Raw genomic sequence first — 144,179 nt, forward strand, 5'->3', positions numbered from 1 at the left:
GATTTGATAGAAGGAAAAGATGTCATCGCAGGCTTAGATGTTGCGCGCGACCAACGTGCGCTGGCTCGCTTATGCTTATCTATTAAACCATCTCTTTATCAGTATGTGCGTGAGGCTAAAACCGCTTCTGAAGCATGGGGAAAATTAGCTGATGTCTTCGAAGATCGCGGTCTATACCGGCGAGTTCTTCTCTTGAGACAACTTCACAGAATTAACTTCAACGATTTTAATTCAATGTCAGAGTACATAGAAAAAGTGATGTCACTCGTTCACCAATTAGCTGACATTGGGAAAACAATTGAAGATGAAGAAATAGCTGAGATCCTGCTTAGCGGCTTACCTGAGGAGTATGATTCGTTGGTGTCGAACCTTGAAACACTGTGTATTTCATCCAATCTTCAGAGTGAAATGGTGAGAAGTAGACTGCTTCAGGAAGCTCAAAGAAAAAATGGGTCTAATGAAACCTTAAGTACTGCTTTTGTGACGAAGAAACAAATAGTTTGTAAATATTGTGGAAAAATTGGTCATATTAAACCCAAATGTTTTAAACTAAGAAGAGACAAGTCACAGAAGAAGAAAGAAAACCAGGAAATTTCTGCATTTTTGGCTCACAGCGCTACTACTCAACCAGTTTTTGTAGACAGTGGATCGTCTAATCATATGTGTAATAACAAAGACTTACTCTCGAATATCAAAGGCACTAGTGTTCAAGTGATTGCTGCTGCCAACAATCAACAAATGATTAGTACTTGTACTGGAGATCTCCATATTATCATTAACAAAAAGGTTAGAATTTTTAATAATGTAATGTTTGTCCCCAATTTATCTGCAAATCTTTTATCAGTATCCAAATTATGTCAGAATGGTTTTACTGTACGATTTGATCAAAAAGGTTGTTTTATTTATGATAGGGATTGTGAAATTTCTGGCAATTATTTAGTAAAAGCAATATGTTCCAATGGCATTTATAAATTAGATGGGTGTGTATGTGAGGGTAACTCGCTCAATAGGATGCATTCTTTGCTTCTGCGTGATGGGCAGGAGTCACCGAGTGCTGCAGTTGCTGCCTGTGCTCCGTCCAATGTGGATTTATGGCACCAAAGGCTTGGTCACTTAAGTATTGCAGGTATGAATAGGCTAAGAAAGCATGTTTGTGGTGTTGTGTTTCAGGGTGAAGCTCAAAACAAGTGTGAGGCTTGTCTTAAGGGGAAGCTCACGGCCGAATCTTTCCCAAAAGCAAGCTCAAGCCGAACAACACAACCTCTACAGCTCATTCATAGCGATGTGTGTGGACCATTGCCAGTGGTTAGCTGGGGTGGATCGAGATACCTGGTCACTTTCACAGATGTCTTCACGAGAAAAAGTTTTGGATATCTAATGAAGAATAAATCACAGGTAATGGATTATTTTATTCAATTTAAAGCCTTAGTGGAAAAACAAATTAATTTGCCTATTAAATGCTTGCGCAGCGATAATGGTGGTGAATATACAAGCCTAAATTTTACACGGTTTTTACAACGTGAAGGCATTATTCATCAAACGACTGTCCCTTATTCTAGTGCTCAAAATGGTGTCTCTGAACGCCTGAATAGAATTTTACTTGAAAAAGTGCGTTGCATGCTGCAACATGCAGGCCTAGGTAAGCGTTTTTGGGGAGAAGCTGTAATGACAGCATTATACTTGAAAAACTGCGGCTTTGTCTGGCAAAATTCCCGAGGAAGTTTGGTCTAGGTCAAAACTTGATCTTAGCCAACTCAGAGTTTTTGGCTGTATTTGTTTTTCTTTGGTTCCTGAGCATAAAAGGGATAAGCTAGACGCTAAGGGGAAGGAATATATATTTGTAGGTTATAGTGAAACTACTAAGGGTTATCGACTAGCTGATCCCTTGCTTCCTACAAAGGTTATTCTTTCACGCAATGTAGCATTTATTGAAAATAAATTCAACAATCCCAGTATCAATAATGTACAATTTGACAGCGAAGAGCTTAATTTTTATAATTTTGACTGTGATATGAAACAGAACTGTGATACATATACAATTGATTCTAATAATGAAATTAATGAAAATAATAATGAATTCAATCATGTAAATGTATTTAATAATAGTGATAACAGTGGTTGTTTGTCAATTTCAGATGGAGAATACTGTACAGGGAGTGGAGACGAGTCCGGCTCCGCTGAGTCGTCTGCTGACGTCTCTGGCGTCGAGCGCCTCGAGTCGCCTGGCGTAGGCATCGTTATAGCTAGAGTATCCTATTAAGCAGTAAATCGAGGTGTATGTATAGGTGTCGCTCCCGGATAAGACTCCTTAGGCGTTTCTGTCTCCCTAGTAGGATAAAGTGTAGTTAGATGAGCAAGGGCTCGTATTGTACAAGGCACAAGAACGGCAGCTAACGGTTAAATAGTTAATATCGTAGGAAATACAGTTGCGGTGGTAAAGGCGTTAGTTGCAATTAATATATAAAGCGCCGCTGTCTCTGTAGGGGTAGGAGATGTAGTTAACACTTGGGTAGCTCGAAATGGAGTACTTTGAACGTCGTAACTGCTGTAGTGGGACATACAATAGGAAACGGAGGTGAATGTTTAGGCGGTCTAGTGGATGGAAACGCATCGAGTGGGCCACTGGAGACACAGTAGTTGGGCTTGTGGCAGGAGGCGTATATGTGTGTGTAGGCACCGCTGTCGAAAAGAAAGGGAGTTGAAAAGTAATTAAAACTTGTATTAAGTTAAGTTATGATAATTGTTAACTCTATGTAAGAATTACATAGAGCATGAGAATTGAACTAAATAAAGCTAGATTTGCATTGTATAGATTCTGATGGGTAAGGGAAAGGCCCTTGTATGATTATCAAAACTCCTTCTGATATAATATTTAGTTCCCACAATGGATAATAATGATTAACGTGAAGAACAAGAAAACTTCTAGGGAGTGGACGATAATCATAAAAGGAGCGGTGTTGGCGGCCTTTCTGTAGGTAGGTACTAGGTAGGTATTAGAAAATAACACACAAATAAAACAATGAAAAGAAATATATAATTAATATGGAATTAAAATTTTAATAAATCAACGCAAAAAAAAAAAAAAAACAAAGGAAAAAATCTAGGACTGACGTGTTCAGGCGGCCTGAAAAAGAAAATAAAACATAATTAGATATTTAGTCGCGATGGGATCCTCCTAATGATAATATTAAGAAAATGTTAAATTATCCCCGTTAAGAGGGGGCAGTAAGATTGAATTAATAAAGGGCCAAAAGTAGTGAGTACAACAGGGGTAAATTATTTAGTAGAAACTTACCTGCAACATGGCTAAAATGTCGTCAGGACTAAAAGCTACCGCATCGGGCAAGGGGTCTGTCTGGCACTCGGCCGAGACTGACCCTGGGGTGGCAGGCGGGTTCAGATCAGGCTAGGGAAGGAAAGGATGCGTTAGTATATAAAGCTAGTATGCATTGGTAATATACCTAACTACCTACATACTGGTAAGATCATATGCGGTCTTACGTGTTAGAGCTAACTTTAGTGTACGTAGTACAAAAAGTTGAGGATAGTACAGAGGTATGTTAAGCATTAGCGCTGTTAAGACATTGTTTCGAGTCTAAAGGACAGTGCAGGGCCAAAGGCCATTGTCGAGTGACAGCGTTGCCGGGAATTGAGCAAGAGACAGTGTTAAGTGATAGGAAATAATGAGTAATGACTTACTGCAACCTCCGCGGGGCAACCGAGGGGGGGGCCTCGTCGCTAGCGTCGGTCGTGGGAGCTACCGGGGGGGGGTCTCAGCCCCGTGCAGATTAAAAGATTCCAGCTAAAATAAGTCGGAATACAAATTAACAAAATTTCTGAAACTAGAGGCGAGAAGGAAAAGGGAAAATATTAATATTACTTACCTACTGGGTCAGAGTCATCCTCATAATCATCGATTACGATGAGGTCCGAGGAGGGAGCGCGGGGATTGTCATCAGACCGTGCTTGCTAAAAGGGAAAGAGGTAAAGGGTCATGAAAAACCATGCTGATATGTGAGCGGGGCAAATTACACAGCACCATAACTGAATGCGATAGTGATTAAATTACTTACACGAGCTAAGCGGCGGCGGGACCGCCTAAGCACGGCCTGATAATTTCTTACTTTCCTCCGCACGTCCGCTACATCTAATGGTTCAGCCCCGAGGTTGTTGAGGCGTGTTAATAGCGTTTCTAGGGCGCGACGTTTTATAGTACGATCCCGGAAATTTACGTTCAGGGGATCGTACAGACAAGGAAAAAGCCTTATATGACCTTTAAAAGACATATTTTCGCGAGAAATGTAAACTTGGCACGGACGAGAATTTGGGGGACGCGCTCGAGTGGTGAAAAAAATTTTGAATTTCGAACCAAGAAGCACGCTCAGATGGTGAAAATTTTGAATTCCGCACTAAAAGGGCACGCCTAGTTGGCGAGGGAATATTGAAGTTACCTGTAACAAAAAAATGCAAACGGTCATTTAATTACGAATAAGCTCAAACAGACAGTAGATATGAGGGAAATTAACAACAATGAGTAAACAATAATGTATTGATAAAAGTATATATATTAAATTATAAATGGGACAAGACAACTCACCCATTGGGTACGGGTCCTCCCTTGCTATTTTCATGGATACACTTTTAAGCTTAGTGAGAACAAACAGGTGGTGGAACTTAGAAATGATAGGTTCTTGTTGGTTTTTACTTAGTTAACTTCAAGGTTAAAATAAGTCGGCCATAGTGAAACAACTCGAGCGTGAGAGTCAGTTGTTTAAGGATATACTGAAAACGCTGTCTCTTACTTTACTTATTCAGTGCGTTTATGTCATTATCCAAATCCAATCCATGAAGGTCTTATACGTTCCTTGGTTTCTTTATTGTACATTTTTTTTCCTCAACATTATGAAACAACAAATCGTCGATCTCAGTAGTTGCAACATCCGGGCTCCGGGCGTTGTTTTATACATTGCAATAACGCTGGAGTAGTTTCCTTTGCACAATTACCACAGCAAAGTACATTTGATTTGAGTAATTTTGTTATTAATCCAAGACAAATGAGAGTATCACTCGAAATATAAATAAATGACAGTCGCTTGACTTAATCCACTGGCGCTATGTTTTTTTCTCACCACTTCATATGTCCGGTTACCTAATGATTCGCCGACTATTTTTAGGCAGCATGCATACAAATTCATCGGCGTACCGTTACTCGGCGAAACGTTGTCTGCCAATCAATAATCTGCCTACTACTCCAGCGTTATTGCAATGTATAAAACAACGCCCGGAGCCCGGATGTTGCAACTACTGAGATCGACGATTTGTTGTTTCATAATGTTGAGGAAAAAAAATGTACAATAAAGAAACCAAGGAACGTATAAGACCTTCATGGATTGGATTTGGATAATGACATAAACGCACTGAATAAGTAAAGTAAGAGACAGCGTTTTCAGTATATCCTTGAACAACTGACTGTCACGCTCGAGTTGTTTCACTGTGGCCGACTTATTTTAACCTTGAAGTTAACTAAGTAAAAACCAACAAGAACCTATCATTTCTAAGTTCCACCACCTGTTTGTTCTCACTAAGCTTAAAAGTGTATCCATGAAAATAGCAAGGGAGGACCCGTACCCAATGGGTGAGTTGTCTTGTCCCATTTATAATTTAATATATATACTTTTATCAATACATTATTGTTTACTCATTGTTGTTAATTTCCCTCATATCTACTGTCTGTTTGAGCTTATTCGTAATTAAATGACCGTTTGCATTTTTTTGTTACAGGTAACTTCAATATTCCCTCGCCAACTAGGCGTGCCCTTTTAGTTCGGAATTCAAAATTTTCACCATCTGAGCGTGCTTCTTGGTTCGAAATTCAAAAATTTTTTCACCACTCGAGCGCGTCCCCCAAATTCTCGTCCGTGCCAAGTTTACATTTCTCGCGAAAATATGTCTTTTAAAGGTTATATAAGGCTTTTTCCTTGTCTGTACGATCCCCTGAACGTAAATTTCCGGGATCGTACTATAAAACGTCGCGCCCTAGAAACGCTATTAACACGCCTCAACAACCTCGGGGCTGAACCATTAGATCTAGCGGACGTGCGGAGGAAAGTAAGAAATTATCAGGCCGTGCTTAGGCGGGCCCGCCGCCGCTTAGCTCGTGTAAGTAATTTAATCACTATCGCATTCAGTTATGGTGCTGTGTAATTTGCCCCGCTCACATATCAGCATGTTTTTTCATGACCCTTTACCTCTTTCCCTTTTAGCAAGCACGGTCTGATGACAATCCCCGCGCTCGATCCTCGGACCTCATCGTAATCGATGATTATGAGGATGACTCTGACCCAGTAGGTAAGTAATATTAATATTTTCCCTTTTCCTTCTCGCCTCTAGTTTCAGAAATTTTGTTAATTTGTATTCCGACTTATTTTAGCTGGAATCTTTTAATCTGCACGGGGCTGAGACCCCCCCCGGTAGTACCCACGACCGACGCTCGCGACGAGGCCCCCCCCTCGGTTGCCCCCGCGGAGGTTGCAGTAAGTCATTACTCATTATTTCCTATCACTTAACACTGTCTCTTGCTCAATTCCCGGCAACGCTGTTACTCGACAATGGCCTTTGGCCCTGCACTGTCCTTTAGACTCGAAACAATGTCTTAACAGCGCTAATGCTTAACATACCTCTGTACTATCCTCAACTTTTTGTACTACGTACACTAAAGTTAGCTCTAACACGTAAGACCGCATATGATCTTACCAGTGTGTAGGTAGTTAGGTATATTACCAATGCATACTAGCTTTAGATACTAACGCATCCTTTCCTTCCCTAGCCTGATCTGAACCCGCCTGCCACCCCAGGGTCAGTCTCGGCCGAGTGCCAGACAGACCCCTTGCCCGACGCGGTAGCTTTTAGTCCTGACGACATTTTAGCCATGTTGCAGGTAAGTTTCTACTAAATAATTTACCCCTGTTGTACTCACTACTTTTGGCCCTTTATTAATTCAATCTTACTGCCCCCTCTTAACGGGGATAATTTAACATTTTCTTAATATTATCATTAAGAGGATCCCATCGCGACTAAATATCTAATTATGTTTTATTTTCTTTTTCAGGCCGCCTGAACACGTCAGTCCTATATTTTTTCCTTTGTTTTTATTTTTTTTTATTTTTTTTGCGTTGATTTATTAAAATTTTAATTCCATATTAATTATATATTTCTTTTCATTGTTTTATTTGTGTGTTATTTTCTAATACCTACCTACCTACAGAAAGGCCGCCAACACCGCTCCTTTTATGATTATCGTCCACTCCTAGAAGTTTTCTTGTTCTTCACGTTAATCATTAATCATTATTATCCATTGTGGGATCTAAATATTATATCACAAGGAGTTTTGATAATCATACAAGGGCCTTTCCCTTACCCATCAGAATCTATACAATGCAAATCTAGCTTTATTTAGTTCAATTCTCATGCTCTATGTAATTCTTACATAGAGTTAACAATTATCATAACTTAACTTAATACAAGTTTTAATTACTTTTCAACTCCCTTTCTTTTCGACAGCGGTGCCTACACACACATATACGCCTCCTGCCACAAGCCCAACTACTGTCTCCAGTGGCCCACGCGATGCGTTTCCATCCACTAGACCGCCTAAACATTCACCTCCGTTTCCTATTGTATGTCCCACTACAGCAGTTACGACGTTCAAAGTACTCCATTTCGAGCTACCCAAGTGTCAACTACATCTCCTACCCCTACAGAGACAGCGGCGCTTTATATATTAATTGCAACTAACGCCTTTACCACCGCAACTGTATTTCCTACGATATTAACTATTTAACCGTTAGCTGCCGTTCTTGTGCCTTGTACAATACGAGCCCTTGCTCATCTAACTACACTTTATCCTACTAGGGCGACAGAAACGCCTAAGGAGTCTTATCCGGGAGCGACACCTATACATACACCTCGATTTACTGCTTAATAGGATACTCTAGCTATAACGATGCCTACGTACACATCCCCATCTCGTACTATACGTATTGCTACAAAGATAGTGACGGCTCGTGAAGCGCGATTCATGAATCTATGAAGCTTAATCGGACAGCCCCACTTCTAGCCATACAGCGCGTTCCCAAGACAGCGGTACCTATTTCTATTCCTCCGTTTCCTCCTTATCGGTATATCTCTGTTTCGCGCGGCCTAAGCTCTTACTCTAACAGCGGCAAGTCCTATGTTAATATGCCTTACACTCTCAAGAGTACAGATGGATTTTCGTCCTCTCAGCCCACTAGGGTGTCAGCTACTACAGAAGTAGTTCATGCAGCGTGGGGTTCCACATGTACCTCTGCTTTAACAACTTTTACAGACAAGATCTATTACCAAGCCTAATGCTCCCCGTAGGTCCTCGTACATAGCCGGGTTCTCTACCACAAGGATTACTACAAAATCAACGGTTTCACTTGCGATCCCGATGTTTACATATATTCCTACATCTCACGACGTCACATAACTTAATCTCCTAATGCTTAACGCTCTCCTCGTGCTAAGCACCTAGCTAGATTTCCTACCTCACTAACTACCAGGATAATAGAAGTCATCAAGAGTATACAAGTACTTGAACTACAACATCCCCGGGCCCTACGTGCCTCCATGTATGCGTTTCCAGCAAGATCTCCCACAGTATAAATCACCAGGAACGCATCACCTAACAGGAGTACTACGCGGTTTTACTAAGTCATTCGAGTGTGATAGTAATAGAGTTTGCGAAGGTCAGAACGAGACAGACATATGGCTGTCAGCTCCGAACGATAAAAGAAGAATATTGCAGCTTGAATGGAGTCGCCAGAGTGCGAAAGAAATAGAGTTTGTAAGCGTAAGAGCGAGACAGGTGAACGACTCTGAATAATGAATGAAGAATGAAACTAAAGGTCAAAAAAAAGGGCGGGAAACTTCGTGAGAAGAGGACGCGGTTTTTTTGTGAAATTTGAAACTATAATTATAATCAGCTAAGGATTGTTGTTAAGTAGATTAAAGTGTATATATTTACCTCAATTAATTTGTATTATATGTATAGTTGTAAATAGTTACAGTGTATATACTTTGGTAAGTAATTTTTTATTAACTTGTAAATATGGGCGATCCGCCCGACCCTGGAGGAGGGACAGAATTTCCTCTTCAATCATCTATTGATGTATTAGTTGACGCATTGGAGTCGTCTATGGACACAGACTGCTCCACATCTGAACAAAATGTACTTAAACGAAAACGTCTTAGAGTGAAATGCAATCTGTGTCATAAAAGAAAAAGGAAAGGGGGTATTAAAGATGCACAAAATGATTGTCAATGTTTAATAACTGAAAAAGATGTGAAAGTAAATTATCAGACTCCCCAACAAAGTGTACTTAATGATTACAATCATGATCTAAACATCAGTAATAATACTACCGATACTACTACTCGTATGCCGGTTGGTCGCTCTCTATACGTAAAGACTGATTTATCACCATACATAATCCATGTCCAAAAAGAAACATCAAATGCAAATGATGCCACTATTCTCCACCCAGTTACATTTGGTCGTTTTTTGAAACGATACAATATTAATGGTATTGTTAATGGTACCTTGAAACGCATAGGTAGGAACAGGATTAGTATGGAATTTGCAAATTTCAACGATGCTAATATGTTCTTATCCAACAAAATTTTAACAAATGAAAAGTACAAAGCCTTTATACCCACGTTTAACGTTACACGTTTAGGCGTTATAAGGGGTGTCCCTTCTGATTGGTCAGATGATGAAGTCATAGCCAACATTAATGTACCAATTGGGTCTGGCCCAATTATAAAGTTGAGAAGATTGAAAAGGAAGGTTACAGCTGGTATAGATGGTACTAATCAATATGTTAACACAGGTACTATTGTTGCAACTTTCGATGGTCGAACCCTCCCCACCCGGGTTTACATGTGTTACGCTGCTCTTCCTGTAGAGCTATATATATACCCCACTATACAATGTTATAATTGCTGTAGATTTGGGCATGTAAAAAACCAATGTCGGTCTACTCCAAGATGCTACAAGTGCGGCCAAGGCCACTCTGGTAGCAACTGCAATGTGGAAGAGGAAAGGTATTGGTGTATTCTATGCAAGGGATGCCACCAAGCCATTGATAAAAAATGTCTGGAATATGACAGACAAAAGGCAATTAAAGAAACAATGAGTAAAAGTTGCATCTCTTACATAGAAGCACTTAAAATACACCCACCAGTTTCAAGGGTATCATATGCAGACGCCCTACTCACTTCTCCACCACTGCCAAATACATCTAGAGATACACAAAACTCCTCAAGCTCACAAAACTTACCAAATTCACAAAATGTGTCATACAAGAAAACAGTCTTTCTGAAACCGAAGGCACCACCAAAGCTTTCAAAGGGGTATGACTATCATGCCCATGCTAATATTGTTAGAAATCCAGTCATATCAGAACATAAACCCATTCACAATGCAAACAATAATAAGGAAAATATGCAAATCTCAGACATCATTAAATTAATTATTCAATTATTATCACAATCTAACATCGTATCACCGTCCAACGCTGCAGCAATTATTGACACACTATACAATATATCAAAATATAATAATGGCCCACAGAGCCAAAGCGCTTCAGTGGAATTGCCGGAGCTTAATACCTAAAAAACAAGACCTAATTTATATTATTAACAAACTTGATCCCTTTGTTATCTGTCTTCAAGAGACATGGCTTAAACGGGATTCTGTTCTCAAAATCCCAGGTTTCTCCTGTGTTCGTGAGGATAGACCTGATGGGTATGGTGGAGTTGCCATACTTATCAACAATCTATTTTCTTTTACTCCTGTAACCCTACCTTTACACAGTAATGACCTTTCAATTTGTGCTGTGACTGTAAATAATATTTGTTACATATCTGTATATTATTCCCATCCAAGTAACCAAATTTTTGATGAAATCAATCAGATCATTAATTTTATTCCAAAACCATTCATACTTTTAGGCGACTTCAACTGTCGCAATCAGTTATGGGGTTGTAACACAACTGATTATTATGGAGAACAGTTACTAGATCTACTAACTTCTCATGATCTGTGTGTATTAAATACTGGTGCCCCGACTCGCCTTGCCAGATCAACAAGCTCACCAGATATATCTATTTGTACACCTGATCTAGCATCACTCCTTTCCTGGTGTCCTATGGAATCCACGTATGGTAGTGACCATTACCCATTGGTGGTCACTTTCCCATATAACAAACCTATTAGGGTGGTAAGACAACCACGTCAAAAATATAATTTAACAAACGCTGATTGGATGACATTCAGAGAAAAAGTAAGTCAGGCAATGTGTAATGTTCCAGAAATAAATTCTACTAATACTTCAGACTGTTCTGAATTCATAGCTAAGGCACTGATACAAGCAGCTGACGAAACTTTTCCCCTAAAAAGTTGTGGGAAAAGCATAATACCATCGCCACCATGGTGGGATAAAGATTGCACCCTTGCAGTTAAACAGAGAAAGGAGGCTGAAAGACAATATTGTATGTCTATGACAGACTATAATTTTGATAATTACCTAAAGGTAGCCAATGACACTAAGGAATTACTACGGAAAAAGAAATTTGAAGGATGGCGTAGTTTCTGTTTGTCTATTTGCCCTGGTACAAAACCCTCTATTGTATGGCAAAATATTAGAAAATTTAGATCCGCTTTTAATGACAATCAACAACCAAAAATAAATAATAATTTAGCAGAACAAATTATGGATTGTTTGGCACCAGCTTCCGCTCCTGAACAATTTGTCTTGCATCCTCCCTTACTATCACCTGCAACAAATAGCAATATTAATCCTACTGATCATAATCTGAACTCTCCATTTACATTGTGTGAATTAAAAGGGGTTCTTTCAACTATTAAAGATTCAGCACCAGGTGAAGATGGAATCCCATATTCTTTCTTGTCAAACCTTGATGACAATACTCTTACTTACTATCTCTCACTGATCAATAAAGTAATGCTAACGGGGATTGTTCCTCGGACTTGGAGAACACAAATTTTAATCTTATTACTGAAATCAAACAAACCTAAATCAGATCCGTCTTCCTACAGACCCATAGCGTTATCATCTGTTTTAGCAAAAATAGCTGAACATATGGTTAAAAATCGCTTAGAATGGTTTCTAGAACATAATAAGTTGCTATCAGAAAGTCAATTTGGGTTCAGGAAAGGTAAATGCACTTTTGACAGTCTTAGCATCTTTACCACAGATATTCGATTAGCTTTTTCTAATAACCATTCCATATTAGCTGCTTTCCTAGATATAAAAGGTGCATATGATAATGTAAATATTTCAATTTTGAAAAAAAAGTTGATTCAGCTGAATGTTCCAACCTTATTGATTAATTTTATTATCAACATGCTATGTGAACGATTTGTTAAGTTTTGTATAGATCCAAGCACAAATAAATACGTAGCCAGAACAATTTGGAAAGGTCTACCTCAAGGTTCTGTTTTGAGCCCTCTTTTATATAACATATACACGTATGATTTAGAACCATTAGTGAACAGGCATGTTAATATACTGCAATATGCGGATGATCTTCTTTTTTATGTGTCTGGACGATCTATAGACGACATGAGTGGGTCGTTATGTACGGCATTAGATGACTTTAAGATTTGGTTGGGAGAAAACGGTCTGGAACTATCAGTATCCAAAAGCACTGTAGTTCTATTTTCTCGTAAACGAACTCCTCCTACTGTTAATATTGTGTATAATGATTTATTACTACCTGTAAAAGATGAGGTAAAATTTCTAGGAGTTATACTAGACGCAAAATTAACTGGCCTCTCTCATTTTGAATATATCGCACAGAGATGCGAAAAAAATTTAAACATCCTTAGATGTCTCTCAGGAGTATGGTGGGGTGCCCATCCCTTCACGATGAGGCTTTTATATAACGCAATAATACGAAGTGTATTAGATTATGGAACATTTCTATTGCATCCTAGTTATGTCAAGTCATTAAAAAAAATAGATAACATTCAGGCAAAAGCTTTAAGACTCATAACTGGTGCAATGAAATCCAGTCCCATAAACTGTTTGCAGGTTGAATGTAGCGAACCACCATTTAGTTTAAGACAGCAATATTTAAGTGATAGGTTCTTCTTCCGAAGTCTTCAGTTAAAATACCATCCTCTATACCATAAAATTTGTAGTCTATCTCAGAAAGTAGATTCTTCTCCCTACTGGAAATATAAAGACGCACCATGTCTTGTTAAAAGTTTTAAAAGATACAACAACATCATAGCACCTACTCATCGAAGCCATTTGCTGCCTTTGTATCAATATAGCTATAATTCACTTCTTACAACTCCACAAGTAGAATATAAGTTGGATATTCATAAAAATAAATTTTATCAAAATGTAAAATTTAATAGTATAGTCAATGAAAAATGGGACAATTGGCATTATATTTTCACCGATGCTTCTAAACATTCAAATACAACTTGTGTCGGTGTAGGAGTTTACCATCCACAAAATAAAATTATACAAAAAATTAAACTACCTCCAGAATCTTCTGTATACACAGGAGAATGTTACGGTCTCTTAAAAGCAGTCGAATATATTCTTTTATCAAAGTTGCAAAACACTGTAATTTTTTGTGATTCCCTTAGTTCTTTACAGTCTTTAGAAAAGTTTCCGTTTAAATCTCACAAGCAGTCCCAGATTGTTTTCAACATTAGAGATCGATTATTTAAATGCTACAAAAAAGGTCTTCGCGTAGTCTTTGCGTGGATTCCTAGTCACGTTGGAATTTTAGGAAATGAGAGAGCTGACCAATTGGCAAACGAGGCTATTGTTGATGGAGATACGTTTCCATATGTCAATTTCTGTCACGATCTGGCTAATCTACCCAAATCATTTTTATATGAAGAATGGAATAGACTCTGGATTGATAGTTCACCTAAAGGGAAATATTATCGCCTTGTTCAAGAGTCTCTACCACATAAGCCTTGGTTCCACAAAACTATTTTAAGCAAAAGGACCACTTCTGTTCTCTGCAGGATACGTTTGGGCCATGTGTGTACTCCAGCGCACTTACACAAGTTTAAAATAGTTGATAGCCCTACATGCTCCTGTGGAGAATATGGAGACCTGAATCACATCTTTTTCTCATGCTCGCTTTACGACCACTCTGATCTTTTCTCTCAACTCCAATCAATTCCAATTCCCTTTCCCACCTCCATTATTTGTTTATTGTATCTTAATACCAGTGATATATATACCATATTAGCATCATTCATAGAAAAAAATGATATCAAATTATAATTTTATTTCGTATATATACTCCTACACGTTAACTCCAATCCTTTCTGATCCTAAATTTTTTCCGTAATCCTACTACCGTTTTATCATATTATATCAACTGTTTCCCTAACTTTGTCATTGGCTAATGTTCTCGTAGCCATAAAAAAAAAAAAAAAAAAAAAAAAAAAAAAAAAAAAAAAAAAAAAAAAGAAACTAAAGGTTGATTCTAAACAATATGTAAAAGAGATAGACAATGAGACGCACGATACATTCTTCTCTATTCGCTTTCAATTTGTTTGTGATTATGGCCAGATCCCATGCATTTAAGGTAATTTTTACAATATGAATCACTAGGAAGGCAGCGCCTAATAGGAGAACTACCGATTTTTATTAATGAAAGTGTTAGAACGCGAAGGAAAAAGAGTTCATAAAGGTTGTAATGAGATAGTCATATTAACACCGTAAGATGAACGGAAGCGAAGGTTAGTTCTAAGTTTGAATAATGTATAGAGCTGTGAAAAACGAAGAGCTTTATTGTTTTATCATCAAGTATATTATATTTCATTTGTATCCATGTATTCACTTGTGGTTAAATATAGTCATCCTTTCTTTTAATGTGATCATTTAGGCAAATAAATAAGCGATTAAGAGCGCGCAAACATTTTGTCCCAACTCGTCACTGGCGCGATCTCCTTCCCGCGGCCCGTGTTTCGCCCGCACACTACCACGGTTTGCTGTGTGCACGCGTACAATGCGAGCGTTGCCGAAACATTAAACACATCTTGATCGTTGTACATTTTCCGTCGTAATAAAATTAATAAAAATTTGTTGTGATATTAATATTTTTATTTCTTAACATAATAATTTATTTTATTACAAGCTTTTTACTTATCTTGCCCTGTTAGTATGTTAGTTAATTAGTGGGTATGGATATAATTTTGGAAGCTAAACTTGACTAAATATGCGTTTTTAGATTAAGTTAAAATTTTACATATGTGTGTAAATCAAATGACAATGCAGTATTATTATGATTTATGAAGCCTGATCTGATGATGGAGCTGGAAGGTGGCCGTAGGAACTCTGTAATAAATTTATATAACCACATTGACTTTGGGCTTGTTTGATTCGTCTTGACAAGTACTTTGGCCCTTGATGGCAACAGCGGATAAAAAGTACAGTCAGTAAAAAAAATTGGCAATAAAAATTTAATTTTTCAGTGCGCGAAAAAAATATTTAGTTTCAATGTTTCTCACGCATATGATGGTATACTGTTTGAGGGCACGTAGTACTTAGTAAATAACTGAATCTATCATCATCATTGCTCATAATTATTTTCATCTTATACGTTTAAACGAGCAATTCCGAAATCCCCGAAATATTATATATATATCGGCGATAATATGTGTGTATATAAAATATTGTATGAAATTTTACATAATTAGGCCTTAAAACACTCGTGCGAGGCTATAGCGATATTCACTTCGCTGGTATCGTTAACCCACACTATGGTTTCAAGACCCCTCTTCATGTAACCATTGCGTAAAATACTATTAGGAGATTGTACACTACGGAGATAAAGCACTGTACTATGTCACGGGTACGGTATTGAATCCTGAGCGTAACGAAGGACTCCAGATTTAACTTCCGAGCGCAGTGAGGGTGTTGTGCGTTAACTCCCGAGCGAAGCGAGGGTTTTAAGACGGAGTCCTGAGAGCAGATGGAGTCGCTTTCTCTGGGAGTAGATTATTACCAATGCGTAAGGCACCTAATTTAATGGATTACGGAGTCCAATCACTTTCGTCACTCGACATTTTCTAAATATTAATCAGTTCAGTAACAGGAATTTCATTAGCTATCGTACATGTTTGGAGATAGTCTATCAAAACTGAGTAGTACTAGTAGTAATCAGAATTGAATTAAATTTAACACAAAAAAGGTATTTATTATTGATCCCGAATGTACAGTAATTGGAATTAGTATTGGTGAATAACCTTTTAATGGTAGTGTAGTACCTGAAAAAAAAAATGCTATCTTAAAACCAAAAACAGTAATTTTACAGTAACCTTAAATCCGATTTGAAGTGAATTTAACAAAAAAATATATTTATGGAACTAGATTTCTATCTTGGATTTACAGTAATGAGAATTAATAATGATGAATAACCTTTTCTAAGCAGCTCATTTAACTTAAACAGTACTGTGTTTTTTCATCCCAAATGATTTTCGTTTATTGCCCATATCTAAGACTATAAGATTTTTACTGTACAACAAGATTTTATTTACTTTTATATAATACTCACTATCATACTAACAAACATACTAACAGGGCAAGTGAAATAAAAGCTTTTAAATACTTTTAGTTACATTTTACTTTTTTAATACAATATTTTTTTGCTGACTGTACCTTTGTCCCTGATTACCACCTAGGACTCGTCAAGACAAATCTAATGAGTCCAAACTCAATGGGGAAGAATTGTTGATAAGGATTCGAACAGCTTCAGAGGAAATAAGAATCATTTTTGTAAATGTAAATAATGAAATCCGTTTAAGAATAAATAATATTGTTTAGCATAAGTAGTTGTTTATTTTATTTTACTCAGTATAAATTAACACAACGAGAATTTAAAATATGGACTGATTAGCATGATCCCTTTTATAACAAAGTAATCATCCCTTTCCAGCTATTAGTATGAGATGAAACAATGAGGTATTTATGCTTTTTTATGGAATAGGGGACAAACGAGCAAACGGATCGCCTGATGGTAAGCGATTACCGTCTTCCATGGACACCTGCAACACCAGAAGGGTCAAAAGTGCGTTGCCGGCCTTTAAGGTAGGAGGAGTAGTTTTCTTGAAGGCTCAAAGGTCATATCGGTCCGGGAATACCGCAGGCGACAGTTCATTCCAGAGTTTTACAGTGCGAGGCAGGAAATTTCTGGAAAAACGCACAGTATAGGACTGCCAACCATGTAAATAGTGAGGATGGAAGTGTTATCGCGTAGGGCGGTGGCGGAAGGATGCGGCAGGGTTCAACCCGAACAACTCCGCGGAGCTCTCCCCGTTGTAGATGCGATAGAGGATGCACAGTGAAGCTATATGGGCCTGGACACATGTCGCCGGTACGGTGCCGTCTACGGTGTCACGGCGCGGCGCCGTCAAACGGCGTCGTGCCGAAACACGGTGCCGCGTACGGTGCCGACATATACAAATCTATATTTAGAATCCACCAATGCAAGCAAGGCTATAGAATTATAGCCTTTGTAGTTGTAAAAAAGAGATCCACTGTGAGCAGGACAGCAAATTCGAATATGCTTCCCATCCAATGCCCCCATGCAATTGGGGAAATTAGTTTTTATGTCAAAATCTTTAGCTATTTGTTTCATTAGCTCTGTGGATATTTTCGGCATGCTTTCACTTAAAAGGATGTCCCATATAGCACGACAAACTTCTCGTACAATTTTCCCGATTGTAGTTTTTCCACGATAATCTGTGAATTCCATATCTCGAAATGAATTCCCCGTTGCCAAAAACCTGGAAAAGAAACATAAATAATTACACTTTACATTTTAGTTTTTTTTTATTTCAAACTTTTTTTTATTATGATTGTTACAGGTAATGAAATAGTAAAGAAATGGACCAATGTTAAAGATAATTTTACGAAATATATGAAGAAGGTGGAACTTTCAAAGAAATCTGGTGCTGGTGCCAAATATATAAAAGAATATCATTTGTACAAACAACTCATGTTTTTGCACAAAAATGCACCAAATTTGACTCTAGTATAGAAGAAGAAGAAGTATCTCAAAATCAAAACACAAGATCACGATATCAACCCACAAGTACAGTTACGCGGAAACGAAAACCAAGTTGCGATGAATTTGAGAGAAAAATTGTTGAGACATTAGCCGCTCCAGAAAATCGCCATCTGTCATTTTTTAAAGCTATTTTGCCGACTTTAAACATGTTAAATGACCAGCAGACATTGATGTTTCAAAGTGGAGTTTTAAAGATTTTAACGGATTTTAATCCACCACCGTGCCCCTCATACAGTGGGTATCAGACATCAACATCCGATAGTAATTATTATCAAGCACAAGCTACCAACTATCAATCGACTTATAATTCATCCACGTCAAGCACAAATCGCCGCCGCGAAACATCACCAGATTTGGATCAGATATTATTTTCAGTTTCTGGTTCTGTTGCCGTTGTCCGCGTTGCAGAATTTAATTTATAATATTTATTAGTTTGACATTTGGAGACCTTATACATCTCCATTTCTTTATTTTAATAATTATTATTAGTTTTTGACCTTGGAGGCTTTTTACACCTCTGAAGATTGTATAATTTAATTAATTTAATTAGTTTACTTTGACATTTAGAGACTATATACATCTCTGAATTATTTAGATTAGGAATTTTATTATTAACATAGGGACTTTATACATCCCCTTGCTGTATAATAATTTTATTTTTAACTCAGGGACTTTATACATCCCCTTGTTATGTTTAAGGCTGTATATTGTTAAGCTTATGGATTTTAAACTTTTATATTTTTAGTTTAAATTCTAGTCACAGGCTCGCGACGTCGAAGTTCCCAAGACGATCCCATAGAGCTTATGGGAACGGAAGCAATACCATGCCCTCGGTACCGCTCTGCTTTCAGAGCATGACATGAGTGCGTGTGAGCTAACTTTGGGGGCGGCAGACGTGAACTTGCCTTCGAAATCCAAAAGCTTAATGGTTACTTGACCTGAAATGTATATTTCAGAACTAAATTATTGTTATTATTATTTTAAAATTTATGACGGTGGAAGCATTCTACACTTCTACTGAACGTAGATATAGTTTAGATATAGTTAGTGTTTAGTATTGTAACTAAGGGACCCCATACATCCCTGTATTTCTTTTATTATTATTATTTTTTGTATTTTTTTTTCTTTAATTGTATAATATAGTTTTTAAGTATTTTATTTGTAATTATATTTTTATGAAAAAATGACTTTCTGCCAAGTTTCTTGCGGCGCATTCTTCTTGGCAATGGTCTTTCCGAAAGCGCTGGTAGTTTAAAAAATGACGTGTAAAAGTGCCCATTGCGGCCTATTTACTGAATAAATCATTTGAATTTGAATTTGAATTTATCGAATTCCACAGATACACAAGAATCCGAATACGACTTCTCTTAAAACATGATCAATCACGAAAATTACTATTCCTTTGATAAAAATAAACAAATCAATGTATAACTAATTATTTTATTTCTTACCTTATAGTTAATCCAAGCATTTCCAAAGGCTCAACAGGTTTTCTGAATACGTATTGCTTTTGTATACAACTCGCTATCTTGGATAACAGTTCTTCAAAAGTTGATATGGACATTCTCAAATACTCGTAAAATTTGTCATCCCCACATATTTTCAGTGCTTCAAATTTTCTCTTAAAATGACCTCCATCATGGTTCATTAAAGACATGTATGGATTCACCCAATATCTTCGTTTCTGTTTTTTCTTCATTCGTCGTCTTAGCAGTAGGAGCAGGAGAATACGTTTTTCTTGGTCCATGTCAAGGCAAAAACTGTATACTTGTATATATTTAAAACGACAATTGTTTTGTATATTTGAACCGATGGTTGTACTTGCGTGTTATGCGTTCAGCAGCAAAACGAAAACTAGTTAAACTACCAAGCGATGCACCGTGCACGGCGTCGTACCACGGCACCGTACGCGGCACCGTGTTTCGGCACGACGCCGTTTGACGGCGCCGCGCCGTGACACCGTAGACGGCACCGTACCGGCGACATGTGTCCAGGCCCTTAGTTATCTGTAATCCACTTCATTCGGTTTTTATGTCAAAAACTCGACGCCACGTTTCTCTCCGGAAAAATAGTATTTTCTAATAAAAGTGCAACAATATGGGGAAGAAAAGATCAACAGAAGAAAAAAGAACCCATTTATTGGAAAAGATAAGTAAACTTCACGAAAAAATTAAGAATTCGGAGTCCGAAAAAGGTAAAACGCTTTTGCATTCGCAATGTTTCAACGCGCCATTTTTTCCTATCATGCTTTTGTTTTTTCTGGTTTTTTCCTTTCGTGAAGATAATTATTATTATCTAGTCAAAGTCAAAGTGATGTAAATATGCAGTTGCTGTTTTCAAGCCCTCATCATCACCAGTCCAACGGCCTGGCAGAAAAAGCTGTTGGTATTGTAAAGAACTTAATGAAAAAATGCAGGGCAAATGATGAGAACTTGAATATGGCTTTGTTACATTACAGAACCACACCACTTGCTGGCTTAGAATATAGCCCATCTGAACTTTTGATGTGCAGGCTATTAAGAACTAACTTATCTTGTACATACACAGATCTTCAAACCAGACTGCCAATCAATTATCAATGAAAAAATTCAAATAATGAAAGAAAAATCTTAAATGAATTATAATAAAACAGCTAAAAGTAGAGCGTCTTATAGTAATGGTCAGGATGTACTAATACAGAATGGGGTTGACAAGGATTGGCAGCCTGGAAAGGTAGTAAGGAAGATAAGTCCTAGATCTTATATTGTTAAAAATGTAAAAGGTAATTATGTGAGAAGAAATGAAAAACATATGTTACAAAGTAGAAATAAGTTTAATCAGGGGCAGGAGGTTGAGTTTGATGTGCCAATTAATGTAAGACCGGATAATGACTCAAATGTTGGAGAGACTGAGTACAGAGAGCTCCATGGCCAGTCAGCAGAGCTTGTTGAGAAATGCTTGTGGAGAACCCAGTTCATATGTTACTCGTAGTGGACGGTCTGTGCAACCTCCTTCCTATTTTGTTGATTATGAATGTTAAAGAAGGGGGATGTGTCATATGAGACTAGGCTGTATGGCCTTCAGCCTTTGCCTTAGAGATAGGTTATGTTTTATAAAAATAAATAAAGCACCTTGGTCAGAGATCCTCTTGTGGAAATGAAAGCGCCTTTTTATTTTATCAATAATCCTATAATACATATACAAGCTATATAATGATGAAGTTTCATCAAAATCCGTTCAGTAGTTTTTTGCTTCTCAATAACATTCAATTTTATACTTTATATTAGTTAAATTATTGTTACGTAAAATATTTGTACACCTACACAAATTTATTTATTGCATAATTATAAATAAAACACTACACCACTACATCTTGTTTTCATAATCTTTATCTGTTTTTTTAGATGCCTCGAATACGGAAGCGTAACGTGTTACCGAAAGGTCTTCGAAAAGCATGTTTGCTTATCAACAGGCGTATGAGGAAGTAGTCTCAGGAAAGTCCGTGAGAAAAGCAGCAGAAATGTTTGGTCGGGATCATGTTCTCTGACTATAAGTAGGTATCTACAATTGTTAATGAAAAGGTTGGTTATTGTTAAAATATGTCAGGAAAAGTTCAAGAACATTTTTATTTCGTCTTGGCATCCATCCCAGCCTATATACGTCCCACTGCTGGGCAGAGGCCTCCTCTCAGAACAAGAGAGCTTGGGCCATAGTTCCCCCGCGGGCCCAGTGCGGATTGGGAACTTCACACACACCATTGAATTGCTTCGCAGGTTTTCTCATCTATGTAATAACTATGACCTTGCAATAAACATTTTGAATTTGAATTTGAATAAAATACGTATAAAAGTTTTTTTTTTATTCGACTGGATGGCAAACGAGCATGTGGGTCTCCTGATGGTAAGAGATCACCACCGCCCATAAACATCTGCAACACCAGGGGTATTTCAGATGCGTTGCCAACCTAGAGGCCTAAGATGGGATACTTACCTCAAGTGCCAGTAATTTCACCGGCTGTCTTACTCTCCACACTGAAACACAACAGTGCAAGCACTGCTGCTTCACGGCAGGATTAGCGAGCAAGACGGTGGTAGCAACCCGGGCGGACCTTGCACAAGGTCCTACCACCTGCTTCGATATGAAACTTTAACCAATAGTGGATAATGATGTACACTTCCATGTGACCGGATCATTTTTTTAAAATTTTATATACAGTTTTTAAGAATTCGATATAATATCTAATCTGGGCTCGCGTTTGTCACCGCGGGTGATACTATGCGAAGTGATACTGTGATAATACGGCTGGAGACCTGCCGGCCGACCTGCAAGACTTCACAGCGGTGTCCACTGCACATTCTGCGGTTATCACACGGAGTGGGGCCATATCGCCCGCCACCTTAAGGTTCACAAGGGGTTGGACTCGCACGAACGGGATAGAATTATGTCTTCATACGGACATTTCAGGTCGGATCGACCGTTGCCGTACTGCCCTGTAGAGAAAGTTCCTCCAAAAGCCATCGTGGACCGGGTGGCGGGCGTGAGGCCGGAGTGGCTCTGGGGGGGCCTGGGGAGAAACTAGGGGGCGCATCCCGACGCTCACCTGATAAAACGCCTGGAGCGGAGGAGTAGAGGTAGTCACAGGTACTGCAAATACTGCGATAGAGATAATATATTGAACAAAAATTGTAAAATAGGGTATGCTTGTGCAATATGCGTTAATATTAAAAGCAAGCATACAAATAAATAGTTAATAAATATATATATAGTTAGTAAGTAGTAGTACTAAATATCCTTAACATATGTATGAAATATGATTAAGAAGATTGTAATTAGTAATAAGAAAGTAAATTAATAAAAAACATTGAAAGAGACAAAAATAAAATAAATGACCAATACCCACATATATTGATTGAAATAGTGTACCTCCGAACTTTTGTACCTCCGAACTTGTGTCCTGTACAGTGGGGAGCGATGGCGACCCTCGGCGTGGCTCGCCACTGCTCGCCACTGTCGATTGTGTAAACTATAGATATGTTCCTTGAATATCGGTGACGGCTTTGGAGTTGATGCAAGATAATGCTCGGCCTCATACCGCACTGCGAACTCGCGAGTACCACAATGATGTGAACATCGCAGTAATGGAGTGGCCAGCAAGGTCACCAGACATGAATCCGATTGAGCATGTCTGGGACTTACTAAAACGTGGGGTGAAATCCCGAATACCCGCTCCTGTGACTTTGGATGAACTGCGAAATGCCGTATTGGAAGAATGGCAGACACTACCCCAAGAAACGATAGACAACATCATTCTTAGCATGCCAAAACGGGTAGAAACCTTGATAAGGGCACGTGGAGGAAATACTCGATACTGATTTATCCTTTTTTTAATCAAATACAAAATGTTTCATTGTTTTTTTAATTTTTTTTAGTCAGCATGAAAATTCAGGAATGTTTATTTTTCTCAATTAAATTGCACCAAATAAAATACCTTTTAGTTAAAAAATATGCCATTTTATTTATGATAGCGAATGGCTGTCATTAGTTTTTAAAACAAAATTATTTTGAAAAATATTTAGTCTTTTTTTTATGTTCCGCTAATTATGCCGGTGTGTGTATATCTGTCCATTTTGTAAAACGAGCGCGTGCAGTTGTAGTTGCTTCTTTGAGTTTATTGCCGTACTTGTTGGTACATTCCAGAACTAAGTTAACTATTTGGCAGTTTAAAAATAAAAAGAAATAGTGCAATGGACTTTTCTCTGCCATTTGGTGTGCCTCTAATATTCCAGTGCTGCCTGTAAAATTGGTAGATCTTAAAACACAAGGGGCTGAGCCACTGGGAGAGGGACCAATGTCAAAGCATGGGCATTTTAGGGCGGAAAGACCCAAACCCTTCTGCCCTGAAGATAAGATTCCCCCTAGGGCGATTGTGGAACAGGTCTAGGGGGTTAAATTGGACTGGCTTTGGGGTGGCGTGAGAGGTGTGTGTGAGGAAGAGCCGATGATGATGATGGGCTGAGAGATATGGGCGGGACCCGAATTAGCGAGCGGAACCAACCAGTTGAGGTAGTTTGGCTTGGGCTTGGGTTTGCCAAGGCTCAAGGCTACAAAAATATATCTTTTACATCTTCTTATATATCTTCTGTTAAATCTTTTGTTAATCTTTGTCGAATTTTTGTTGTGAAATCTGTTGATAAATTTGCTAATTACCAGGGGAACAATATGTGGGCCTGCTTAGAAATATAAGTATATATAGCCACTAGCCGCTAGCCACGGGTCACTAGTCGTTGGCCGCGGCTAGCTGGGTTGCCTAAGCATGTCAGCCAGCATGTCTGTTTTTTCGTACTGTGTTGTTTAATTAAATGATTAGTATAAAAGTTTGTATAAACCTTTATTAACTCTAAGGAAATTGTGGATGGACCACCAGTTAAATACAGTTGTGGTCATATAATTAAGAACGATTTTTTATAGAGAAGATTTTTTCAAACTGACAAGTGTTACTAACTGCATGTATATTTTTGTACTTCTCTCGGTATCGTAAAACTTTTCCGTACTAGCGGTAAATTCATTTATACATATAATTGGCTAAAAAATAAATAGATAAACTTTATACATTACATTTAAACCTAGTATTACTACTTACTGGCTGGTCATATAATTAAGAACGCTGAATAGTTTATTTTTTATTCAAATTTAAATAGAGAACGGACCGCCGCTTTGTGGTTTTAGGTTATTATTCGAATAATTTTGGCGCCATTTAGTGCCGTAATAGTCTTAAAGGCGATTGCTTCATATAAAAACAATGGGGAAAAATAAAAGTTGTGATAAATCTATAAGAGAAGTAATACTAAAACTTCGCGACAAGAATTGGTCGTATAAACACATAGCCGATCATCTGCAATGTTCAAAAACTATGGTTTTCCACGCCATAAAGCATTTTGCCACGTATCAAACTACTTCAAATGTTCCGCGTGTACCTAAACAAAGAAAGTCATCTCGTCGAGATGATCGAAATATCGTTCGTTTGGCAAAACAAAATCCTTTTAAAGGGTCTAATGAGTTGAGAAAAGAATATTTTGGCGAAAACAACCCTTCAGCAATCTCGGCACGCACTATTCGAAGGCGTTTGGTAGAAGAAAAGTTGCACAGGAGGATAGCAAGGAAGGTGCCTATGTTGAAACGGTGTCATAGGCAAGCCCGGCTTGCATTTGCAAGAAGATATGAAAACTGGACAGTCAGACAGTGGAAAAACGTTCATTTTTCTGACGAGACAAAAATAAATAGGGTATGTTCTGATGGCAAACGATATGTAAGACGGCCTCCAAATAAAGCATTCGACCCAAAGTACACAAAAGTGACTTTAAAGCATGGCGGGGAAATGTAAAATTTGGGGATGTTTTTCTGGACATGGTGTTGGACCTGTTAGGCTGATAGAAGGAAACATGGATCAATTTCAATACAAAAATATACTGGAAGAAACAATGTTACCATACGCAGAAGGCGTGCTTCCGGTTATTTGGACATTCCAGCACGACAATGATCCCAAGCATACTGCATGTACCGTTAAGGAATTCCTCACATCGCAATCAGTTTCTGTCTTAGATTGGCCAGCCAACAGCCCCGATCTTAACCCAATAGAGCATCTTTGGTGCGAAGTCAAGAAAAAGGTTTCAAATCGACAGTGTGGCAATTTAAGAGAACTGTATGACGTATTCTTAGAAGAATGGAACTCTATCTCTCTCGCGAAATGTCAAAAATTGATAGATTCAATGCCTCGCCGGTGTAAGGCAGTAATAAAAAGCCGTGGACATGCTACTAACTATTAATTTTAGTTAAAATGTATTACATTGCTTTTTTTGTGTACAAACTTCACGTTAGTGTGATTTAGTTAATCTAAGTTTCAAATAAAAAAACTTTCGAACAGTTCAATAAATCGTTCTTAATTATTTGTCCAGCTTCATTACTATTTGAATTTGTTACTAAAGAAAATAAACACAAAATTTGTAAAAAAATGACAGCAATTTTATTCTTTATTCTTAATCCCGTTTGCTCTATTCATGTGGCTGTTTCATAACGTAACTAGTTACTTCTAAGAAGGAACCACGACTACACATGACATGATTTAGTTAAAAATAATCTGGAACTTCAAATCGTTCTTAATTACATGACCACCACTGTATATTAAAAGCATTAATTAAGACCGAATAACGTCTATAATTTAGTTCAGAGTGCCTTGTTCTCTGTTTTCTCGTCTTCTCCTGTCTTTTTCCGTTCTCTTCTGGGATGTTATTTTTCTTATTTCTGGATAATTAAATCATTTGTTGACACCTGTCTTCCACTCCCTTGGATGCGATATGTTTACGGGTTGACGGACCCTGATCATATGGCTGTACTCGTCCAAGGCTGGCGACTGGCCATTAGCCGTTCTTGGACCTCTAGCCGCTGCTAGCCATTTCTGGCCGCGGTTAGAGGGTTGAGTACTAGCCACTTCTAGCCGCGGCTGGAGGTTTGTTTAGTAGCCACCTCTAGCCGCGGCTAGCTGCTTATCTTAGTTTAAGAATAGTGCTTCTGGCCGCGGCTGGAGGTTTGTTTACTGGCTACCTCTAGCCGCGGCTAGCTGCTTAAGTATAGTGCTTCTAGCCGCGGCTAGCTGCTTATCTTAGTTTAAGAATAGTGCTTCTGGCCGCGGCTGGAGGTTTGTTTACTGGCTACCTCTAGCCGCGGCTAGCTGCTTATTTTAGTTTAAGTATAGTGCTTCTAGCCGCGGCTGGAGGTTTGTTTAGTAGCCACCTCTAGCCGCGGCTAGCTGCTTATTTTAGTTTAAGAATAGTGCTTCTGGCCGCGGCTGGAGGTTTGTTTTGTTTGCTGGCTACCTCTAGCCGCGGCTAGCTGCTTATTTTAGTTTAAGTATAGTGCTTCTAGCCGCGGCTAGAGGTTTGTTTGTACACTAGCCACCTCTAGCCGCGGCTGGCTGCTTATGCTTATTTTTACTGAACTCTTCGCTGTCCCGTTTGACTGAACTCTTCGCGGAGGCTTGGCATAGCCGGACACAGCCTTGGCATAGCTCTGTGAGCCCCTCGGTCATGCTCGCTCTGGTCTTGGCCGCCTCCTCCTTAACGCCTCTGCCCACCCCTTCGATCGTCGAGACCAAGCGATCAGTATTAGCCTCCTCTGCCAGGTATCGCACCTCCCCGGTAAACGTCGCCAAAGCGTCTTCGATCGCTTTTAACCTGCCCCTAGCGCTATCACCCTGGGCTGCCACCCGTTCGGAGGCCGCGCTTGCCTGTACTAAAGTCCGCATCATCAACTCAGACTGGGACGTCACCTCGCTCAACTGGGCCCTGAGCTTGGACATTTCCAATATAAGCTCCTCCCTTGCCAATTCCCCGCCATATCTCGGCGGTTTGGCAATGGCCATTCTAATTTCCTCCAATCTCTTTAGGAGCACGGCGTGGTCCAGTTCTCCAGTCGTTGGAGCCCATTAGAAAAGAAAAACCACGGTACGACAGCATAGATTATTTGTTCTTAAGTTACGCACAGACATTCAACAAATTATCAATACACAAACGAGTTATGTTCAAAGTGGACTGTTTTCCGAAGCAGAACTGAGTGAAATGGCTTCATCACAATATATGTTCAAAGATATCCGAAACCTCGGACAATTAATTATACATACTTTATAATACCACGAATGTAACTAATTCCTCAGAGAATGAAATGTCTGTTCAGGTGCCACATAAGATAATATAAATCATTCAGAAAGCTTGCACTATTTCTTGCATAATTAGATGCTTCCTTGCATGCTTGAATGCAGCTTTGAATGCATGCTTGCTTGCACTATTTCTTGCATAATTATATGCTTAGGATAGGGAGATGTGGAGGTCAAGAAGGGATACACACATAGACTAGTACAAAAAAAATATGCTTGCTTGCATGCTTGCTCGCATGATTGTTTGCTTATTTGAAATGTTTCACGTGAGCGAAGCCGCGGATAAAAGCTAGTTGTCAATCGTATAAACACGAACACACTTTCTCTTTTTAGGGTTTCTGCTAGCTCGTGCTGAGGCACCGGACTTCAGACTGGTAGAAAATTATTTTCATGGTTTTTTGAACCAATCTTTTTTTAGGTGTGTACCTAAAACAGGCAAATAAAACAAACAAACCTTGGTGTCCGAAATAAATACTGATGCTGCTGTCAGTTGTACCTTCAATTGCAATGGAAAGTTCAATTGTAGTTGAGGGCTTTGAAAAAAGTATAGAAATACATGGCATACTGTATGTTGCATACAGTACCGTCTATTTATTGGGGAAGGGGATTCTTCGCTTCTTGCCCAGCTTCAAGAAAAGGTTTCCTGCAACCAACACATTAAAAAACTGGAATGCAAAAATCATGTCATAAAAAACTAACACTATTTCGTTTTGTTATTACAGATTATGCAAATACCAAGTTACCACTTAACGGTCGTTATCTATTATAGCCACGAATACGCATATTATCAGCGGTATCCGGGACATTAAATTTCTATTCTATGGAATTCAGAAATAAGAGTCTCGAATAAAGAGCAGCCATTAGATTTTAGCTCAGAAGTGTTTAATAGGATAAGCTAGAGATTGGGCAATTTGGGCACGAATTTATAAAATTCGAAGAAGAAGATTTCAAAAAGAACCTTTTAGCTACTTATTGGGGAGAAGCTAAACAAAGTTCTTTTAGTTATAATATCGGTCTTGGAACTTGGGATAAACAGAAAACACCCTTAATGTTAAACCATTTTCTGCAAATAGTAGGCAAGGCACTAACGCTCACATATAAAATTCTGGAAAATCAGTTGAACGTAGAAGTGATGAAGTTGTCCCAAAGATGTGCAACAACTATGGACAACTTCAAATATTGATAGCAAAGTTAAGACTGCAGTTCTTAACAAAAATGGATAGTTTAAAAATAAACCTTTCAAGAAGCGCTCATGGTTTTAACATAAGTCAAACAAAGAAATTAGACTATCAAAAGGGAAAAGGAAGTGATGTACCCTTAAATCTCACATGGTGTAGACCTGAATTAGTAAAAACTAATCCAGGTTATCAAAATGTTGAAGATAATGAAATAACCGGGAACATTTTTAATGCCAGTAAAGCGAAGCCTCAGCAAATGTATGGTAAATGCCAAAAGGCGAGTACTGCACATAATGAACCAGGACTACAAGAGGTAGAAAAATTAGTAGAAAACGAATAAAGTTTTATCTTGTAATATAATATTGATGTTTAAGTACTTTTACCCCAAAAGTATTTTAACATACATCTAAGTGTAAGCCGATTAGTAAGAAGAGAAAGACGATTAGTGAGAAATGTAAGAAGTACATATACACGTATTTGGTCGGCACGAGTTTTGCAAGCCATACTACTGCAAATTTATGTCGTCTTCTGAAAATGAGGAAAAAGATAAGGATTTAGTTGACCTCATCAAAGACCGTGCCGCAAGTGTTGGAGCCCGTCCCGCTAATGAACCGGTAATGAATAAAACACAGACAATGAGACGACAAAAATCGCCGAAAACTCGATGAATATGGTCAGAAAAATACAACTGCGGCAAATGCCTCAATTTATGCAATAGAGGTTCCTACCAGCGATGCGTCCAAGTGGCTGCTATTTATTTATATTCTTATATTAGACATGTAGTGCTATGCCACTGAACGAACAATTTTTGGTGACATAATTTTCAAGTGAGAAGTGTAAGAAGTACATATACACGTATTTGGTCGGCACGAGTTTTGCAAGCCATAGTACTGCAAATTTATGTCGTCTTTTGAAAATGAGGAAAAAGATAAGGATTTAGTTGACCTCATCAAAGACCGTGCCGCAAGTGTTGGGGCCCGTCCCGCTAATGAACCGGTAATGAATAAAACACAGATTATCCAATGAGACGACAAACATCGCCTTAGTAGTCACGCATTACCACTGGAAATATTGTAATGAAAATATTCCACCAAACCGATTGATAGCGCATTCAAAAACGAAAAGACTTAAGTTACTATGCGCTCGAGAATAGGAGCGGTGAAAACTCGGAACAATAACTAGCATGGAAGCCGGGCTAAAATAATAACCGAGTAACATATAGTTTATTCATTATTGTCAATTATCATAACATAAGTGTGAGTGAAACAAAACACCGCTGTTTGTTTGTATTATTTTTGTACGTGTCACTAATAAAAAACAGACAAATGTCAAATGGGTCTCCTTTGGTCATCTTACAATACTGACAAACAAAAAGTTACAACTTTACGTCAAAATACTTAAGTCGTCATGTCATCTTAATTTTGTACCATAATGTTTCATTTTTACCGGTCGAGAGTTTGGTGGTGGTTTGGAGTGAAAATAGCAAAATTTTACTAACTTTTGTCCAAGAATTCGGCCAGAAGTAAGGTGTACAGTGACCTGGATACGATGTCTTGTGTTGTGGAAGGTTGTAAAGCCCACAGTTCGAGAAAAGAAAATGTAAACGAATTGTTAACATTTCATCGGTAAGTATGAGATTTATTTTTCAATACTGGAAATAAAAAAGTGATAGATAGTCAGAAAAAATAGTGCCGTATGTCTGTCTACTAAAATAATACACGCATTAGCTTTATTTTAATTTGAAATCCGACGCTGTTCCTACCTTAAATATACCAAGTGAAACATCTAGCTTTGTCGTGGTATGTAGTATTTTATTTCATGTATTTACTATGTTTTTTGGCATAGTGCAGCCTGCTTTTATAAAAAATACTTAAATAAAGAAATAATATAGTGTTTATCAATGTAATAATGCAAAGATAAGCCCAAGTAAATAAATATTACGTACCTGTTATACAATATACATATCTAACTTGCTTTCATTATAGTGTTTTCTAATTTTATTTGTAGGCTGTCTTAAGAACTATAAAAAAAATCATTATAAATTAAAGCTTGGTTATACTTATTCAATGCACTGAAATGTTTTCAGGGAACCTTGTCATTAACTGAAACAAATCAAAGTCTAGCAGAACCAACCACAAGTCGCCAGTGTCAGGATAGAATAGAATGGTAAGCTCATTATTTTATTTTGAACTAGATGCCTGGTGACTTTGGTACAAATTTACGTTTAATATAAAGTTGACTGGCCCGTTGGCTCAGTTGGTAGTGACCCTGCCTCTTGAACTCCATGGGTCATGATTTCGATTCCCGCCTGGTGATGTATTGTCAAAAATGCATTTTTCGATTCTGGGTATTTAGTACCTATATGTATGTTTATAATAAAAAAACATTTATCTAAGTATGTTTATCATAAAAAATTTACAGTTGTCTAATACCCATAGTACAAGTGCTTTCGCTACTTAGTTTGGGATTAGACGACCGTGTGTGGATTGTCCCGGATATTTATTTATTATTTACTAGCTTTTGTCCGCGGCTCCGCCCGCGTGAACCTACGTTATATCGCGCGGTAGCCTATGTTCTTCCTCAGGGTTAACTCTATCTCTGTACCAAATTTCAATAAAATCGGTTCAGTGGTTTAGGCGTGAAAGTGTAACAGACAGACAGACAGAGTTACTTTCGCATTTATAATATTAAGTAGGGATTTATTTTAATATATACGGTTTTATCGTGTTTATCTGATTATTTTTAGCCCTAATGTTCTAAATACTGTTCACAGGTAGACTATGTAAGTTAACATTTTTTATATTAAAGTTAACAGTCTATCTGCAAAATTAATGTTGAAAGTATTCGAAACGATAGGACTAAAAATAAAATAGGTAAATTAAAAATCTAACACATAGAGATTTGATATCTTTTTTTATACTTGTTTCAGGAACCGTTCACAGAAATCAACACGGGGAAAAAGATACCAATTAATTTAAAAAGAAAATTTTCAAGTACTGAACTTGGCACATCGACAGAGGAAGCTGAAATGGATATTGCAAGTGCAAAAAAAATGAAAATGTTAGAGAAAAAAGTTGAAAATTTGAAAAAGGTTTCAAAACGCCGTCTGCAAAGAATTAACACATTAACTAAACGTGTTACACGAATACAGAAAAAATATGCGGATCTTTACACAGTCGTTTTAGACAAATTAAGACTGGAAAATGTCGAAACCAAATATATCAACATGTTAGATGGTATAAATAAAAATCATGTTATAAAAAGGTTTCTTCAGAAACAATATGATGATGTGCTTACTAGGGAGTACAGTTTAGAAATTAAAAAATTTGCAGTGACATTACATTACTTATCTCCAAAAGCATACTCATTCGTCAGGGAACAATTCGAAAACGTATTACCACACCCAAAAAGTATATCATCATGGTATAAATCTTTAGACTGTAAACCTGGATTTACAACAGAAGCTATAGAGTCATTACAATTAAGAGCACAAGAAAATCCCAACAAAACTATATTTTGTGCCCTAGCAATCGATGAAATGGCTATAAGGAAGCAAGTAGAGTGGGATGGCAAAGAATATTTTGGCTTTAGTAACGTTGGTTGTGACCTTGATTCAGATGATGTGCCACTAGCAAAAGAAGCCCTGACTTTTATGGTAACGGCAATAAACGATACATTTAAAGTGCCTGTTGGATATTTCCTCATCCATTCTATCACCGCGCAGCAAAAAGCTGAGCTAATAGGACAATGCCTTACGCTTTTTAAAAAATGTGGAATTCATGTCGTAAGTCTCACCTTTGATGGTGCTCCTACCAACAAATCAATGTGTGCACATTTAGGCTGTGATATTAAAGCAGAATCGTCTTTCACGCACGACGGGCAGGAAGTATGTTTGTGGCCAGACCCTTGCCACAATATTAAATTAGTCCGAAACACATTCGGAGATAAAAAAACTTTCATAGATTGGCAAGGCAACACAGTATCATGGTTTTATATAGAACTCCTTAACAAAATCCAAAACGAGGAAGCTCTTCATTTGGGAACTAAGCTTAAAAATGAACATGTAAATTTCGTAAAACAGAAAATGAAAGTGCGCTTGGCCACTCAATTGTTAAGCGAGTCTGTGGCTGATGCTTTAGAATTTTGTAAGCAGCTAGGCATACCAGAATTTTCAGACTGTGATGGCACCGTCACTTTCATCAGGATATTTAATAACCTTTTTGATGTAATGAACAGTCACAATATGAGAGCATATGGATGGAAAAGAGCTTTAACATCTTTCAACATACAAGAAACCATAGAATTTTTTTCAGCAGCTGAAATTTACATTAAAGGTTTAAAGCTTGAAGATGGGACTCCAGTAATTAATTCAAACAGACACACCGGATTTTGCGGTTTTCTGACATGCATGTCGTCTCTTATTAAACTGTACAATATGTACGTTGTTACAGATACTAATTCTTTGAAGTACATATGCACGTACAAATTGAGCCAAGACCACCTGGAGCTATTTTTTGGGGCCACCAGGGCAAAATGTGGTTTTAATAATAATCCTTCAGCACGGATGTTTTGCGCTGCATACAAAAAACTACTTGTACATGCTCAGCTTAAAGACAGTGCTACCGGAAATTGTATTCCTCTTGATAAAATAACGGTCTTGAATTATAAAACAAATTACAAAAAAGCTATTGACGACAGCACCAACTGTAGGCGACGTTTAGAGCCCGAGTTACATAATTCATTGGATATAACAGATCACGATCATGACTATATTTCTCCCCCATCATCTCTTTCTGAATATTCAAAAAATGTCGTAGAATACATAGCAGGATTCATAGGAAAAAAATTGAAAAAAAACATTGAAATGCGAAAAATGCATTGAGGGGCTTCAAAACAAAGACAATGTTTTTAGAAAATCTTTGGTAAATATAAAAAATAGGGGAGGCCTGTTCAAGCCTACCTCAGACTTAACCAAAATATGTCTAGTCGCAGAAAAAATTCTAAGGGAGTATCAACTGCGTATTGGTGAGTGTCTTGGCCAACCTAGAAATTTCATAGAAATGATTAATAAAGTATCGTCGAACATATTGCCAACAACGATTTTTCGTGTATTAAAAGATCATGCCTTAGAGCAATCCTTGTACGATGATCATAGGAATCTCCTCATTAAGTCTGTTGCGCAACAATATTTTAAAATACGGATTTATTATGTCACTAAACAATTGAGTAGGTATACCAAAAGAAAAAATTCGCTCACATTTAACAAAAACAATAATTTTTAAAGGACAATGATTGTGTATTGTTTTATTACTTTTATGATTTGTATTAATATATATCTTTTTATTGAATGATAGATTTCATTTTGACTTCTGCTGATTTATTTTTTGTGTGTTACGTCATACGTATAATGCTTAAAGTAGCAGTTTTCAAGCAAACGGCGTCAATCAGTGAACGGCGTCAGATGTGGTCTTTCTCTCTCTAATGTATAGCCAAAAGCTGAAACAGAAAATTAGCGGCGTCAGTAAATTTGCGCCGCTAACTGACGCCGTTTGCTTGCAAACTGAGGCTTTACACACTAGATAGGTACCTAATGCTAATGATAATAACTAACTAGATAATGATACAAACAGATTTTTTAAAATATCATTTGCAAGAATAGCCACAAGAATGTTATATTATTTTCGCGAAATGACTCTGATGAATTCAAGAAATAGATAATTAAAGTCTTGAAAAAGATACTAAAATTTTCGTCTTTAGATCGCCTATTATCTTGTAGTAATTCGAAGTTTTTCTTAATATATCAGCTCTTATTTAATTTATCAGTAACCATAATTTATACTAATTTGCTTTGATGACTGACATCGACATGACAATGTCGATAATAAGCCCACCACTAGCTAAAAATAAGCTTGTGACAACCTGCACGATAACGAAACGGAACTGTATTATGTATCTCTTTCCTACGCACTATTAACATCGTAAGTAAAAAGAAAACAAATATATGCATTTAATTTCATATTTTAGGCTGGCTTCCATGCTAGTTATTGTTCCGAGGGTGAAAATCAGCGTGGCCACATGTGGTAGATTTCTACTTTTTTGGTAGATTTGAGGCTTCTTTTGGACATTTTGGTAGTGAAAAATATGGCAACTTTCTATTTGGCCGGATTTTCGGGATTTTAATAATCTGTGCTCCCAGTTGAAGGCTAGGTTGTCCACTTATAGAAGTTTTTAATATTAACCATTTTTAAATCCACAAACAGCTGCATATGCATGCAGAATTTAAGAGTCTTGCTGGAGTCCTCTCAAGATTGCCTAACCTAGTGCCACAAAATTTAATCCAATCAGATAACGAATTCAGAGAATGAAATTTGGTGACCAAGTGGCGAATGAATCCCAGTATTCTCAGTAGAGTATCTGCCCCTGCAATTTATGTTGAAGAGTTTTGGAAGGAAATCAGCAAATTTTCAGTGTAAGGGCAATATCGATACAAAGGTCAAACCGGCAGAGATAGCGAGATATGTCAATTGTAAATAAGTGAAGGAGTCGAATAAAGAACACTTCTAAAATGCCTGATTTTTAATTAGCATCCCCCTATCATGGTGCTGCGACAAAAACACATTTAAAAATGTAGTGTTAATATTTTGAAAAACTAAAGTTATTTATTGAAAGTCTAGCATCTGTGCAATGTAAATAAGTAATTATTTCAAGAAAGAAAACACGAATATTTGAAGCAGATTAAAGAAGATTTAAGTTGTGCATGCTCGTATTCATGCAATTTAATTTATTTCAGAAATGAGCACCTGCAGCTGGACACCAATGCATATTCCACTATTTCCATTTATATTAACAATTCTGAGGAATCAAATACAAACACAATAAGTACCTACTGAACATTTGACGGATTCCGAAAAAAGAAGTTATTAGTAATTTAGTTGTTTTTTTTTAATTACCCCTGTGTATTAAGTAGTAATTTTAAGCAGCACCAGGAGGCGCCCTCGGTTCAGTCTTTGACTTCACACCGGCCACGACCACCAGGTAGTGCAAGGGCTCAGAGGGCTCAGGGCGAGTATCAATCACTGAGATATGGACAGCGGGAGAGATAGAGAGAGAGAGATTAAAAAAAACATGGAATAGTATACATTGGGGCCCACTCAGCATAATGTTGCGACTGCTTGAATTTCTATTTCTGTGGCGTGAACAGTCACTATTACCACAGAATAAGTAATACTTAGTACAAGTACTATTACTTATTTTATTACAAAGTGCAAGACATATGTACTACCAGCACGATGGCGCTCCGGCTCATTTGCTTTGCAGTAATTCCAACTACATCGTGAATAAACCAAAACAACTTACCTCTGCTATCAGTTGCCTGGGCGAGGCCATAACCCATGACGCTCCTTATGTCAAATAAGGACAAGAAAAGAACACATCTCTACTTAAGCTTTTGTTAGATTCAGCTAGAATCCTTTGTGACTGTCAAGATGCTGATAGTATGAACATATAACATGCGACATGCAACCTTCACTCCACTGGGTAACATCCGTCGATGGTGTGTTTGCACCCCAAATGTCCTCATTCGTCAAACACTTAGAAGAAGCAATTTCAGAACAATGGAATCGCTCCCTGACCACAACACTGGGCTGGCTTAGAGCCAGGATAAGTGTTGCCATCATACGTGCCACCAACATGTGCATCCCCGGCACACGACACCGGTTTAAGCCCCCTGTCAGGTGGCTTGGGTTTGACGACGGCGCTGCCCTCCCACACATTGGTCAAAAATAATATATTGTATTGATTTCTAATGTATTGTTATTATCACTTCTTACATCAATAAATGCACATTTTCTCTGCATAAAAAAAAATATATGACGGAGAAATTTCCTGTTAGGCGCCATGAAACAATTAGGTAACCTACGAATACGCACTAGTTGTTCTTTTTTAGCACAACCTTACTTGTGAGCGTTGCGAGCAGTACAATGGAACTGTCTCCTCTCAACAAGTAAATCATTATATACTGAGCGGCAAAAAATCTGGCCCTCAAATATATGTCTGGTAATTTTGTATGTAGAGTGGGCCAAATTTTGTGCCGCTGCACAGTGTGTTTTTTGACCCCAAAAAGTGACATTGTGCTTTTATCAGTAATATCGAAAGTTGAACTCATTACTAATGTAAGAGTAAAACATCCAGGTGACCAAAGGCCATAGTTTTTTTTTTAATAAAATATTTAGAAAAGTCGACCTTGACCTGGGTCAAACTACAAATTTATTATTATTTCAACAAAAGTACACACTTAGCTTCACTCTGTATAGCAGGTAGATACGATGATGTATGGCGAACAATATTGCACACTTAGTTACTTGAAAGAACTTATAGACACGACAGTATATACATTTTTTAATTTTAAGTAATTATTTTTTTATTCTTTTCTCACGCAAGTAGAGTCTCTGCTTAGGTCAGATAGATTCCTTGAAATGAGCTCTATCACCCATATTTTTTTTCTATTCTAACTCCGTGGGAATTTCGAGAAAAATACTTTTTTCAAAATATGTTAGGGTTGTCACAAAAATTGACCTTACATAATTCCACCTTTTCAGGGTTCGGTGCCCAAAGGATGCTAACGGGACATTTTGAATATTATGCCTCCGTTGTCTGTCTGTCTGTCTAATAATAATAATTTTATGATGTTAGTTTTCTAGACTTGGTGTAATATTTTTTATAGTACGAATTTGTAACGTCAGATTTCTTTTAAGTAGCGTATCTATAAAAATATTTTTTCGATGAAAGGTTGTGTGTAGCACGGGAAGGCCACCCTCGTTAGGCTTTAGCTAAACCCCGTGCTAAGACACGCAACCTGGAGAAACGGGGGTGAGGCACCATGGAGCCGTTACAGACCCATGGCGCCGCTTTGCCGGAGCAGGGGCTTACCCAACCTGCTGAGGGATGTTCGTCCGGGCCTCGACCGGCGGACTTAATGCTAGAGGGGCATGAGGGCGCCAACCCTCATGTTGGTACACCGCCGTCAAAGATTTTCAAAGCGACTCCCACTGCCAGTAACTGTGGTGAATATGCTGAAGCCTTTTAACGACTATATAAATGCTGATGACGGAAATATTACTCCTGATGATCAAGAGTCTTCATTAATCTTAGAAGGTGACGAGGAAACACTATTCTTGAGTACTGAGAGTAATGTAATTGACAATACCGAAGACAAATAAAACAAAGTTAGAAAATTCATTATTATCACATCAGCCACAGGACGTCCACTGCTGAACAAAGGCCTCCCGCATTGATCTCCAGAGAAACCAATTGGACGCGATATTTTTATTTAATTTCTTAAATAAAAATATTTTTGACCTTTCTGTGACAACCCTAAATTTGAATATTGACCTTAACTTTAAAAAAAATATTTCTCGAAATTCCCGCGGAGTTAGAATAGAAAAAAAATATGGGTGATAGAGCTCATTTCAAGGAATCTATCTGACCTAAGCAGAGACTACTTCGGCGTGGGAAAAGAATAAAAAAGTAATTACTTAAAATTAAAAAATGTATATATTGTCGTGTCTATAAGTTCTTTCAAGTAACTAAGTGTGCAATATTGTCCGCCATACATCATCGTATCTACCTGCTATACAGAGTGAAGCTAAGTGTGTACTTTTGTTGAAATAATAATAAATTTGTAGTTTGACCCAGGTCAAGGTCGACTTTTCTAAAAATTTTGTTTAAAAAAAACTATGGCCTTTTGTCACCTGGGTGTTTTACTCTTACATTAGTAATGAGTTAAACTTTCGATATTACTGATAAAAGCAGAATGTCACTTTTTGGGGTCAAAAAACACACTGTGCGCTGAGTATATTTGTAAGCATTGCTTATAAAAAATTTACAGGCAGGAGGCACTCGGATGAACAAGTACGGGCGGCGTTGAGTCGGCCGCAGAGCGACCTTACAGGTCGACCGACCCGAGACGATCACATGATTTGACGCCACCGGACTTTCATTCAAGTATAAGCTGAACTGCGAAGCACAATTATAGCTGCATTCGAAACAGTGAAAAATAACACTGAGGCTGAGGCATTAAACTAAACTCTTAACTACTTAATAGGTACAGAGACAAAGTGCGTCGCTTGTATTCTATACAATGGCAGGCATTTCGCGTCTTTTACTACTAAATACTAAGTTTTTTTACCTATACTATCGATATTACGATCATTTAGTATTTTACCACAAAAAGTATTCCGGGAGTTTGAAAATGAGCAATAAAAACATTAGACTCAATTGTATTGTTTTCGTTTCATGCGAAGTAACGTTTCTTTTACTCCCTTATATAGTTATTTTGAGCACGAGTCTAAAAACGAAGGGCCACTTCTTCCCGTGACTCGAGTGCAAGAACTTGTTGCGTCGGAGATTAACATCAGTAAGTAGATGAAATGTAACGAAAATATTTAAGCAAGGGCCTTCTGAGATGGAAACTAACACCATAAAATCACCCAACAAACGACGACGAAGTAGAAACTTGTCACTGGGATCGACAGTTCTGATGCGGAAAGACATGTTTATGGCTATTCTGAATGAGAAAGTGAGATTTTATTTATTTTTGTGTTAAAATTACTTGTTTAATAGAACAAAATATACCTATAATATACCTATTTATTTACCAGCTACCAGCTAGTAGCAGCTAGCAGCTAGGTAAGCTTACCAGCTTATGAACCGAAATTTAAGCCTTAAATGTTGATAACTATGTAGCAGCTAAGGCGAAAGACGGTTACAGATTCATGATTACAAACATTGTCTAATTAAAAAAGAAAGTTTCAGGAATGTGTCGATTTTGTTCTATTAAAAAAGTAATTTTAACACAAAAATAAATAAAATCTCACTTTCTCATTCAGAAACAAAACAACATCTTTGTAAAGATTCATTTCACATGATGGCTTGGCCTACGCCATTGAACGCAACGCATATGAACGTAGTGCACCTTGCGAAAGGCTATTTTCTAAAGCTGGCGCAACAGTCACTACTTCCAGAAATCGCTTGGAAAAAAACATATTTTTGGGAAACACTTTAAAACAAACTTTTTTGCATGAATTCTTACTTATCAATAAAAAATACCGATTTATACTCTAAATTTTACAAAAACAATACAATATGATTAAGTATTGATACTTGGCAACCAATACAGTATAGATACCTAAATGGTAAACAGAAAACATTCATAGCCTTTTATTCATTAACCTATACTCTCATGATCTAGAAGAGGCAGTTTCCCCTTTCTACAACATATTACAATATGCTGATGACATAGCCTTGTACCTCATCTTCCTACTCCATCGAAGTAGCCACATGCAACCAACCCAGCTCTATTTTATCTGGGAGAATGGCTTAATTAATGGATTAATGGATAATTAAAAATGAGTGGGTGATTAATTGTGCATGTGAGTTAGGGAAGTTCATTCAATGTTGTTATAACAGATTTTCACTGTACATGTACAGTCGGGGCCCTAACATAAGTAGTTATCCACTTTTCTATGCAACTAGTATGAAAAAGTGGATAAGTACATAAGTAGGGAACAGACCATTCATTTAGACATAACCTAGGAAAAAAAAGGAAGGTTCATCAGAGTTTCAGTTGCCAATGAATGGCAATTTTAATTTCAAACAGCATAAATCATTTGTCAAAACAGAATACTTGAATCCATGAAAAAACCATGCTTGTTACAAATTTTTTCCAACAAAGAATTGGCCATGAATGTTGATCATGACTTCAAAAATTATCAAAATCTATGTGAGATATGGCACATAAACAGCCTCTTGTTTTAGATAAATATGGAATGGATCAGTTATGACCAAATAAATAAAAAACAACGGACAAGGAAGTTTGGGCAGCCGCAGCATTTATTTAACAACAATATAAATGGATTGATCATTAGGTTAGAAATTATCAGTTAAAAACTAGTAAGTTGCAAGCTTGGATTCAATCCGTGCACTCTGACACAGGAGCAGTCCAAAAAGGCGATGGTGGGATGCTTTAGTCCCTTTTAACCCAATTTAGCAAGATTTTGTCTATACAAAATAGGGCATGCCTTATTGACATTGCTTTAATGAGCTACCCGAGGGGCTATTATTTCACTTTGAAACTACATTTGTAGACTTGTGTCAATTTTCAACGGACACGTCCATGGATTTCATAATTTTTTCCGGAATATTTCAATCACTCGAGTCAGCCAACGCAGGAACGATTCAAACACCATACTTGGGTTAGTGAGACACTTTTGAAACACACATTTTTAAGACAAAACATGTCGTTCGCCATGATAGAACAAAAACAAAAACTAAACTACAATACAACAACACTTGTCTAAAGCAGTACGCCACAAATTTATCGACAACTAACTCGGATGAATTTTAGGGAAATAACCTAACAAAAAGAAATTACTAGGAATTAATAATCCTTGTTTTGTTTTGTTGGAGCCCCAAAAAAAAGGAAAATTCGAGAACAAGCTCGAGAACGACAGTATAGAGTATGGATGGACTGACTATGGACGAATGGCTTGACATGATATGTGCATGACAGTGATGACAACAGACAGAGAAAAAAAGCGGTGATATGATACCGACCGATAGCGGGCCGGACGGCGGGGACCTGCAGGGCTACTACAAAACTCTAAACTCGAAGTTCGCGTCATGCGGTCTCTCTGACACTTATACTATTTAACACGAGAGCGAGAGGGACGGTACGATACGAACTTCGCGTTTCGTAGTAGCCTTGCTGGGACCACGCTAGGCAGTGTTGTTCTTTAAAGTCTAGTAAATAAGCTAGACATGGTGATAAAAATAGCTAATTTTTACAAAATTGGCTTAAGGTGAGACCACATGCAGTCGCTCGACGCTCGTTTCCAATGTCAAATCTGGCCACGTGACATTTAACGATAAAGCCGAAAATGTTGAGCTTTATCGCTGGAAAAAGGAAACCTCTTCAATTTCAGCAAAAACAGTGTTATTTATTTTTTTCATTCACTAATTTATTTTATTTGTACCACTACCATGACTGCTACTAAATGAGATTAAGAAATCAGCTTCCACGACTAAGACCATTCCTTTCCTGCAAGAAGCCATCTCGTCGCTGCAGGGCTACTACGAAACTCGAAGTTCGTGTCGTGCGGTCCCTCTGACACTTACACTGTTTGATACGAGAGCGAGAGGGACCGCACGACACGAACTTCGAGTTTCGAGTTTCGGAGTAGCCTGCCAGAGGGACCGCACGACACGATTTAAATGTTTTTAAATGTCCGTAGGATGCCATAATATAGGTAATATTATATCAATTTTTTTTTTTTAAAGCAAAGGTTTTGCTGTATTATAGTGTCGTGTGGCTGTGAATTTGACAACATTTGTCTGTCGTTTTAGCAATAGCAACACTATTTCAAAAGTCTATTTTTTTCCTACTGTGTAGAAAAGGCAAAGCTATCAAGTCTATGCAGCCTCTTGTCCATTGTTCTTCCTTGTTGTCCATTGTTCTGAAGTTCGTCAATTCAATTCTATTTTTATCTAATGAGACTGCATGAAAATGCATATTAAATATTTTTATAGTTAAACTAAAATTATATATCGCATCGCTGATAAAAGATCAAGCACAGAGTCGGTCGTGTATTCGAACCCGGGCTTGAGTTTTTCGGAATTTATTATATGCGATAATACATTTAAAAATTTAAAAGTTTCCTTGAGTTTTACGTAGATAGAATATATCCTGAGAAAACCTACAAACATTTGCGAAGAAATTCAATGGTGTTTGAAGTTACTGATTCGCACTGTCCCTGCGTGGAATTTATGGCCCAAGGAAGCGCTTTTAGAATAGGCCTGTGCTCTACAGCTTCTGCAGTGTCTCCTATATGAGTGAGATGATGATGATAGAAGCTGACGGTGTACATTCGTATATCGTCATTGTTTACACTACACTATGCATTAAAAAAAATGCATTACGCGTTAAATTTCAAATGTAACGTACCTACCTACTCTTAAGTTTTTATTTTGTGCTTTTCTAGAGAAAATTAACGTAATTGTGGAAATTGAAAATACAAACTGAAATATAGATGCACAGAAAAACCAGAAAAATAAGACCATCACTGGGAATCGAACCCAGGTCCTCGGTATTCCAGTGATGGTCTTATTTTGACCATCAGTGGTGTAGCGGTATAGCACGCGGTACGGAATACCGAGGACCTGGGTTCGATTCTCAGTGATGGTCTTATTTTTCTGGTTTTTCTGTGCATCTATATTTCAGTTTGTATTTTCAATTTAGGTTTTATGGGATGACCGTAAAAGTAAAAATTTGAAATTGAAATGAAAAATACAAAAAGATTCCAAAAAACCAATCGTAATTGTGGAAGCCAAATGAAAACACGATTTTATGCAGCTGTAGCAATCCTGCCCGACTTGATGTGACAGTGGGCAGCAGCGCTCTCTATTCCCAACTAAAAGCCCCGGACTAGGCAAGGGGCAACCACCACACATCCCATGAAAGTCGTCATGAAGGTTCACTACCGATCCTCGACCGACAACCACCCTGTCGAGAGTTATAGCACACCTAGCGCTCCCTTGTTATCTTGTGTGTTCTTTGGTCTTTCACAGTGATAAGTTTAGAAGTTCAATCTCAGTGACCAAATTACGTATTTGTTCTAACTAAAAACAAGACGTTTATGGACAAATAATATACTCTGAAATGGATTCAATTCTCCAGGGATTTGGGGACGTGCAGCTGGGTTTCTTAGACAGTAAGAGTCCAGCATTACCGTCGTCCATAATGTATTTTTGCAGACTGCACGCCGCCATCTCATTAACTAAAATCAAATAATAAAAGCACAGACCTAGTCTTTGGCTCTAGGCGACTCAACCAAAAAAATAGGGATTACATTTTTGGTTTAATAAAAAAAGAACTTCTTTAGGAGGATCAAGTTTTAATTGTCAAATCATATCAAATAACATGTTACACCAAAACTTGAGTTATTAAAAATATTAATACAAGACATTATGAAATTAAAATATTTTCATTTGCAACTTTAGAACACGTGATATACTGTAAATTTTGAATCACGAAACTGTATTAAAATTGAAATGCAATCATAATACCATATAAAAAAACCTTTCTATGAATTCCAACAACAAATTTAACAATAATAAACAATTTGATTCCATTTGTTTCATACTTACAACTAAATATAATATTGTATTAGTAATATCAACTAATCTTAAGACCAGAGTTTGGACGGATAAAGAAACATAATACCTAAATTATATTACTGACAGATTTTACTTTTATAAGTTGTAAATCTGGGTCTACTGTGCTTGTTTTCTCTACAAAACACAACAATACATAGTTTTGCTCACGTTTCATTTCAATGGCTGTTTACTGATTATAGACAATAACTTCTATTTAGCGTGTTTCTGGATAATGTTTTGGAATAATTCACTTTTACTTAGGGTTGCTACTTTTTTTTGAAAGATAGAGTATTATTATGATTTTAACGAAGGAAAAATATGAGTAACGGCTTATAAAAAATAGTATACTCAATAAATAAATTTAGTATATACTCAGTTTTATAGATTAACATCTATGTGACAAAAAATAGGTACAATATTCTGTTTATGGTTAGCAACCCTATTGTTGACCCAGTTTTACATTGCAAGGTAATAACGACTAAGGATAAGGCGACGGACGCAAGGCACGTTTCACAAACATTATAGTAGGTACCTAAGGCACATTTTTGTTAGAAAATTGTAGAAATTGGTCATCTACTACTTGGCCACGTGGCTGGTACGTTATCAGACTTTGAAACTTGGCTTTAGTCAATTAAATCTTTTCAACGATAATCCTTCATGGTAAACTGAATAAAAATCCTTTTTTCAACAGTTTTGACTGACACTGCGTTGATAGGGCCTTATTGTCTGACATAGTTGAAATCACACTCGTTTTCACCAATTCTTTCTGTCACACGGTATGAGATGAGGACAGAAAGACGGTGAACGCGATCGCGAACGTCAGAACGTTAGACAATACGACCACATGCTCTGAAGCATTTAACACGGAGATAAAGCGTGCATTCTTTTCGCACATAACTGATTTGAAAGAGACACAAGCTTTATGTCCACAAAAAAAATCAAACTTTTGAATTCCACCGAACAGTATAAGTACATAGTAATAAAATTGGTCATATTTGACATAACCAGATCGCAGCCAAGCTCTAAAAGGTTTTCGAGTTTTATAACAACTTGAAACAAAACTTTAGTATCCTATATTAATAATGTGATGGTCTTGTAACAAGCCTGGTGGGTTTATTTAATTTTAGGAATGTATATTTACAATACTGTGTAACTTAGAACTAATTTATAAGTAGTCATGTTTATCATATTGCAACTAAACTTAATATTAAAATGTAAATATAAAATGAATTGCATACAAATATACAACAAGCTTTATATGTATAAAACATTCTCTCGTATCAACACTTTGTGCTGGTTATTATAGTAATATTTACATGTGTAGAATAATATTTATGGATAAAGAACTTGGTTCATAGACAATATACATGTGATTTTAATGTAAAAATGTAAAATAAAAATTAAATACTTTTAATTAAAATTCCAAACTAGTTGGACTTGCCGCGATCTAATAATAATAATGTAAATAATAAGTAATCTAAAATTGTGTTCTGAGATGTGTAAGAGACTCATAATTACTTTAAAGATGCTAAAATATAACTATTAATGTAACAAAAGAGGTGCGCAATGTTTATAAATTTATATTATTTGACACATCAAACTAACCTCTTCAAAACCAACCAACTGAGATTTTCATCTCAATGATTTTTTTCATTGTTCCAAGTCAAATTTACATAAATATAAACAAAACAATCACTATCTACTAAATGCGCTACCAATTACATGTATGTTAACACTTTACTCCAGTCAGATAAGTAAAGTGACACATTGTAAACATCCATATTTTAGATATTGTAAATCTTACAGCAAGTAAATGTGACACAGCTGCAAATATTTTGCATAACAGACCGGATAGTAATCATTGTTACTAATTTATTTATTTCAAGATAAATAAGGCATTTCGTGATTTCTTAGTTCTCGAAAACACATTTCTATGTTTTTCTGTACATATTTGAAAAAGGTCTTTTATGTTTGTTTAGTTTTTTAAAATTGGTCATTATTTGCGAGATTCACATTACATTATCATCTTGTTTTAACATCTATAATAATATAAAATGACTATGTTCCCTATATAGATTATGAGAGCTAAGACAAATTCTTTGTTAAAATGCATCAAAAGTTAACAACTTTATATAGCACAGAATAAGTTTCTGCTCATAGCATAACTGGCTAAAGTTTAAAACATGTAACCATGTTAAAAAATCGGACATAAATAGCGATGTTTTATGGACATAGTTAGTTTTAGCAATTTATTTCGTCGCTTACGGTCACTTTAACGTGCCTTTTGTTTCTACTCAATTTACCTACTTAACACATTTCTCTTAAATTAATGTTCGCATATTCATACATTTTCAGTGCTTACGTTAATCGCTGTGAACCATCCTAAAGATTTCTTCTAACTCACATTTTGACAGAGGTGTCATTTAACACAACCATGGGGTACCAACCGTAAGGCTGCACTTCCACCAAAGATGTGCCAGGAAGCGTTACGAGGAATGTGTTTGTCATGACATGAACCAATAGAAACTGCTCTAGTGGAAACAGCGCAACGGACCGAGGATAGGTTAATGAAGCGTTTCTATTGGTTCATGATAAACAAATTCCTCGCAGCACAACCCAGCAAGTCTAATCTATACATAAGTTTGTGTTGAAAATAAATAAATTGTCATCGGACGTCATACACGAAGAAGAATACGCGAAGAAATATATTCTACGAAGAGAAGTAAAATAAGAGATTGTAAGAGCGCTTCAAATTGACTACGTAGTCGTAGTTTCCAACTTAACTTTCTGGATTTACACTAGTGTTAAAAAATAAACATTTTACAGAGATGAGAGTTGTCAAAAGTGTGTTAGATGAGATTCACAGACGTTCATAATCGCGGTTAACTAACACCGCTTTAGTTTCCACATCGTGTTCGAACTAAACTTCAAAACGGACGAACGGAAAAACAACTCGAAAATTTTAGTTTAATTGTTCTAAGCACTGCTACACCTCTGTGCTGTGCGTCTGTATACGCACTTTCTTCTGACTGCCGTTTCTATTGAGGGTAGGTGAGTGCCCGGAGTAGCCGGGGTTGTGTATGCCCAAGCCTCCTGGTTCGCCCTCCCTGGGGCGCGGTTTCTTCAGTGAGGAGCGGAGGGGTGACCTGGTGATTGTGCTAGCGTCGGACATGCCTGTGAGCGTCGTGGCTGTCGTGTTCATTGAAGCCACGCTGCCGTGGCCGTTCGTGCTGTACGGCTTGCCAGATGCGTCTGTCATTGATATACCTGGAATTAGGAGAATGTTCTGTTAATTAACGTGCGTTAATTTTTTTCTTCATAACGTTGGTTGGATCCAAAAAAACACGGTAATATTTTCTACGAGTACAGTCAAGCGCATAAATATATGTACGTTTCCAAGGCACCAATAACATCTATACACTTTTTCACCACTTACCATAAGGTTGATGTATATATTTATTTGACGCTGTGGTTGTATAGATATTTATACCCTCGACTGTATAAGTCGGTCCCTTAACACGAGCCAGTAGGAATGAGTGATAGAAGTCTAATAAAAAGTATGTAGGTGAGGTAGACAACTACAGGTCTACTCTTGCTGGCTCGTGCTGAGGGCACAGACTTAAAAATGTTAGAAGATTATTTTCATGTTTTTAATTGGAGTCGGTTAAAATGTTTGTTACACATTTTTTTCTCGCTTTTAGAGCTAATTTAAGTTACAATAACTTTGAAATTACATTTCAAATTTACAATATGCTTCATGGTAAAGGAAAATTTTGTGAGGAAACCTGCACACACCTGCAAAGATAATATTGTTGATTAATATTCAATGGTGTGTGTGAAATTTCCATCCACACTGGGCCTGCGTGGGTACTACGGCCGAAGCTCTCTCAATCTGAGAGGAGGCCTGTGCCCTGCATAGGGATGTATATAAGTAGAAATGCTGATGATGGTAACGTACCACGGCCCTCTTTGAAGCCGGGGTTGTTGATGGTGGTCGCATTGTCCCCGAGCGGGTCGGTGGGGTCGCCGCCGGAGCGCCGCGAGAACAGAGCGTCGTACACCGACATTATGAACAGCAACGAGTTTATCACTATGCATACTATCTGAAATGACATGAATAAATTTTAATATGCAAACGTTCTGCTTCTGTTTTTAACCCCCGACGCAAAAAGTGGGATGTTATAAGTTTAACCGCTATGTGTGTCTGTGGCACCGTAGCTCTTAAACGGGTAAACAGATTTGAATGCGGATTTTTTTATTTGAAAGCAGGGTTACTAGCGATGGTTCTTAGACATGTTTTATCAAAATCGGTTCAGCCGTTTTTGAGATATTGAACTTTGAAGTGACAATGTCGGGGTTTTCCAACTTTTTGTTGGTTAAGGTTATCCTATTACTCTCTGCTGGAGTGTAGGCACAGAAGCAACAGCAACAATAAAACGAACAGATAGGTATGTCGCGCGAGCTAAAAACGAGACCGCCTATATTGCTAAATAAAATAGATACAGGGTGTACAAGTATCTTAAATATTCAAGATAGATGGCTGAAAGAAGACTTTATTTTGATTTTGAAAACATTGAAACTACATTCAAAGAATCTTTATTTATTCCCTGTCTGAACCGGGAATTGAACCCACTAAATAACATCGCGAACAAGTAAATGACAAAACAGTTGTGATATCTGTGATAATCATAGAGCCAGAGCCTGCGGCTGCCAGACCATCGTTATAATATAAAGGCCTTTATACCAGTGATGGGCAAAGTACGGCCCGCGGGCCAACTCCGGCCCGCGAAGAGGTTTAATCCGGCCCGCCGACGTTCCTTCGAAGTGAATAGTACCTACCTATATGGCCCGCGATCATAAAGTAATATCATTATTTGGCAAAAATATAAAAAAGTATGAAATATGTAGAACGGTGTAATCCTGGCCCTCCTCTGAAATATCTGTAACTTTCTGGCCCCTCATGAAGAAAGTTTGCCCACCACTGCTTTATACTATATAACGAAGGTCTGGTTATCGCGGGCTCTTGGTCCATAATGGGTTACCTGGACATAAAAAGCCTCCCCTCTCGTGACGTAAAAACCTCGGTCATCGCCCTGGACCGCGAAGAGACCGGCTGCTGCTATGGACAGCAACGCTGGAATTAAAAATGCCAATAAAAAAAAACTCTCGAAAATTACTATTAACACTTTGTTCGGATTTTACCTTTAAAACTTATTGTCTAATGAAACCGGCCGGAGACATGATAGTTTTTATTTTAATACATCTTTCTGCCACGCGGTATACTTTCGAGGATAGAAAGAGATGGTGTTATGATCTATATCACAAGATATGATATCACAAGCGCCCGCGCGTTACACGATAGGTAAGGCCTGAGGTCATTCAGACGAAGAAATATTCACAGGGAACCCTCCCTATCAATACTGAAATATAAAGTAGGTATAAACAGTACTGTGTCGTGTCGTGAGTAAGGAAAAGAAACTCTTATAGGTAGTACTGAGAATACCAAAAGGTTAGTCACCAGTATAGGCTGTGATGTAAGATTACGTGAGCTTGATGCCTTAACTTTCTAGACTTTAGTATTATGTGTCACTGTCATAAAAAGCTCATTAATTAGGTACAGGTAATTTCCCGCCTATAAGACTACCAATTCTATCTCATTCATAGACTGCACATCCATCGGGTACCTTCACTACATAAATCATCATCATCATCATCATGTCAGCCGAAAGACGTCCACTGCTGGACATAGGCCTCCCCCAAGGCTCTCCACTCAGACCGGTCTTGTGCTTTCCGCATCCACCGCGATCCCGCGATCTTAATCAAGTCGTCGCTCCATCTTGTTGGAGGCCTACCGACAGCTCGTCTCCCGGTCCGCGGACGCCATTCGAGAACCTTCTGGCTCCATCGGCCATCCGTCCTGCGAGCAATGTGCCCCGCCCACTGCCACTTTAGTTTCGCAATTCTTCGGGCTATGTCGGTAACCTTAGTTCTACTGCGGATAACATCATCACCACATCACACCATCATCACTACATAAATACGAAAAACTAAATTCCGAAAGTCGCAGTCACGAATTTCAAAATACCGATTTTTATAATTCCGAATGTTTTAAAACTCCTAATACGACTATTCCGATTCTTCCCATGAGCGCTATCATTCGTTATTTCCACGAATATTTGCATGCAAACTAACATAGGGATAGAACCCACAAACTCATACACAGCTTGCTTGCTAAGTTACCCGCTGCACAAATTGGTCAGTTGAAAGTAATTAAAAAGAGAGAGGATATCGACCTGTGCAAAGTTTAGTTAGTTCGCGTATTCGTGCAAATGTGAATAAACAGCTTTACAATCAATTTTAATGAGGGCTATCGTTTTTTGTCTTTCTAGATGGCGCCACTGTTGTGTGAGGTTTTTAAGTGTGGCTTTCAAAGTCTGTTATTACGGGCGTGAAAAGAAAGTTTAGATTAAAATCATATTTAATACACCTTAAAACCGTACCATAAAAATATCAAGCAACCACAGTGTTGCGTAGTCCCGTTTTGTTCGGAAAAAAAGGGAGGACAAGTTTCCGAAAGACAAAACTGTCTCAAAACACAGAAATTCATTGCCCCGTAACGCATAATTGCCATAATTAATTTCAGGTAATGCAAAATATTTACAAAATTATTCTAATTATAAATAAACCCGCGTAGCTCACCCAAAAACTATGAGATTTGACATTTCAGAGACCTCACGCTACACTAGCGCCTCTAGCGGCGAATTCATACGCGATAGCCCTCATTTACATTGCTGCGTGCCGGAGTCATTTTAAGGCCTTCGCCAGCTGACGCGGTTTGCACGGAGCTGGGCCGCAGGCGTGCGCCCACTCCGTGCACCCGCGCCAGCTAGCGTACCTATAAGCCCGGTTTCGACCGCGAGCGCAGCGGACTCATATTGACTTTATTTAACCTACAACGATTGGCTCCATGAAAGTACTTACTGAAGTTGGTCGATGTAAGTTAAACTGTTCGTAAGTCATAAATGAGTCCGATCCCGCTCGCGGTGTAAATTGGGCTTTAGGGTTGCCAAAACGAGGTTTTGCTTTTCATTGCCTATGCCTGCCAGACTAATCGCAAAAACTCTGAACTTACCGGCTAACAGCGCCAGCGCCAGTTTGACCATTACGAGGTGTGTGTACTTTAGGCCGACGCGCTCCTTCGAGGAAATCATGGCGAGCTGGAGTACCGAGAGCACGCAGAACACTCCGAGGATAGAGGTGCCTATCGCCCCGACCACACCCGCTATGTGGACTGCCGCTGGAATGACAAAATGATTTATTGAGTTATTTGTCGATTAGTAAGAGTTTCTTGACAGGGGAAATATCGCTAGATGGCATTAGTATCGTGAGGTCCGTTTGACGTTGCGGTCTTGCTTGCGATTGGCTCATTTAGATAATCAAATAATCGAGCAATCACCAACGTGGCGTAAATGTCAAGTTCACGATACTAGCGCCAACTGTCACAGATACTCATTGGCTATAAAAGAGTAACGAAACGGATCGACTGACAGACAGCTCACAGCCTAATAATATATTTATTGCAGCTATAGAGACGTGACATTTGGCAGTACCTATATTCTTTGAGGATCATTTAGGTGCACGGAATAAGGAGTCAGCCTTTTTTTTTAGTTATTAATTTCATGAGGACAAAGCTTCAGGCATAATTTTAAAGTTAGAAGCTTTGCAATACTTAGTCAATTTTCCCAATTAAATACGGAGCTCGTTTGTTTTTATTCTGTTTACTTAAATCTTATCCCAAAAAAAAACGAACAACTAATTAATTTAATTAATTAAAATTAAAATTAAGTTAATTCAAATTTATGTAACAGTAGTCAACAGATTCAGTTAAGTTTTCATAACTATGAAGCAAGTCGTTAATTTCAAGATATTTATATTCGTCATGGTGTTTATTCAAAAAATATGTCAATTTGCATATGAATAATTGTAACCGGTGGTAGATTTTTTTTGACATTCATAAGTGCTTGTTATAGCCTAAATTGAATAAAGATATTTTGACTTTGACTTTGACTTTGAACAACCTGCGATAAATAAATGAATAGTCCTCCGATATAAACAAGGCGGCAACTTTTTCTCATTTAAATCTTTCACATTCCAAATGGGCACATAAAACTTAGCACTATACCTACATATAGCACGTAAAATGTTTGAATCTACGCGTCACAACCACAGTTTTCACTTGTTTATTTAAAGAAAGCTTGAAATTGGCGAACCTAACAGATGAGTGACAAAGCCTGACTGCCTCGACCCGAGAATGCTTTCCTCACTCACTTTGTTTCACAGACACACAGACCGACCATATAACGTATGAACATAGGTCGCCAAACATCTTACATTAGCATTACACAGCATGCTGTAACAATTAGTATACAGAACAGCCAGTGTAAAAAGACTTCCAGTACAATTTTTACAACTTATCTGCAATTATGTAGTTTATGCAAACTATGAGAAACAAAGTACATGACATACATAACATTTCAAGGAAAAACATAGTTTTATCTGTTTTTTGGTCATTATTTGACATACGATGTGGTTGGTATTTATGCGTCATTTAAAACTGCGTTTATTAGTCATACATTTAGAAATTACTTAAAAACTAATTATACTGCCAGCGTGATTTTATTCATCATTACAGTATGAGTATGTAACGCTAGTAATAAGTAACTATATGATTTTTATTACTAGGCATTCAATCACGACACAAATGCTTCCTGTATGGAAGAAACTAATTTATCTGCCTTAATTAAATGAGATATCTTGTGAGGAGAGATACACACTACAATCTTTTTGTACAATAAAATATTTACAAATATATCAATAAAATTACTAAGTAAATTAAACGGTTCAACTCACGATTATATGTATTATGTAAGCCAGCCACCTCCCGACTAGTTTCGATATTTTTGGCAGATCTTTTTCATAGGCGAGTACGTTCACGACACGGTGCCGGTCACCAACGGTCGGCCTCGTCATCATCGGCAGTGATCTTCCGAAAAGATCGAAACTAGTGGGACAGTTCCAGGGCTACTACGAAATTCAAAGTTCATATTAGAGGTGGGTAAATCCGGATCTGAAGATTCAAAAGAGTCAGATCCTCAAGCGGATCCGAATCCCTTAATGACTCCTTTCAAATCTTATTGACTCCGGAGTTACTAACTCCGACTGGATCGAGCGGCTCGCCTCGCTCCTGATCGCCGTCACGCTCACTCACACTGACTCGCTCCGTCCGCCTGCTTTCGCTCTCGCTCGGCTCGGATCGGATCGGCAGGCTACTACGAAACTCGAAGTTCGTATCGTACCGTCCCTCTCGCTCTCGTATTAAATAGTATAAGTGTCAGAGGGACCGCACGACACGAATTTCGATTTTGGAGTTTCATAGTAGCCCTGCGGATCGGATCTTGGACTTGGATCTTATTATCTATGTTTGGTTGGTCGGTTCGGTTCGGTTCGGTTCGTAGTAGCCCTGCGGATCGGATCTTGGACTTGGATCTTATTATCTATGTTTGGTTGGTCGGTTCGGTTCGGTACTCGGACTTGGACTAACGAACGAATCTTTCTCTCTCTCACGAATCTGTACTTCAGTTCAGTCAGCGGGTGGGGCACCGCAGTACCGTACCGACACCGACCGACCGAACCGAGCCGGGGCGGATCGGCCATAGATAAATTAATAATCGCTCGAAAGAACCGGAGTCAATAAAGGAGTCGGATTCAATAAGCGGATTCGGTACCGACACCGGAGCTGGATCTAGTGAGTCAGATCACTTCGCGGAGTTGAGATTACCCATGTCTAGTTCATATGGTACCGTCCCTCTCGCTCTCGTAATAAAAAATATTAGCGTCAGCGGGACAGCAAGACACGAAGTTCGAATTTTGCACTTCGTAGTAAAGGGCATGGCTTATTATCGTGAGTTGAACCATTTAATTTAGCAATTTTATCAATATGTCTCACGAGAGTTTAAGTTATAAATAAAAACATATCACAAATATTTCGTTTACCATATTTTAATTTAAAATTCACAAATGATAACGTGATGTCTCTGTCTGACATATAATTTATACGAAGTAAAATTGTCCAAGTTCAAATTGTTTGCGTGTTTTAAAAAGAGGATAATGTGACTTATTTGGGTCACATTTCAAGGCTGCCCAGTGCCCATAGTGTTTACATGTTTCAGGTCATTTGCGACAGTTGTCGGCGCACTAGTGTTGGGTAATTCAGAGCAGGCATTAGTAATACTGGATTTGCATGAAAATTACATAACGTGTAATGGACACTGAGTTTACTATCTCCATATTTCAAAACCACTAACATGTTCTTGTTTTTAAAATAAACTCTGTAATTCAAATTTTGAATTACGAAGTTAAACTATCAAGTAAAGAATCCAAAGGATAATCGGTGTAATATCACGTGGTTAGTATGTTAATAGTCAAAGAGTGATTTTTGCACATTTTCTTATTCTGACTTCGATTTGCTTGCGTTGCATAAGAAAATATTGATTCCATTACCACAATTAAATAACGAGGACTTGATAACTTCTATCATGTCCCGTTGTTTTCTCTATTTATTTTAGTTTTTATTTACACAACATTTACTTAATTTAGAGATGGATCACTATTCACTATAAACCACATGCCCAGCGCGGGTTTCGTCAGGTGAACATTAAAGATTATATCCACAAGGTTCGTCATATCTGAATAAACCGATATCCGCAACAGGCTTCGTCAACAAAACAAATTTTAGAATTAGATTATTGTTGGTAAATCTTTCCATCATCCATCCCACAAAAGGAATTGTCGTTACCAGCAAATAAGAAGTGCACAAGAAGTGGGAGGAGTGAAAAACAGTTCAAAGAGTTACATAGGTACATAGAAAGTTACAAGTGAAGGTTATAGGTATCAGTATGTTAAAAAAAAACAATAATTACATCAAAATAATCAAATTAATTGTAAACATCTTCTTATAGATACGAGTATACACATGAAAGGAAAACTAATTGAGTGACAGACAGGTGGTGTGAAGTTCCCAATCCGCACTGGGCCCGCGTCGGAACTACGGCCAAAGTCCTGTCATTCTGAGAGGCCTGTGCCCTGCAGTGGGATGTACGGTCAAGGACTTTAATCCATGAGCCACCATGGAACCATTTCACAGTAAACGTCATAGTGACATCGCATTAATTAACAATGAAACTCTTAATGACTTTTCCTTTGAAAAGGTTCCATGGTGGCTCATGAATTAAAATCCTTGACCGTACATAGGCTTGTATGATGATGATAATAACAGACAGATCGCACAGCCTAGAGATTTGAGGCACACTTCTGCTTTGAGACGTATTACTTATTGTTACAACATATTTTTCATAATTTCCACGGGATAGCGAACTATTTTTTAGGGTTCCGTAGCCAAAATGGCAAAAACGGAACCCTTATAGTTTCGCCATGTCTGTCTGTCTGTCCGTCCGCGGCTTTGCTCAGGGACTATCAATGCTCTAGCAGCTGAAAGCTGTAATTTTGTACGAATATATATGTAAACTATGCTGACAAAATGGTATAAAAAAAATTTTTTTAGAGTACCTCCCATAGACGTAAAGTGGGGGTGTTTTTTTTTCTCATCCAATCTTATAGTTTCGGGTATCATTGGATAGGTTTTTTAAAGCCATTTTCGGTTCAGTGATTTGTTTGCAAAATATTCAACTTTAAAGTGCAAATTTTGATAAATTTTCATTAAAATCGAGCGTCCCTCTAGCCCTCTAAAATCTAAACCGGTGGGTGGAAAAAAATTAACAAATTCAGGATGATAGTAAGCATATTTATATTACTTATTTTTTTCGTAATGGCTACGGAACCCTATTTCGGGCGAGTCCGACAAGCTCTTGGCCGGTTTTTTTTCTCATTCAAGTTGGCGAAGCCGCTGGCTTAAGCTAGTCTATTTATATCCATTAAGAAAAACTAACATCAGTTACTTCATAGTCCTATGAAGGCAGTCAGCTAATGCCATAGCATGACGGAAAAATAGCGGTCAAGAGACAATGGCGCATAGCGTGACATTGAAAACGTCAGTCATAAAGTAATTGTCCATTATCCATTATCGAGATGAATGATTAATGAAAATGATTTCTCGAAGTGGTAGAATACACGACAAAACTAAATCTCTGCCTATAGGGACCCTTGTACACATCTGTTTTTGTAAAGCTTACTATATTTGTGGTATTCAGTAATAATGTAAGTGTTTACGTACGTGGCGTTAGGTTATGTTAGATAAACCATGCAAGCATAGTTATTTGACCTAGATATACCTATCCTAGTCTTAATTAGTTAAGTTATAAAACAATAAATTCGTTTTTTCTTCACTTTACGGTGGATTGTAATAGCATAAAAAATGGTACTTTGAGCAACAAGTATTACTCTTATTTTCGAAACTTCATTACTATTCATTTTACTAAAGTAAAATAAAGTAAAGTAACGGTTCGATCTTCAGATTTTACGAATAATAATTAGTGTTAAGCCTACACCTGTGCCTTCACCGAAAGTAGTCGAGCCGAATACTTTAAAAAAAAATCTCAAACCAACTCACTTTAGTTGCTTTTCAAAGGCTTATGGCTTTTAAGAGTCGTTAACTTAAGAGTAAACGATATTTTTCTAAATAAATTTTAGGCATTTAGCAGGACTATACCAATTTAACCTGAGATTTAATGCATTCGATCACAATACCAATCGCGTGCCGCTAAATCGAAACGCTGAAGTCATCTTTGACAGAAACTGGTTTCGAATTATTAGCTACATATAAAATGCAGATTTAAAATAATGCAGTGGAGATGGTTCAGGTTCAGTTGATATTATTTGGCAACGATCAGTTCAGTTCCGCCTTGATCCTTATTATTTTATTCAAGAAATCCCTTAAAAAGGAGCAAGCCTTATGATGTGTAAGAGTCCCTAAAACAAAAGAAAGAACAGTAGAATAGAGAACTAGAAGGTCTAGTCCCGACCTTAGAATGTGAAAGATGAAGGATGCGAGAAAGGATACTATGAGGAATGGAAGTGCGAGAAGCATACATGCGAGAACTGGAATGAAAGTGAAGACAAAGCATTGCTGCCATAGGCTCCAATAAACTTGGAGGTTTCGAAAAAAAAAATGGTACGATTGTAGTCTTATCTATGGACTTAGGAACCTTAAATATTGTTTAACGTACTCTGAATCACAATCGTTTTCGCCACTTCTGTCATACGGTTTAGGATAAAAGTAGAAAGAGATGGTGAATGTATATAATACGGCCTCTGGTCAAAAACTTACGTATACCTACCTAGCAGTGGCGAAGCGTCTATAGAACCCTATCCTCATCGGCTTGCCCAATATTTACAAAATAGGACTACAGGACATACATGATTATTTTATGAAAGATACATGCGATCTTTGCTTCGGCTTTACTACGAAAAGATCTCACGCTATGTCACTGCTACCTAGAGGTATATTTATGTATATTTTTCTCTTTAGTTTAAGTAAGTACTTTTGAAAACATAGTGAAGTACAATCGAACTAAGGTTTAGAGGTTGGAAATCGCTGTTGCCGTTTGTATGAAGAGCGGAGACTATATAATGCTGTTAAAGATACTCGAGTCTGTTTGTTGCTTCTGGCACCCTCATAAGTATTTCAGCTATAAGAAACTAGTCTACTCTAGAGTCAGTCCAAGAACACTGAACTGACTATAAGTTAGGAATAAAAATGCTATATATTACACGACTGAACAGTGCTAAGATCTCAGATTTCCATTTCCCGAGGGAACTTGATATTATCTCTATAAGGTGCTGTGCTATTATAAGGAAACCCGATTGAGTTGTAAACCTATAGATATGCTCATACTGATAGCATAATTAGCTTTATTGCTAAAACCGTTACCTACGCGATGGACGGTGAATTTCAATACGGAAAAACCAGTTGTGTATGTTTATTATCTATAGTTGTACATATAAGTATGCTAGCAGGTTAGTTAGTAAACATGTCCGTTTCAATTGCCTCGTAATTGCATGTTTAGCTTGTGATGTATATAAGCAGGATGAACATTAGGTATATGCAATTTAAACATATGAAAGTCTTGTCCTGGTTGCCAAATTTTAGAGATGGCAACCCTACAAAAGAGTAATGTAAACTTTTACACTATAATCGTACATAGTACCAGCATATTATAGAAAACAACGTAATTTTTACGTTTTTTTTTTTAAATTGACTATATTTTTTTAAGACAGTTCCTCTCATTTATCAGAACAAAAAACAATACATTGTCACATTGACTTGTGAGTAAAACTGACATTGAAAAGAATATCATGCTCTTTTTATAAAACAACGAATTTGTTTGTGTTAATTTCTATGCCTCTTTTACCTGTCTACTTATATTCAAAATTATGCGAAAATACGAAAGTTGATGTGTTTGCAGCACTTTCACATAAACCAGCATTTTTGCATACAATGCATGTCACACAAACGGAGCAGACGTACACCGCAAAGTTTAATGCTTAATGACAGAGGTGTACCACTTTTATCATTAGACAATATAACACGAGCGTACTTGTATTTTATTCTACTCAGAAAGAAAACAGGTACTTACCTACTGCTCAAGTAAAAGCTACATAAAAGTAATCACCAAACTGAGCCTATTCGTCTATATGCCCACCAAAGTAGATATCTAATATTACATTTCTTTAAATCCACAACACATACTGCTGAGCATAATGCTGAGTCAGCGACCGTTTCACTTTCGCGGGGACACACAACATTGTGTATATTGTATTTAATGTTTTCATGTGTTTTTCTGTAATTTTTTTATTTTATTTGTGTTAATTTTGCTGTATATGTGTGTCTTCTGTGTAAGTGAATAAATGTCTTCTTTCTTTCTTTCTTTCTTTCTTTCTTTCTTTCTTTCTTTCTTTCTATACTATTATAACTCTGAAAGAAATTTACCTAGAAACTGAAAGAGATTTCTTTTTTTTCAAGCTTTTATTTTTATAACAACTTATTTATATCCACACCGTCCGCGTCGAATTTGTTTATGGCCATCTCGCGGAACTGTGCAATTTTCCGCGATAAAAACTATCCCATGTCCTTCCCCAGGACTCAACTCAAACTATCTGTATACCGAATTTCATGTAAATCTGTTAAGCGGTTTAGACGTGAAAAGGTAACAAACAGACTTACAAAATTTCGTTATAAATTAGTGAGATAAAATGTTTGAGATATAGACAGGTTTGATTTCATGACGACAATCAACAAATTAGGTTTTTATGCATAGCTGTCGATAAATCATATAACATAAACCAAAGCGAAACGACATCCCGTCGCCGCTATTTATTGTTAAATTATTTAAACAATGCAATAATGAAGGCATTGCATAGCTGGGGCCGTCGCATTCAATTATATAGTGCGTGAGACGCAACGCGCCTACGCTGCCTTAGGTGCTTCTTGCTTCTTCTATAGATAATTTTTATGAAACGTTACAATAATGGAGCTCAGAATAACATTTTATAGGCTACATTTTATCCCGACCGGGATCGGTACAAAAATCTGGCTTGGTTCAGGAGAATTCAGGGTCATGAGATTTGGCGCGGTTGCTTTAAACGTAACGTCAATTGAGACCGTGGGAATTCAGACGGGAATTTTTGGTCGCTGGGTGGATTTGAATGAGTGTCACCAACGGTGCTGGCTGAAAATCAGCGCTGGGGTGTTTATTATTAACGTTTCAGCATTATGCTGCGGGGCTACTACGAAAATCGTATTCGTATAGTTCGTATCGTTCCGTCCCTCTGACACTTATACGAGAGTGAGAGGGATGGTACGATACGAACTTCGATTTTCGAATTTTGGAGTACTCTCTGAGCCGTGTCCAATTCACAGATTTCAGAGCCGCAATGACACATACTTTCCTTCGTGTTGTCTATGTGTACTTAATACCATATTGTATTTTATTAACAAATGTATTTTTGCCTTTCTTTAAAATTGGTATAAGATTTAACATTTCAACATTCCCACGGGATCAAAAGAAAGAAGATATTTATTCTCATCAGGATAAAATCTCGAATGTAGTTTTGGGGATTCCCATGGGAGTTTTGTAGAATCCCGGAATTTCAATTCAACTGTTGGATTTAATGGCTTACGCGTGTGAAGCCGCGGGTAAACATTAGTAGTATAATATATTTTTACTTGTCTATATACGATGTTTCACAGGATTGCTTAAATTTTTATGTGACGTCATGATGGCGAGAATGGCAAATGATGTGCACCGATTACTTACCTTAGAAAATCTGTATGGTTATCTGGTTTTCTGTATCTTTTACTAAACATGTATTGGTGTTCAATAAAGAGTTATTGTATTGTAATGTATTAACTGAGAGATGATGCATCCCGAAACATACTTTAATCATGCTTTTCTGACTCTTCGAGTAGCCTAATAAATATGTTAATTCCACGCCACTGGTGCCTCTAGTGCGTAAACATACCGAAAAACATTTAGTATCAGCAAATGACTTGTATTTACTCATAGGCGCCTAGGATTATTTAGCGTCGATAAAAACTCGCACTATAGATTTTTTGCCATCATTTAATGAACATTCTATTCAGCGCGAAGTCACTAACTAGTAGATGGCAATCAATGGAATTAGCACCTAAAGGTTTTTTAGAGGCCAGTAGGTATATAATTAAACAGAACGTGATGGTTTCAGTCAGCTGTAGCTATCGTACGATTTTTTATGAATGCCTTTGGATTATTGAGCCGTGCTATTGTAACAAAAACGTCTGCATTTCTTGTTTATGAAAGAAAAAATCGGTCGGTACTGAGGTAATCCATCATTTTACCAAAAATTGTTTCATCGATTATCGTTTCCCATAACACTATTCGCAGAATTTTGTTATAACTTAGAAATGATTTATCGAACTTCGTTTCATAGCTCATACAATTGCTCGAATTAGGTACCTTTTACGCAAGAATCAACTTTGGTGCAACGCAATTGGTGTCAAGTGTCCCATGATATTTATTTGTTTATTATTTTATAGGTCAACAATTATGGAAAGCGATCACAAAGTCCCGTAAGCACATGGCTACTAAAAGCCCAATTTCAAGCTTATACATTCGAGTTTTAACGGTACCTATTTAACTTAATGTCTTAGTAGAGATTTTTTGCTGGAAAGCGGTTGTTAATGTAGGCAGTTCAGCTAAACGTGCTAAGCTAGCGCTAGAAAATGTAATTCGTTAGTCGTGCCGTTTATCACGACTGCACTAGTATCACTAAAGCGCGATTTTGTAAATAAATGTAGCAAATGTCTATAGTTTTATTGTAGATACACATTGTAAATGCTAGACGGCATTTTTGCACGTCTGGTTGTGAGTCACGCTTCATTCGATATCAATTGTAATTGCGTGATTGCAAAATCATCGTATGCTTATAGCTGACAAATTAAGAACGTAATAAATATTAATAATTAATTTTTCACCCAATGAGTGAATCAATGTAGAGTTGATAATAAAAAATACAAGTCACAGACTTCCAATCCTTTTCAGGTCTAATAGCCACGGGTAGACTAGAAAAGCATTATTAAAATTTTTCAATCATTGTGTGCGGTGCGCAATTGCGCATGCGACTAACATCACTTTTGATCTGAAACACTCGACCATCATCATCATATCACCCGTAGGACGTCCACTGTTTGACATAGTCCTCCACCATCCTGAAAATCAATCCATCTGAAAAACTATTCCACGTTAATTTGACGGTCTTGAATTTTAATAACAATCTGATCTGTGTAAAAATGTTATGGCTCGCTAGGCACAATGCAGGTGCTGTATTCACAGACTCGTGCGCTGCATCTGATTAGATTAGCTGACTGAATGACTCACAGTTGCCCGCTGACGTTTGATGTCCCTGATCCATTAACATGGCATAGTTGATTCAGGAGCTAAATCAGACCATTGACAGGGTTGAACAGAACAGTGACGTCGGTTGAAAAATGTTTTGATAACCGTTAGGTCAGCATTTCTCTTGGTACAAACAAATCATAGACACTCGCTCGTGGAGATGTGATTCTGAATCACACCGCACTACTTATAAGTGGATAGGAAACTGGGTAGGTAGGTGGAATTAGGCTATTAGGATTGACAGCTCCTCATAGCAAAACGTCCTCGTTGATTAAAAGTCCGTAACGTAATATGTCATGGGAACACAACAAATCAAAATGTCACATTGATCAAACGACCACAATTTAAATGACCACGGGAGCAAAACGTCCGCATTTTAAATTGTACTCCACACTAATTATTTTTAGCAAAAAATATCAAGTTTCATTTTTTAAAGAAATGAGCTGCTATGTGGTTTTCACGGATCTATTTTTAAAAAGCTCTCCCTTGTGCTCGATGCTTCCAGCTAGACAAGATATATCTACCAACCTTTCCAGGTTGGTGGACTAGAAGTAGTCATTTCATACTGTGACCTTAGAAAAGTACTGCGTTAGAGTTTTACATAATAATAAAACTTAACCACTAACGAAGCACGCTTTAGTGTATCCCATGTACAATCACGAAATAAGGTCAAGTCTAATGAATGCATCTTATACATAGTAGAGTACGTAAATTCAAACGGATAGATAGGATATTTATAATTTGGCCCTGAGGAGCAGACCTACATTATAATACTCTTATCAAGGGCATTACAAATCAGATGATGCCCTGTTTAAACTGAAGAGTATCTAAAGCTGTGTAAACAAATTTAATGAAATTTAATAGCTGATCAACAGACATATCAAGGCACAGCTTAAACTACCGGGTACATGTTTCAAACTTTAAACAGCCCTTTTATATCTGGCACTAAAGATAGGAAGTCTCGCGAGGGGGGTGTTTAGCTAGTTTGAGTTAAATAAGTAAGATAAAATAAACAACAATTTCAGAGTTGGAGCCTTACTATTACAAAAAAAATCTGTCCTGTCCCTATAAGGGAAACATTAGGATACAGTCACACGGAAAATAAATGTGAACCGACAATGATATCCCGAATATGGTGAACTGTGTTGAGGTGAATCGTAATCTTCGTACACCTGTGTTTATTTAGTCGACTCTAGAATTAGTATGCGAACATTGTTTACTGCAGTTTCTGTATATGTCGTGTCAGTGTCGGACGATGCGATTGTGAACAAATTACGACATTAGGATAGAGCAAAGTATGAGCTATTCATAAATTACTTCACACATATATTGCGATTTTTATAGTAAAATATTTTTAATTTTCATAGTGTGCTCATTATGTTTATATCCATTTACTTTACTTACTAGAGCTTTTATCGAAACCCTGGATTATAAACAAAGTAAGGTATAATAATTTACACGATTTACGATTACGACTAAAAAAGTTAATATAAGTGGTAAAATTTACGACTGACTAGCTACCACATTACGCATTACGATTTCCCACGAGCTTAATTATATACAATAACCCTGGTGTCTTTCTGTTTTTCAATTAGGAGGAAAATACTAGAACTCGGCAAGACATCTTGTGACTATTTACTATTTATCCCACTTTTTATACACTGGGGCCTCTCCCTTCCGAGAGGAGGCCTGTGCCCAGCAGTGGTACGTATATAGGCTGGGAGATGATTTTACACTAGGGTGGTGTTAAATATAAGTTTAACGTCTGCGTGGTGTCTTTCTTTCTGTGGTATCGTCACTCTTAAATGGAGGATAAATTCAGACCCGTTTTTTTTTTAATGTAAGTAGCTCCTTTAGTCGTGAAGTTTTGTAGGTAATTCCTCAAACTGGGTTCATTGTGTTATCGTCAAGTCGATTTTAGGCTTTCGTCAGATTTTGTATTCCATGTTTCTAACTTTCGTTAGACATCTTTGTCGAACACCGTGCCGACCGAACAAAACCGTTAATTTTGCTCTTTTATGAAATTATTATGAAGTCCATCTCAGTTGTACGATATGAAATCCTTTTTTTTTGGGCGAATTGCCTAGTTCCTTGCATGCTTGCTTTTATTTACTTGATTTTAGTTTCAAAATTTTAATATATGAAGACATTTGCGGGTGGCTTCTTTATTTGGTTTAAAGTGCTCATTTTTTTTACAGTTTGGCTAACTCTATATTTATTTAGGCCTACTTAATACCGAACTGCAAACTTAGGATGCATGCCAAAGGGAACAATGGAAGCATTGCCAGTTGGTAAGCGGTTTATGCGCACAATCACATTGTTTTAGCGTTACGTTAGCAAATGGACGTTGAAGCGAGGTGCTTCCTTGCTTGAACAGTTTAAAATACCGTACGAGGAATCATAATTCACCAAATGTCTTTACCTCAAATAAAACTTGTTAACTGGAAGGGGACATTCAACAAGTCAAATGAAGTTAATTGGTCAAGACACTAGTGGCCATTTAGCCATAGTCTTATTATTTAAAATTCAAGAATTAAAATAATTAATTATGAGCAGTAAAACTGAAAAACTCTGCTAAATTTCAAGCTTTTAGCTGAAGTAGTTTGAGCTGTGTCTGTGAAACTTAACAAGTTTTAGAAAATACAATTGATTTGAAGGAAACAAATCGCCTATCAGAGATGCAATGCGGGCAGACAAGGAAAGAAGACTAAATTTATTTTAAGCGGGAAAGTATATTTTGCTGCGTAAAATTGTTGGCAATAAATATGGAACAGTTATTAAATCAAAATATGCAGTCATATTAGTAACTAAATATTAAATCGACGGCAGCATTCTCTAGAAAAGCCGTTCAACATTTAACTGAACGCCTATAACCATAAAGTGTTGACGATGATGTTGATTCAAATTAATATTAACATATTACTTCCCGTGATACGAAAACGCCCCTAATCACTTCATGTTCTTGGATAACTGAATAATGTGCTATTATTGTGTAAAGTGGCACGTGCGAGAGATCCCATACGACTCTCGACATTGTCGCACTTTCAAATAACACGTTCGTTATTAACAGACGTGGTAAAAGGATTGTTTGAATTAAGATGCTTCTTTCTGTGATTGTTATTTTAAGATATGGTACTTTCTTACGTTCTTAGCTTGTCTAATCTAAGCATCAAGCTAGAGTCAGCTTTGAGCACAAACTACAATGTTGTCTGGTAAATCAGATTTTCTTGTAAGTTTTTTTTTTACCAGGGACAAAATGAGCAAGCAGGTATCCTGATGGTAAAATCTACCACCCATACACCCCTAAGACTACAGAGATTGCACTTGCGATTGCGACACCTAAAAGGCCGGGCGTTCCACGAAGTATAAATTGTTTTTAAAATCGAAATGAAGTCTTCTTTCATTCAGTAAAATTTTCATCTACAATAATTAAAATACTTTCCGTCCATGCCGCATAGCCGCGGGATATCCTGTATAATCATTGCAGAAGCAATATTTCAAATAATACAAGCCTGCAGTAAACCTATTCAGCCGTATTAGCCATTGCCGATATTGAAACAGTCTCACACGAACCTCACAAGCCAGTGCCGTGGAAACTCGTCCAACCGATAAACAAAATGCGATCGCGTCAAAACTTCCACGTCCCGAGTTCACAAACAATCGCATTCTTGGAGAAACATTTAGATAAGCCGGCCACTAATTGCTTAACATGTTAGACTGTCAGCGGCGAAGGTGGAAGGAAAACTGCCCGCGCTATTTCGTAATGAGACTAGCCTAAAAGTTGTTAAGGGATAGTTTTAATATTCTAACATTTGTTTCCCACATTTGGCGCCCTTTTGGGGTCTTTTCGTAACGGTAGCTTCATAGAAACTACAAAGGACTCGAAACTTTAGCTTTTTAAAATTAAATTGATAGTTGGAAAATGTAAAATATCTTCGTTATATCCACCAATGAGATGGCCGGATGACCTGGTTAAAGCTGCGGTTTCACGGTGGATGCAGGCCGCTTCCAACCGAGGTAACTATATGTAGAGTATATGAGTATATGGGGGAGGCCTATGTCCAACAGTGGATGTCCTACGGGCCGTAGGCTACGGCTGATATAATGATGATGAAGTATCTTATGTAATTTATTTGATGTGGAATAACATCGTAGCCACGAAAATTTTCCAGGTGTGTGGGCGCCTGTGCCTCAACACGACTCCTCCGATTGCCCCCGAATGCCACACCTGCGAATCCAGTTTTGGTTTCGGTCCTAGTTTCGGCAGGCCTAGAAAGTGCCGAAACCGAATTTAGAACTAAGCTACAATTTAACGCCAAAAATCGCTGAAACTGAAACCGTATGTTCGATCGGACACCAATCAGTACTGAGTTCTTTCTGTTTTGTTGATGGTTCCAGGTAAATAGCTATGCTTAGAACTCAAAGCAAACCATGTTTGTAAATCTTACTTTAGTGTGAGTGTGAGGTAGCAGGAAGTTATTTAGAGAGTGATTCCCCGTTAGATTCGTCTTCTTGTGTCAATGTCATATAATGACTGCATTCTCGACAGTCATATAAACGTCTTTGAGATAGTATCGCTCGTTAAGTCCAATATTAAGCATGACATAATGCTTCTCGACATCGTAGCGCGACAAATATGGCATATGGCCATGCAACCTGTATTTACTGATGGCACTAAATGATGGATGGAATGGATAGTACGGAGTACAGTAAGTAAATATAGCAGGGCCCAATTGCATAAAGTACATGCTAATGAATAGTAACAGTGAATTTCAATACAAATTCGCTGATACTATTTACACTTATTTTACAACGTTTTACTCTTATTTTGTTATGCAGTCGGGCCCCTCCCATGTTATGCTTTTCCAGTGATGACTATTATATATGTCTAAGCGACGACTGACGAAGTAATTGAAAGAAGTATGCCGAATATCTGATTCCGCAGAAGATTCTATTTCTAATAATTCAAGATCCCCAACGAATAAAAACGAAAAATGTAAAGAACAGTGTGGTAAATAAATTCTCAGTGCCAGCTATCCAACCAAGCAATTTTTTATCGCAATCACAACATTATGTGGAATATCTCGATCATCATCATCTTGGGAATATCGAATGCCGGCCGTTCTACGAAATCTTTGTTTTCTTTGAGTTGAAATCTTGATGACACCGATTGAGCCTTAGTATGTACAGTCGACCAAACTGAATCATGTACCAGGGTGCAACCTTTGTGCTACTAATTTCATATTGACATCCCATACTTTTATCGAGGAAATCATAATGAAATTGATTATTAAAAAGGTTCCACCCTGGTACATGAATCAGTTTGCTCAACTGCATAGCGACATATGGAGTTTTGTGAAACTAAAAACAAACGCGAAACTAAACTTTCCCTTAACTTGCTAATTTAACAAACGATACTAAGGTTCTGTCGTGACGTGTCGTGGACATGCACGTCAGATATGTCAGGTGCTAATGAAAAGTATGAAACATCAGGCGTGCGGGGTCATGTTCCGAAATAGCCTAACTTGTTGATTAAACATGCAAATAAATAGGTGTGTTAATGAAAGCGATATTACTTGTAGTTCGTGTGTGCCATATTTGTTTGACTTAGTGAAGGTTAGGTTTTGCCAAAATATGGGTTATTTGTTACTATCTATCACTTTCTCCACGATTAATTTCACAGTGATAGTTCATAATTCATAAACCTCTCACCTGATCTCTACAATAAACTGCATTTCAAGTCTTTATAAGTTTTTTTTATTCGACTGGATGGCAAACGAGCAAGTGGGTCTCCTGATGGTAAGAGATCACCACCGCCCATAAACATCTGCAACACCAGGGGTATTGCAGACGCGTTGCCAACCTAGAGGCCAAAGATGGCTTACCTCACGTGCCAGTAATTTCACCGGCTGTCTTACTCTCCACGCCGAAACACAACAGTGCAAGCACTGCTGTTTCACGGCAGGATTAGCGAGAAAGATGGTGGTAGCAATCCAGGCAGTACCTAAAGTTGGGACAAAATTCCTTAGAAAGCTAGTAGAAGTGGACTCATAGCCAATTTTATTCTTAGAATGAAATTCAGATCGCGTTCTTCATTATTGAATTTATTTTTGTATCTATGCCTGTATTTTGCTATATATACTAATATATCATCCACAGTAGCCATACAGGAACTTTGTATTGGGTTCATTATGGTGCAGTATGGTATTGGCTAACCCTAGAAAACAGTGTCCAATGAGAATACTCTTCTAAAAAATCAGATTCAGACAAAAAGTAAAAAAAAACTAACATTATACCTATAATAAGGTAAAATATAATCTTCATATAAAACTACTTTTTTCGTGTTCAACTTTAAAATTTCTAATGCCGAATTAGCGCCGATAATGGCTGAATGTGAATAGTTATGTTGCATTGGGTGCTGCCGTCCTTTAACATAATAAATTAAGTTGATGGGATTTGGTAGACAACTAGGTGCGGTTTATAGATTAAACATAAAGACAATCCAATTAGTTAAGTTTATTTGGGCAATGCGCGTATAAAATACGCAGGTTACCCAATTGCTCACTGAAATATTGCGCGATATATTTCATATTTGAACAGCTATTCACACAAATAGTACCAGAATACTTGGCATAGTTGAATGACTAATATGTTGAAAAATAAATAGTCGTAAGTAGTAAATGTTTAAAACTTTAAGGCAGCTTGGTAAGAATAACTCTACCTACAAAAAATAATTAGATACACGCAGTCTGAGAGTTCTGTACACATTCTTACCAAGAACTTACATAAAGTTAAAATGATCGTAAGTGAATTTCATTGTTATTTCACTTCTAAAAAAAGCCATAGCGGTATTTCTATTACAGTTATGCTCAAGACTCGAAGTTTCATATTAATGAATCGTTGTATTGAATCTGTTTAACAATCGCCCTTTCATTTTCAATTATTTATACGTATAATAATTATGTGTTCAGAAACCCAATTCGTTCTGCGCTAATGTACTTCTATAGGGAAAGAAAAGTGAAACAGTATATGCTCCGGGATCGATATTAAAGAAACTACAGCGATATGCTAATGCAGTTGCCTTTCCCGTTTCTTTAATCGATTCCTCGACAACCGACACGGGACACCCCTGCGTGGCAAATATAGGTTACAATACAACGACCCCCGAGTTAAGGGTTTGTAGGTATACGAAAGAAGTTAAAACCACGATTTATTTCACCATACTTAAAAAGGAAAACCCTAATAAGGTAATAGTGTACTTATTTATATTTGACATATCAATAATATTTTAAGTAATGCAAGCGTTTAAAAAGCACGATGAAATTCTAAATATGTAAGTATTGAATGAAGCAAAAAGCTTTCATAAGTAAACCAGCATTATTTTTTCAAATCATTACCACAGTTTATTACGTTCCTCCCAAACACATCAATGATATTTCCTAGCAGACCGTCAATAATGTTTCCAATAGTTTTCTATACGCTGTCCTTGCCATGTTTCAGACAGAAACGTACCTATTCTATTGAAGCGTTATTGAATTACAAATGATTTACACACTTATGAATATTTGATCAGCGTGCTACTAATTTACAACGCTATGAAAAAGTATGTAAATGTACGTAGATAATTTTAGTGAAAAAAGGAATACAATTTAATTAATAGGTGAAAGAGATGGGTACAAGAGAAATGGGTGCCTTAACAACAACAAAGGAAAGTGTACGGGGCGTTGTCTACTAATATAGGTCAGTTGTTACCGTTTAGTCAAAAGTAGATTTACGTTACCGAGGCATGACAGATGGGAGCTCATTATACTAAAACACGACATTGTTGGTATTTAGGATACGCTTGAGTTTCCGCAGCGGATTGTATTTTTTATTACACGAAATTTTGTTTATTTACAACGTAAAAGAGCTTCTTGGGATTCTTAATAGGATTGGATGGAATAAAGTTCACTTCTATCGTTTGCTTAACTAGATAAATTCAATTTAAAGTTATTCCAGGCCAAAATGAGTAGACTGTTATTGAACCAGTGAACAGCGTTGGCCTCATCTGCATTTACCATCAGGGCTCAATTCCATAAAAACGTATGTTTATAAGCTGTGAGTTTAATTCAATATAAAATCGCAAATACAATTTACCATTTGTTTGTTATACAATCGGGCTCTTAGTGCGAAAGAGTTCAATCGCTGGTCAGTTTAATAAATTAATATAGTCGTCTTAAGCAGAGTATGCCACTATAGGAACATGACAAATCTCTGTCCTTACCAAATCTTTAAATATGGTGAATCATGTGTGCTTATAATGGTTCGTGATTAAAATTGTAAGGGGAGGAAGCAATTTCCACATTACTAAACGCAGTGATATCGCACAATATGGACTCTGTCTGAAATAAATTAAATTATTGTTATTATTATTAAATAATTTACTTAGAAACCTAGAACAGATAAAACAGGTTTTTTTTTATAGGATACGAAAGAAAATTCAATAAAAAAAATTACTACGATTTGCTGCTAGATTTAATATAAAGCTAAAATATATCAAGTAGAAATTTCTACAATTCATTTTAGATTTCTAGTAACACAAGTTCAAATAAACATTTGAGATGTACCTACGCCAAAGCATCTTAATATAGCGTCTGATGCTATACGTGCCGTTGATGTTATATCAAGAATAGTTCAAGGGTGGACATAGTTAATACCTATGGTGTTTTATAATAATAATGTTCCGATGCTTGTGATGTTCTTCCTTTCATCTGCATTGTTTGATTTTAACTCGTATTGAGTTTTAACGATTTTGCGTTGTGAGAAACTGGTATTTGAAAGCTCAGACTTGGAAAAACATTTTATAGAGGTATTCTTTCCAAAAAATATTATCAAACCGCCCACGTTTTCTGAATTTATTATCAAGTTTTATGACAAAAATTATGGCAGGCTGCATCACGAAGGTTTAATGGAAATACTAAAGTTAAATATTGCGCTGAACCACTGTAAAGTACAAAAATATTTGTAAGTAAAAGTATTTTTTCGAAATAGTTTTAAACACCTTTTCTTAACTAAGTTCCGATCAGAACAAGTACGTTACGTTTTATGTTTTATCACAAGACATTCGAATAAATATTATTAGCCTTAAATAAAAGAGTACTCACTCGAAGGTCTGAACTTGGAGACGTCGGCGCCACATTTCTCTCTGTTGTAGAGCAGTCTCTTGCAAATACGCCATGGCCCGAAATAGCCTTGGTCGAAGTTCGGATTTTCAACTGAGAACAAAAAAAAAGAAAGTGAAATACAATGAAAGATTCAAAATATGTCGATATCAAGGCGGGCTACTAGGAAATTAGATAATCGAAGGTCGTATCGTATTAAATAATATAAGCGTGACAGCGGGAAGGCAAGACACGAAGTTCGAATTTTGCACTTATATCATACATATCGTATAATTGATGATACTTAAATATCGTATAAATGTACAGTCATAATACTTTAACTTAGTGTTTGAACTGAATCAGTGAATCTTTACCTTGGTAAAGCTACTTAAGTGTAAAGATGGAAAAACATAAGACACAGAAAGTCGGTTAAAATTTATTAAAAGGATTTTGGGCTATTCGGGTTATGATTTCGTTAAAAGCGTGACCAAGGCAGCATTCGAATTTTGCACTTAGTTCGGGTACGTTTAGGGCCAGGCAGCATCGCAACTTGCATCATACATTTCCCGTACTTATTGAGCTACAACAGACTAAATAGTACGTACCGACAAGTTGAATTGATGATACTTAAAATAAAACTTAGTTATATAAATGTACAGTCATAGACATGTTTATACTTTACTACCTTGTCGCTGTCACTTAGTGTTTGAACTTTTATATAAAATTGTCAGAAGGCAATCAGTGAATCCTTTACCTTGGTAAAGGTACTTAAGTGTAAAGATGTCTTTAACCGTGACTGTAAGAAAAACATAAGTAGGTACAGGAGAGGTTTTGAAGTCGGTTAAAATTTATTAAAAGGATCGATCAACTTTTTTATTGTACCTCGTTGCTATGCGGTTACGTACCTTGGACAACTCATTAAAACTACTACGATTATGATTTCTGTGGTTAAAATTCGTCAAGCGTACACTTTTGTCGCAGTTACAAGCCCATTATTTTACGGACTATCTCCTAAGCATATTATGTAGTAGCATGTTTTTTTAAGAAACTCCGTCACTGTTGTCTCTAGACAATAGGACACAATTACAAAAAATAAAAAGCTGATTGACCCAAAAGTACATCAGTACGTTCGTAAACTAGCTACTTTTTACTACCAAATACTTACCCCAAATACCTGGCATACATGTAAAAGAAAGTTTAGGTTCCTAAACTTTATTTATCATCACTAATCTTTTCGCTGTACATACTCTCGGCAAATAGACTATAGATTTATTCTAGACCTTATTTTTTATAATTTACCCTTTGTTGAACGTATCAAACTTTTTGGTATCCTGCCGTGTCACCAAGTAACATAGTTTTACTGCTAGTTTTAGTCTTAGTTTTAGGTGGTACTTATGGAACCAAAATAAACCTTTCTTTCTTTCTTTCTTTCAAAAATCGACATTTCCAGTCTTTATGTGTAAAGGTTTGCCATGCAGAGGCCTTCACTCAGAATGAAAAAGCCTGAGCTATAGGTATCACGTGGACCCACTGCTGAAACCTTTCTTATGTAATTAATTACAAGTATATATCTCTATACTTAACTATAATATACTGAGCGGCACAAAATTTGGCCCACTCTCCATACAAAATTACCTATAACAGCATACATTTTTAGTGCCAGATTTTTGGCCGCTCAGTATAGTTTTCAATCTTTTTTCAACTGTAAAAAAAACTTAGGTAAGAGCTTAAAACAATCCTCCCAAGCAAAGTCTAAAATGTTAAACAGGCCATAGAATTACGTTAGTTATCAGGTTATCAGTATAAATTAAATACTTTATTTATACTAGCTACTCTACTAATACTAATAGTACGGCAAAGTTAACTTGGCATGGACAAGTCTTAGGTACACATATTACTTTGTTTGCCGTTTACGTGAAGTTGAATTAACCCATAAAACATCTTCGGTAAGTAGCGACCTTGCCAATTACCATATTACGCCATCTCAGTTATCACAAATGGGCGGTAAACAAGCAGTCTTTACTACTATTCCGACGGAATGATGTCACAGATTTGAGAATAGAACTTTTGGAGGTGTTGTCATATCATATCATTATCGATGGTATGAAGAATAGAAAGAGGATGATGAAGATTAGGGTGGGTTAGAAGAATAGAAAGAGTTGAGATGTGGAATACAAACGACGGAGTCTTTGCCTGCCAAATTTGTTCGACAGCAAATATAAACATGTCGTCTACGTAAAGTCACAAACATTAAACTCTTTAATGTGGATATCTTTTCTTTGTAAAAATATACTGATTTAATGTATGCCAGGATCAGATTTAAATTAAACATCACAGTCCTACCTACAATGAAGAATAATTCGGCTATAAAATTAAATGTTCAATAACAAAACAACGTTGTATAGGTTGATAGTTGATGAACCTTTCTCTTCTCTTTCGTTTCTCTTTAACTTCATTAAAAATTTTAGTGTCGGTTATTTAAGCTCATATTTTTATTTTTATATGATACTGTTATTCCACATCCTTTTTCAATAGATATGCGAGATTTACCGTACTTGGTATAACGAATAGATATTACCCACGCTATATTACAACGTCATCCTTATCAGCGGAGGGAAATCCTGTCTCTAATATTCAAGGTTAGTTTAGGATTTACGCAAATAAGGCAATATTTTTGTTAAACATTCAACGCATCCCTTCTTGATTCCGGCAATAACTTCATAGGATAAAAAATAGAGTTATTTAGCGTTGATCGTACCCATTATTTCGTTTTTTAACAGACAAAAGATACTACGTACAAAAAGTAAAAGAGAAAAAGGTGTGTTTGTGATGTAATGACATGTTTAAACCTCTATTATATAATGCATAGGAACTACGCTGTATGTACCTAACTATAATACAAACACGTATCCGCAATAATAAACAAAAAGCATCGTAATTAACCCCCAACGCAAAAAGAGGGGTGTTATAAGTTTGACCGCTATGTGTGTGTGTGTCTGTCTGTCTGTGGCACCGCGGCACCGTAGCTCTTAAACGGGTGGTTTTTTAAATTGAAAGCAGGTTTTCTAGCGATGGTTCTTAAACATGTTTTATCAGCCGTTTTTCAGATATTGAGCTTTGAAGTGAAAAAGTCGGGGGTTTTCAAACTTTTTGTTGGTTAGGTTATTACTATTAAACTTACCATGATACCATCAGAATAGGCCAAGTTGAAAGATAAATCAGAACTGGCATTTACCGAAGGTTCTTCGATGAGGTCGTGGGTTAACTAAAGATTTATGCCTAAGCAATAGTGTTATATTGACGACTTGTGTGTAGTGTAGTGTTAAAAAGTTAATCATTTACATATAAAATTTAGTAGTTATACATGGACGTGGAATGTGGATGCTTGTGGTAAGCATTAGTCTTAAAAAAATGTTTTTACGTGAAACAATTAGCATTTGTCGTGATAATCCGAGATAATAACGAAATCGTTCAGCTCCTCTACAAAGTGGGTTTTTTTTTCTCCTGTTACAGGATCCACCCGGTATAAGTAATACATGCTTCTCCGTATACATTGTAAAATATAATTATAATACACATCAGTACTTACTTACTTGATTTTAAGAATAATAATACAATAAAATACAATGACTCTTTATTGTACAGCAGAAATAGTAAGCGATATAGAAAATAGGTACACAGAGAGAAAATTATAAGCGTTTGGCGTTGTTATTAATAATTAATTTTTAACATTGTTTAGATGAAAAGAGTTATCAAACGTATAACGTTGACATAATATCTGTAGTAACTGAAAAACGTCAGGTATAGTGGCCTTAAGAGGGAACTGTAGAAGATCAGCACGACTTCCTATCCTCGTCCAAATTTAATTTGTACTATATCGCGAATTGGATGGCTCGCTAATTGTGTAACTAGGCTCAACTCATGTAGAACCATTTATCACCTTTAAATCCGGTGTGAGCGGATTTTGAAGTCACGACCTATTGTTTACACGCTTCGATTTTGACAGACGAGCACAGAAATTAGCACGCAAAATTCCACAAGTGAGTTGAAATATGCGTTAGAGAGCGGCTAATGCAGCTGTGGTACAATTCAAACTATCTTATGTCTTCCTCTCTACCAGTGGCTTAGTAATTTTTGCTCCCCGTCTTCTCTTTCTAAGCCTTATTTGCGATTAATAGCACTACTAGGTTTTCTTTATTTATCGATATTTTGCAGCTTACGGTCCGAAAGCGCTCTAAGCGCAAGGGTCCCGGTGCACGGCAACGTTTAGCCCCTGCTATAACTACGCCACTGGTTTCTATATCTCCGTACCTTACTGGATTTCAACGCAAAACTCTCTGGTGTGTTTGTATAGAAGTAAAATTGCATTTATCAACAAAATTTAAATTATTTCCTTGAGCAGGAAGTATCTTGTCATGTTATTTTAATCGCCAAGTTATTAACATAATCTTGTGTGCCGAGAGGAATAACTGATAACGGAAAACTGAAGTTAAATTTGGACACATGGCATTAGTTAAAAAACTAGTAAGTCAAGCTATATACTGCAGTAGAATGAGAATGACACACGACTTCCGTTGTGAGGTCAAAATGCCCTTTCATAGTCACATTTACACATCATTAACGACCTAACCTAAGCATCCTAAGGGATCAGTAAAGTCATGAGTCAATTAGCCTCATGATGACCGACTACTTCGTGACCGCCCAGATGTTATTTAGCCTCTCACTTCTGCCAAATTGACTAGTAATTTTTACTATCAGCGTAACTTAACTTTCATTTGTAATCTAAATTCCAATCGTTGAACGAAAGGTTTTAATTTAAAAACTGTTTCTTTGATGACTTTAGAATTTCAGATCAATGGTCTACCTCTGACATCGCTACAAAGGGCAGTGAGCATTTCTATGTCCCCGTTTCTTCTATTAATGTTCGTAACGCTATGGCTTTCTATAGGTTATGCGCCTTTGATAGTCGCAATATGCTTTAATCTTTGCTTAATAGTGCCTGTAGCGCACACGACGATCAAGCATCTGTCAGATGGAATCGTGTTGGGTCTGACCTGGTTCCACTGGGTGAAATAACGGGGCACCGTTAGTTTACTTAAAATATTGAATGCAACGAAATTGAAACTTATTAAGTCTTATTACGCAACTTATTTAAAGACAATGGTTTACAATGTTTGCGTTTCATGGCTCCTTCAGTGTAACTGTTGATTCATTGAAGAAACAGTAACAATACGTCGTAAAGTGTTCAGCGATAATTTTTACGATTTCAGCCAACTCCGTGCACCGATAGCCTAGTTACGTTAGGTGTAATGCCCTCACGCAAGAAACTTCAATACTCCAGATTTTTAATTACCTATTTGATCGTTTAATGCTTCCAATAGGTTCGCAATAGTATTGAAAACTTAAAAAAAAAGTATTTGATGAGTTGGTTAATCCTCAAAATTTATTTAAATCAAGACAAATCTATTATTTTCCTTCTTAACATTCTTTACAAACCAACGGTTGTTTGGAAACGATCATTTTCGGAGCGATAGAACTGGATAGAACCGTCTGTTGTTTATTTTATAAGTATAAACTGTCTCTATATTTTACCTTTTCCATGTAATATATTGTTTGTTGAATATTATTGCATGATTGGTATCCTTTGATTTTATTTAGTACACACAACACATTACAAAACATACTAAAGGTAAATGTCATTTAAAACGAAATAATTAACTATGGGAATAACTGTAGTTCAAAAATGCATTACACCGTGCTTCATAATAAAATGTAACAAATTGCCGGACTTGACACTTCATTTAGCATCAATGTCATGGACAATGAAGATACTCCGTCTAATAGTAGAACAAAAAGGCCCGTAAGAAAAAAGGCTTTTCCTTGGGACCTTCATATCGCGCGCTGGCATCCCGAAGCGAGGTCAATGCCTGTCAGTCACAAAAAATGGCATTGTCATGTTGACCATTGATGGAACTCGATACGCGTTGGCAAACATCAACAACAGTTAGTCTATTATAAAACTGTGAGAGAAAATTTTGGATCAGCCAGATAACATTACCAGGTGGATTTGTTACACGAAGGCAGATGCGCAGGCGCGATATGGAGCCAACTCCATCCAGTTTATAGGGTTCTATATTTTAAGAAAACCTTCGCTGTTTACTTTGTGTTCCAAAACACAGAACCGCTATCGACAAGCTTTGTAACAGTGAATATAATAGTACTTTGCATCACAATAATGATTATCTATATCAATAATGGCAATTGAAATAACGCTCCAGGGTGTTTTTAAATTGTCATGAGAATTCCCAAAAATTACATCGTGGTCTTCATTTACTTTGCGTTAAGAACATCGATGTAAAATGTATCTATACTTGGTGGTTACATGTTTCACAGTTTTAAACTTTTACTTGTATTTTAAGAAATCATACACCTAATTTTGATCGTGGGATAATAGACATAAAGCCATAGGCGTATATAGGGGGCCCACCCCAGTATGGTCCAGTGCCCACCCCAGGATGTTTGGCCTACCAATTCTAAATTCTATAATACTGATATCTTCACACAAAAATCATGCATGTCAGGGGCCAGGCACCCCCTGAAAAATAACCCTAGATACGCCAATGCATAAAGCTAACAGGCACGCGGCCAAACTCTTTCGAAATCTTATCCTATACAACGACAAACCTACCCTTAAACGCCTAAGATTGAACATTTAACATACCATGCTACAGCAATTCACGTGTATGCCGTGTCTGATACGCACATCGTTGTTTTTTGATTTTGCTCAGTCAACTTCAGAACATTGTACCTCATTGCATACCTCAGTATCTTATGTATGCTTAGGATCCCATAATATTCAACCCGTGTTCGGCCCACGCAAAAATATTTGCTTCGTATGCCCGACGGAATTAATGAGTTGTTATATATGTATATACTTACTTAGAATCATATGGTATGGTAAGTTTTAAGTTTTCTTAGCATCTTTTGATTACAATTGTCTTTCTTCTTCGTCCAGCGGTAGTTTTGGAGGTTGGAAAAATTTAGCCCATTTATAGAATAACGTTTAGTTGCTCCCACGGTTATCCGTATATACAAACAAACAAAGTTAACCTTTTCATTATAAGCGAAGAGAATCAAGAAGAAATTAATTAATTTTTTAAAAAACTTACAAACACATAAGTTACTAGCTATTGCCTGCGTCTTTGTCTGCGAAGAATAAGTTTATGGCCATCCCACAGGAATCATGCAATTTCCCGGGAAATAAACTATTCTATGTCCCTCCCAGGGTATCAAATTATCTTCATAATCTAATTTCATCTAGTAATCGGTTTAGCGGTTTAAGCGTGAAGAGGTAACAGTCAGACAGAATTTCTATCACAATTAATATATTAGTAAGGATTAAACTCTAAAATTAATGTAGCAAGGTTTTAATGTCAAAGCTTCTAATGATCATTAAACAGTTGCTGCAAAGCAGGTCAATTATAAAGAAGCTCATATTAAAAACGATACTGTTATTAGCGTAGGTGTTAGAGAACTGTCGCATGGAACCATGATAGATAATAATCGTTTCCTTGTAGGTACGAGAGAGGTTTGTTGGAAAGAGTTTTAGACGTCATTACGTTGAAGGTAAGGCCATTGATGCACAAATTAACAATGGCCATTGATTTCTCTTTATTCCGCGTTCGTCAGAAGAAACAATTTCAAGTTTTAGAACCAATTGGTATTCGTCCAAAGTATAAGCTTCCTTAGAATTGCCGAGGCCTCAATTTTTTTTCACTTAACTACTCGATCGTTACGGTAAACAGCAACAAAATGTTTTATAAAAACAAAATACATTTTAAATTTCCCAATTGTGTATTTACAAAGTCGCATTTCTCGCTCACGAAACATCGCAATTTGCATAGCTATAAAATAAACAGTCGAAAAACAGCCATAAGCCGCCGGAGCATCTCCCACAAGTTTGTCACAAAGGTTCTTGGGTCAATAACCCGTTTGGCGGGACCGGGCGAGCGTGGCACGTTTAAAAATGCATCGTGCAGTTGGACAATTATCTGGTGCTTTAATCGAGTTAGTTTATTATGTTGCAATAATTGTAATAACTGGCTTTTTGGTAATTACTCAATTAATTAAACGCCCGATTAGCGGATGACGCAAGTTCTAACGGCGTTAATTACGTTTGAGATTCTCGAGTACAAGTGTTTTGTTTGCTTTTGAGGCTCTTATTGTAACGGGTTAAAAAGTTTTCAGAACTAAAACTAGATAAAACTTTTATATGAACACAAACTTTTTGATGTTTTTTTAATGAGAGGGAGGCAAACGAGCATGTGGATCATCTGATGGAAAATTATCACCATCGCACTGCAGAATTATAGGTACCGTCTCCATTTCTTCCGTAGATGTCGTAAGAGGCGACTAAGGATATAGGTGAAGGTATACCGTAGGCGACAGACTAGCAACCTGTCACTATTGTACTTTTTTTTGTCAAACTTTAAACCTAAAATTGCTAAACGTGGCTCCGAAGCGGTAACGTTTAGTGTGCTCTGCCTACCCCATTTGGGAATACAGGCGTGATGTTTATGTATGGTATGTGTTTATTATGTAATTCCAATGAATTCACATCTAGTCTTCCTATGAATGCTAATTAAAAGCAACTCTGATGCAAGAATTAATTTCTGCGGGGTTTCGTGGTTTAGGTACCTACTTATTCAATGCGTTCTTGTATGAATGTAAATAAATAACAGGTATATGAATTGCTTCTAACCTTATCATTGCATCTAATCTTATTTAGAATAATCCGAAACACAACTGCTAAGCAAAACCACTGTAATATACGATCTAATAAAGTTTACAAATGGAGCAACAAGTATAAGTTATTTTGCAGTAATTTGCCTTGTAACTCAGCGGTTTCTAACAATCGTCTGTAAACTGCGAAGACAAATGAAGTTCAGTATTGCAATCGCATTTAATCTCATCTTAGGGCCTAGAAAGGCAAGTAACAGTACACCGAGTAGATATATACCGGAGCGTGGTTTGCCCCACTTTGTGCACGTTGTGGTGAGGGCACAAACTTCCGTTGTATGGTATAGACAGGTAAGACTTTTTATTTAAATACAATGTGTTTCGACTCACTTAGTTCACGTAGATAATTTACCTGGCTCAAAGATTTAACGAACATGATTATGTAGACGAGAAAACCGAGTTATCTAGAAGGAAAAATGGTCTTAACATCCGCTGAGAATCGGAATCTTGAACCCAAACTATGTTTACGTTGATGACATTACATATTTTCAGAAGTGCGGTGCGACCTAAGCTTGGAATTTTACGCATATGGTTTTGATGCAGACGACGCTATTATAAAACCCATACCGTAACCATTTGACCGACTTTTTTAAAGTACGTTAAGGTGACAAGCAATTTCACCTACGCATGAGCTTAGAAGCTTAGGTAGCCTCCGATTTCGTTACTTGTTTTCAAGTAGGATAAATTGATTGTTTTAAAGGTCTAGGGTGAGCGTAACTTGCACTAAAATATAAGTCAGTGGCATTTAGTTGATTAAACAAAATAAACCGTCAATAGTCCATCTGTTACGCGATCGCGTTACGGTATCAGAGACTCAATTTCGAAACAGTTGTTCTTCAATTCTAAGGCTTCCTTTATAATTCACCCTTTAAATATGAGGTATTTTGTACTTTAAGGGGCTGTTTCACCATCCATTGATTAGTGTTAACCGACGGTTAAATGTGATGCCGTCTCCGTCTATTCGAACAAAACAAATAGAGATGGCATCACATTTAACCGTCACTTAACACTAATCAGTGGATGGTGAAACAGCCCCTAAACGTTCTTTAAAACTATAAAAACTGTTACTTAGAATCTTAAATCTAGTGTGTATTTGGACCTACTAATTTAAAATTAAATAAAAACTTGTTATTGCATGCTTCTATTCTATTAATGGGAAGTACTTACAAGAATATGTCTGCACTGAGAGAGCTAGGCCAGAATCATCTGAAAGAATTAGTGTCAATCTAGTTGTGCAGCTAAAATAAGTGGTGATCAAATTAAAAATACATTAGACTATGTACAAGACAAGTTTTAATTGGGTTCATTATCAATATTATTAAAAATGATAATTAGCCTTTTCATACAGTGATGATGGATTCCACCAACTAAGATTGACCGATTTTACACAACTTAGATGTATACTTATGTTTCTGTTTAAATTAAAAAAATCATATTATGATATGTATACCTATAATCATATACTTGACTAATACTTGACTTTAATTTTATTTATTATTTATTCTTGAATTGATATTAATACATTTTATGTGTTAGATTATCAGAAAATATTGGAATACTTACTTACATACTTTTTCTTTTTAACCCCCAACGCAAAAAGGGGTGTTATAAGTTTGACCGCTATGTGTATTGTGTATCTGTCTGTGGCACCGTAGCTCATAAACGGGTGGACCGATTTAAATGCGGTTTTTCTTATTTCAAAGTAGGTTTTCTAGTGATGGTTCTTAGACATGTTTTATCAAAATCGGTGCAGCCGTTTTTGAGAAAAATATGTTTCCAATAATTTCTAATAATAATAATAATCTAAACAGCTTTTTTTTCCCAGATAACTACCCTATTGTGCAAAATCAGTTAATGTTAGTTGATGGAATTGGATACTATCTAGTTTGGGTGACATGCATTTAAAATCAAAATATGGCGGAATAAAGATAAAATAGAATTAATACAATACAACAACATAATTATTGAATTGCGAGTGCATTATTAAAACACAAATGAGTTTTACAATACAAGCACACTAGCTTTTGCCTCAGACATAAAACATAGTCATGTCCCTTTCCAAGAAATACTGAATGTGTGAGAAAAAAAGTTTAAAAGTGGATGACACAGTATAATGTTGATGTACAAGAGTATTGCCATATTTTTATTGATCACTGAGTTTTGTCAGTCAAAAATATCTACACTCTGCTGGCCGATCATGTCTGAACATTTTCTCTTTAATCACCCATTACACAAAACGGGAAAATAAAATAAATGAGGCAAAAATGCTGAGTATCTGTGTAGTCTGCATTTTTTTTTGTAAAATTAACTTCTTTTTTTTAATAAATTCATGCGTCCAGCCCTAATAAATTAATATACTAACACTAATTAATTACTATTAAAAAAACACTAATTATCAATTTAAAACTTCCATACCATCACATTTTTTATATATAAAAAAATCATCCACAATTGGGTTTATCAAACAATAAAGATATTAGAACTAATAAAAAAATGCTTGCATATGCCCTATTACGCAAATTAGCACAATCCACCATTTTCACTGCTATTAAATTACGAGAACTAACAATTCAAAGATCATGGTTTAGGACACAGAAGATAGATTGACTGTATCATCCACTTATATACTGGTACATGAAGTTTGTTTTATGTCTGCAAAACTAGTGCACTCCATATTAAATACAAGAATACTCACAACTGTAAAAATATCCCCAGGTTGGGATGCCAACAGCTATGGCATTAACAACGAAACATATGAAGCCAAACACGACCACGGCTATAGAATACATAGCCTTGCCGCACGCCATGGCTGCATCTCAGCCGGCCTCTGGGCCCCAGGACATCAGGAACGGCTTGTTGCTGTGTGACTTTGGGGAGTAATGGACATCTGTGGACAAGTTACTTTTATGGATAAGAGGGTCAGGTCTAGAAAAACTAGGTACTAGGAGAAATAATTAAACAAACGTCTGGTAGCATAGCAAAGGGTTGTATTGCTGAGGATGAACTCTGGTTGAGTTTGAAACGTGTCCATGTAGTGTGGTGGTGGTGAAGTATGGAGGTGGAGGAGCTGCATGAACACACATATTTTGCATAGACTATAAACATGGCTATGATTGCAGGAGAGAAAAGTAATTGTTTTTAGTTATATCATAAGGTAGTGGGTGAGCAAAATAAAACATCTGGTAGCATGGTGTGCAGTTGTGTTGCTCTGAAGATGAGCTCTGTTTGAGTTCGAAACGCGTCAGTGTAGTCTGGTGTGGTGTGGTGATATATATATATATATTTTTATTCGACTGGATGGCAAACAAGCAAGTGGGTCTCCTGATAGAGGGCTTTGTGTGATTTGTGTGTGTTCTTACAGTGTGGAGGTGGAGGAACTGCATCCTTAACCCTTTATAAGGCCCCATTTATTGGAACATTTACAGAATCAAAAGCAGCTAGCGAATACATACCTAGCAAAGGATGTTTTTAAAGCTAGTAGTATTTTCAATAATTGAAATGAATATTGTAACTTATTACTAAAAGAATGAGGTAGAATATCCAAATCAATGCATGTGGTTGCTAAATCGTCTCTGCCTTATAAAGGGATAAAGTCGTGGGTCAGCAAATAAATTCTTTTAGTTCATCAAAATAATTGTTTTTAGTCATTGATGTGGACCTCTGCAAAGTATTGTAAATTAAATTGAACTAATACATTTCTTTTATTTAAGCTGTAACAAGTAATTACTTGGTTGAAATTAAAAACCAAGATTTAGTAAGTAGTAATGGTAAGTATAGCAGCAATGCATTTAACATACTTACAAAAATCTTATTTTGACTTTAGATCAATACTATGTAAAAAATATAGCACAGCGCAAACCGGTTTTACAAAAGAACGGCAATAATCAAAACATCCAGACACTGACACTGGTTATAATAACATGTCAAAATATCCTATTAGGAAATCACATACATTCGATTCTTATAATAATCTTACTAGAATTCATAACAGTATCAAAAACAGTTGAAACCTTAATGAATGGTGCTATAAAGTACAGTTATTTGATTGTAGTTACTTTTACTCACGTTTTCAAGTCCGCAAAGAATTCGTCACACGCAGATCACTGAAGTATGTAATACAAGACAATTGGACCGAGGACAAATTCCGTAAACTATGAACATCTCTTTTTTACACGTTTGAACTGCACATGCAATTAAACACCTGTATTTTCACGTGAGCGCACACAAATTCATTCACTCACGATTCAAAATTTTAAGCCGCGACTGCGACACACCTATAACACTACATTTAAAAATGAAAAACAGAACACGTACATGAATTAAACTTTGCTTAACTTCAAATCGAAGGTGTAAATATTAACGCTTTAAAACAATTTTTGTACAAACGCGGACGGCAGAATTAAATTCTTTCGAAAAAGCTCGGCGCACTGTGTATGTATGCAAACCAAGCGACAAGCCACGGATATGGTCGGTAAATAAACTGGTTTTTTGAGTTGATTGAGTGAGTGAAACGAAACCTACTACGTTGCCATGCTGCCACGACACGACCGGCACGACAGACAATCCCATCGCTATCTCACTTTACCTGAATACATAGAAAGAGACTGAGCTAAAACTGATTAAAAGATTAAATTTTGAGTAATATGTAATTAAAAAATCTGTATGATTTATTTTTATTCTTCTTTTAACTAAATTTAATTTTCGTTTGGACTTATATTTTTCACCTATGATGAGTTCTGTGACATTTCGAGTTTGATAGTTATAGAGATGTACTATGTATCGAGTGAACTATCGATTTTTCTAAGTTATTAGTGGCTATTTTTGGAGAAGTTGCATTATATTTAAAAAAAAAATATTTTTCAGTTTTCCGCTCACCGGGCCACTATTTTCTCGTTCGCGCTCGAAATAATCCCTCAAACGAATTACAAATTTCCGACTCTGGGAGTTCAAAACAGTCTTTTTAGACCGTTTCAGAATTTTGCCAAAAAATAACAATAAACTTAACGAGAAACAGTAACAAAAGTCAAAAACAATAATAACAGAAATGAACAATAACAAAATACAATGCAAAGAAAACGCAACGGAAACAACTCGTATACAAGGCAGACGCACTCGTACTGGATAATGACATGCACTTGACCACTACAAGATGACTGCGGCCGCGTTCCGAATAGCCGCGTTTACAAAATCTTGCAAGTTCTGTTTAAAAAATTAAAATATCTTAGTGTTCCCTGTTATCGAATAATGAACCGCGGCTATTGCCGATAATGTTGTGTCACGTCACTACTCTGCTCCGTTTTACACATTGCGTCATTTAACAATGTAAATATTTATCTATCGTATTCGATGGAGTCTATTTAATGGACACAGATATTGGTATATATTTTTAAAAAGTACAATTTTATTTTTTTTTGATTATTTTGCTTCAAAATAGAAATTATTTAAAAAAAATATTTTGCGAACATAGTATGCGTAATTCGGAAAATTTTCAAGTGTCACAAAACTCACCATAGGTGAAAAATACAATAATTTGTCGTAAAATAACTTTCATTCAACAATCAATGATCCATGACTCATAAATGTTGCTAGCCCTAAAAAATAAAATGACAGTCATGACAAAAGGTGAATACGTTCCGTTTTACAATAAATTATTACAATAGAAGGGCAATGTTTAAAAATAAAATTTATAAGAGTATCATGGTTATGTTATTGCAAAATGCAGTCCAATTTTACAAAGTGATCTTTGATTATGGTTATTTTAGCAATATCTTTCTAATTCTTGAATGTTAGACAAAAAACACTAATAGTCGTTATAATCTGTCAAGCATCCCTACGAAACTAATTATTTGGGCGCCTAACCGATTACTGATTCCTAAAATCTAAATTCACGAAGTACCGAAAAATCTTGATTAAAAAAAAATACTTATAAAAGATTATAATAGCATCTATAAAATGAATAAATTTTAACGGGGTCAAACTAGGGGATTTGCTATGCGATAGTGTTGGGCAACACGAACTCGATAAAATATTCAGCAGGCGTTTGAATTTATTATTAATTAGCTATTGCCCGCGACTCCTTTCGCGTAGAATTCGTTTATCGCTACCCCGCGGGGACTGCAATTTTCTGGGATAAGAACTATCTTTTGTCTTTCCCCGAAACTCAAACTATTTGTATACCGAAATTCATCTAAATCGGTTCAGCGGTTTAGACTTGATGAGGTAACAAACAAACATACAGACACAAACTTTCGCATTTATAATATTAGTGGGATAATCACATTTTCCAAAGAGAATACCTATAATCACTTTTGTTTTAATAAAGAAGTTGGTACTTATCTAAGTAATCTATATTAATAATTTCGTCAAGGGGTACGGTAGACTCGAACGAAATGCACATCAAATTGAAGAGCGTAAAAAATTAGTCAATCCGAGTCGACAACTTGTAGGCGGAAAATTCGGATTATCGAGTATTTTCAATATAAACTTGAATAAATTACTAAGTATATAATGGCGTTGCGAAGTAAACATGTCAAAGTCATCACATCAAAGTGGCGTTAGTGTCACGTTATCACGTGTCACAGGTGTCACAGGTTTGCATTTCGTTCTCCATTGTGACCTTTTAAGGGTCCCGCACAAGGTACGATTCGTCGATTTTCATCAGATCGATCGTATCGTACAGACGAATCGTTCCGTATATGGGGCCCTTTAGGTCTAATTTCTTTGATTATGAGACAGAGATATCATAGTTATTTGGGCAAGTAAGATTTAGGTGAAATATCTACTAGAGAAATACCGATACGTACGTTAGCTGTGAAAGTACGTTTATGATAATATTAAGGCTGGGAATATACGTCAGATTTTTCGATAAGTTGGTACGACAGTCTTTACACTGGCAAAAAATGTTTTTCAAACATGTTATTATGAGTCTAACATTTTACCCGAGCGAAGCCGGGTTTTCATCTAGTTAATTACATAAAAGTAGCATTGATGAGAGGGCAATTAATAATATTATGTGCTTGGAATTTTTTAACAGTTACCTTCTTTTCGTATGAGCTTATTGTAAATTGATCTATACAAAGTATTCAAGCTTTGTTTAATTTGGGACTAGATCGATTAGCGTGAATTGACCCACGAATTTGAATTATTCAATTCAAATTTATATTACTTAGTGTGAGCTATTATGAAATTATGAGTTTTTCTTTAGTTCCCATAAATACATAAAATATAGCATTCAAAAATTCGCAATCTGAGCCAGTTCAACAGACAAGTTTGTTTGTAACAGCGATATCTTAAAATACAACACTAGTCTTGAGTTACTACTGCTCAATTGGTTAATGTTAATATGAACTTCTCAGGACGCAACTCCGCAGGAGTCATTGTAGAAGGAAGTTAAATCGAGTCATACTTATTTAACAAAAATAAGTCACGCTGTAAAAACATCAACGATGTGTAAAAAGTCATTGTTAAGTTTGTGTATACTGTTGTATGTTTGTTTTTGGGAATATGAAGCAGGTAAGTAATGTATACGAACTATTACAGCCTTTATACTTGAGCAGCGTAATTTTATGAATCTAGTAGTACTAATCACCATCGTTGTTGCTCTTGGGATAGAAAACTTCATTACTTACCTGAAATTTAAATTAGGTACTACATTCTGAAATATATATTTATTTTCATTTAGTGAAAAAATAACAGACTTTTTATTTCAAGTAATTTGCACTTATTATTTTCAGCTGCAGAAGTAAAAAAAATGCGTGTAAGTAATGTCTAATTTTTTTAGGATAGTAGGTATTTTAAATTCATTACATAAGTCATTTTTATAGCAACTACAGAAAAAGTACCCCTTGACGCGGTAATAATTGCACCAGGAGGGGGGAAGGGAAGACTTTACTGTTTTCTGCTTTGTAATTTACTGTAAATGTATTAATTAAGACTTTATCTAAGACACCTGCCATGCACGTGATTGTGTAAACACTGATAAGCATCCTTGTTATTTTCATTTCAGGCGTTGGTTATACAAACGTGCGGAGAAATGGATTGTTATTTCAACGAAACAATTTCCTGCACAGAAAAGTGTGGCTGCGACAAGATCATGTATGTTGCGTGTAGACTTTTTATATTTATGACATTATGATGATCTATTAATTTATACAGCCCTAGTTATTGTTACGATAGTTAAACTAACTATAGATATAAATGGAAATTAATAATTGTGCACCCAAATAATTATTTAATTTATTTTACTACTTTATTCGACTGTAAGAATGGAGAGGCGTAGTTAACTATTTATCTCGTTGTTCTCTGCTCGGGTATAACTGCAAATCTAATTAACTTAATAATATAGGTAATAAGTATTTAACTTGTTTCAGCCCTTACCATTTTAACGTAACCACTGGAGAATGTGTGTTAAATTTAAAAACACTGATGATCTCCTTAGCTGAAAAATACAAAACGCAAGGTACCTATTTCATAGTTCATGTCACCAATCAACTTAAGAGGAAATACAGACAGAGAGCCGTTTGAAATATATACATATATGTATATATTTGAATAAAATATTGTTGTTGCCTCACACAAATCCCTCCGAAAAGAGCATGAAAGGCTGTCACCCGGACTGATCATACCAACAAAAAACTGACCAAAACAGAATTTTGTGGCCTCTTCTCTTATTTACTCTACCAAAATTAAACCGCTTTCAAATATGCAATTTATTTTCTAGTTTAGAAAAAAAAGCAAAAAATTGAGCATGGCAGAGATAGATCGTAATGTAATTATCCAGGGAGAAAACAGGAAATTCCGTGTGTATGAAGTAACGGCCGTCCGTATTTCCTATTAAGTTTTTAAAAAGAAAGTTTTTTGACATACCTAATAAAAGATTCATTTACAGAGAAAAATCGCAAACGCACAGAAAGAATTTTCCATGGAGTAATGGTGTCGGGTATAATAGTCGTTACATGGGCAAGCATGTGTCTATTTTTTATATGTTTTTACTGCTGTCGGATAAGATACACGTAAGTTAATTAAAATAATTTGCGAAGTTATTAAATATTTATTACAACCAACATAGTACATTATATATTTTTTTATTTATTTATCAGGGATTACCAGCTAAGGAAAAGTGTAAAAGACGTAGCAAAAAAGTTTAAAGAACATCATTCTGCCAATAAAAAGAGACTCAAAGATGAAAAAAAATATGAGTTGGAGCCGTGCACAGCAGCGAGACAAGCAACTTCAACTGTATGACCCAAGGCACCTAAATGTCATCAAATCGTTTTTTAATCAAATTTCATATTGAAAAAAAAAGAACAAAAACTTCAGAGTTAAGTTTAAGTTTAGTTTGGCATGCAACGGACGTCTATACCCTAGCCCCTTCACACCGCCAGGGTACAACAAAAAAAAAAAAGCTGGCGCAGCGGCCGAGAGCAGGAAACTATCAAAATACCAGTTCTCGGTTCAGCATACAATTTCGTTGCTATCGGTTTTGAGAACCTGGGTCCTTGGGGTCTCGGCGCACATACATTAATTAAAGAAATGCAAAAGCTCCTGGGCGATACTACTGGAGAGCAAAGGGCTAGCCGGTACCTCTCTCAATGAACCGCTATCGCCATTAAAAGAGGGATGCTGAGTGCCAGGCTTTTGGGCACCATGCCGCGGGGACCTTTTTTACATTTAATTTAGTAGGTATTCAGCTATCAAGTTTTTAAGTGAGGTACCTATTTAGTTTATACTTAGTAAATTTAGTTTTATTCATGGTTATTTTGTCTTAGTATATGTATTCTTAGTTTCGATTAATAATATATTTAATACTTAAGAATTATATGTATGTTTGAATCATAATAGCATTAATTCACACAAAAATACAAAAAAATAATACAAACATACACGTTATAAATAGTAATGAGCTCAAACAGGAGCAGTTCCAAAATAGCTTAGCAGTTTTTTTTTCAGTAACGATCAAACTCGCGCTTGTTAGTCAATAATATTAATAATAATGTCAGAAGTAAAAAAAAGTTTTTTTTATTTTAAAACGTCTTCCAAAATTTCTTTGAGAATTCGACTTTTCAATGTCTAATGCAAAGTTTTATAAAAACGTTAAAATTATACCTACGTTTTTCAACCTTAGAAACAGAAAGTCATATTAATATAGGTACATTGGACTTTCATAGAAACAAACAAAATTATGTATAATGTAGTTGTACATTGGAAATAACTGGCATCATGATTCGAGGCCGTGCTATTTTAGTACCCTTGCTCTCGTTCAGTTCAGACTTCAGAGATTCCGACTAAACATTTAAATTTTTGCGAATATCGTCTTAAATTGTGTTGAAAAAAGCTTGCTTTATCATATTTCTGTTATTTGAAATCAATAATAAAGAGTACATTAATTTAGCAATAGCAGTATAGGAAATGAGCGGATGAGATGTGTGCAGTAACAGTGCAGTGAAAAGTTTATATATAAATTAGCATTATATCACTTTTGAAGCGGTGTTGTGACTTGTGACGGTTCTAAGCTCAATTCGGCATATAATAAATTACCACACATAAATCAATGATGTACAAACAAGTTTTCGGTATATTAGTTGTTATCAGTTCCTGTTTTGCCTTTACATGTAAGTAAAATATAACGTGTGATTTATTTATTTATATTTTTGGATTGATCTTAATCAATATATTTTTTAGATGCAGATCAATCGGTGGATGGAAACGAGGTAGTAACATAAATTTTCGTTATTTCTATATTATTTAATTATTTTTCATATTTTCTAAACTAGAGTCTATCAACTTCGTACCGACTCGTATTCGCTCTAATATTGTTTTTAGTTACGATTGCATCTATCTAACTAACTTATTGTGTATTAGGGTCCGCCCGAATTATATTCCGCGGTATACATACAATTTCTTTGCGTTTTTTTAACCGCCAGTGCCCAGTGCGGATATTCGTTTAAGATTTACCTAATGTGTAACAGAATCGCGAGATAAAAACCGCGCGGAAAAAATTCGTAGTGCGGACAGGGCCTTAAACACAATGTAGGTAATCAGTTCTTGGATGTCTTTGACCAACATCTAATGGTTGCATTGAGGTATAAACATTTAAGTAGTAGTAAGTTTAGCAGGTAAACATGCACATACCCGAAGATAATTTAATAAAAGGGTCATCAGTAATAAAAAAGGAAATTCACAAAAAAATGTTATTTATATTGTTTTGTAAGTACATGTCTCTGTTTGTTTTCACTTTCAGAATACTTGCGGAGAAGTGGGAGATTGTCTGACTGTTGATACTGATTGTAAAGCGCAATGTGGCTGTGATAAAACAATGTACGTATAAACTAATTTCGGTTTGTTTTTCTATTATATAACTCGTACGTCTAGGTATTCTCAATCCAGTCGATTATCTCAATTGAGTTGGCTGTAGCCCGCGACTCCCATCAGCGAAGAATTTACGTGTATGCAATTTGAAACGTATGAGTGGACTGTAATAAATAACTAAAAGCAAACGAAGAAATAATATGACGAAATTGAAATATACTTGATAACATAACCACACAACACGACGCAATAATGACAAGTAACAGAAAAATATACAAAAAAAGAACTTTACAAAAAATACAACAAAAACGTATAAAACTCCAAGGAGTTTGCTACACAATTTATATGCAACATGCTTTACAATTTCGGGGTAAAACTATCCTATGCCCTTTCTAGAGTTTTAAACTCTATCTATACTATACCAAATTTCATCAAAATCGGTTATGATAAACAGACAGAATTACTTTCGCATTTTTTATATCAGTTAGAAAGCAGGGAAGTAAGGATTAAGGGCAAATTATTTATCTATTACTTATTATTTATTTTCAGCCCTACCTTTTATGACAATGGAACCCAAAAATGCGTAATAAACATCAAATTGCTGATTTTATCCTTAAATGAAAAGTATAATACTGAAGGTAAGAAACAATTCCTACAGTTTACACTAAATTAAATTTTAAGTTTTTCATATCCAAATTTTTACAGATTACGATACTTCATTGGAAGACGATATGGCAAGTATGTTGCATAAGCTCTCTGCATTGATGTTCCTTAGGTCTTAATTATGGATGTAACCTTTTCCTGTCTTAGCTTTAGTATTTGCAAAGTACCTACCTAAATGTTTTTCAAAATTGCAATTGTTGAAATCCTGTATTTTTCTAAAACGGAAACCCGTGACTTGATTATATTACCAAGTCACACGAGCGTTAAATAAACTAACGCTACAAAGGCGCTCTAGTTACTAGAAAAACACATTATTTGCCTACCTCACTGACTAATACTAATAACTAAATGTTGAATTTATTTTGTAGCGGAAATGGATGAGCTTACGTACTTACTTAACAATTAGAATAACTTGTTCATAAATAATTAAGAAAATTATTTCGTAGTATTTAGCTCTTAGGTATATGATTGTATTTTCTATAGGTTTATATTCTTAAATAAATTTTCCTTTAATGAAAAAAAAAAATTAAGAAAATCAGTAATAGTCTTTTTTCAAACACGTTTTTCGAGTCATACGTAGATTTATTTGTTTTTATTTCAGGTAAACTTCAAGCTGAAGCTGACAAAATATTTCAAGGGATTATCATTGCGGCTTTCCTGTTTATCACATGTGCTAGTATTTGCGTATTTACTGCCTGTATTTATTGCTGTAGAATCAATTACACGTGAGAACATTTTTATTTTTAATTATTTCAGTAACACATAACTCATGCCTCAAATACTTTTTAACATTTCTTATATTATTTTCAGAGATTACCTACTTAAGAAAAGTATAAAAGAACTAACAAAAAAAGTAGGAGCAAAGCCGCGGTTGGATAAACCTGCTGTGAAGCCTACCACGAAACCAATATCAGAGAGTTGCAATGTTGTTGTGCAGGATGCCGGTGTTTTCTGTGTTTGAATTAAAACATTATTTGTTATAGTTTCAGCTATTATTTTATGCCGTCCTGTCTTTTTTTTCATTTTAGTCACAATACAAAACCGGAAATGTTTTTTTTTGGACATTTCAAAAATATATTTATTTATTTTGAAACGAACAGTCATACGGGTAGAAAAATTATCATGCATGACACAATGACTATGAGTAAAAACATACCTATAGTTTCCTCAATGAGGGTTATCGCGTATGAATTCGCCGCTAGAGGCGCTAGTGTAGCGTGAGGTCTCCGAAATGTCAAATCTCAGTTTTTGGGTGAGCTACGCGGGTTTATTTATAATTAGAATAATTTTGTGAATATTTTGCATTACCTGAAATTAATTATGACAATTATGCGATAAGGGGCAATGAATGTCTGTGTATTGAGACAGTTTTGTCTTTTGAAACTTTTGTCCTGCCTTTTTTACGAGCAAAACGGGACTACGCAAGACTGTTATTTTTATGGTACGGTTTTAAAGTGTATTAAATATGATTTTAATCTAAACTTTGTTTTCACGCCCTTAAGGATGTTATTAATAACAGACTTTGAAAGCCACACTTAAAAACCTCACGCAACAGTGGCGCCATCTAGAAAGACAAAAAACGATAGCCCTCATTGAATACAAGAGATTTTGTGCTTTTAGGATACAAGTTCAAGCCAAGTTTGTTGGAACGGAATGTTTTAATATTTTGCATGTAGCAACCCAAACTTTGCTGTCATGTGTCATGTCAGTTTTTACATGTATTACGATACGACTACGCACGCCAAAGAAAGACTACAGTATATATAGCGAGAGACTACGCTAAAATAATATTTACAATCCGTTCGTTCGTTCAGATCAAGCAGTTTTGTTAACATTGGACTGAAATATCTTGTAAATCTTGCTATATAAATTAAGTTTCTATTTGATTAAAACAGTACACACGCTTAAATGTTTAGATAATCGGCTGTAAGTACCTTTTTCCATTGCCTGTGTTTTTATTGATCGCAATATTGTTTTTGTTTCCTTTGGTTTTCTAAATTGTTTTTTTTTACGTTTGCAGTTGGAGCTACGGTTTAGTCGCAGTTTAAGAATGACAGACTTATTAGACACCGTTATTATGACGTTAGGTGTACTTATAACCATGGCCCTCTTGAGCTGCCTTTGCTGTATTTGTATGAAGCTAAGGTAAGATTTATTATTTATTCAAAATAAATTCCCGCCAATTCATCAATAATGCGCGTGTCCACAAAAATAACACAACTCGTGACAAAATATTTTGCAGTGTTAAACATACAGTGACAGACAACTAATGATAATATTTTTTTTGCCAAATTTCAACTCATTCAGATACCAGGCAGTGGGAAAAAAATGGTTTATAAATTTATTTGTGTACTCCATCCATCCTTTCAACTTTTATTTCAAATATTTCAGTGACCTGAAATTGAAGAGCTACATATTAGAAACGGCTGATCGCAAAGGAATTCAAATAGACATAGACAAGTTGGACCTCAAACATGCTTCCCAGCCTCCACAAGCCAGTGAAGTCTGTACAGTTATTATCCCTGATGTTGTTATTGTTCTTTAGCTTCAAATTTGATTTAGTCAGCTTCTTACCAAAGTACTGTCATATACTATGGGGTGACCAATCTTATGCCATATTGGCTTACAGGAATAAGTGTAATTAACTGCTTCATAGACATGAAGCTTGGCATAGTAGTATTTCTATGGTCAGAGCCGGCCTTAGACATCTAGGCGCTCTGGGCGAGTCATACCAAAGGCATAAAACAAGCAACAAAATGGCAGGTCGTGTTTATTATTAGACATAGAAATACTCATACTCACTCCTATCAGATATGTCATAAAAGTTAATACACTGTGTCTAGTTTTCCTTCAGGAATCAAGCAGGAAACTGTAGGAACACCAAAAATATGAATGGTTTTCTTTTGTTTTCTTCTACTTGTGTTCTGATGCTTAGGATTGAACAAAGATTATCTGCAACATAAAATTAAACAGGGGGTTTTGAGAGAGTGTAGCATGATAATAATTACTATAAAGAAAATTGCTTCTCTGTATCATGGAGTATGTGCCATCCCTGTATAAAGATTATGCTTTATGTTCTTATGAGGCACTTGTGGGACTTAATATTTTATATCCAGTTGCACTTAGTGATTGAAAAGGATTGAATTATACAAATGATGTATTTTCTGTCACAAGTATGCAGTAAAGTGGCACATTTTTGTTTGTATCATTTTTTTTTTTCATTTAATGTGCCATATTTTAAATGAGATTCTTTTGTATCCAATTTCATTGTATGGCACTAAAATTTTATTTATTATTTGTGGTGTAGATGTGCTAGTCAATTTAGTCATGTCGATTATTGTAGATGTGTGACTTTAATTTAGTGTAGTTTTAGATGTTTGATTCAGTTTAAGTAAATCAAATGCTAGTCAAGCATAAGTCACAATTTTTGAATAGTGGATAATTTACACCACTTGTGTAATTCTAGGCTTTGTATTTATCAGCACTGTACTGTAGTGATACCACAATGAAATTAGAAGTATACTAATTTAAGTCCATTACACAATTATGATATTTATACTATGTTATATTGGAACCAAGAATTATTTTGTTTAGCTGTGGTGTTTAGGATTCAAAATTCTACATAGATTAAGTATATTTTGTTGATTTTTAAGATTTTTATTGATGCTGGTTTTCTGTTTTTAAAAACATATAGTAATTCAAATCCATTGAACAACAAAAATCATTGCTTTTAAGTTAGCATGAGATGCTGTGGTGGTTGTGTGCCTCAGTGAGGGGAGGGTATGGGTATGTGAAATAATATTAAGCGCCGTAGCAATAGATAAAGTAGGTATGGTTTTTGTTTGCTTCTTTTGTATATTTTCTTTATTACACTTTATGATTATGAGTAAATAAAAAAAAACACTTGCCGTTTTGCATCAAACTAGGTTATTACAAACAAAAGCAATAATAACTCGTATTTACAGATTTATGATCAGCTCTTTGAATCTGATATTGTTATTTTTGGGGTGATATATTTAGATCTGTTTATAATATTTAAATTGAGAGAGATACTATTACTGCACAAAAATATAATGAGACTTACCAAAAACCCGTAGCATAGAATTTACCAAATTTCACTTTACTTTTTGAACTACTCTTCTCAAAATCATTATAGATAGTTAGATATATAGTGAGATACTGGCCTTACCTTATATATTATGTATTTCATGTCACCTAGTTGGAGTTTCTTATAAATAATATAAAATTTATAGTATAATATAGTAAGTATTTTTTGCTAAGATTTCAATGTGTGCATATGACTGTTATCTCTACTTTAAAAGAAATTGTCAATATCTGTTGGTTTTTTAATGTATTAACATGCTTAAATTAATAGCACACCTTAACTTTAACCACGACATAAATATATGAAATTATCTGGACGCTTTAGCTACATTGCAGGTCATGTCTCCTCTTAATTACAGCTGCTGCAATATAGCCGAAACATGGAGGCAATTTTGCAATATATTTAAATTGTGATTAAAGCTCCCTATGAGCTATATTTATGATTGAAATCGTGAAAGTTTAAAACATTGTATTAATTGTTTATTGATATTATTAGTATGTATAGTATATATATACTTAAAGAAAAGGGGTCACTTAGGTATATTATGGAATGCAATGTTAATGCAAACAGCTTATTTGAAGATTTTGGAAAATAGGAAGCATTAGTACCTGTGAGCAGTATTACATGCATGTAAATCATGTGAAAATGTAACAGCCTAAGTGTGGTTGAGCAAATGTGTTCTGACCAAGACTAATACAAAGATTTATGCTCTAGACCCTAGAGCATTAATCTTTGTGTCGGTATAGAGTCTAGGGCCTATAAGGTATATAATTTTTTTGATACCAATCTTGTACTCAGGGTCAAAGAAATTCTCGATTGTAGTCTGTGTGTAAAGAAAGTGTCATGTGATTACTGTGTGATCAAATACTAAAACGTTTATTGAACATGTGACGAATATAATATGCCTAAGAGTTTCGTAAAAGTACCTGTATAAGCAAATAAAAAATGGAGGGCGTTTTAAAATGTGTAGGTTTTAGTATGACAGTGCTAGTCAAATATTTAATTAGTAGACATTAACTTTAAGGTTATTTTGTGAATTTTTGATTACTCGGGATTAAAGTTCTCGATTGATGTGACTTAACGTTGTGTTCTTTAGGTAGTTGAGATTTTGATTACACTTATTGGTTTAAATACACACCAATTTGTAAAACTTTCAACCGTTTTGATAAATTAAATTTACATTGTATTAAATATTCTATTAGTGTTTCCTCGGTCATTAATTAAATGTTCGTACATGCTGAAAATTCGTGGTGTTCAAATTCTGTTTTTGAGTGCCGGGACTTTTTAGAAATATACATTTTACTATAAGGAAAGAAACAGCGCACAAAGTATTATCACAATTTGATAATATCGTAACGGCAGATATAGTCGATTTTGGGAATCTGAAGATCTAAGCTAGTTTCAATCGTTAAGTATATTCTCACCCACTAAAGTAAGGTTTACTATTTTTACTACTCTTAAATTGTATTGTCATCGAAAATTTATGTAACATAGACAAGTACCATATTATTTTGCCAGTATTAAACAAGTAGGTACATATAAATTACGAAAAAATATGGCCCATTAAATCCTCGATAATACCTAGTAATTGTAGGTATATTAGATTTAGACAAGTCTACGTCGAAACTGCTAACTGTTATAAGAATAATGTACTTGCATTATTATAGTAACCCTGAATTAAAATAAGTCTTTGTAGAGACTTGATTTGGAGCTGTTGAGCCTTAATAATAATATAACGAATGAGCCGTGAATGTAGTGGCGATAGTTCTAGTAAGTACTTATACTTTACAGTGGTTTCGTTGTAGTGTCCTGTGACATTTTAAAAAAGAAACTGCAATATTTTTGAATTGATCCTGATTATACATTTAGTGTCTGGGTAGGTCGGGTAGTGACTGCCATGCTGCCAAACGCGTGACTGATGAATTATTATGAATATGTCTTAGTAGTTGAAAATAAAATATCTACATTTATGAATGTGTTTTCGTTTATTTTATAAAATTGAATAGTATAAAAGTACTATACGACGGCGAAGTACCAATACCTCCTAACTGAATGACTTTGACATGCGAATAAGGACCATAGCACCCTGACCTGAGGTCCCTGAGGTGGTTTATGTGGATCGTCCCACATATTCGCTTATAAATAGATAGTTTTTTTTTAAAAGCTCAAGTACACATGTTTTAGAAAGATATCAGTGGCCTTTAAGAGACCGGTTGTTCTGGTGAGATGTACAAATGCCTCACATAAAGTTTCATGACCATCTATCACGAAAGACGATCAAAGTTGTCTCACTACCTTGTTATTGATAAAACCGTTTAACTTAGTAAGATTCCTTAAATAACCTTAAAAACGGATCCCATAGGTAATCCGGCTGAATGATCGATATTCCTGATTATTTGGTTATCAAGAAAGTGTACTGTGTAAATCACCGTGTAACTAAATAAAATCACTGCTTTTGCCGAAGTGTACCCAAACTCCGGGAAATAATCCTGAAAATTTCTAGGACACATATGTATTTATAAATATATAAATAGACGATCACTTGTGGTTTGTACCATCACGACCCCGTAGCTAAACCTCCTAAGTTGCATGTTCGAGATTTATCAGTTCGGAGGTAGGTATAGGTACTAGCCCGCGTATTGTAGTAGTGCATTTTTGCGTGAAAGTTCAATTGACATCTTGCCGGGTATTTTGGTTATCTTACATTACTTATTCGTTACTTGTGGACACTTGACAATTTGAACCCGCGACCTCAAGCTTCGTAGTCAGGTTCTCTAACCACTTGGCCATCCGGTCGTCCTGTAAGCCAGGTAGGTACGTATGGCAGGTAGGCACTTAATTAAGCTAGTTTTAAAACTTTTTTAATTAATGTTGGTACTGTCTCTACATGGCAAATTAACGAGGCAAGTGGTCGAGACAGATAGGTATAATCTGTTTTTCTGTTTATTCGCATTGTACTGTGAGAATCCGCTCGTTACCAAGCAAGAAAGATTGTAGGTAGAAAATAGGCGGTTTACAACGGAACGGAAACATGATTTCCAGCTGAAATCGAAACCAAACCTTCGACTGATCTTATTTTCTTCTGAAACCGAGAATACAACTTATTTGAACACATTTTAATTTTGCTACTCGCCGGTAGATGGCGGTGTACGTTTGTTTCGTCAAGGTAATGTATGGCATGTCGCCTTAACACGGAGCCTTAAAAACGAGCTTTAGTCCCGATATGCAGAGACTAAAGTAACATTTTAAGAGCATGAGAAGTGAAAATATTATTATTATTAACCCAAGAACAGCAGGGCTACTACGAAATTCGATCGTATCGTACCGTCCCGCCGACACTTATATTATTTCGTAGTAGCTCTGCAGTCAACAAACAGTAGGTATGTCAGCAAAAAAGTCTACATTAAAAAAAAACTTCCTTCAGGTAATACTTACGTTTTATTCTACGGAATGAAAGCAAAAGCGTCCCGCACTAACAGGGTTAGCGTTAATGGAGAAAGGACGCCTGTGTCAACAAAATATATGATAAAGCCATCTCGAGATAGCTGCGCCTGCGGTGTACGTGACGCCAATGTCAACAGCTGCCCTATTTCATTACCGCGAATCAATAGTGTCATGCGAGGTCAATTGGAATAAGTGTGAGAGATTTCTCTCTATTACGTTAGGTCTTTAGGATGTTTTCTTCGTTTGTTTATTTAGATACTAAGTAGGTTAGACGATTTTTTGACCCCGACGCAAAAAGAGGGGTGTTATAAGTTTGACCGGTATGTGTGTCTGTGGCACCGTAGCTCTTAAACGGATGGGCCGATTTGAATGCGGTTTTTTTATTATTTGAAAGTAGGTTTTCTAGCGAATGTTCTAGATATTTCATCAAAATCGGTTCAGACGTTTTTGGGATATTGAACTTTGAAATGACAATGTCGGGGGTTTTCCAAATTTTTGTTGGTTAGGTTATTGAGATACTTACCTACTGCCTTTTGTCAGTAGAGACTTTTTAGGGTTCCGGAGCCAAAATAGCAAAAACTTAACCCTTATAGTTTCGCCATGTCTGTCTGTCTGTCTGTCCGTCTGCGGCTTTGCTCAGGGACTATCAATGCTAGTAAGGTGTAATTTTGCACGGATATACTCGTATATGTAAACTATTCCGACAAAATGGTATAAGTAATAATAAATTAAAAAAAAATTTTTTAGTGTACCTCCCATAGACACGTAAAGTGGAGGTGATTTTTTTTTCTCATCCAGTCCTATAGTGTGGGGTTTCGTTGGATAGGTCTCAAAAGAGTTAGGAGTTTGCTTAGACGATTTTTCGATTCAGTGATTTGTTTTCGAAATATTCAACTTAAACCGTGGGTGGAAAAGTTTGAAAAAATTCAAAATGGTAGTTAAGTATATCAAACTTACAAGCAAAACTATAACGGCTAAGTTTGCTTGAGAATTATTATTAGTTTAAGAGTAAATAGCAGCCTAAGGTATAAAATATACCTAAACTTGGAATATTCCGTACAAAATAAGAAATCCTTAGAAAAATATTACTTAATTTTTTCGTAATGGCTACGGAATCCTATTTCGGGCGTGTCCGACACGCTCTTGGCCGGTTTTTGGGTAACTGTCTTCGTCGATCCGTAACCAAATGCTACCATAAGTCGATGTATAAGTACATATATTTTATTTGACACTATGGCTGCATAGATATTATTTGCTCTCGACTAGAGATCGGAAAAATCACTTGAAAGAAAAGATTGATAATGTATCATTTACTCACTGAGATATATATCACTCATTTAGCTCATATATCAGGTAGCTCGCAGAACGAATCGTAACATTATTGCCTTATTGCTTCATTCATTTTCTCAAATCACTTTCATGTTTGTAACTTGTATTGTCCTTCGATGATATATGGTTTAATAAATGACAAATGTTAGATCTTGACATCTAACATCAGAATTTTGTTGGCTATCATTGCATTATCTAACTAAGGCAAAACAAGAGTCTGTGCAAGTGAGCTAAATGATAAGATGATACATTTGGATTTAAACTGATATAAAGAGTGATACACGGAATAAGAGGAATTCTTTGACCAAGAATATTCATATTCTCAGGAATATTGTTTAAATCCAAGTAATTATTTTCTTTAAGTAAGATAAGTAATACTTTTAACCCAAGACAATATTTGTTTTCATCTAATACTATATGGCGTCCGGCTATATACGAAATATATTGTCTTGACCAAGGGTATATTGTCTTAATCTAAGACATCCTTTTTTCCGTGTACAGTGCAGCGATCTGACATCCATAGCTCTTTTGTGTATATCATTCGTGAGCTACCCATCTGTATCTCGACTGCACATTATAAAATATTCTGCACACACATACAAATCTGAAGAGACGATATCATAGTGAATGTTGGAAGTCTATAGGTTCACCAATATTACGTCCAGCTAACAGCAAGGACAACACGGTTTTGTGTTACAAAGAGCCTTTGGTGCTGATATCGACTTTCACCAGAGATTTAAGGGGACGAAATTATGGTAGTAATTCTACATCCTTTAGTATTTATATTGGTAAGTAATTCTATATTATGTAACTCGTATGTATGTAATAAATATCATAATATGGTATGGTAAGTTAGGTGGAAGAAGATCAAATTAAAAGTTTAGGTACTTATATCGGTAAAACTATCGCTAGTTACGTAAGAATATAATATGGGAATTAAGCTAACGTGATGCAATTTGGTATAGAGGATAACTTTTATCCCGAAAAATTGTATATGTAGTTATAATAAAGCAGCGTTTCCACTAAAGATGTGCGAGGATGTGTTGCGAGGAATATGATATATTCATTAACCAATAGAAACGCTTCATTTACCTAGCCTCGCTCCGCTCAGCTGTTTCCACCAGATGTGCTGTGCGAGGATGTGTAAATGAAGCGTTTCTATTGGTTAATGAAAAACACATCCCTCGCAACACATCCTTGCACATTATTGGTGGAAACGCTGATAATTCTTTGCAAAGGAAGTCGCGGGCTGTGCGTAATAATGTTTGCCTAAGTCTGTTTTGCATTTTCATAATAGTTAGGGGGGTTTGGAGGGAGGGGACTCGTTGAAGTGGCAATGGGCGGGCAGGCCATATAGCACGGAGAGCACTTGGTCGTTGGGGCCGAAAAGTTCTTGAATGGAGAGTGCAGATCGGTAAGCGCAGCGTAGGAAGTCCACCAACGAGATTAACGGATGACCTGGCTAAAGCTGCGGGTTCACGGTGGACAAGGGCGTCGCCAGCCGATGGCCCAGGGGGGGGGGGGGCAAGTTGGAATTGGTGAATTCATTCGAGTTTCGGTTTCGACGTACAGGAATGATCGATCAAGCAAGTCAGTCAAGTCAAAGACTTTAGGACTGGTTTGGTTGCTTTACATTTGGATTTTTTTTTAGAATCTCTAGGGGGGGCAGCTGCCCCTGCTCCCCCCTGGCGACGCCCTTCACGGTGGATGCAGGCCGCTTCCAAACTGGAGGCCTATATACAACAATGGACGTCCTACGGCTGATATGATGATGATGGTGCGGAGGATGGAGACCTCTTTGACTGTCCGCTTGGTTTGGTACCTGTTCCACATCGTGTCGACGACTTTATTCCAATCTCTCAGCCAATTCCTAACGTTGATGAAGTCTCTTAAAAGGTTTACGGGCAGTGCTGGAGTTTGGCTAGTGAAAGATGAACCTGCAAAAACGCGGCAAATTAAAAAAAATGCAGATGGAATCACCATAGATTAAGTAATATAATAGTACAAGTAGAGAAGCTTCCCTGCCGGGCTGCCGTACGAAAGTGACGTTTAGTCATAATAATCGTTTTTACTTTATGCTTCTCTGTCTATCGCATGCCTATTGGAAAATAAGTAATTATTTAAAACGATACTTATGTTGAATATAAAAAGGTTAAAATACATATTTTATAGAAAAAGTGAATCTTAAGAACCACAATTGTAGACCAGTTCTGAAAGGGATATTAGTTAGTACCATCAAAATATTTTGCCATGCCTATTAACCTACAAATTCGGTCACTGCATCTAATAGTATATTTTTTATCGAGAGACTAAAATAAGCCAATATATACCCAAGGTGGTTAGCCTCCCGAGCTTTAGCGAGGGTTTATATTCAGTTTTAGTCTCATGGTGAAAACTATATTTTTCACTTCGATTGCGAGAAAAAAATAGTTATTAATCGTTTATGATTTACGCTCTACAACAATTTCAAAGTTTTCGCGGTAAGTATTTTTTTCCAACCAGACACAGATATAACAAAACGGCATCGGCGAAATGGTCCATATACAAACTGGAATAAATAGAATGGCGCCACCTTCTATGCGGAAAGAGCATAGAACTAAGACCACGTAGACCAAGAACGTAACATTTTCGTCATGAAAATGGTCCACACACAATCTTATTTTTTGCCAAAAACAAAGCAAGCTGGCTGTTTGAGTTTATCTAAGTCACTCGAAGTAAATTAAAAAAATAATTACCTACTTTTACTCCCTAGGGCGTTCCAAGGAGGCTTGAATTTGATTATAATGGTAAAATAAATCTGTCGCACACCACTTTTTGATTGTTTTACCCATGTTTAAGCAGTAAATTTCCAAAAAACTCTATTTTAACACACGAAGGTACTAAACTCAAGTGTCTCTTTTCTTATTACTCTTTGGTTTGTTTGCCCATGGCATTTGAATAATGTTGCCACTCAAATAATAGCTGGGTTCAGCTTTCATTCGCCAAACTATACCTTTAATTTAACTGATTTGCACCCAACCCGCGAGAGGTTTAAAATCCTGGTTAAACCATCTTATCTGGACTTTCACAATGGATCCGAGTAATTTATATGCTAATAAATTAAGTTGTTGAAAACAAGCCGCGAGTTGAAAAGTTGAAGTTACTTACTGAATTCTCTCGGACGTCCATCCTTTCCTGCTTGAGTATCCTTATAAGAGGAAGTTTCAATTTAACCGCAGTATTTCACAGACACATTAATTATGATGAGATAGTAAAGTAAAACTTGGTAGGTACTAGGTAGGTAAAGTACTTGTTAGTTGTGCTGCATCACATTGGAAATATAGGATCATTAAGCATGATAGGCTCCTTAAATAGTACCTAAAATGAAGGGGGTGTTATAGATAGAATATATGGCTCCGGCGTCTTACGTCAAAGTCGTAAAATATCCAGTGTCGAAATTGCGTCCACATCGTAAGAGGTCCATGTCTTACATCGTCTAAGTCGTGCCACGTCCAAGTCTCGGGTGGTCCAAATCGCGAAATGTCAAAGTAGTAAAATGTCAAGCTTTACTAATGTCTATGTCTCGGACGGTCCAAATCGCGAAATGTCAAAGTAGTAAAATGTCAATCTTTACTAATGTCTGTCTCGGACGGTCCTAATCGTGGAATTTCTAAGTATTAAAAACCGGCCAGGAGCGTGTCGGACACGCCCAAGATAGGGTTCCGTAGCCATTACGAAAAAAAATGTACTATGTACTATTAATATCAATTTACAACCTGGCATTTAACTACCTGGTCATGTTACGATCTTGACATTCTACTACTTGGTCATGTTACGATCTTGACATTCTACTACCTGGTTATTTTACGACCTTGACGTTCTACTATCTGGTTATTTTACGATCTTGACATTGTACTACCTGGACATTCTACGACCTGGGCACCTGGACATTTTACGACTTTGACATAAGACGCCGGAGCCGAATATATATTATGTCAACTTTAATTTCATTAATTTGGCTATTCCTTCGGCAGCTTCCTCCCTTTCGGATGTTGCTCGCTATCGTACACGTAGGTACTTACCTTGTGGTTTTTAAGTTAACTAATTTTACTTATTTCCATCTGCAAAATGAATGATTTAAATTCACTGTGTATTCTCTGTTCTAAGACAATTATTCATTTATTTATATTTCAATAAAAAAATTACAGCATTACGTACGTACAAATAATACACAAAAAAAACGCACAGAAGACGGACAAAAAAACTATTTAGGGCTTTTTGAACGCCGTCTTCGTCGTTTCGCTACCCTAAAACGACGGAACACCACACCCTCAGCCGTCTCGGAGTCGACAATAATCATAGAGGGGTTCATATAGACTTGTTGAGTTTGATTTAAATCCATCAAGAAATACAGTATGCAGTAGCTTCCGTTCTCTGGACTGCTTCTGGCTGTAACATAACAACCATCTCATGGAACCAACGCATATAACGTCCAGGTTTCAGCACCATACAAGAGTATGCTCAATGCTTGTTTAGTACACAATCATCTTGATTTTAATGTTAAGGTGTTTGTTTCTTCTACCATATGCTTTTGGGTTTGAACCCACGATCCGCTGTTTGAGCGGCCATAGGTCAAACCACTAACTTTTTTTAGCCTTAGAATAAAATAAAAAACAAATTACATGAGCCATTGCTCATAATAGTTTCTTGCGACGCATTCTTCTTGGCAATGAGGGTCTTTCCGAAAGCGCTGATAGTTCAAAAAATTACGTGTAAAAGTGCCCATTGCGGCCTATTTACTGAATAAATGATTTGAATTTGAATTTTAAATTTGAATTATAATTCATGTTTATTCTCAGGTATGCCTTAAATTGCTATTAATAAACATCACAAGTGCCTACCTCTCAACCAACGGAAATTACCTATTCACCGAGCCTCAAGGAGTGTCGAGAAATGTCGCGAGATGCTAAAGTAATATGAAGTGTGATGTCATTTAATACTTGTCTCATCATAGCTGACGTTGATATTATACTTATCTCAAGGATCTTAATAATACGTTTCCCAGAATAAATCTGTGGGGTTGAAAGATTTCTGCGGACAGAGAGAATGTCCATATAATATTTTTATCGATAGAAGACTTATAAAGAGACTTGTAGCTCACTCCTGTAGATAGATATTTTTTTTACTTTCCGTTTTTTTGTAAAAATAAATTGAAAATTTATTTCGACAAACCACACGTTTGGTGAGATTAATAGCTTTTGTGCCTTGGTCTGTTTGATTAAAAAAAAAGGTCGGATTCAAAGCTGTCAGTTGTCAAATGTCGCCATACAACGACACATACGTACACACACGTGACAAAAATGAGGATGAAAACGGGGGTAGTTTTGCACCGGTATTAGTTTCGTCGGGTAGTCGCACGAGCAGGGCAGAGGCGCGGAGCGTGTTGCAGTAGCCGCCGAGTCGCGTTGCTCACAGAAGAAGGGTTACCGATTAGCCCGAAACATCTTATGTTATCATTTAAACTGAAAAGTAGTCAGTTTTATCTCTTTATTGACCAATGAATAAATTTGTTGATTCGTGGTTGCAATGGCGGGCGATTGCTGTTTGCGCAGCAATAGAGACTCAATTCGCTTTCCTCCAATAAATGAAATCCGGACCGCATCAAGCAATTTGTTTTCCATCGGAATTTATTTTTGTTCACTGCTTCAACTTGTTTACAAGTAATTTGATGGTAGAAGGCTTAAAGTGTTTGGTATGTTGTCGATTCTAATTTTATCAGACATTTTACGAAAGATTGAAGTTTATGTTTATAATTTAATTTTTAGGGTTCCGTACCCAGTCACCGGGCTGTATCTCATGAACCGTGATAGCAAGGCAGTTGAAATTTTCTCATAGGTATTATGTATTTCTGTTGCCGCTATAACAACAAATACTAAAAACCTAATAAATTTGCCGTTTTTTGCTCGATATTAATAACGGCAACAGGTAGACGCTTGAAATATTCAAATTATAATAAATTGTAATTACAAATAATATTATGTATATATGTATTATGTATAATTATATAAATTTGAATTAAAATAAATTATAATTATGTAACCTTTTTGTTTTTCCTTTTTGTACACTAAAAAGTATAAACAAACAAACAAATACCTAGGGGTTTTCCCATACAACATGTTTTGTTTTTGGTAATGTCTAATGTTGTATAGATAATGGTACGGAACCCTTCGTGCGCGAGTCCGACTCGCACTTGGCCGGTTTTCTAATGCAATGCTGCAAATGCTGTCACCTTTTTAACCTCTGACGCAAAAGAGAGTTGTTAAGTTTTACCTGTGTATCCTATCTGTGGTATAGTGGCTCCTGAACGAATAAACCAATTAAAATTAAATATTAAATACTATATCAAGATAATCTGACAACGGCAAGTGGGTAAAATTCAACTTCCAATATTTAACTCATGCAAAAAAAGTCATATTATAGAGCTTGTAAAACATATAATATTTCGGTGCAGGAGGCCCGAATGCTTTCAAAATAAATAAAAAAACAATATTTAGAAAATTTAGTTTCATAGCGAATACTAATTATATTACTCGTATCTACACCAGCGGCCCGCGCCGGCTTCGCAACGGACAATTTTCAAAAAAAGATTTCTAATCAAACGCAAAATTATTTACCAACTAGCTTTTGCCCGCGGCTTCGCCCACGTGGAATTCCGTTATCGCGCGCTTTTCTCTCGGGAATTGACCATTTTTCCGGGATAAAAAGTAGCCTATGTCACTCTCTGGCCCATAAACTATCTCTATGCCAAAAATCACGTCGATCCGTCGCTCCGTTTCGACATGAAAGACGGACCAAGGACCAACATACATACACACACTTTCGCATTTATAATATTAATATGGATACCTAATTATAACCGACCGAAGCCGTGATGCGTCGCTAGTAGGTTAATGTTCTCTAATTTTCATACCAGACTATTTTTTTTTTCAATTACAAGTAGTAGGATTGATAAAATACTAACCTAACGTAACCTATTACACAATACAATACAAAACAATACCTATTGTTCTACATGGTACTCCTGAAATGTATCCTGAATAGATTACAGTTTCAGAAAAAAACGCTCGACCATAATATGAAACAGGTAGGAAATTAATCATTTGGAAAAAGTTTTTTCAGTGAAAAGCCATGATCCCAAGTTAAAGACGAATCCTGTCGTGGGTGCTTTGTGATAACGGCATGAGATTTCCAATTTCCGTAGCTCTCAGCTCTCTAATTTGGTTCCCAATCAACTGCTCCCTGCCTGTTATATTTATCTAACACTAGCTGTTGCTCGCGACTTTATCTTCGAAGATTTTTTTTATCGGCGGTCCCGAGAACAATGTAATTTTCTGGGATTAAAAAAGCCGTGGTGGCCTAGTGGTTTGACCAATCGCCTCTAAAACAGAGGGTCGTGGGTTCAAACCCCGGCTCGCACCTCTGAGTTTTTCGAAATTCATGTGCGGAATTGCATTTAAAATTTACCACGAGCTTTGCGGTGAAGGAAAACATCGTGAGGAAACCTGCACAAACCTGCGAAGCAATTCAATGGTGTGTGTGAAGTTCCCAATCCGCACTGGGCCCGCGTGGGAACTATGGCCCAAGCCCTCTTGTTCTGAAAGGAGGCCTGTGCCCAGCAGTGGGACGTATATAGGCTGGGAATGATGATGAATGATGAAAAACTATCGTAAGTCCTTCCCAATGTTTTCAGGCTTTCCCCGTACCAAATTGTATCTATTTTAATCGGTACAGCGATTTTAATGCGAATAAGTAACAGACGTAGAGTTACTATCGCATTTAAAATATTGGTGAGGAAGGAAAGCTCTGAGTAATAATGCTTTAATCGCATAAGGCCCAATGTCCTAAATTTAGGACATACATACGCCAAAGCAAATGTCAACTTTTACTGATTGAAAGTAAGTTTTAAATTGTAATAATTATGATATGTGAAAAATTAAAAAAACTATTGAGTATACTCGTAGATAGCCCAGTGGCTAAATAACTCTAGTACATGCTAGTCCATGGTTCGATTCCCAATCGAGGAAAGTAAATGTGTAAAATTTAAAGTTTTTTTTTAAGCAAGCTTTTACAAGTAATACTATAAGCTAAACTAAATTGTAGGTCACCCAAACCCATCAATTTATAAGATTAGGTAAGTACACAAATAGTATGACTATAAAAGCGTTTTTCCATTTAAAGCACGGAACCCTAAAAAAAGGACAATACTTACATTATTTTCTTTAAAAAAAGTGTAGTTGAAGACGTCCTTTAAAAATGTATTCCGACAGTTGCATGTAATTCGAAGTACAATAACAAATAACAAAGCAATAAGGTTAATTTATCCTAGAGAGCGAAAGCAAAAGGAATTGTTTTTAAAACAGTTCAAAGCATTTTTAATATAATTGGTGCTTCCTCCTTGTAGTCCCTGGAATGCCGGCAAACTTCTAACTTCGTTGAAACAAAATTAACAGAGCTGTAATGTTTTTGTTTTTGATGTTTTTTGGGGTCCTGTAAATGGAACAGAGTTTTAATTTGAACGTTAAATACTATCACAAAGTTAAATTGTTCATTTGTTTCAATTATAGGTAAGTACCGCTACATACAAAATAATGAAAGTTACAAAACTCTAACAAATCCTCATTTTCAGCTTTGACGATGTTCTTTAAAGAATATTCAACAGGTGATTGGGTTAATTTTCCTCAACAACCATTTAATTGTTTAACAGTTTTTTTTATTGTGATAGACAAATGTTTCCATACATTGATCGATGTTCAAAGCGCCCCACCAACGGTATTAGGTAGGTAGGTAAGTACTGCTTTCTAAATGAAAACCTTTACAGGGGTATTTCACACTATAGCTCAGGCATACGCAACCTTTTTTGTAGGGGCCGTAAATGTATGTATGTAAACTCCTTACGCCTTAAGTCGTGGTGGCCGAGTGGTATGACCTATGGCCTCTCAAGCAGAGGATCGTGGGTTCAAATCTTGGCGCGCACCTATGAGTTTTTCGCAATTCATGTGCGGAATTATATTTGAAATTTATCACCCTGCGAAGCAATTCAATTGTGTGTGTGAAGTTCCCAATCCCAATCCGCACTACCGTGGGAACTACGGCCCAAGCCCTCTCATTCTGAGAGGAGGCCTGTGCCCAGCAGTGGGACGTATATAGGCTGGAATGATGATGAAGATAAAACTCCTTATGGCACTTAAATATAAAAAAAATCTAGTTAAATGTGTTGTAGAATGAAACGGGCCGCAACATTGACAGTCAAGTCATTAATTGGTAGTAAGAGTAAAAAATGTTGAAAGATCCATTTAAATTTTCATGCCCGGACACTTATAGAAGCTTGGCGGCCCCGGGTTGTGCATCTATAGCTACTTTAACTCAATCCTTTGCTGATCTAATTCTGGATTGATTGACCACGGGAGTATGGGATTAGGACCAAGTGCTGCCCAGACTAAACACAGTGCATTATGCCGAGTACTGCCTTTTCGCAACGTAACGTTTGGCAACCTGTTTCATTTCGCAACTTTTCATTTCGCAAACTCTAAAACTGTAAATATTTCAGGATTTATTTCAGGGACATCGTGTAGAACCCTTTAGGTTAGGTTAGGTTAGTTTTAGAAAAATCCTGAAATATTTACAGTTTCAGAAATATTAAACAGTTGGGAAATTAAAAGTTGCGAAATGAAACAGGTTGCCAAACGTTATTCGCCGAAACATTAGTAAACCGCATTATGCTCCTTAGGCTAACATTAGACGGTATACTAAAGCGGTTTAGGTTACCAGAAAAAAACTTATATTTTCATTGTTATCGATGACAATCACGACCGTTAGTACGTTTACTTTTAACGTTAATTTTTTTTTTATGACTCCTGGAATAGATCCTAAAGGACTATTAAAAAGGAGAATTGTTAGCATGAAAGAAAAGGAACTACTGAGAATATTCCACCCTAAACCGCTTTAGTATACAGTCTAATGTTAGCCTAAGGAGCGGTTTATCATCAAATTACCGACACTTTAATAATCCAATCGATTTCATCGACAATTCAATTCGTCAAATTGTCATTACAAGTAATTTCAATTCATATATTTTTAATTGTCCGATGATTCATTTTGCAGGTTGGACCTTGTGCAAGGTCCGCCCGGATTGCTACCACCATCTTGCTCGCTAATCCTGCCGTAAAGCAGCAGTGCTTGCACTGTTGTGTTTCGGCGTGGAGAGTAAGACAGCCGGTGAAATTACTGGCACGTGAGGTATCCCATCTTAGGCCTCTAGGTTGGCAACGCGTCTGCAATACCCCTGGTGTTGCAGATGTTTATGGGCGGTGGTGATCTCTTACCATCAGGAGACCCACTTGCTTGTATTATTTCACGGAAAACATTTCGAAATTTATTGTTTCATTTTTTTTAAATAACAAAACTTCACGTAAAATCACTTGAATATGAGTTACTTCGAATTAACCTAACCTACTTTTCAGGTATCAGTTTGATTGTGCAAGGGTCACAGTTCTAACCTAACCTAACCTACTTTTCTGGTAGCAGTTCTAACATCTATCTAAAAATATGAAAAGGTTCTACTCTAGTACACGGCTCAGTTTCCTCGACTTTACGTGTTGTTGAATATTTTACAATGTGTTGTAATAAAACTGAGAAGAAATGAACATCGTTGTTTTGTAATTCTGTCATTTAAAATTGTTGCAAACGAATCATCTGCCAAATAATATTCCTAACATCAGTTTTTCTATGAACGAAACGATAATACTAGAACTAAATTTTCCATGAAACGTTTTCGAGGAAATGATATTCGATGTAAAGTTTGTCGGTAAAACAAGGGACAGCCTTTTTTTCTACCCAATAGAAAGTATCTAACGCAAGGAGCTCGTTACAAGTATTTCCATTTCTAGGCAGCATTTGGTTTGAAAACCTTGTCAATCTCCTTTTAAAACACTTTGTGTATTGCGAACCGACGCGGAAACCACTCTTTAGATTTAAGACAATTTTGGCAGCAAAATATGACGCACGAAAACACAGAAGTAAATTATTTTCCGCTCGACGGTTAGGCAACCTTATAAGTATTTGATGTAGCAATATGAGTGAAGCTTCCGGGCAAGGGTCCTGTTGATTGCAGGTCGTATTTTATATAGCGCAATACCCGACTCGCGAGGCCGACGCAAAAACTTTTGGGCCGGTTAGAAGGATGCCATAAAATAGGAAACTTGGACTTTCATGTAGCGAGCAACGTGACGAATTCTGGTCCTATACTACGAAGTGCAAAATACGAATTTCGTATTCTGCCGTCCCGCTGATGCTTATTTTTTTGTTTATTTAATCTGCAGAAACAACAGCTTATAACAGATTAAAGGTGCGACCAAACCACTGCTTAAAAAACGGTGACGGCACGGAATCACAGTGACGCACCGTATGCGCATCGTTTTTAGGGTTCTGGAGCCAAAATGGCAAAAACGGAACCCTTATAATCACCATGTCTGTCTGTCTGTCTGTCTGTCTGTCCGTCTGCGGCTTTGACTTCGACTATCAATGCTAGGAAGCTGTAATTTTGCACGGATATATATATTATCTATGCCGACAAAATAGTACAATAAAAAATTCAAAAAAATTTTTTTACGGTACCTCTCATAGACGTAAACTGGGGGTGATTTTCTTTTCTCATCGAACCGTATAGTGTGGGGTATCGTTGGATAGGCCTTTTAAAACCATTAGGGGTTTGCTAGGACGATTTTTCGATTCAGTGACTTATTTGCGAAATATGCAGCTTTAAAGTGCAAACTTTCATTAAAATAGGGCGTCCCCCCTCTTAAATCTAAACCGGTGGGTGAAAAAATTTTAAAAAATTCAGGAAGGTAGTAAGGATATCAAAGAAAACTATAACGGCTAAGTTTTCTTTAGAATTAATAGTAGTTTAAGAGTAAATAGCAGCCTAAGTGTAAAATATACCTACCTAAACTTGGAAGCTTCCGTATAAAATACGAAATCCTTAGAAAAATATTACCTATTTTTTTCGAAATGGCTACGGAACCCTATTTTGGGCGTGTCCGACATGCTCTTGGCCTTTTTTTTGCATGCTTTCCACACCGCGTAGCGTTTTTTATTCAACTAATATTTAGCAAAAGAAGTTTGAAATAGAGAACATCTTTTTTTTTTTTATTTGGCTATAAAATAATTTACCAAGTATTTACCTGCGTAGTTTCTATCAATGAACTAAGCTGTCTGCCGAAGTCAACGAAAATCAAGAAAAACGAGGTACCACAGGGCCAAAGAGTATTAGTAACTATATAGAAGCACAGGGCTTAATTTAGAGCAGTGTTTTTCAACCTGTGGGTCGCGAAGCCCTTATTAGTTGCTCTGGGAAAACTACTTCAGTAAAAAAAACAATAAGTTTAAAAATATTAATAAGAAAATGTTAACTAATAATATACTCAGCGGCACAAAATTTGGCCCATACAACATACAAAATTACCTACCTATCACTGCATACATTTGAGGGCCAGATTTTTGCCGTTCAGTATATAGGTCACAAAATAAAATAAATGAAAAAAAAAACAACGGCCGTAAGGCGGTCGCAAAATATTTCTTCACACTAAAGGGGTCGTGTCATGAAAAAGGTTGAAAAACACTGGTTTAGACTATCATGCCATTGCCGATGCTCCGATCAATAACCGTTTTATCAAGAAAGTGGGAACTTCGTTCGAGTCGTTAATATTTTGGCTTAAAAGAACGTAAAGTATTTCGGCGTCTCCCTGACTGACACCCGTCGCGGTAATGGCCAATTTGTGTCGACGCCACTCGCAAGCGTGCCTCAAAAATGTAATTTTGTCACTGTTTATTCTTTGGGGAACGCTAAACATCCTTCCAGATTAATTGATGTGACTGGAGAAGGCGAGGGAATGTTGATTTTTGGTGTCCTTCTTAGGATAAATGGCCTTACATATTCGAAAAAGTTGTTCGTAATTTTTTTTTAAAGTATTAACCAGATCGTGGGTGGCATGCATTAGTGTCTGTCTATAGAAAATAAGATATAAGTAATCGACTCTCTTGACACGCTTGTTGCTCTGAGGATAAACTCTGGTTGAGTTCGAAACGCGTCAGTATAGTGTGGTGGTGATAGTTGGGTTTGTGTGATTCGTGAGTGTTTTTACAGTGTGAAGGTGGAGGAGTTCTATGATCACCAATTTGTTGCATTGATGTAGCTATTATAAGCGGGTGAGCAAAGTACTTTATTGTTTTAGTTCATTGATAAGGACCGCCGCAAAGTAGCATCTGATTCAATAAATGAATATACGTTCACAGCTGACATTTCATCACTTTCTCAAGATTATTTGTAAAATTAAAAAATCAAAAACCTGACTGCCTTAAAAACTAAAAAGGAAGAAAATGAGTCTAGTGGTCTAGAAATCTGTCAAGTAGCTAATTTAAAGTTCAACAGCCGGGACCCCTTACCAAGATTTCTTGAGCTGGTTACGAATTAAATGGGTCCCTATTGAACTTTAAATTAGCTACCTGACAGAGTTCTAGACCGCTAGACTTATTTTCTTCATTTTAGTTTTTGAGGCAGTCGAGTTTAAGTTTTTTTTTAATTTAATGTTTTATTTTATACTTTTTTGATATTTCTGTGATAATAGTAGATTAAAAAAAATTATAACCAATATATATTTAGAATGGACTAATCAAAACCTTTCATTTGATACCCATATTGTTACAATACAAAATATTTTTTCACTTCTCATGCTCGGAAAGTTCGTGTTTATGCTGGATCTAGGCGACACAAAATGACTTATTATGCACTAGTGCATAAAATAAAATCTTCGTCTAAGACCAAGCTAATCAGGTGTCAACAGCCACAAACAAAGAAGTTTATATATATTTTTTTTCATAATTTTAATATCACTTTTGATATTTATCTTAATAAGTAGGTTTTGTTTTGAAGAGTCAGGATAGTATAGCATTGTATGGAATTCTTATATTTTTTTGTGAAATGGACATTAATATCACTTTGACATTTTAATAGGTTTTTTGTATTGTAGGTTCAGGGTTGTATGGAGTTCTTTTATTTTTATTTGAATTAGCACTTTTACTGCAATAAACAATTTGTACGCCGCAAGCTAAAACATGTAGGACTTCTTTTCTTTTTTATATGTACCAACTGTATTTAACTATTACTCATGTTTAAGAAAATAAAATACTTTTATCTTTTTTATGTTTTTCAATTTCAATCAAAATAAATCATTTTTTTTCCCTCGCCATCGAAGTGAAAAGCAGAGTGTAAAACTCGAGCATTAAACCCATTTTCCCCTCGACGTGTCTATCCACCCTCGCCATACCGGCTCGGGTGGCTATATGAACGTCTTGGGTAAAATGGCTCGTTTTATGCTCTTGTTGTACAATCTACTATTTTATTCCTCCGCCATATTTTTTTCGCAGATGCCATATTGAAATATTACACACCCTATGTCACTCCGACAGTTATGTCGAATCCATTATAACTCATTATGTTAAAATCTGTCCAGCCGTTTAGGCTGCAGCGAGGACCGAAGAAATGGACATACATACCCACATACATTATACACACATACATACGCTCGAAAAACAAAACCCTCCTTTGGGCAGTCGGGTAAAAAAATAGGGTTTGATCAGCCTGCTGCACTTCACGGTAATTGTTTTCATCCACAAGTACGCTTGTCGTTTTGGGCCGCCGTAAAAAGTGACGAGTTCTCTCGGCCTCGAGTCCGCAGTTTTAGTAGTTTGACCTTATCTCGGAGAAAACCTTTATTTTGATGTGCACTAAACGCACTATTTTTGCTGCGTAGAGAAGTTTTCTGAGGATACGCAATTTACTTAAGTAGTTTAATGGAGCGAAAGTCTAAATTTCATCGACATCTCAAAAATGGTGGTCTACGACTGACGGTTTCCTTCGGCACTTCCTGCCACGCAGTGTGGAATCAAGTGTTTCCGGACAACTATGACATTGGGGCTTTCAAGAAAAGGGCTTATACCTTCTTAAAAGGCCGGCAACGGACCAATGACTCTCCTCTACTAGTTGGTGTTGGTACTCATGGGCAGTGGTGTTCATTTCCCATCAGATGACCCGCTTGCTCGATTGCCTTCCTCTCATAATACAAAAAAAACATTTACCTACAATTTGACAGTTTCATCCGAGACCTACTGTTGAACCTTTTTATAGAAAATGGTATACGGTAATTGCCTGCGAGTACAGTCCACGATTGGGCATGAATCAAATGGTCGGACTGTAGTAACTTTGATGATTTTATTAAGATTTGACACAGTTTCAATCGCTAATCTTGACGGTAAGCAGTAATAGAGTGTAAGCTAAATTTCGGCGTGTAGAGAGTAGAATAGCCGAAAATATTACGGAACAAGTTTCCGCTTAAAAAGGTTGGGAAGGGTTCTGTAATCCCTCTGGTGTTGTAAATAAACAGCGGTGATTACTGATCATCAAGTGTATCTATTTTGTTTTTAATGTTGCTTAAAAAGAAGGATCTACTTATTTCATATTTTTTCACTTCTCATGCTCTTATTATGTTACTTTAGTCTCTGCATATCGGGACTAAAGCTCCTTTTTATTCTCTAAGGATTAAAGTTTTTTTTTTAAATTTACGTTGGAAACCCCTAAACAGCCAAAACGGTGTTTGTGAATGGAGGATTTTTAGGCGTGGAAATAACCTCAAAATGACAATTGTGCAAAAATACTAAAAAACAACACGATTTAACTTCGTGAAACACAATTAATGGTTACGAATATATATTTTATTATGCATGATCCAAATAGTTTTAAGATAGTTTTCAATTTTGAAACTGTTGGCTAAATATGCAAGGTTCTAAAACGTCACTTTATAAACAATAAAAGAAAAGAAAAAACCGCGCAACAATTTTTTTTGCTATTTGAATGTTGAACAGATGGCCTGTCCAGTCGAGCGTACGTTTTTAAAAAGTAATTTTGTAATTTTGAACAAAATATTGTTTTTTTTCCTCGCATTCAAAGTGAAAAGTAGAGCGTTTAACGCGAGACTAAACAACTATAATGCTACTTGAACTATAGCCACCCTCGCTCTGCTCGGGTGGCTAAACATCTCGTGTCATTATGGCTTGTTTTAGTCCCTTGTTGAACTATCTACTATTTCTAAGACGTCTGTAATAGATGCGTTACGTTTGCGATTAATGTTAGTTTGCAGAACTTGCAGGCTTTTAATAAAACCAAATGTAGTAGAAATGTTTTGCCATCTGGACTATACAGAATCCTAAAAACCTCGCATATTACTTTTTCGACCAATATTTTTTATGAAACAGACCCCGACCTGATATGACCTCATATTTTTACAGGGCGGGAACAGTTTAACAAAAAATACATTCAGAGTTGAAAAATGGAAGTGATCGATAAATCAGCGTGCGCTATTAGTTCCGCTCGCTATTGCGATGGCGATAGATATTAGATATCGATGAGTTATGCGGGGGTTAGTATTGCGCTTTAAAAGTTGGTTCAACGCGGCGAGAATCGACGGCGTAAAACGTTGAATGCTATACTAAGTTTCAAGAGAAGTTGAAAAAATTATAAAAGAAAAGTTTGGCTTGCCCTGGAAACATACTATAACACATTACACAGGGGGACATCGTGCGTGGACATTTTGCTTTGCTTGTGTGCGTTAACGCGTGTGACATTTCTGTCTTGGTACGAATGGTTTGTAGATAGATGTGGTACGTGGATATCTTGCCCACCACCACGAAAACTAGCAGAATAATGTAGTGCGAGCTTGCTATTTTTTTTTCGGATGGACTGTTGCTGTTAGTTTCAAATGGCTTTTACAGTTTACCGGAGAGAGTGAGCTGCCAGATGTGCCGCTCAGCAGGTGGTGGTTTTACCTAAATAATCTCATTGGGTTTAAATTGGGATATTTGGAGTTTCTCTGCGCGAGATATTATGAATGAGGAGATTTGCAGACGAACCAAAGTAAGCGCCCGTAGAACGACAAAAGTTAAGCGGCAGTTGGCGATGCGCATTGCTCGAAGAACTGATTGCCCTTGGGGCCAATGAGTTCTTTAGTGGTGACCATGTACCAAATGAGGGACCAGGTTACCACTAAGGGATACGTTCGCCTTTGTACATCTTATCATATATAATATAATTGCACATTATAAATACAGATGGAACATGGAGAAGATCAATGACATAAGATTAATTAGGTATAATTAATCTTTATTTACACAGAGAAAAATACATTGACATATTGACAAAGCGATAACAACAGTGACAGGAGAACACGAGAATCTAAGTATGCAATTAAAAAGAATATCAAAATTGTAAACGGCCTGTCAGAACAGAGTACGTAACCTCCTTTATTCTAACATTATGTACAATGGCCTGCATAAGTGGATGGACACCTTACGTTCTATAATCGTTTGAACACGAGAGTTGGCGATTTTGTTAAGTGTTCACAAGAAATGAACTAGATGGCGCTGTTCAACAGTTATTATGATATGATCGATATTTTACCCGTAACAGTAAATGTGTTGATAGCTGAGTTGATCGGCTGCTTAGATAAAGTCGTTAACAATCATGAGTTCGTATCCTACATATCAGAATTGTTTTTTTGTTCATTTTTATATTTTATAAATTTAATTTTGTAGATAACTGATATGGAAATTAAAAAAAATACTCTGAAAAAGGATAACGTTGTAACAGAAAATAATACACGTTTTGAAGTTTAAAACATAAAAATTTATTCATATATTCATTAAATATTGACGCAGTTATTAATGTTATACTATATATTAATTAAATAACTGAAAACCAGAAAGTAGTTTAATCAGAATCCAGAGTGGAATCGATTACACTATGTTTTAAATCAGGTTGTGTTTGAGTTTTTAAATCCTTTTTTTATTGTGCCCAGTCTAAATATTACGAATGCATACACCAATTAAATGTTTTAGGGATGTTTCATACCCCTTAGATAATTTAATACCTACTGGCCGTTTTGCGTCAGTTTGGCTTTCTTCTAAATCTGGCATAAAAATTACAACTGTAAAGTTAGAAATGAAGTAGAATTACTTACTGATTACGTAAAACATACAATTATTTTGGGAAATAATGAAGGTATTCGAAAATAAACGCAAACAACTAACTTAAAATAAAATGAAAAATATTTTCTGGGTGTCGTGTGAGGTTTTCAGTTATTTAATTAGCACCTGACCAAAAGTTGTATTTTAACATTTTATTGAGGTATTAGCTTAAGTATTCATTTCCGATTCTGGAAAGAGGATTGAAGCTGAACCACAATAAAAAAATAGTATTTGAAAGTATTATGCCCGAGACCGGGTTATCATAAGACTCGAAAGCGTTATAAATTATAATAATTGAAGTTTTCCAGTTTTAAACATTTACTTATCAATAATTGATGGCGTAGATCCACTGTAGTGTGTAATGTGTTACTGACAGTTATAATAAGATTACAGTCATATATTGAACTTTCACACTTATCTCACATAAGTAAACAAAACTATCAAGGTATAATTAAATGTTTTGTTCATAATAATAAAATAATTACTTTTCATAACAAAGTGATACCTACAGGATCATAAATAAAGATAAATATTTTGGTTTATATAATACAGTGAGCTAGAAAATCAGATGCGGATATTTTGAGGATCGATTATTTGCATCGTCGTTAATTGGTTTCAATTACTTAAATTAAATTTAAAAAATACAGTTAATGTTAATGCAAGGATGATTATTTTTGGACGGAATGGTATTTTTGTATGAAGCAAAAAAAATATTACCACACATACTTAAATAATTATGTGTCAATTATGATTCTTAGGTTATTAATTACATACCCTGAAAATATCTGCACCTTATATATTTTATTATAACATAATTGTTTCAGTATATAACCCGGTCTACACGTAACTATCAATTTTATTTTAATAACTGGTGTAACCACCATGATTGTCGATAACTGCTTGCAAAAAGAATCGCATCGATGCAACTAGATTTTCACACATATTAGAGCCGCGAATACTGTCCCTTATTATTACACAGTGGGCTTCTAACGTAACAGAGTTCGCTTATTTTGGTTATCCTAACGTTGGACATGGTTATAACACCCCATAAATTTTCAATGGGATTTAAATCCGGTGATCTGGCAGGCCAAGGCACGACTTTAAATTTTTGTGTTGTTCAAACCAGTCTTACACAATACGCGACCGGTGTATTGGGCAGGTTATCTTGCACGAACGTTATGCACGGCACTTGTTCTTCTGGATAGACCATTCTAACAGTGGTCTACCCGATCTTTGACGATGCAGCAAAGATCCTTCGTCTTGATATCGTCGTACCCATAATATAACTGTTTTTATCTGTAACAATATAAATAAACATAAAATAATATAACGTAGATATAATTTTAATGAAGAAGTTGGTAGGATGAACGTAAACAAAAAAAAACTCACATTAACTCCAATTTCTCTAGAAATTTCCCTCATATTTTTTCCTTCTTCATATAAATTAATAATTTCACATGTTTTAACCATTTCAATATTGCGATGAGAACTCATTTTAAAGAATAATTACGATAATAAGCAGATTCAACTTGAAAAAGACGATCAAACGATGTTGCAAGCAGCTGAACAAGTAGCAAAATCTTTGTAATAAAAACTTAGCCTGGTAGTTTGAAGATCTTCAGTCTACCCTCTTTAAGTTTCGTTAAGCACGCATGACTTACCGATTAATTTTAAGACGACCCGATATAGATCCGATTTTCATCGCTTAAGATAACAGTACGATGGTCAAGTGGTTCTGAACTTCGTTCTTCGTTCGTATGTCACAAGTTCAAATCCCACCAGGCGGTAATATTGAGTTTGTGTTTTTGTAAATTTACTGCTAGATTTGGAGATTACTAAAGTTGACAAAGAATAAAGTAAATAAAGAATTTCACTATCATCAGCATATCCCAGCCTATAGATACTACACGTCCCACTGCTGGTCACAGGCCTCCTCTCAGAATGAGAGGACTTGGGCCGTAGTTCCCACGCGGGCCCAGTGCGGATTGGGAACTTCACACACACCAAAGAATTTATCGTTGGAATATTTGAAGGACAAGAAACGATAGTAATGCGAATAATAATATTCTCCTTCTCTTACGACAAGTACGAAAGAGACAGAAAATGTCGTTACGCGCTTCGCAGGCAGGATAATTTAGTTACTACGGCAGCGAAATATAAAATTTCCAACATGAATATAAAATATTTTTTTAAGGTCAGTGCCAGCGCCATCTAGTGACATCTTAATAAACTAACTAAGTTAGTAAATAAGTAAATACCGCTAATACACTTCAAACACATAGATGGCGCCGTTTCACGTGTCAGACGATTATGTTTCGGAATTGTCCATCGACTTTTGCTGGCCATAGTACAATAAAGAGTTTTACAATAGGTATAATATAATACACTCTACAAGGTGGACTGATACTACGCACAATTGTAACAGTTTCTATGAAAATATTAATAATTATATAGATTTGTAGCACTTGTAAGTACATATTGTGGTCCAGGGGCCTGAAGGTTTCAGGAGGCCGATGAATGCGAGTGGTGTAACCAGCCATTGTGGCGGCCAGCAGCGGACGTCTTTTGGCTAACGATGAATAAGATGATGAAAATAGCAGCGATTAAGTTAAAATCAGCTCTGCTTCAATGTTGGACATAGGCTTTACACGTAACCTCAAGTTGCTTCGATTGGAAGCAGCCTGCACTGAACGTGAAGTAGCTGCTTTAACCAGGCCCTATAACACGAACTGCTAAACTCGAACTTCGTACGTAAATATGTTGCCGTCCCGCTAACGCTTATGTTATTTAATACGCGAGTGAAAGGGACGGTGCTATACGAACTTCGATTTGCGAGTTTCGTAGTAGCCCCTCAGGTCTTCTGTCCATCTCGTTGATGGACGTCCTATGCTGCGTTTTCCAATCCGCGGTCTCCATTCGAGAACATCAGCAATTTAAGTATGAAGTGGTCACAGACAGACATATATTCGCATTTATAATATTAGTACGGATTATTTTGCTACCGTTGAAGTAAAACACTTCACCCCAGTGTCGCTTCCACAAAACAGTGCATTTCCAATTCCCAGTGAACCACGGCTTTGATTGGGAAACTACTCTCATCCTATTCCATTTCATGCGGTTTAAAAAAACCTCTGCAATCGACGCTTCAAAACCCTGTTTGTGAAAAATTGCAGTGCTTTTCGAACTGACGCCTTGTTTGTGAAAACGTAAAAGGGAAAAAGACACTCGCTCGGTGAAGTATACACCTGGAGGAAACAGAGTAAAGAAGTTCCCAAGAGCGCATTCCCAGTGCGCAAAATTCTTTCATTCCTCAATATTCCCCTAGGAACGGCGGAATAAATTATTTATGGCCTAATATTTTGCACTTATTACCCATTATACCGTTGCCGAAGGGTTCCGCATAATATAACTTTTATTACGCGCAATTTGAGCATTACGATGTCCATTTGGATGTCGGAAGATTTTTTTACTTAAGGGACCTTGATATTTTCCTGATTTATAATGGCTGTAAATATTTCAGTAGCTCGTTATTTCTAACTAGCTTTATCTCACAGATTCGCTGCCGGGGAAAAAAATGGTCTGGCTTTAAGATAAGATAATCCTTTATTGCTTAAACTGTGTACAATTTGTATTTCTGTCCATCCGTTAAGAAATTAAAATTCCAATCATCATCATCATATCAGCCGAAGCACGTCCATTGTTGGACATATGCTACTCCCATAAACCTCCAGAAGCAACAGATCTGTTGGAAGCGGCTTGCATCCATCGTGAACCGACGGCTTTAACCAGCTCATCCCTCCATCTCGTTGGTGGACGTCTTATGCATTGCCGATCCGCGAGAACTTTTCGGCCCTAGCGGCCATCTTGTTCTTCGTGCTATAGGTCTGCTCATGGCCAATTCAACGAGCTAATACGGTATTTGACTATTTTGTATATGTTTTATAAATTAAAACTACACAATGCCTGTTATCGAATAGAGAAACAATTTTTAAGCTTCCTTTACAAATAACAAAGTTATAAAGGTTTGAAATTCAAGATTAGAAAGAGAAAGACATACTGGCATGTGACGTCACACGCCAGTACCGCCATACTTGCTGCATAGAGAAAAGCGTTTGAGAAAGAGACAGGTATATAGATTTTTCAAAAAATCACTATAAATCCAATTTTCAACTGATTTAAGTTTTTTCTTCGCTAAACACTGTCTGTACATCTATATTTTCATAATAATATTAAGATATAGCAAATTCAGGAGTTGTCGGTGACCTTCGTTCACACCTCGTTCTTCTATGTATCTCCTCATTTCTGTAGAAAACCCCGAGCATAGCCTTCTCCATAGCTTGCCGAGCAACTGTGCCAATTCATAATACTACAGTGAATTTCGGCTATGACCCTCAAGGAACGTCTGATAAATTTCAAATTTCTAGATCCATTAGTTCATCCATTTGTCTGTCAGTCAAATGAATAAAGAGATACATAACAAAATGAAGTAAGCATTAGAGTGGCAGAACTAGATTAAACTTAGACGTTACCAACCAAAATAGTTTTACTAATCAATTATAGAAACAGGGTAGTGAAATATATGAAAACATATGGAAATTGGTTTGTAATAAGTGACTTTTCTACAGCTTTTATGCGAGCTTTTTACCTATACATTCTTGTCGCGACGTCAGCCACACAATTATACCGAAGGTTGTTAAGTACACTAACTGCGAGGTGTTGCATCCGAAGACATATCTAACTAACGCTGTTCTCACATACCGCGTTGCTTGAAGAAAATGTTCATTTCATGCCACTGCTTTAGGCACAACTGTGTTGAAACAAAAAAAATTTAGAATGGTTATTTTTAATAGGGGTAAGATATAAATCAAATGATGTAGGTACATATGTTCGACTGTCGATTACATACGAGTATAACCTTGTAGTTGATTGACATTAAACTACAGAAGGACAAATAAATTTACGTAATTTATTGGTATAAAATATGTACTCGTTCAACATTACTTATTATTTGATGGCCGGATGACCAAGTGGTTAGAGAAACTGACTACGAAGTTTGAGGTCCTGGGTTCGATTCCCGGCCGGGGCAGATATTTGTATGAACAATACGAATGTTTGTTCTCGGGTCTTGGGTGTTTAATATGTATTTAAGTATGAATTTATTATATTTATCCGTTGCCTAGATAGTATCCATAGTAGGTAGAAGCTTTGCTTAGTTTGGGACTAGGTCAATTGGTGTCAAGTGTCCTATGACATTTATTTATTAATTAATGTTATACAACAAAAAATAGGGGGTGCCCCTTGAAATGTCGACTAACTATCTATCGAATTTCATTTCATCGAAAACAATTCAGAGCATATTCAATACTAATACTTTCTTATATTATATTTTATTTTATTTTTAAAAATAAACCGGTACCAGAAAAATAGGTTAGGTTAGGTTAGAACCGCGACCCAAACAAAAATAAATCGCTGCCAGAAGACCAGGTTAGGTTAGGTTAGAACTGTGGCCCTAAAAAAATAAACCGGTACCAGAAAAATAGGTTAGGTTAGGTTAGAACTGCTACCCCAACAAAAATAAATCACTACCAGAAAAGTAGGTTCGGTTAGGTTAGAATATCGACTAAAACAAAAATAAATCGCTGTGTGTGTGTGTGCGTGTGTGTGCGCGCGTGCCAGTGTGTGCAAATTTACTCGTTGTGGTTGAAGGACAGAGTACTACTAGCTAGTGTGCCAAATTTTTTGAAGTGTCGGATACACCATCTCTGAGTTACGACAGTTTTTGACTTTGAAAGCCCGTCCTGTAAAGTAAGGATTTTACACTTAAGCCCTTGTACGTAGGACCCATCGAATTTGGCTTTCATCAGTTATAAGTAGTGTTTTAATCACATAAAGGTGTACTTATTTCAGTATATTCTGTCACGCCACTTTGACTCGTTGATAGGTAAACAGTATTGGCTGTGTTGTGAACTCGGCAATTCGTATCTTTAGACATCAAACCGAAATGAAAATGGGGACAATAAAAACTATAAATACACTCATATTAGTTGAAAATATAATGGGGATTTACCGAAACTATTCATCTTTAAGAAAGAAAAACAAATACTTAGCAACATTGCATATTTTCTTAAAAGGATGCATCATTCTGTTTCCTGCTGCGTTTGATGTTCACTTCTATACTTTATCCTTAAATGGTTTCTTTACGACCAATCGCATTTTCACAATTTTTTACATTTCTTTTCAAGTTGGCAACTCATTATTTGCCTTAATTTGGGCTCCCTTCAGCTCTAAGCATTTTAAAGAGTTCATCTTGAGCATAAACGATGTCCAAGAGCTGTGTGACACAGAATTATGTAATAAAATCGATATAAGAAAACGAAATAAAAAGTTCTACTACAACGCGATATTATTCTGTATCGCTATGCTGCTCATGACGCCAGTCTATGCTTTCGATTCTTTTGTCAGGGGCTTATCAATCCTTTCGACTATTTCACTGATCGCAAAGCTCAACGTTCATTACCAATTTTATTACGAAAATTTCGTATTCATTGAGCTCGTTCATTTTTTTATTGATCCATTGAAAATGTTAAACGAATCTGTATCAGTTGCTGTAGAGAACTTAAATGGAGAAAATGTTGAAATGGAACTTGACGAAAAAATTCGAAGAATACGTATTAAGGTAGAGCATTGGAGTGAAACGAGTAAATTTCTGCTAGCTGCAACATTGAGCTTTCGTGGATGTTTTGGAGTTCAGGTAAAGAATCAAACATGTCACCTCTTTGTCCGCTCTTTGCTAGTGCGCATACGTGTTTTTTATGTATTAAATCTAATCCTTTCTGAATTTTATTCACTGAAATAAACATTTGTTTTAGCAAAATAACTCTAACAGCGATTCGTTACAGACCTTAGAGTGTGAAAACATTTTTATTATCTGGATAGCCGCCTCTTACTTCTGCTTGCATCACATTTATAATTCACTTATCATTAGTTCTGTAATATCACCCTTCTCTCTGTTATTTATTGTAACTGCAACATTTTTAACATTTTCAGGTCACCCTGTCATTATCCTCGATGACATTCTACTACATAGCGCTTTTGTATAGCTTCATCAGTTTCAGTGTACGCAAGGTCAGAGTTTCTTTTCCTTTCTTTCACTTCCTTAATTTAAACGATTATATACCGAACTCACCAAACCTATCGGCGCGACGCGTTTTTGGTCGGCTTAAGCCGATTCCGCGTCGATAGATGTGGGGTGGGGAGACCTTAAGCCGAGTTTAGACTTGCACGATTTTTCTTGGAAGTATAAACTCGGCTTTATACGAGATCATATAGAGAATTCTGTTCTTTCGTTCGTTTAGGTTCTTGCCGGATTTATCTCAATAGAAGCTTTCCGAACCGGTGGTAGATTATTTTTACATTCATAAGTGCTTGTTAAAGCCTAAATTGAATTAATATATTTTGATTTTAAATTTGAATACGAATCGAACGTTTGCTTTTCGTTGGACATATTGAAGCGTGCTACTCGAACATTCGCCGTTTTAAATTTGCCGAACTGAACAACAAACAGAGCCCAGCATAGTGCCAAATATTGTTACGAACATTTGCACGATCATTCTAGGGTATGCTCTAGTAAACGCTCGTTCAAAATTTTATTCATAGGCTTATGTTTTTCATGAATGAGCTAAGTTGCAAAGGCACCTGCTTTCTGCGATTTAAATCTTAACGATATTTTGAAATTTGTTCCAGCAATATTTAGATAACTCAATCGTCAGCACTATATGCTCATTGTTTAGCTACCTAGCACTGAAGATATTGATAGTGTCTACGGGCCAAAGAATGCAAAACCAGGCAGAGGAACTACGGCGAAATTTAGCAAGTCTCCATAGGAAACTGCTGGACAGTCAGTATCAATGATAGTTAAGTCCTCCTAATGTATGAATTTGTTTGCTTGTTACACTTTTATGCTCAATGGAGATAGTTTGAGACCCCAAAAAGAACAGAGGATACTTTTTATCCTGTGAAATTGCCTAGTTCCCGCGGGATAACGATAAACGTATTCTTCGCAAATGAAGTCACAAGCAACAGCTTTTTGTCAAATGAGCCTTGTAAAGAATGAAACAAGTAAAGAAACAATTAGGCGATGGAAATAATTTTCTTTTATCAACTTTAAAATGGGAGCTATTGGAAACTGTAGCTCATGCCCTCTTATTTTTACAGGAGGCCTACTCAGCAGTATATAGGCTGTAGATCACCTGAAATATGAAAAACATTTTATTGCTGGATTCTTTTGTCCTACAAAAAACATTTCTCGCAAAGAATCTGATGTTTCAATAGGTTCTAAACGCTAGAAAATATAGTTCCAGGTGTAGAAGCTATGGAGTGCTCCAGCGCGGTGGCGAAACTGGCAAGAAGACTGCGTGTGGCGCCGCTGCGCGTGCGCCTGCTGCTCTCGATACCCGTGCAAATGTCGCTACTCGTGGACATGGTCGCCCTCATCGCCAATTACACGATCGTGTTGCTGCAGTTCAACCATGTGATTTAGAGCCTGTCCAGATGAGACATTCTACGCGCGAGTCAACTCGCGCGCTTCAATTTATATTGCATTCAATAAATTAATATTAGTTTGAGCCTGAATATCGAATATCGAAGTCGCGCGCTTCCATCGCGAGAGCATCTGAACGGGGTGTATGGTGTATGTATGTAGCTCTACGCTCTAGTACAGTAGTTCCCAAACTTATTTATCTCGTGGACCACTTTCAAAATTTTACTGGTTTCGGTGGACCCCCTGCTGCTACATTTCTACCACATTCTTAAGTCGCCAAAAAATAAAAATTGTGTCGCTTCTGAGTTCTGTCCAGTCGCTTGCCCTATTAAAATATTATCTGCTTAGTTAGGTACTTAAAACAATGTAGGTAGGCCCTTATAAAAACTATGCTTACATTTTGGCTCTTTACTATCAAAAGCAGATAAATTTTCGTGGACCCCCATTAACATCTTATGGACCCCCCATTTTTTGTTCACGCCTACGTAGACCCCCAGCAAGTCTCCCGTGGACCCCTGGGGGTCCACCTGGACCACTTTGGGAATCACTGCTCTAGTACCTCGGGAACGCGCGAGTGTCTACGCACGACCGCACGAGTGCCCGCGCGCGCAAAACCTTTCGTCTGGGCAGGCTCTTATCACGCTCCATTTCGAACCAACAACACGTCAATTCGCCACGGACTCGCGCATAGTACTGGCAACTGGAAATAGTGTTGCCGATCGATAGTCCACAATCGATAGTGTTTCGATAGACTATCGATAGTTTGAGCAAAAGCGATAGTAATCGATAGTTATCGTTACTATCGATAGTATCGATATATAGTATTGAAAAGAAAATTACGAAATACTATCGAACATGAAACTACCGTGAGACTCACTCATATTAAATAAATGACCCGGATAACTCACGTCTTAAATCGAGTTTAGCTCGACATGTTTCGGGCTAATCCGTAGCCCTTCGTCTTCGGAGCAACGCGACTCAGCGGCTGCTGCAACACGCGCACTGCCTGTGCACTAGCACTAGCAGCACTCTTCCAAGTCCTAAGAGTAAGTTGGTTAGGTTTGTTTGGTAGATCGATAACTAAGTCGAAAGCCTTTACCTACCTTACACGAAACCTTTACATCTTGCAATCTTGCTTATAATCTGATAGTATTGAAATATAGGTCACAATCGATAGTTCAAAACTATCGATAGTATCGAATGTATCGACAGTTTTGTATTATTAGACAGCAATTATATCGATACTATCGATAGTATGGCCTTTTTCCGATTAAAACTATCGATTGCAAACTATCGATTTTTCGGCAACACTAACTGGAAATGCCATTCTCTTCCGCAGAACCCCTAAATAGGCAGTATCTCGAATAATTTTGACTTAGTACCTAACTCGAACAACATGTTATTTCCCTGCGAGGTATTGATAGTATGTATATTAAATGAACTGTTGAATAATTATTAAAATATACCTAATCATACTATGATAATAGTGTGTGATATTTAAATGCGAACGTTTTTGAGTAGGTATGTTTGCCGAGCGCACTCGACTCGACATTAGCCGAACGCAACCCAAAAGTACGAAGTTTCGGCGCGGCCGATAGGTTCGGCTGTTTTTTGGCCGAAACCGAACCTTTGGCCGAAACAAGATTTTTAGGCCGAAACTGGCCGAAACCGAAACTTAAGTCGGACACTAGTCTTAAAGATAAACTCTACAATTTTTCACCTAAGTTTCACTCATTCCGTTGCGGTAGCGGAGAGGCAGTAAGTGGTTCATTAAGCCAAAAAACTTCAACATAATTTCAAAATTTACCAAATACGATACGAGTATATACCTACGTAAAAACATCTACTAAACTATTATTCTGGCGCTCAAAGTTTCTGTTTACCCGTTAACTTCGATGTAGAGCAATTAGAATAATCCACAGCGGCTCAAACTTTAAATTGAGGTTGCCACAATCACGAATTGTGTATGAATATGACATTCATTTTAACTTCTGTATGGAAATAAATTAAATATTACTAGATTTTACTCGTGGCTTCGCACGCGTTAACCATTAAGCAGGCCACTGACGAACCTTCCAAAACGGATACCGTTACAATGGATTCATCCAAATGGAAGGCATCCAATTATTTAGTACACCTACGATCGATCCATTTCATACGTCCATAGGGGCCCCAAGAGCGCAGTGCTTCACTTGCTTGTGTGTGCTTTATAATATCAGTACCGTATGCATATGGATTTGTTACTACTGGGAACTGTGGTAGCCATTTATGTGAAAAGGCTTTAACCCATAACACAAGCTTTGCTAAGCTTACTTTGGGACTAGGTCAATTGGTGTGAATTGTCCCGTGATATTTATTTATTATTTATTTAAACTCCGAGCCTTTAGGAAACAACTGCGCCTGCTCCGGTGCGGACACTTACGGTTGTCGATGACTATTTTAGATTAATTACCTACCGGCTAATAATTTTAGTACGAAAGTTAACTTAAAATTGTCTTATGTCTGTGTCTAGACAAACAAGATTCTATGCCGCTATATGATTTATATTATACTAAAATTAAACATATTATTTATAAATTCGCCGGAGTGGCAATGGCGACTGTGTACATACTATTCATGTTTACCTACAAATAATACTATAAATATTTGTTTATAGGTAGGTAGGTAGGTATCTATAATTTAAAACTATACTTAATATAAAAAATACGTAAGCTGTACGAGTACGCGAACGTAAAAGATAATCATCTCGCAAAGCGAGCATAAAACGAGCGAGCTAAAATCAAAACGTACGGCACCGACAGCAGCGCAGCCTTGACTACAGAAAACTTAAACTTAAATTATCAGTCTGTGCGTGCGGCGGGTGCGTGCGTACCAGCGCCAAACGGCGTGCACACATTTAGGCCGCGCGATGTACTTTTATTTGTAGTGAACTTATTTCTCCTCTTTTACTATGCTAATATAATGATGATGATGATTGTATCTAATTCGCAATGCATCACCCCATCGAGAAAAAGAAATTCCACAATCCAAACGATGCATACGTGAGATAAAAAGTAACATTTTGAGACGTGCAATACCAAGCCCACCGAATACCAATCAAATCAATCAAATTTATTAGCGTCGTTAAATTTGTGAGGGATTGACGAATGTACGGAGTCCTGGCTCTGCAAACGAAGGCAATAAACCTTTGTAGCAGGTGTAAGTAAACTGCAACTGGCTGCCACAGTCACAGCTCGCAGATAGCTCAAAAGATTTATTTATTTGCCACTAAAAAATTAAAGCATTATTTACAGTAAAACCAAAGATGTTCTTCAATTTAACACAAAATAATACAAATAGGTATAAAAAAATAATCTTTATGCAAGGCAAATAATTGATGAATAATTGTTATTTATATTATAAGCGATTGGATGTCTTAGTTTTTAAGTCCATGTATTCATGTTTTTGTGCGAGATTACCGAAATACTTACTTAACATTCATAAAAAAATATTCTGTTTTTAATTTGGTAAGTATCAATCAAGTGCATGTAGTTATTTACCTAATTTCAAAATTCCATCAACGCCTCCATTAGAACTCTGTCCATTTAAGTTAGTTTATATTGCAGCTAGCCTAGATTTAGCAGCTAAATACATATCGCTATGCGTCTGAATTCTCTGAACTTACATAATAGATAAGTGTGCTTCATCGCAGATTTCATCTACTATGCGACATGATTTATGGCAGTGGGTTATATTCCACACAAGTGCAGAAGTGTGGAATAACTATCGCCATGGTCATTTTGTATTATATGTATTCAGTGTACAAAAACGACAGCGGAAGTTAATAAATAAACAGATTAAATTTTCATTTTTTTTTTCATTTAAGTAATGCAACAGTGGTATTTAGTTTGCGTTGTCTTTATCTAAAGTAGCTTAACGTAACTTTAGCTGAAAGATGCAGTGGTATTGATTGGCAGCCTCTCATTTCTCAGAGGCCATAATTTATTTATTTATCTAATTTACAAAATTCTCGATTCACAGTGTTTGTAATGAACCTGCTTGACTGATTTTTATGATTTTTTTTGTGTATATTCTGTAGGTCTGACAATAGGACGTAAACTATTTTATGCTAACAACTGGTAGCATGGTGTACGGTTGTGTCACTCTGAAGATGAGCTCTGTTTGAGTTCGAAACGCGTCAGTGTAGTGTGGTGGTGGTGATAGATGGGTTTGTGTGATTTGTGTGTGTTCTTACAGTGTGGAGGTGGAGGAACTGCATGAACACGCATATTTTGCATAAGCTTAGCTATCGTAAGGTCGCGGGTGAGCAAGGAAATTATTTTAGTTGATAAAATTTTCATTTTTAATACAAGCTTTTTTTGCTGACTGTACTTTTTGTTTACTGTGCTTGCATTGTCACCCAAACCACATTTGCAAGTCGTGCTATTAACCGTTGAAGAGTTCCGTCCTGCGGAGACGATCCTGGCTGGACTACCAGGATGTCACTACTAGATTATTGTATTGTCACACGATTTACATAAGTATTCCAAATTTCTAGTTAATCCAACTACTGGAAATTGGTCAAATTTAACTTGCAAGATTTGATTACAGAGAGACAGACAGACAGACAACGGGACAGGTGAAACTAACTAAAAGCTTGTAAAATGGCTGCGAACTGCGCTTACTGAATATTTTTCCTGTGTGTTGACACGACGCGACTAGTCAGTACCCTTAGTATAAGTTTTCGGTTACAAAATACGTCACGATCGCGTTCGCGTTAAAATCTCAATTTGTATGGAAACACGAACATCGCAAACGTTCCGCTAGAGGCGCTGTTCGTGTTGGCATACAAATTGTGATTTTAACGCGAACGCGATCGAGACGTATTTTGTAACCGAAAACTTACACTAAGGGCACAGTAGTCAGGAACCGGTTAGGAAAGGTTCACAAACGCAACTGCGAAGCTTCCCGAACGCTTCCCAGCCGAGTCGGATTCGACGAATGATCTCTTTCTCGAAGTTGGACCTACTTAACTGGACCGTTTGTCCCAGGTATACATAGTCGTCAACACTTCGTCACACTTCAACTTCCGTTTTATCGCGACAGCAAAATAACACACACTTTCGATTTTATGATATTAACAAGTACTCGTTCAATTAGGACTAGATCTATTAAAAAAAATATACTTTTTTTAACCGTATACTCTATTTTATCTGTGAAAAGCTCGGCAAACCCCAAATGTACAGGGTGTCCAAAGTCCTTGGACGTACTTGGCCTTTGATTCTTGCGTCCAGTAAATCGCCGTACAAAGGCTAAGTGGCTCTTATGTCGCGTTAGGGCTGTCGACCAAATGAAGTACTCAGAGTTTAGGATTTTTAGGGGCTGTTTCACCATCCATTGATTAGTGTTAACCGACGGTTAAATGTGATGCCGTCTCCGTCTATTCGAACAAAACAAATAGAGACGGCATCACACCTAACCGCCAGTTAACACTAATCAACGGATGGTGAAACAGCCCCTAAAAGTGTTAAAGTTAAGGTCGTCGAAACACACACGGACACGGACAGCTTTATTACCTACCATGGCTAACGTTCCATTTAACGAAAATAAAAAATAAGACGTTTCAGGACCCCAAGATACAGGCTCAGCCTAGTTTGGGGTCCGCCAGACATCTCTTAAGTATACGTGTCTTTTTTAAAGGAAGTACATTTATTATTATTATTATTTGTTTTAAAGTCTTTAAGGGAACCTTCAACTGGCAAAAGTGGCCTTAACTCTTACCTATTGTTTAAAAGATAATCAAAAATTAAAATAAACATTTAAAATATTCCTCTTTTAATTCGTTCGGTATGTATTGGCTATCAAATTTAATCTAAAAAGGCTTGTTCATGTTTTAGGCACGGTGGTCTTCTTACAACGTTCGTTTTCCTTTTTCTGTAAGTAACGAAAAGATTTTTGACTACGTACGTATCAAGCATTCAATATTCAATAAAATCCTTAGAAAGTAAAGGTCTTCCCTTCTACTATGAAGTTGGGTTTGTAAAATCGTATTCATACGAATGATAGCAAGGTCAGTTTAAAACAAATAGACACATTGAAAAGCTCGTGACCACAAAACGTAAAAAGGCATAGAGATAAGCGTTTCACTTAAATAAGCTTAAATTCATTTAAGTTATTAGTTTTCTTTTTTTTAACGAAAAAATAAAAAGTAGAAGCCACTAGTACTCCAGTTAGATAAAATGTTGAAGAATTTTCATGTAAGTAATTACGTTTACGTGTTGAGTGTAAAAATATTTTGTTAACGCATTATTAATTGCCTACTTCGATAAACCCTTCGTAGAACGTTCTCACAATAAGTGTCACAGTGATTTTCCTTGACAGGTAAATACAATGTCACTGTGACTTTAGATGTGAGAAGATTTAACACTGGTATACATATTTATATGTATACTATGTAGTCTTGGTCTTAAGTTACTGGTAAAACTTTAACGACCCAGCGAAGCCACGTACGCGGGCACCACTAAAACGAAAACAGGTTGGCAACCCTAGCAATAAAAGGTAGCAAGGCGGCTTTCAATAAATAAATCGTATGTAGTGGCCATAGAGTTCATTACGGCACTGAGTTGAGATTGGAGAAAAAATGGCGTAACCGGTTACCCTTACTTTAGTAGATTTTGTTTAGGGCTTCGTAAATTTGGACATTTCTTTTTGGCTAAATTGAGGAAAGTGCGTGCGAAACGTTGTTAATAGTTTGTGATGAGGATGGAACTTATTTTATGTCAGTACCAGTTCTATTTGAATTGATTACCAGAAATTGCTGGTTTCATAGAAACCGATTTTAATCAATAAAAGAAATCATTTTCATCATATCAATCATAAGACATCCACGGTGCTCTTTCTGAGTAAGTAGAGAGGGCAATCACTTTATAATTAGATGTGACCGCTGTGGCCAAACGCAAACCCATAAACTTATTTATTTATTAAAAAAAACGAATAACGAATAAAAACTGCATCATTTTTTAAGTTTTTTCTGCGTAAGTGGAGAAATCAAAACGTCACTGCTAGTAATTCCCGTGAACAAAAGAATTACGTCTGGCAAGAAGTAAAACCTCATCGCACAGTTAAGAAAAAAGTCCGAATTTAACTGTTTTTTACACAAACACTCATGGTGTTTATAGTATGACGCATCAACTCATTTTTTGCAGGCTTCTTTCAACTCAGTGCGCGATATCGACTCAGACTTTTCCGGTTATCTATTTACCTTTAGTGTAGCGAAATTGAAAATATTATTGGGAGTTATGGCGGTCACAATTTGAATATCAAAGTGCAAAGGGTGGCAGCATAATATTTGGCGTGAAAACGAGCAACCGCGCATAAATATTCTATTTTAAATCTTTAGTAGAAATAACTAATATAAAACAAGGTCTCTCCTTCGGGTAGTCGGGCTAAAATAGACAAATATATAATATAATAGATTTCGGCGTTGGTTTTCGGGATACCCTGTATCTAATGTAATAGTCGTAAGTAGAAGGCCTTTATAATCGAATATAGCTGGGTCAAAATTCTTTTCGTTGCCTTGTTTTTGTTCCCAAAAAATGTGACTCAATTTAAATATTAGTTACACTTTACCGAAAAAGACAAACAATGGCACCATATTTTTTTATTTGTTAGTTAGAAGACATAAATTAAATAATTCTCGGTCAGAAGCAACCAACGAAAATAATTTTGACTCAGCTATCCTGATTAGACATAATATGAATAAGGAAATGTCAACATTTTCCAGACAAGCATGGTGTCTCCTCATCTATCTTCGTGTTTGAGGCAGACAGAGGCATCTTAGCGTTTTAATGCAGATAAATGATTGTGCTGACGACGAGTATTTATACTAGGAAGTATTTTGAACGAGTATCGTCCGCTGAAGGGGATTGAATTATTTCAAGCGTATGTTGTGAGCGTATTCTAAGTAGTATGTTAACTACTTATTTAGGTCCCGCTAGCTAAATGTTTAAATATAATTATAGCGCATAATGTTCTTCCTGATTTCTGGATATGTCAGGATTAGGACATTAAATATTTTTAATAGGTAAGTATATTTTTTTGTCGTTCCTCAGATCCTCTATTTAATATTTTCTTCATTAGGTAACCTAATCGTTTAGTACATAGAAGTATTAAAAGACGCCTTGTACTGCATAGATCACGTGTAGGTAAAGTTTTTATGAGTTTGCATCTCTGAAAGATCAGTCCTACTAAGTACTACTTATTACTAACACAGGATACCTATTTAAATACTGAACTTTAAATAACTAGTATTTTGTATTGTATAACTCTTTATTATAAATATAAAACACATTAAATTAACTAACAAGAAAAAGAGATGTGTACGTTGTCCTTAAAAGGGGTCTCTTCCATTTAACCTTTGAACAATTGATAGGTTACCAGAAACATGAGTAGGTAGACACTACAACGGAAACATAAAAGAATCGACATTCTTAAATTTACATGGTACTTACAGGTATTTTTTACTAAGTATTTTGTACTAAGTAATTGTTCCGAGAAATACTCGTCCAACGTTAGGAAAGTAATTTATTTTAACATCCAGTTACATTGATCCGTGGATGATTAATAGCAACCGCATAAAGGACCCTCATAAGTATGAAAGTACTTACGAAAAGGTTCATCTTTCCTGTTTTATGTTAAGATTTTAATAAAAATGTAGGATAATGTGTATTTCTATTCCCTCTAAAAATGATCAAAAAATAGAATTCAGGACATTTGGCACTTTTCAGTAGTTCTATACAACATAATTTGGCTCGATTTTAAACTCAATAGTTCATGTTTTCCTTTGAGACATAAAATTACTGCACCGTTTGTTTTTGTCCTTGTTTCCAAAATAAAAAGTTTTTTAGTGGAAAGATGTGTTGCCTGTAATTTCATTTTATTAACTTAAGTATTGACATTGAAAAGCCCAAGAGACATACCGTTTAGTGTAACTTATATTGTCTTCTAAATATGTCCCAAGCGCGTTGGTGTTAAGAGGGTTTATACCTGCTGAGCCGGCAACGTTGCATTTTTATTTGTTTTTCTCGATTATTTCATAAAAGTTGAATGAAAATTAAAAATGCAGTCTGATAGAACTCTTCTTAATGAGTCTACTCCAATAATTATTCGTTATAAGTACTTAAGTAGATTTTTATTTTCTTTAAAAACCGTTAATAAACATTAATTCGTTTTTAAAGAATATAAAAGTCTATCACGAATAATTATTGGAGTAGATACATTAACTTATATATTAAGAAGAGTTCTATCACACCACATTTTTAATTTTCATTAAATTTTTACGGAATAATCGAGCAAAACTAACAAAAATGCAACGTTGCCAGCTCAGCAGGTATAAACGCTCTTAAGCTAATTTGTAAGGATGAACTGCAATATTTTTACCTTACTTCTTCTTCTCCTTGAGTCTGGCCTCCGTCCGCCATTTTCTGGAAAGCATGAAGAAGAGTCAGAGTAGAGAGTCAGAGGTCGGAGGGATCAGGTAGCGGAGGTCGAACGCAGAGTTGGCCAAGCATGGGCAGCTTTAGCAGCTAACAACACCGTCTTTAAATCCAAAAAGATCCCGCAATATCTTAAGACCAGGGTATTCAATCAGTGTGTCTTGCCCGTCTTAGAAACTCCGTGTCGCACAAAGAGCAATGGAGCGAATAATGCTCGGAATACACCTGGACCGAAAGAAAAACTAGTTAATCAGACAGAAGACTTAAGTGAATGATGTAATAACAGAAATAGAACGCAGAAAGTGGAGATGGACAGGACATATTGCTAGAATGGACCACAGTCGTTGGGCGAGGAGAGTCCTGGAGTGGAGACCCCGTGCTAACACCCGCGGTAGAGGACGACCGCGACCACCAAAAAGATGGACCGACGATATCCGGCAACAAGCTGGCGTAAACTGGATGTGAGTGGCAATGGATAGGCAAGACTGGAAAAGTAGAACGGAGGCCTATGTCTGAAGACGGGCGCTATAAGGGCTGTTATAGATAGATAGATAGATGAAGAGGAGTAAGAATTCTCCCGTTAGTTAGGCTCTGCAGAGTGCATCATCAACATCCCAGCCTATATACGTTCCACTGCTGGGCCCTCCCTCCTCTCAGAATGAAAAGGCTTGGGCTGTTGTTCCAAAAAACTGCAAGAAACTCGTCGAGATATACACATATTTTTTAAAACAGATATATAAAGTTATTTAATGACTTATCTGTCAATCTTTTTCCTTTAAAAAAATTTTAAGGGGATCCCATGCCCCAATGACCTTCGATCTGAATTCCTTACTTTTCTAATGTTTTTTGTAGCTTTATTAAGAACAACGGCTTTATATAGTATCCCATATTTACTTTAAAGTTTGTCTTCGAGATATTTGGCATCAAAGTTGAACAATTTTAGGCCAAAAAACTGGTTTTCTGGCCATAAATTTTGTTTTAATTAGTTTCAAATGAAAACCCTGGGCACGTTTTAGAGACGTCAAAGACGAACCCAAATATGTAGATTTCGTATATGTTAGATCTTTCACGTCAATAGAGATACGAAATAAGTCTTTTTTAAGAGAAAGAAAAAAAAACACAAAACTAAAATTAAGTGTTCATTTTTGTCAAAATCCGGTCGACGAAAATGGAGATAAAAGATTGAGGAACCGGTAGCCGTTTGACTTTGAATTCTCTCTGTAGTGCAAAGTAGGAGATACGATTAAAAACTTGTCAAAAATCGATGAAAACCTCGGGTAGCCCCTTAAGTTTTGTCGAAGTAATGTATTGCTAGTAAAAACAGACATCAAAATTCCTCCTATGGGCTACTTTCAATTCTGCCCGAGTACCTACTTCTCCGCTAACTGAATAGATACGTATCAATCACACACGGTTGATTGCAGGCATTCCCTCATCCTTAATACTTATCGCTTCGCTTAATCCTACCGAAATAAATAGCTTTTATTTGTAAAGGGATAAGTATTCTCTTATATTTGTTCAGGCACAAAATGTCTGTGCACAGAATAACTGTATAAGGTTATTTTTAACTAGCATTTACCCGCGGCTTCGCACGCGTAAACTACCTACTATAAAACTAGCAGTTGAATCGAAATTCCGGGATTTAGTAAATTCCTATGGAAATTCTCACTAATTTGATCGTGAATCATTTTAGTAGAAAATATTTTATTTAACGGGACTAAGAATATACATATTAAGAAAAAATAACCATAAACAAAACTTAACTGTAAACTAAATACCTAACTTACAAACTGAATACCTACTAAATTAAATAAAAAAAAAAACGGCCAAGAGCAATGCGATGTTACTATTATTTTTTCCGTGAAAACTGTTCCAAGTGTCTTTGTTAAATCTACAAGGTGCCGCTGGCCATTGTGGCTTTAAATGCAATGTTCGATTCTACTCGCATAACAGTGCTACTTTCAATTTGTAAAATTTTCAAATAACTTGAATTTTGATAATTGATGATCGTCAAAGTTTAATCGTCAAATCAGTCCTTTGTACGGGGATTTAAAAATAATTTGTGATTTGACATCTCTTTTAAATAAACAATAATTAATGTGCTGTCAATTTTGTGCTGTATTGCTTACATTGAAAACTATATTTAATTAGCGTGAAAAAAATTAAATGAATGTCATGTTTTTATTTTAAAAAGTTGCGGAACAAAATTGGCTCAGTTGTGTGACACCCTGTATACTACATGTTCTGAGGCACCCTGTATACTACAGTGAAAACGCTCTTACGGTCCTAGAATCAAATTAAATTAATAACAAGCGTAACTTTACCAAACATCTATTATTTACAACAAATACACAACAGAAGCTAATTGCAGTAACGCGACACAATTATCTAATTAAGCCCTCGGAAGTTACCCTCGGATCGGTTGTCGCAAATAACGGAGTCCTGCTAATATAAAATGTGAAAGTTTGTTTGTTTTTTGCTTTTTTGTGGCTCAATCACATGTGTGAAAAAAATAAGGATAAGACGAAAATGGAAACCAAGATTTAGTTGTTATAAGAAATAAAAGAGAAAGTAAGTAGCCATCGTGTCGTGTAGTATAAAAAGGTCAAAAAGGTATTTTATGTCAGAATAAATGGAGTCAAACTCATCGGACGCACCGATAAGAGTATACCACTTAAATTAGAAGAAGAATCACCGGAAGACGTACTATATTGATTGCTATAGCAAACTTTTTGTCCCGAATAATTGTAGTTCACAGGAAACTTATAAATATGGTTTAGGCAGTTATTGTCTGCCGAGCAATCTTATGTTACGACGCATTGTTAACGGTTGTTTTGACATTAGTGTCGTGGGTAAAGATGTCACTTAAAATGATTAATTAGTATGTTAATTGACAATTTTGATAGCGGGTTAACTTTTTATCTTAATACGTCTGTAGCTGAAGTCACGGGTAAAGCTTAGTAAGAGAATAAGGGAAGTAATTTGAATGTAAATCAGTGCGACACGTCTTCATTATACATTCAGTTGATCTTACATAATTAACTTACGTGTATGCTTAGATTTAGATGGTCGGAAGTTATTTTTAATGGCATTCCCTGCGTAGTATTATGAGAAATTTGTAAACAACCTTAAACAACTTAAAACATTTTCATAATATTTCTCCTGCTGTTTTTCTACGTAGGTCCTTCTAACAATTTTCACTATGTGTGCAAGAGTTTGTTAGATTTGCTTTTACTCATCTCACAAAATGGGATACCTACCAATTTGGTTTTTACTCTAAGAATCGATTTTGTGAAGATTGAAAAGAGAAAGAAAAAAGAAAGAAGACGGATTCCGTTTAAAGGATATGCAGAGAATATAACCTGATTATATTTATTTATATTTTATAGAGAAAAGTTAATTGTTAAAAGTGTGGCAAAAACCTAGCTTTCACCACAAGCGGAGTGGACTCTACACGGACTCATTTGAACTTGCAACGATCAACTTGTTAGAAATTCGGTAGAAAAACTTCCATGCAGCCGATCGATGTAAAGCCCAGTTTAGACGTTTAGAAGACCCTTTTAGAAAAATCGTGCAAGTCGCATTACAGTGCGGCGCTCGATTGACCACTACAAACTCGTTGGCTTTACAGCCTCGTAATGTAATGCAAGTGGCAATGGGCGGTCCATATCGCTCGAAGAACAGATAACCGTTGGGGGAGAAAAGTTCTCGAGTGGCGACCACGAACCGGAAGACGAGGCGTTGGCAGGCCTCCTACCAGGTGGACTGACGACATCGTGAGAGTTGCGGGAAACCGGTGGATGCAAGTGGCGAGTTATCGTTCATTGTGGCGGTATAAGGGGGAGGCCTTTGTTCAGCAGTGGACGTCTTCCGGCTGATGATGATGATGATGAATGTAATGCAACTTGCACCATTTTTCTTGCAGCTATCGACCGGGCTTAAGTCAAACCGAGTCTGTCCGGAGTCTGCTTCGCTCGCAGTGGAAGGTAGGTATTAGGACAGTAAGTAATATTGTCACGTATAAGTATGTATGTATATCTTTTCACAAAAAATGGTCCAGCAATCCTTTCTTCATTGATATGTATGTACTTGGGCTTATCGAGACGAGTTTGTGCTGCGAGCGCCCACGAAAAATGCTCGTCAAATTGTGGTTATCTGACAACAAACGTAACGAACAGAAAAAAGTAAAAAAAAAAGTCCATCATCTCGCGGGTACGAGATGACTACGCAGACCATGAGGTCGGCACTTTACGATGTGTATTTTTAGCATTCATATTTATATAGTAGGAAGTAAGTATCAACCTAATGGTTAAAAGAAAAAGGATTAGGTACCTAATTAGATGTGGATTAGGTATTTAATTAATAACGTAGGTGTGCGATGTTAATCATAACAATAGGCCGAGATCAAGGGATGTTCGGTGTGCGATACGTTACGCTTTTAATTAGGTAGGTTATTTGTAATAACGATATGTAAACGATAGTATGACTACGAAATAAAAACAAAGATTTTTACCAACATATTCGGGTCTTACTAATCCAAAAGATAAATCTGTACATGTAATACCTTTAAACGAGCCATTCTGGTATATATGTATATAATATATTTCGGGGATCTTGAAAACAGCTCCAACGATTTCGATGAAATTTGGTATGTAGGGGTTTTCGGGGATGACAAATCGATCTAGCTTGGTCTTATCTCTGGGAAAACGCTTATTACTTATCGAGCTTTAGCCCGAGCAAAACTCGATCGCCCAGGTACTTATAATAAATCGGCAACAAGTCGATGTCTATACATTGAAAATGTTTGAAAAAAAAAAACGTACTAGGGGTGTTATATTAGCGTAATGGAACCCAAAACAACACACCAAACTAATACTATATCAATTGAAATAGACTATAACAATAATAAGACTTTTTCCGCCATAGTAGCAAACAATGTCTCGTATGGTAGTTAGTTGTGCATAATAGTTCTAGTTGAGAAAGTTGTGTCGGTCAGGCAGGAAGCTCGCACAATAAAGTTTGGAATGATCCAACTTGGAGGTGTCGGTTTTACGAGGCTATGCTTGACAAGGTTTTATACCTAGTCCACTCCGCTGTTATCGTGCCAAGTCTAGAACAGGACGGATCCACCTGTTTCCTTCATCATCATCATCACCGGAAGACGTCCACTGCTGAACAAAGGCCTCCCCCTTAGAACTTCACAGTGAACGACAACACGTCACTTGTATCCACTGTTTGCCCGCAACTCTCGCGGTGTCGTCAATCCACCTAGTGGAAGGTCTGCCAAGAAGAAGAAGAAGAAGAAGAAGTTGTAAAAAACCGGCCAAGTGGGAGTCGGACTTGCGCACGAAGGGTTCCGTACATACCATTATCTATACCTATACAACATTAGACATTAGCAAATAAAACACATGTTGTATGGGAACCCTTCTTAAATGTTAATTTTATTTTAATTTAATTATTTAATTTTATAGGGAATATACGGCTAAAATTTACTATATTTCATGTTCTATGAATATTTCAAGTGTCTACCTGTTGCCGTTATTAATATCGAGCAAAAAACGGCATAAAATCACGTTTGTTGTATGAAAGCCCCCTTAAATATTTATTTTAATCTGTTTTTAGTATTTGTTGTTATAGTGGCCACAGTTATAGATAATTTGTGAAAATTTAAACTATCTAACTATCTCGGCTCATGAGATACAGCCTGGTGACAGACGGACAGACGGACGGACAGAGAAGTCTTAATTAGGGTTTTCGTTTTTGCCTTTTGTTTGTTTGTTTGTTTGTTTGTTTGTTTATACTCTTTATTGTACAAAAAGGAAAAACAAAAAGGTTACATAAATAAAAGTTGTGTTAAGTACAAAGGCGTACAAAGGCTTTTGGGTACGAAACCCTAAAAATCAAACTTATTGACTAAAAGTTTCTTAAGTATTGCAACGCGACCGTTTGTATTGTATCGTTCCTCATAATACTGTATCGACGCGGAAGTGGATTATGAATAAGCGTATTTAAGTGGGCACGTACAACAATTGTAAAGCGCGCGCGACGATACGGCACTGGAATTATAAACGGAAGCAAATATATAACGTTTTAAACTTTCGTGATTCTCACTCATAGTCAAAATACCATATACGGGTCTTATCACGCTATTTTTACACAAGTAATATTTACCTCGACGTTTCGGCAACGTTACAATTGCCGTGGTCACGTGTAGTCTGAAGTGTGGGGTGTCAAGTCTGCCTAGCAGCGCGAGTTCTTCGAACTACCCGCACTTGATCACTAATAGTACCGGCACTCGTATCACGAACTACCCGAACTTAGTCACTTTTATTAGTCACCCTATCACACCGACACACAACACTAACAACGTCCGATCGTCCCTCCGAACATTCATCCCGACGCCGACACTTATTAATAACAGGATTCCACGAAGATGAAAGCTTATACCCATCGTCCCGGTTGAAATTCTTATGCTTTTTTATTTCAACTGCTTTCTTGAGTAAAAATGACGTTCCGTGGACAGAATTTTGGGATTGTGAAGCTCAATCCAATGGTTTGGCCCTGACTCCAACAAATGCTCGGCTATGGCTGATTTGTTTATCTGGCGATTTTTAACAGCTGCAATGTGTTCCTTGACCCTCTCAGCTATTGTTCTTTTCGTCTGTCCGATATAGGAACTACCACAACTACAATCAACCCTATAAACACACGGTGTTTGGAAGGGAACGACATCCTTGGGTGTCCTAATATGCCTCGCGACTTTGGACAAAGGCGTGTACACCACCTTGATGGAATACTTACCTAACACGGCTCCAACTTTGTCCGTCACTCCTTTCACATAAGGCATATATGCAGGCTGTCTAGCTACATCAGGATATCTGGTTCTACGTTTCCTTCTGGGCTGCCATTTATTCTACTATTAGTGATCAAGTGCGGGTAGTTCGAAGAACTCGCGCTGCTAGGCAGACTTGACACCCCACACTTCAGTCTACTCGTGAACCCCACACTTCAGTCTACTCGTGACCACGGCAACTGTAACGTTGCCGAAACGTCGAGGTAAATATTACTTGTGTAATAATAGCGTGATAA

At 36.6% G+C, this 144,179-nt stretch overlaps 4 protein-coding genes and 1 long non-coding RNA gene across 8 annotated transcripts; 2 read left to right on the forward strand and 3 right to left on the reverse strand.

Moving 5' to 3' along the window:
* Positions 1 to 9,333: 9,333 nt before the first annotated feature.
* Positions 9,334 to 12,111, reverse strand: LOC141435588 (uncharacterized). Its single transcript, XR_012452192.1, has 2 exons — positions 12,024 to 12,111; positions 9,334 to 11,859 (listed from the first exon to the last, which is right to left on the reverse strand). It is a non-coding gene; the product is annotated as an uncharacterized lncRNA (long non-coding RNA).
* Positions 12,112 to 17,496: 5,385 nt separating this feature from the next.
* On the reverse strand, positions 17,497 to 19,903 carry LOC141435890 (uncharacterized). Its single transcript, XM_074098728.1, has 2 exons — positions 19,608 to 19,903; positions 17,497 to 17,872 (listed from the first exon to the last, which is right to left on the reverse strand). Exons 1-2 carry the CDS (start codon positions 19,901 to 19,903, stop codon positions 17,497 to 17,499), a joined length of 672 nt encoding a protein of 223 aa, XP_073954829.1.
* A 24,047-nt stretch (positions 19,904 to 43,950) lies between these two features.
* Positions 43,951 to 84,630, reverse strand: LOC141435734 (uncharacterized). 2 transcript variants are annotated; one of them, XM_074098500.1, is made up of 8 exons: positions 84,182 to 84,630; positions 82,812 to 83,003; positions 81,284 to 81,322; positions 71,321 to 71,431; positions 51,362 to 51,526; positions 49,272 to 49,363; positions 48,188 to 48,332; positions 43,951 to 47,496 (listed from the first exon to the last, which is right to left on the reverse strand). In XM_074098500.1, the coding sequence occupies exons 2-8, from the start codon at positions 82,921 to 82,923 to the stop codon at positions 47,216 to 47,218; spliced, it is 945 nt and encodes a 314-aa protein (XP_073954601.1). In that variant the 5' UTR covers positions 82,924 to 83,003; positions 84,182 to 84,630; the 3' UTR covers positions 43,951 to 47,215. The 2 variants fall into 2 exon arrangements, with proteins under 2 accessions (XP_073954601.1, XP_073954602.1); XM_074098501.1 differs by lacking the exon at positions 81,284 to 81,322.
* A 2,811-nt stretch (positions 84,631 to 87,441) lies between these two features.
* LOC141435486 (uncharacterized) lies at positions 87,442 to 89,440 on the forward strand. Its single transcript, XM_074098180.1, has 6 exons — positions 87,442 to 87,628; positions 87,850 to 87,872; positions 88,122 to 88,210; positions 88,486 to 88,574; positions 89,004 to 89,127; positions 89,215 to 89,440. Exons 1-6 carry the CDS (start codon positions 87,562 to 87,564, stop codon positions 89,357 to 89,359), a joined length of 537 nt encoding a protein of 178 aa, XP_073954281.1. The 5' UTR covers positions 87,442 to 87,561; the 3' UTR covers positions 89,360 to 89,440.
* A 583-nt stretch (positions 89,441 to 90,023) lies between these two features.
* LOC141435485 (uncharacterized) lies at positions 90,024 to 93,068 on the forward strand. Of its 3 annotated transcripts, none has more exons than XM_074098177.1 (7): positions 90,024 to 90,726; positions 90,797 to 90,825; positions 91,356 to 91,432; positions 91,973 to 92,061; positions 92,129 to 92,161; positions 92,688 to 92,811; positions 92,897 to 93,068. In XM_074098177.1, the coding sequence occupies exons 1-7, from the start codon at positions 90,666 to 90,668 to the stop codon at positions 93,045 to 93,047; spliced, it is 564 nt and encodes a 187-aa protein (XP_073954278.1). In that variant the 5' UTR covers positions 90,024 to 90,665; the 3' UTR covers positions 93,048 to 93,068. The 3 variants fall into 3 exon arrangements, with proteins under 3 accessions (XP_073954278.1, XP_073954280.1, XP_073954279.1); XM_074098179.1 differs by having other exon boundaries at positions 92,129 to 92,157; XM_074098178.1 differs by lacking the exon at positions 92,129 to 92,161.
* Positions 93,069 to 144,179: the final 51,111 nt, after the last annotated feature.

Source organism: Choristoneura fumiferana, chromosome 15 (assembly GCF_025370935.1).
Source record: "Choristoneura fumiferana chromosome 15, NRCan_CFum_1, whole genome shotgun sequence".
NCBI classification, from domain to species: Eukaryota; Metazoa; Arthropoda; class Insecta; order Lepidoptera; family Tortricidae; genus Choristoneura; species Choristoneura fumiferana.

What these genes read in the sequence shown, in the direction of transcription:
- LOC141435734 (XM_074098500.1), bottom strand. Translation starts at nt 82,923, where the DNA reads ATGGCGTGCGGCAAGGCTATGTATTCTATAGCCGTGGTCGTGTTTGGC. An exon ending in CTGGGGATATTTTTACAGTT is followed by an intron (nt 81,323 to 82,811) that starts GTGAGTATTCTT and finishes TAATTCTTTCAG; the next exon opens with ATGATTCTGGCCTAGCTCTC. An exon ending in CGGCTTCAAAGAGGGCCGTG is followed by an intron (nt 47,497 to 48,187) that starts GTACGTTACCAT and finishes TCCTAATTCCAG; the next exon opens with GTATATCAATGACAGACGCA.
- LOC141435485 (XM_074098177.1), top strand. Translation starts at nt 90,666, where the DNA reads ATGATGTACAAACAAGTTTTCGGTATATTAGTTGTTATCAGTTCCTGT. An exon ending in TGTGGCTGTGATAAAACAAT is followed by an intron (nt 91,433 to 91,972) that starts GTACGTATAAAC and finishes ATTTATTTTCAG; the next exon opens with CCCTACCTTTTATGACAATG. An exon ending in TGAAAAGTATAATACTGAAG is followed by an intron (nt 92,062 to 92,128) that starts GTAAGAAACAAT and finishes AAATTTTTACAG; the next exon opens with ATTACGATACTTCATTGGAA.
- LOC141435890 (XM_074098728.1), bottom strand. Translation starts at nt 19,903, where the DNA reads ATGGACCAAGAAAAACGTATTCTCCTGCTCCTACTGCTAAGACGACGA. An exon ending in ATGCTTGGATTAACTATAAG is followed by an intron (nt 17,873 to 19,607) that starts GTAAGAAATAAA and finishes TTTCTTTTCCAG; the next exon opens with GTTTTTGGCAACGGGGAATT.
- LOC141435486 (XM_074098180.1), top strand. Translation starts at nt 87,562, where the DNA reads ATGTGTAAAAAGTCATTGTTAAGTTTGTGTATACTGTTGTATGTTTGT. An exon ending in CAGAAGTAAAAAAAATGCGT is followed by an intron (nt 87,873 to 88,121) that starts GTAAGTAATGTC and finishes TTTTCATTTCAG; the next exon opens with GCGTTGGTTATACAAACGTG. An exon ending in TGAAAAATACAAAACGCAAG is followed by an intron (nt 88,575 to 89,003) that starts GTACCTATTTCA and finishes ATTCATTTACAG; the next exon opens with AGAAAAATCGCAAACGCACA.